The sequence below is a fragment of the Haliotis asinina genome, chromosome 6, assembly GCF_037392515.1.
Source record: "Haliotis asinina isolate JCU_RB_2024 chromosome 6, JCU_Hal_asi_v2, whole genome shotgun sequence".
In the NCBI taxonomy this organism is placed as follows: domain Eukaryota; kingdom Metazoa; phylum Mollusca; class Gastropoda; order Lepetellida; family Haliotidae; genus Haliotis; species Haliotis asinina.
The window spans coordinates 62,990,245-63,101,816 of NC_090285.1; the positions used below are offsets into that span (position 1 = coordinate 62,990,245).

The following is a 111,572-nucleotide window of genomic DNA, read 5'->3' on the forward strand; positions in this document are numbered from 1 at the left end:
AGTACAATGTATGGATTCAGAGTACAGTGCATAGATTCAGAGTACAATGTATGGATTCAGAGTACTGTGCATAGTTTCAGAGCGCAATGTATGGATTCAGAGTGCAATGTATGGATTCAGAGTACAGTGCATAGATTCAGGGTGCAATGTATGGATTCAGAGTGCAAAGTATAGATTTAGAGTGCATTGTATGGATTCAGAGTACAGTGCATAGATTCAGAGTGCAATGTATGGATTCAGAGTACAGTGTATAGATTCATAGCGCAATGTATGGATTCAGAGTGGAATGTATGGATTCAGAGTACAGTGCATAGATTCAGAGTGCAATGTATGGATTCAGAGTACAGTGTATAGATTCATAGCGCAATGTATGGATTCAGAATACAGTGTAGGGATTCAGAGTGCAATGTGTGGATTCAGAGTACAGTGCATAGATTCAGAGTGCAATGTATGGATTGAAAGTACAGTGCATAGATTCAGAGTGCAATGTATGGATTCAGAGTACAAAGTATAGATTCAGAGTACAGTGCATAGATTCAGAGTGGAATGTATGGATTCAGAGTACAATGTATAGATTTAGAGTACAATGTATGGATTCAGAGTGCAATGTGTAGATTCAGAGTACAATGTATAGATTCAGAGTACTGTGCATAGATTCAGAGCGCAATGTATGGATTCAGAGTACAGTGCATAGATTCAGAGTGCAATGTGTGGTTTCAGAGTACAGTGCATAGATTCAGAATGCAATGTATGGATTCAGAGTACAATGTATGGATTCAGAGTACAGTGCATAGATTCAGAGTACAATGTATGGATTCAGAGTACAGTGCATAGATTCAGAGTGCAATGTATGGATTGAGAGTACAATCTATAGATTCAGAGAACAATGTATAGATATAGGGTACAATGTACAGATTCAGATTGCAATGTGTGGATTCAGAGTACAATGTATGGATTCAGAATACAGTGTAAGGATTCAGAGTGCAAAGTATGGATTCAGAGTGGAATGTATGGATTCAGAGTACAATGTATAGATTTAGAGTACAATGTATGGATTCAGAGTGCAATGTGTAGATTCAGAGTACAATGTATAGATTCAGAGTACTGTGCATCGATTCAGAGCGCAATGTATGGATTCAGAGTACAGTGCATAGATTCAGAGTGCAATGTGTGGATTCAGAGTACAGTGCATAGATTCAGAATGCAATGCATGGATTCAGAATACAGTGTATGGATTCAGAGCGCAATGTATGGATTCAGAGTACAATGTATGGATTCAGAGTACAGTGCATAGATTCAGAGTGCAATGTATGGATTGAGAGTACAGTGCATAGATTCATAGCGCAATGTATGGATTCAGAGTACAGTGCATAGATTCAGAGTGCAATGTATGGATTCAGAGTACAGTGCATAGATTCAGAGTGCAATGTATGCATTCAGAGTACTGTGAATAGTTTCAGAGCGCAATGTATGGATTCAGAGTGCAATGTATGGATTCAGAGTACAATTTTTGGATTCAGAAAACAGTGCTTAGATTCAGAGTACAATGTATGGATTCAGAGTACAGTGCATAGATTCAGAGTACAATGTATGCATTCAGAGTACTGTGAATAGTTTCAGAGCGCAATGTATGGATTCAGAGTGCAATGTATGGATTCAGAGTACAGTGCATAGATTCAGGGTGCAATGTATGTATTCAGAGTGCAAAGTATAGATTTAGAGTGCATTGTATGGATTCATAGTACAATGTATGGATTCAGAGTACAATGTATGGATTCAGAGTACAATGTATAGATTTTGGGTACAATGTATGTATTCAGAGTGCAGTGTATAGATTCAGAGTGCAATGTGTGGATTCAGAGTACAATGTATGGATTCTGAGTACAGTGCATAGATTCAGAGTACAATGTATGGATTCAGAGTATTGTGCATAGATTCAGAGCGCAATGTATGGATTCAGAGTACAGTGCATAGATTCAGAGTGGAATGCATAGATTCAGAGTACAATGTATGGATTCAGAGTGCAATGTATGGATTCAGAGTGGAATGTATGGATTCAGAGTACAGTGCATAGATTCAGAGTGCAATGTATGGATTCAGAGTACAGTGTATAGATTCATAGCGCAATGTATGGATTCAGAATACAGTGTTAGGATTCAGAGTGCAATGTGTGGATTCAGAGTACAGTGCATAGATTCAGAGTGCAATGTATGGATTCAAAGTACAGTGCATAGATTCAGAGTGCAATGTATGGATTCAGAGTACAAAGTATAGATTTAGAGTGCAATGTATGGATTCAGAGTACAGTGCATAGATTCAGAGCGCAATGTATGGATTGAGAGTACAATCTATAGATTCAGAGTACAATGTATAGATTCAGATTGCAATGTGTGGATTCAGAGTACAATGTATGGATTCAGAATACAGTGTAAGGATTCAGAGTGCAAAGTATGGATTCAGAGTGGAATGTATGGATTCAGAGTACAATGTATAGATTTAGAGTACAATGTATGGATTCAGAGTGCAATGTGTAGATTCAGAGTACAATGTATAGATTCAGAGTACTGTGCATAGATTCAGAGCGCAATGTATGGATTCAGAGTACAGTGCATAGATTCAGAGTGGAATGTATGGATTCAGAGTACAGTGCATAGATTCAGAGTGCAATGTATGGATTGAGAGTACAGTGCATAGATTCATAGCGCAATGTATGGATTTAGAGTACAGTGCATAGATTCAGAGTGCAATGTATGGATTCAGAGTACAGTGCATAGATTCAGAGTGCAATGTATGGATTCAGAGTACAAAGTATAGATTTAGAGTGCAATGTATGGATTCAGAGTACAATGTATGGATTCAGAGTACAGTGCATAGATTCAGAGTACAATGTATGGATTCAGAGTACAGTGCATAGATTCAGAGCGCAATGTATGGATTGAGAGTACAATGTATAGATTCAGAGTACAATGTATAGATTTAGGGTACAATGTATAGATTCAGATTGCAATGTGTGGATTCAGAGTACAATGTATGGATTCTGAGTACAGTGCATAGATTCAGAGTACAATGTATGGATTCAGAGTACTGTGCATAGATTCATAGCGCAATGTATGGATTCAGAGTGCAATGTATGGATTCAGAGTACAGTGCATAGATTCAGAGTGCAATGTATGGATTCAGAGTACAATGTATAGATTTAGAGTACAATGTATGGATTCTGAGTGCAATGTATAGATTCAGAGTGCAGTGTGTGGATTCAGAGTTCAATGTATGGATTCAGAGTACAGTGCATAGATTCAGAGTACAATGTATCGATTCAGAGTACAGTGCATAGATTCAGAGTGCAATGTATGGATTCAGAGTACAATCTATAGATTTAGAGTACAATGTATAGATTTAGGGTACAATGTATGGATTCAGAGTGGAATGTACAGATTCAGAGTGCAATGGTTGGATTCTGAGTACAATGCATAGATTCAGAGTGCAATGTATGGATTCAGAGTACAGTGCATAGACTCAGAGTACAATGTATAGATTCTGAGTACAGTTCTTAGATTCAGAGTACAATGTATGGATTCAGAGTACAGTGCATAGATTCAGAGTACAATGTATGGATTCAGAGTACTGTGCATAGATTCAGAGCGCAATGTATGGATTCAGAGTGCAATGTATGGATTCAGAGTACAGTGCATAGATTCAGAGTGCAATGTATGGATTCAAAGTGCAAAGTATAGATTTAGAGTGCATTGTATGGATTCAGAGTACAATGTATGGATTCAGAATACAATGTATAGATTCAGAGTACAATGTATAGATTTAGGGTACAATGTATGGATTCAGAGTGCAATGTATAGATTCAGAGTGCAATGTGTGGATTCAGAGTACAATGTATGGATTCTGAGTACAGTGCATAGATTCAGAGTACAATGTATGGATTCAGAGTATTGTGCATAGATTCAGAGCGCAATGTATGGATTCAGAGTGCAATGTACGGATTCAGAGTACAGTGCATAGATTCAGAGTGCAATGTATGGATTCAGAGTACAATGTATAGATTTAGAGTACAATGTATGGATTCAGAGTGCAATGTATAGATTCAGAGTGCAATGTGTGGATTCAGAGTACAATGTATGGATTCAGAGTACTGTGCATAGATTCAGAGCGCAATGTATGGATTCAGAGTACAGTGCATAGATTCAGAGTGCAATGTATGGATTCAGAGTACAATGTATACATTCAGAGTGCAATGTATGGATTCAGAATACAGTGTAAGGATTCAGAGTGCAATGTATGGATTCAGAGTGGAATGTATGGATTCAGAGTACAATGTATAGATTTAGAGTACAATGTATGGATTCAGAGTGCAATGTGTAGATTCAGAGTACAATGTATAGATTTAGAGGACAATGTATGGATTCAGAGTGCAATGTGTAGATTCAGAGTACAATGTATAGATTCAGAGTACTGTGCATAGATTCAGAGCGCAATGTGTGGATTCAGAGTACAGTGCATAGATTCAGAGTGCAATGTGTGGATTCAGAGTACAGTGCATAGATTCAGAATGCAATGTATGGATTCAGAATACAGTGTATGGATTGAGAGCGCAATGTATGGATTCAGAGTGGAATGTATGGATTGAGAGTACAGTGCATAGATTCATAGCGCAATGTATGGATTCAGAGTACAGTGCATAGATTCAGAGTGCAGTGTATGGATTCAGAGTACAGTGCATAGATTCAGAGTGCAATGTATGGATTCAGAGTACAAAGTATAGATTTAGAGTGCAATGTATGGATTCAGAGTACAATGTATGGATTCAGAGTACAGTGCATAGATTCAGAGTACAATGTATGGATTCAGAGTACAGTGCATAGATTCAGAGCGCAATGTATGGATTGAGAGTACAATGTATAGATTCAGAGTACAATGTATAGATTTAGGGTACAATGTATAGATTCAGATTGCAATGTGTGGATTCAGAGTACAATGTATGGATTCTGAGTACAGTGCATAGATTCAGAGTACAATGTATGGATTCAGAGTACTGTGCATAGATTCAGAGCGCAATGTATGGATTCAGAGTGCAATGTATGGATTCAGAGTACAGTGCATAGATTCAGAATGCAATGTATGGATTCAGAATACAGTGTATGGATTCAGAGCGCAATGTATGGATTCAGAGTGCAATGTATGGATTCAGAGTACAGTGCATAGATTCAGAATGCAATGTATGGATTCAGAATACAGTGTATGGATTCAGAGTGCAATGTATGGATTCAGAGTACAGTGCATAGATTCAGAGTGCAATGTGTGGATTCAGAGTACAGTGCATAGATTCAGAATGCAATGTATGGATTCAGAATACAGTGTATGGATTCAGAGCGCAATGTATGGATTCAGAGTGGAATGTATGGATTCAGAGTACAGTGCATAGATTCAGAGTGCAATGTATGTATTCAGAGTACAAAGTATAGATTTAGAGTGCAATGTATGGATTCAGAGTACAATGTATAGATTTAGAGTACAATGTATGAATTCAGAGTACAGTGCATAGATTCAGAGTGCAATGTATGGATTCAAAGTACAGTGCATAGATTCAGAGTGGAATGTATGGATTCAGAGTATAAAGTATAGATTTAGAGTGCAATGTATGGATTCAGAGTACAATGTATAGATTCAGAGTACAATGTATAGATTCAGAGTACAATGTATGAATTCAGAGTACAGTGCATAGATTCAGAACGCAATGTATGGATTCAGAGTACAATGTATAGATTCAGAGTACAATGTATAGATTCAGATTACAGTGAATAGATTCAGAGTGTAATGTATAGATTCAGAGTGCAATGTGTGGATTCAGAGTGCAATGTATGGATTCTGAGTACAGTGCATAGATTCAGAGTACAATGTATGGATTCAGAGTACTGTGCATAGATTCAGAGTGGAATGTATGGATTCAGAGTACAGTGCATAGATTCAGAGTGCAATGTATGGATTCAGAATACAGTGTATGGATTCAGAGTGCAATGTATGGATTCAGAGTGGAATGTATGGATTCAGAGTACAGTGCATAGATTCAGAGCGCAATGTATGGATTCAGAGTACATTGCATAGGATCAGAGCACAATGTATGGATTCAGAGTACAGTGCATAGATTCAGAGTGCAATGTATGGATTCAGAGTACAAAGTATAGATTTAGAGTGCAATGTGTGGATTCAGAGTACAATGTATCGATTCAGAGTACAATGTGTGGATTCAGAGTACAATGTATGGATTCAGAGTACAATGTTTAGATTCAGAGTGCAATGTATGGATTCAGAGTACAATGTATAGATTTAGAGTACAACATGTGGATTCAGAGTACAATGTATCGATTCAGCATCTTAAACGTACTGAGAAGATAACTACTGTAAGGTTGTCACATTTACAGTGTGCGATTTCAGGCTGGTCCTGTGGTCCCTGACTTGCAAAAAATTCATCAGGACCATTAATTTATAAATTTGTAGTGGTCCTTGTCGTCCGTGAATTGTGTATTGATAAGTAAGTAAATCTACGAATGTTATTTTGGACCAGTGGAGTACAGACAGGATCACTACTTATTGTCCACTCATTGGTCCTGTGGTCTAGAAGGATATTTTGAAAGGTTTCTTTCCTTGCATTTCATGTCTCCGCCTACGAGGGTTGGCTGAAAAGTTCTCAGCCTGAGTGGTTTTTCCCCACCAGGTAGAGACAGGTGTTTGCCACCAATGAGGACAATCATTTAGTGAATCATAGACACAAGAACTACAAACGTACTAATAGTTTTATCTCAACTACAGCTCTTTTGGTAAACCTACCCTCTGAAATCATCAGAAATGGACAAAACTGAATACAGGGCAGTCATCAAGTACTTGCAAAAGAAAGGGATGTCCCCAACACAGATACATGCTGACATGGTCTCCACTCTAGGGGATGATGCTCCTTCATTTTCCACAGTAAAGAAGTGGGCTGCAGAATTTAAGCGTGGCAGACAACGCCTTGATGATGAGACACGCTCAGGAAGGCCTTCAACAGCAACCACTCCAGAGAACATCACGCGAGTGCTCCATATGTTGATGGATGATCGACGATTGACTACTCGACATATTGCTAGTGTAGTGGGCATCTCTCATGAGAGGGTTGAGCATATTATCACCAACAAATTAGGAATGACTAAAGTTTCTGCAAGATGGGTGCCAAAGCTCTTGACAGCAGAACAGAAACGTGTCAGGTTCCAGACGTCCCTTGACAATTTGCGTCGTTTTGAAGCAGATCCCGATGATTTTGTGGCACGATTTGTAACCATGGATGAGACCTGGATACATCACTTTCAACCAGAAACAAAACTACAGTCAAAACAGTGGAAGCATCCTGATTCACCAGCTCCGAAGAAAGCCAAGTCTGTTCCTTCAGCTGGAAAGGTGATGGCATCAGTCTTTTGGGATTCCAGGGGTATTCTGCTCATTGATTATCTTGAAAAAGGTCAAACTATCAACGGCAGATACTATGCTGATCTACTGAACCAGTTGCGAGAAGCAATCAAAGCCAAACGACGAGGGATGATCGCTAAAGGTGTCCTCTTCCACCAAGACAATGCGCCTGTTCACAAATCGGTGGTGGCCATGTCAACAATCCGCGATTGAACTCATTGACCATCCTCCTTATTCACCTGATTTGGCTCCTTCTGACTTCCACCTGTTCCCCAAAATGAAAAAGGAACTCGCCGGTCGCCATTTTGCAAGTAATAATGACGTCATTTCCGCTGTGACTGATTGTTTTAGGGTAGCTGAAGAAAATTTCTTCCTGACCGGGATTCGGGCCTTGCAGCATCGCTGGCAAAAGTGTGTGAACTTGGAAGGGGACTATGTAGAAAAATAAATTACAAACGTGGACTTTGTAACTTTTTTTCACAATGAGGCTTAGAACTTTTCAGCCAACCCTCGTACATGCTCAGGTAAAACAAATATCGGAGATAGTGTGTGAATGGTTTTTACACTGTTTTTAGCAATATTCAGCACTATCTGGGCACATTGTGACGTGTGGAAACACAACCAGGTATTCAGTGTTATGAGCGGAGGTTTTACTCATTAGGCTACCAACCATCCCAGCAAACACAGATTTTTGCTCAAAACGTGATTTCGTCATATTTATTAGACATTACTTTGGCTTCCTCATTTCATTTGCCTAAATCAAACAAAATTACTTGGCCTTAGGACTATTTTAAGTAGACTTCGCCTTTTTTTTGGAAACATCATCTCCCAATATCCTTTCCTAAAATGTCCTTAAACCCACATAAAAAAATGGCTAGACCCTTAGTCACCAATCTTATACCCATGAGCTCATGAACAATCTGCAATGTCATGATTCCTGCGTGGTTTACTGAAAGTCCCAGCGCAAACAAGCAAAGGTTATCATCACAGCATGGCATTGACCTTCGTCATTGACCATCACCATTTATGACAGCCATCCGAGATCCAAGGACAAAAATGATTCTCTGTGAAAAACAGATCCTGACAGTAGCTAGGGGAGGCAACTTGACTAACTATGACTTTTGACAAACAACAGAAGGGCATGGTTATGACTGTATATTTTGGTTTACTGAGAAAATATTTAATATCATATTGCTACAATAATTTTACAATTTTTACTAAATCTTACACTGCAACTGTACAAAACTTCCAATTTATACAAAAATATATGAACCATTATATATAAAACACCCTTGCATAAGAAATATGTACATAGCCTGTCAACTAAAACTACCATGATATGCCTGTTTAATGAACACGTTGCTTTATCACAATAAATGTATGTTTATAACATTTCAATTCATAAGTAAGAATTAAGTACAAAATACAAAGTTCAAGGAAAAATCACTCGATATTATACCAAGTGGAAGCTGTGGAAGGCTTGTGGAGGCAATGGCATTATAAAGTTAAGGAATGAGTAAAACAAAAATTCAAAACAAGAGGAAAACCATCAAACGCAAACATCAGGCTTAAGGTCTTTGATAAGATCAAAGAAATTCAATTATAACTATTAAGGATAATTTCTTTTGAGCAAAATCAAGACATTTTCACAGTTTCAGGCACTTGCAATGTTACAGTCATTACAGCAACTAAATACATTATCCAATTAATCATAAGGCACATCATAAATGTGTCAGAGAATTCATATTGCAGGATCAGTTGCTATTACTATCACAGAAAAAATATCAATTTCTAAAGTTGCTACTCTCTATGTTGAAATGTGCATGAAGGAATGTCCATATATATCACTGTATCTCGTTACCACTGTCTGGTTTTAGCCATAACTGCAGGGAAGATGACTCACAGCCTAACATGACAAGAACATAAAATATTCCAATTGGTAAAATGTCCAACATTCCAAACTAACGACCAATGTTATAAAAAACACTTACAGAGCTTCAACAATTACATATTAAAAGTGTAATTCTTTCAACATCAGTCACTCAAAAAAAATGAAAGTATAATTAAATTACAAAATTCACAGCACAACATGGTGTACTGAAATAGAGGTTGAAGGACTGGACACAGCGAAGATATTTGTTGAGGTTCCCCTTGTTCTAGAACATTAATGAGCTTAAAAAGAATAATTGGAATGTTCCATAAATAATACTTAAACACCTGAGCATTGACGAAGTCTGTAAAATTGTGACCATCATTACTCATAAGAAGGGACAGAAATGTGTAATCCAAGCTTAATATAATCTTCCTTATCAAGCTGTTACTCATTAACATTTTGATTTGATAAAAGATTTAAATAAAACAACATTATTCTGTTATTCGGACTATTAATGTCTTAATGCTAATTCATCTGTATTGTAATATATTTAATACTTAGATTACATTCTTGGTTACGTTTTGCAAATAAAATTGAAGATATATGCATCTCCACAAATTTTAAATAATTACTGAATAAATATTAACACATTTCATTTCACATTTGGTTGACATTAACAACTATCACATATCTATGCAATAGTTAAGAAGAGTTGCATGCTACACAATAACATCAGGTCCTTGGGTTCCGCTCTGAGCATATTCATTCTGTTCATGTGCCATTTGCTTGAGAACTTGCTTGCTCGAGAATTTTTCCAAACCCACAATGTTCTTACTTTCATCATCGACTGGTACGCACATTAGGTACTCTGTAGCAATCACAGGTCAAGGATTGACCACAGAGAAATTAAACACATAAAACTAAAACATGGGTTTTTGAAATGTATATTACAAATTTCTTCAATATTGTGTTTTACTTACAACCATACACTTAAATAGATGAACAAGAACATATTTTGGAGATTATATGTCAATGTCATTGAAAATACATGGTCAAATATGTTTGTGAAAAACACACTGACGTTGATGGCAAACGTGCCATATATATATGGGTTAAAGTTGTGGCAATGTAAAGGGAAAAAACATAACTGATGTCTGTGACTAGTGATAAGTGGAGGTTACAAGTATTGTTCTCTCAGCAATGGCAGTAACAACACACTGGAAGGTATTCCTGCTTGAGTGGTACAGACTGTAGCCCAGCTACATCATCAACTCATGGTCAGCCATGCTTCTGTCAATCACACTACAGATATTGAGATACCAACACTGGAGCAATGGCCTACAATGATTCTAAAACATGAAACTATGTTGAGTTTGTTACATTCATGGAATTTAATGGTATGCCCATTGAACTCTATAATGTCAGTCATATTCAAATGTTAAGGAGTTTGAAGACTTGAATTTGTGTTGACATAAACGTACACTACAGTGAGGGAGGGAGGGAGCGAGCGAGCGAGGTTTAATGCCACTATGGGAACAGTCTTGTTTGCTCCAGGAAAGCACTTTCATGACAAAAGGACTTTTTTCCGGGAAAATGAACTGAACAAGTGTCCTCCAGCCTCATCTGTGCGAGTTAAGGGAACAGTTGCAATGTGTTCTTGCAATGCTGTGAGTCTGGCAAGGACTACAATATCACATGGCTGTTGAGAAGATACATGAATAATATCAAATACCCTTGTGGGACAAATGGACACATAAACTGTACATGTGAAACTAGGCACTACTAAGATATAATACAATGCTCTGCCTCCTCACTGACACATGTGTTTCGGGTTTGAGAAGGTGATAAATTTCAGATTGAGACATACGATGATGCATGAAATAAAAGAGGAAACAGTAATATATCATGGTCCTACAGATCGGTGTGTTTGCTGTTCCATGACACATTGACCATATATCAAGCTATATGACATTGATCTGTATGTTAGCAAGTCTGGACCACACCATCCTAGAATTTATGTGAGTATCGATGTATGATATGCATAAAAAAGTTATGATACACAATCTCTTTAGTAGCCCCTTATGACAATTAACAGTATCTGAATATCTGAATGAGAATCCATATCTTCAGAGGCACAGTGCATTTAGAAAAGTAATTATGTAGTTTGTTTTATAATCAAGAAACGCATACACCTTGACACAAATTACAAAAATTAATGTTCATATGAAAATATGTTCCATATTTGAGCATACATTTTGATTGAGTTGTCAATCACAGCTCCCTTGCAATCAAGTTTTGATCATTGGAGTAGCAGAACAAATTAATAAATCGCTTTCAGAAAGATTTCTAAAAGCATCCTAAAAAAGGCATAAAAGGTTGAATCAAACTGTAAAATTCTATGACTAGCTATATAAAAATGACACAAATCTCAAAATGGCGAGTTGCTCCCAGTCACTTCACAGCAGAAATGGCACTTCACTGCTGACAATCTGCTCCAGAATACTTTCATGTGCGTAACTGATTAACAAAGACTAACATCAAACCATTCTATGGATATATTTTCATAGATTTGGGGAAGAAAAATTATATTATGGTGAGTAAGCAAATAAATGTTGCTTTAAGCCACATCAGAATATTGCAGCTATTTGCAGCTTGTTGTACATTTGAATCATTTGAGCATGGCTTGAAGTCTTTCAGTCCTTGGTAATAAAGCTCTGAATTTATGTTTGAGCACCGGCACATTAAAACTGACAATTACACTTGTCTGTATCCCTCACAAGACATACACAGACACACACACACACACACACACACATATTTCACTTTATAGTTTACAAACAAAATGTTGCATATGTTGAACTGTCTCCAGTGACCCTCCAACTGTACAAAAATACAAGTCAAAGGATGAGTTACTGCTGTTTCGAATGGCTGAAACATTGCATCTTGTTCCCAGGAATCTTGTATATTTCACTATCAAATTTGAATGCCTTTGAAAAATGTCCATCATGATGACATATCACAATTGTCCATGACTGACACCTGTCAATCATGTATCACAACACATATGATGACCTTGACCTCTGACACATCGACGTCATCATGTCCATTTCAGGGTATCTCCACGTTGATGCCCTCATCATCTGTAATGAAAGTGACAAAAATATTTAAATATCACAGTTTATGTCAGAAATAATTGGGTAAAAATACAGGATACAGATCACACACAAAATGGCAATAGATTGATAAATAAGAGGAATGAATGGAAAACTCACTTTAACTCAGGGGTGTAAACAGAGGCAAAAGAAATCATTTTTTACAAAGAATATTTTATCCAGAGGAATGTGGATATATTCACTGAACAAAACAAATTATATATCATGAATAATGTTTGCTATTTTATGCTGTGTTGGATGGGTATAAAATTAGCACAAAAAATGCTAAAAGATTTTCAAGATTTACAAAGAGGGATTCTTAATTTATTTAGAAGACATCAAATATTTTCTTCATCAAAAACTTACTTGTTAGTAACATAACAAAGAAAGTGAATTTATACATGAGACAGAGTTATAAATTGCAAACTACCAAAGCAAGTAAATATGAAAATTTTAACTTGGAAGAAAACTTTGCTGATATCAAACCAGAAAGAATTACTTATTCAATTTAAATGTTCAGAAACTTTTACTTATTTATCCAAACTGATAAACCTGTATGGTATATTTCCAAATCATAAAGTTTAACATGCACTCATTCATTCAACCAATTATCCAAACCGTTGCCATTTATCAAACCGCAGGAACTAACAAAACTAAAAAGCTAACTTATACAAAAATAAGTCTTGACAGAAAGCAATGAACAAAAAAAAATGGTGAAAATTGCTGTATCAGAAAAACCAAAAGCAGCTTAAGCAGGGATTCAGAACTATAGCCACCACGAGTTATCTGCCCTTGCAATAACTCACCGCTACACTCTAGCATTGTCACTCATGCTAAAATTAGAAAAAAACATTCAACTTAATCTGATTGTAGGGACTGAAACTGTCTTTTATAATCAGTTCATTCCAATCTCATGAAGATGCTGCATGTGTGGGTACAGTACAAGATTGATTAATTAATCAAAATGCTTGAATTCAGCATTTTCCTGAATGAGCAAATTAAGTATAAAGGCTGATCAATCACTGTTAGGAGCAGTCATTTATTTCTGCTGGTTTGATTCTGGTATTTCATTTGGTTTCACATTATATTAGCCCTACAGATATTAAAACCATCATCAGTTTGCAGGTATCTTTCCTCCTCTAAGATATATACTGACTTAACGACTAAAATGAATCTTTGAGACTTGGGAAACTGATCGCTATTGTACAAAGTCATGTCAGCATTATCGCAATCATAACTCCTATATTTCAACATAGGCTGACAACGGCCACACAACTAAGCTAAGTTTGCACAATGGCACCTTGGTGAAATTAGCATGGTGATGTGCCTAAACCTTCAAATATTCTTCGAGTGATGACACAACTTTGGTGGTTTAATTTGGGCACCCCTACATTGTGTATGTATCACGAGGTCATCTAACTCTTGTCTCTCTTCTCATGTCAAATGAAGAAAGTTTCCATAGTGCAACACTTTCACAAATCAATGCAAATGAGACATACTTCTGTGCACATGAAATTTCCAACTTGTGAATGTTTGCAAAACTGCAAACTGGTATCCAACAATTCATGCTTGTGTCATGCAGTTAATTTTCAAGCTTCCACACCTTCATGCAACATGTCTGAGAGATCTGTCCCAAGCAGGAATAGACTCAAAATAACAGTCATTCTATATTTGATATATTCTCGGAAAAACCTCAGTTTGTAAAACTAACATCAATCGAAAATCAAAACAAAATATCAGAGTGTTCAAAACTTCCTTTCAGAAAACAAATGACCCTACATCTAAGATATTTCAAACATAACAACAAATTAACAAGCTAACTTCCTCTCGACAAGAGTGGTTGGGAGCTGTGACAGCAAACAGAAGTTAAAATCAAGTGAATATTAATAAACAAAAGTGCACTTAGTTATTTCCAGCATTAGCCAACATGTGTAGGCAGTCTTATATTGACAAAGTCAATAAATTTGCTTGAATAAAAACCAGTGGTAATAACAATGGAAATGACAACGGTGCAACCCTCCGATGAGGACAGATGTTAGTACAATCTCCCTGGCTCCATGTGATTGCTCGCGAATGTGCGGGTTAATCTCGGGCCAAGCATTTTGCTGTTACCTTCAATAGATAGCTGTGTTGAAAGACTGCTTCTGCTCAAGTGACCTACGGCATGATGGCATATATGTGTAGCATGTACAAATTCACATTAACTTGTCAGTGTGAATTTTGAACAAGGATGGGTTGACATTCATGACCTAATCTCTAGAGCACAAAACATGTAGCTGATGACATGTATCCTAAGGCAGCTATGCTGTTCCATGTCTACTCACACTTGACCTTCAGCCAATCAACTGCTCAACACTCACATTATTCAAATAGACAATTTCAATATATAGCTAGAAATCATGGCACTGCAAACCTCGCAGACAAACTGGGGTCAAAAGTAATTTCTTACACTTTGACATATTTTATCAAATTCGATGCAATAATATGGAATTAAGCATTGAAACTTCTTTTCTTTTTCTTGTGTTAACATGCACTGCTACAACACTATAAAATTACTTATTAAATATTACATGAAATGGGACACTTTCACTCTCAATATGGAAATGTATTTGGCTATTTTAATTCACATTTGGTCAATATTCAGCCTGCAGGTTTTAAGTTGTTTCATACAGAACAAAGTCAAGTTAATCAGTATGCTATTTCTCTCTTCAAATCCTGCAGTGATGGCCTGGTTATCTCCCTTTCCTAGACACTGAGGCAGTGAGTATCAGCAACCACTGACCGAAATAGACCAATCTCATCAAAACAATTTCTTTTCACTCTGACATAACACTTTCAGGTGACCGAATAAGGTGAACTTTAGCATAAGCCATTAATGTGTCTAAGTCCAACAGCATAACCATGACACAAGACATCTGTTTTTAGGGGAATTAGATACAAATCTTATGATGATGAATGCCAATGCATCTACATCCAAAAATGTCACTGGAAGCTGATTTATGGATTTTAAGAGGTGTGAGAAAAATTTTGACATCAATGCCATTAACAAAATACAGCTGAAACGTTTACAAACCTGGCACTCAATTAAATAACACTCTACAGATCACATATTTTGATTTGAAAGTCCAAGTTAGGATCACAGTTCAACTGATATTATCAGATGTAGGCAAACCATATGTCACCATAAATAAACCAAATTTTGAGGACCATGGTAAGTGTCATACCAAAGCAAAAAATCTAATTTTGATGAGATTGAAAATATACCAGATATTATCATTGTCAGTGGCAAAGACCCACAAGTTAAAGCAGAGATAATAGATGTATCTTGAAGTTAGTAGGGAGAAATTAGACAGCAGCTTTGGACCCTTTGCCCACTACATCGTGTTAGAATCTGCCCTAGCTCCCCATGTTACTTGGTCTGAGTTACATTAAAACCTATCGAAGAGTGAAATGGACATACCTTCATATGCGACATTGACATGACCAACGTTGGCATACGTAGCTTCATCCTCACGCCCTTCTAACACACACAGCAGGCACTCATGAATAAACTTGTATTGTTGCTGAAATAGACACAGTAGCATCTAAAAGGTTGTATCTACAAGGTAAGGAACAAATATCAAGACTTGGATCATTGTCTTCAGTGTGAGGGATGTTCACAGGTAGAACTAAATGGATTCATAATTCACACTAAGCTATATCTTTGATGGCGAAACATGTTAAAACAGGCGACGTGAGGTGGGATGAAATGGGATTGAGAGTTGTGTTAAGATTATCACCCGTACAGAACACCAGGTGTCAACAAGTATGGCATGTGATGGGAATAACTCTCCCCTTTTTTCACACGGCATTAAAGCGAGCGAGTGAGTATGGTTTTACGCTACTCTCAAAAACATTCCATTCATATCAGAGCGGGGACACCGGAAACAGACTTCACACCGTATACTCATGTGGGGAATCAAACCTGCACCTTGGGCGTGACGAACGAACACTTTTCAAGCCCAAGTCTGTATTAAAGATAAGGATAAAACAAGATCACTCATGTTGGCAGGAATGAGCAACTGGATTCCAGCAAAATATTCCTTCATTGTTCCAGCAACATAATGGAAAGGTGGCCCATGTCAGCTTTACAAACTGTAACCACACAGAGAACTGGACACAGGTCTTTTGCAGGATGTGTGAACACCTCAGCAAACTGACTCCCAGCTCTTCCTTGAAAATATGTATACTCAGTTCATGACACTGGAAGTACTGCCTATATCACGTTATGCTCTTTTCAGATCCTGTGTAAACTTCACCACCAACATACCTCTGTCTGCACCATCAACACTCGCTCTTTCCTCAACTTATAGACAATCTGGTATATATCTATAACGTCCTTGTCCTTGATGTGCTGTAGAGCGTGATCCAACACAATGAATGTCCCTGACCGGCCAACACCAGCACTGCAACAAAGCACAGTCATAAATCCTTCACATTTGTAGGCATTACAATCTTCTAGGATTCCTCTGTTTTGCACCTGTGGGTGGAACAGTTAATCAAATTATCCAAGTCTTTCATGTTTATTCAGAAGATGGCAGATGCCTCTGCACCCCCAACAGTTACTTAAGTCCAACTTCATTATTTTAGACTATGTCCAAACATAAATGCCCTGCATCCATATATCCCTGAGTCAAATATATATGCTGAGTTTTGCTGATAGATATAGAGCTGTTTCTGTGTTTTGCTCTGGAAACGAAATCCATCAATTCCAGAAAAACATACATGCCAAACATGTGTAAACAGCAAAGGCACCATTTTAGGTACCATTGATTCCTATCTAACAATTTTTGTTGAAATATATCAAACTGTTTCTGAGTTTTGCTCTGAACACAAAATGATTACTGACAGTCAGACACAGACTGATAAAGTGTTGCCCATGTTCACACACACATACACATGCACACACACCCTGCCATGTTACATAGTTGGGGTGATTAAAAAATAAGAAGCCAAATATATGTAAGTAAGGAACACTAATACCCCTGGCCATGACTCCAAACATTAGCTGGACTTTGCAAAGTAGATTCCAATGACGAAGGGAGCCATTACACAAATATGAAAACAATCCATTTAAGATATTGGTTGGACAAATTTGATTGTTACTTTAAACCTTTATTGCACCATGCACCATTGTGTCATAATCACATGTCAACCTGATGGTGTTGATAAGATATATATGTGTTTGCTTGTGTATGATGTCATACCTGCAGTGAGTGATGATGGGGCCTCCATCTCGGAACATCTTCTCTCGTACAGTGCGGACAAATCGTATGAGAGATGTGGGATCTTTGGGAACACCAAAATCAGGCCAAGCTTTGTAATGGAAGTGACGGATCTGTCGGGCTTGTTCTCCCTATAAAAACAGCAGTGCTCTCAGAACACACTTTTCTTCTCAGAACACACTTTTCTCATGAACAAATACAGTTAGTTACAACTAGCCTCATAATCTTCCACTATGACAGTTTCCTGTGAAGCCAATAATTTGTCTGATTTTACAAACACGTCATTACACTTCAAGTAACTGGGGAAAACACTTCAGCTTTGTGCAGACCTATGTTTCAGAGAACTAAATCAATAAGCTGAATTTTTATAAATATGCAGAGGCATTTGTTTAAGTTTAGCTGATACACAATAATACATCAAAAATATGCATGCATGTTGTCTCACCAGCTGCACCCTAAACTCTGATATAGTCCAGTCCGGTAGATGGGTTTCATTCAATATTGCCACTTGTAGGTCTCCGTAAAATTTGGGCTCAGAATCATTTGGCCAGTAGTGGTCACTTTTCTCCTGTAGGACAAAAAAACATACAGAAATGATTCGTCTTGAAGATGGCAACCTTTCAAGGACTTGGTTCAAAAAAAGGAGCACTGATAACATAAATAAAAACAAGAGACGAACAGACATTAGCAATGTTGAAGATTATCAAATTTAATGTTTTCAATGTCTAAAGAAGGGAAACTTGAAATACATAAACTTACATTGATATGGTATTTTGTTAGCAGTAATAATGATGGCATGTTTGAAAATTCAAATCTTTTACATTATAATCGCTGTCCTATTGAACACCAACTCTGAAACTTCAGCCAACGTCAGCCCCTTAAATTTCACCATAAAGCTTGAAAAGAAAACTCCTTCAAAACTGTTAATGTAGAATGAAATTCTGCCCTCAAATTTCATGCCTAAAGGTCTCAAGAACCTTTATATATCACAAGAAAACCAAAATCCAACACCAGAATTTCAAAATGTTATTAAAGAGAAAAGAATTTTCCAGCAGTGAATGAAATAGTACCTCAACATTCACAAAACCCCCGGCGAACTCCTGAAATAGGCCACATCACAACACTCGCTAAGTATACACAAAGTTTGGGAAAACTGGATTGGGTTTGTTAAAACACAAATATGGGTGTGGAATGAAAACATGTGAACAGAACACACATTAATGGGGAAAACAAACAACATAATTTTAAACCTTCATATCAGCAAAGCAATATCTGAATACCATTTTCTTATAAACTACCCTTTGAAATAAACTTCTGAAGTAATTAGTTTGTGTTGGTTGCACCTGGACCAATAAATAGACTGTGACTGAGTATGTTTACTTTCAACTTAGCCTATATTCTAGTTAAAGCTGTCATTATTATATGAACCCTGACATATTTAGTCAAGTAATCTTAGCGTCAAATACTAAGACCATACATTTACATGATTTGTTTGCATGTCTATAACACAGAAATAGTTACAGGAAAATATGCAGTGTAGGCAGGTGGATTATTGCAGAATAACTGTTTGTCAGTTTTTCCTCTTCCACTGGTACACTAACAGATATAATATCTCACTATATGGATCAAATATATGTCATTTACTACTGGCTTTATCACAGTTTATCAGTATTTGTGTAAGTTACAGTCAAGGGGAGATAATTAAGATGAATGAGACGCTAAAGAAAAACAAAATGGAATTAGTTTCAGGTTAAAAAAAAGGGATTTTTTAAAAAAAATGTCTAGAAAATAAATCAAAGGCATAAAATTAAGTAAAATGGATATTTCTTACCCTCCCTTTCTCCATACACTTGGTCAACATCACGATGTTCCGTGCATTTTGTTCCCATAACATTCTCCAGAAGTCATCACGTGTTGACGGGAGTGGGCCCTGGGTCGCGATGTACTCTCTCTTAGACACATAACCCTGGCAGCAAGAAAGTCACTCATGATACGTTTCTTGTAACTATGTTCCATTACATCTTAATAAAATGAATTCATAGAGAATAACATTTAAAATGTAAAATAGTTCAAAATAGTTCAAAGATCAATTTCCTCACCGCTATCAGTATCTTTGAAAATAAAAAAAAATTGAAAATATTTTAAATACAACAGAATGGATATATTCTACAAGTAAGAACACACTGTTCCCAATTCAACCTGTAAATGAGACACTCACTGGCATGTAATTAGCATTGATGTAGTCAGAACCTTCTTCATCATCAGTAGGGAGAAGTTTCACCCGAGAGTGGTCATATGGCAGAATGTTTGTGAATCGGTTCTTAGGTCTGTTCGCTGGGAACTCGGCTGCCATGCATGGCGCATCCCTTCCAATTTCTTTCAAGTCCTGTCATTAGAAAATATGTAGCTTAAAACTTCAAGGAATGTTTTGACAAGAGGACTCTCAGAAATCAAACAGGTGAGTATCAGGTACTCAATCCATGTTAAAAATTTACAAATCAAAATGCCAACAATATTTCAAGTTTGTGAATTATCCAACTGTCCCCCTCACCTCATATTCCTCAGCATATCTGAAGTCTGAGTCAGCAGTCATTTTCCTCACATGTTCCTTGAACTCAGCCAACTTCACTGGACGACTGGTAGACAGAAAACAAAGCGTATTATTCTGATGTTCAGTTGCTATTTGTTACTTTCAGCAAGCATTGGTCACTAAATTCATTCAAACAAGGAGCAAAGGGAGGCAACTCACCTAAACTTGTGCATACTGGACTGCTCAAACTGAACGCGGTCACCATTGTATTTGTGTGCACGTTTAGGAATTCGTCGGCGAAGGAAGATGAGCACGACAGCAATGATGGCGATGATGATGATTGCTGCTATGACACCTCCAACAATACCCCCAACATTGGTGGGTGTGGCAGCTGATGGAAGAGAGAGTGATGGGGATATTTATAGTGAGAAGACAATAGCTGCATCTCACAAATAAACCAACTGAACGTTAGGACACAATTATGCACATCCTCACAGGCATAATAAATGGCATCTAAATGTGCAGTTGTTAAATATAATCGACATTTGGTTATCTCCACAATACACAACTCACATAACAATATTTCAAAACAATAAGAGGCGGTTATAATGCACAATTTGTTTTCACTCCGCAATCTCACAACTTTCTTAATCCAGTCTGTAAGTAACTGAGTCTGAACCAGACAACCCAGTGATTGACATCATACATGTTGATGTACACAACTGGGACAATATGATGACCATCAGTCCTTGACCAGTCAATAACTTTAGCTCCTGATGAAATACATGAGTTGGGGAGGACAAAATCTAATCCAGATCTTCACTGGGTCATGAAATAAGAGGTTAACGATCACAGATAACTAAATATCTGAACATGGTAGTATTCCACTGTTCTTTGACAAGTAGCTACTGAGAATGAAATAACAACCCACCTGTTTTTATTTTTTGTGAATACGCAGTGTCCTTGTATCCGCCAATTGTGTAAGCTCGCAATTTGAAGTAGTAAGTAGTTTCTGGCTTCAGAGGGCCATTACAGTAGTCTGTGTTGTCACAATTGGTCTGGGAGCCGACTGTGAACACCTTGTATGTTACTGTCTCTGCAGCCCGCCTCCTCCTCCCTGGGGCACCACACTTGGAGTCTGCCAGGAAGAAGTCTGAGCAGTTGCCGATGGTCTGGTATGCTTTGATGTTGGCTTTCTGCTGGGCCTCCTTCCAGCTGGGCAGCTGGGGTGATGTCAGCTCAGTGAGGGTGTCATCGGTTGACACGATAACTGTATATTGGATGATTCGTCCATTGGCATCCGAGAATGAGTTAGGAAAAGTAACCTTGACGAATGTTTCACCAATGTTTCCTGGTTCTGTGGCTGCTTGTCGGGGTTTTGCAGAGTCCTGGGTAAAACCAGCCTTTAGAGCTGGTGCTGTGGAGACGAAACGTTGTCAGATGGTCTTCAGCAATGTTATGAAGCAAAGGAATCAACATGCATCTTGTGAGCCATCAAATGTCAAATGTGTTACATGTTGCATACAATGCATATGGTGTATACATCAATATAAACCAATATCACATATATAACAAATTTACATTTGTGTCTCAAAAATAACGAAAGGTAGATGATCCATAGAATAACATTTCCATGACAGAGGTAGATTGATTCTGTGGTATTACTATTGATGTTGTTGTTCATATTGTTGTTGTTACTATGGCCTCACCTGCTGTTCCCAGCTGGACTGTTGCACTTCCTGGACTGCCGAGATCTACTGTAAATGCCCTCACCTGAACAAAACACGACATCATAATTGATATTAAATACATAGCCCCAAACAACGGACACACACATTTTATTTCCAGTAACAGATATATAACAACACATGGGGTCACTGACCCATGACACATCCATCTGATTATCATCTTCACCTACACAGACTAACATACAAAAAGCCCATTTTATAGACAGCATGGCACAAAAACTAATTCTTTTTTCACATCACAGCGCCATGTAAGTAACTTACAAACATGGTGAGTAATCAAGTTTTATCAGAGCAATCACAAATTGTTGCGACCGTTGAACAGTTTTAATACAGGCCTACCAAACTACTTTTTTAATGTAGGTATCTTTCCTTGACAACAACATGGTTGATACAAGTCTGAATTAGTTTGCTGCATAGTGAGGGAAGGGAACTCACAGAAACTGTGTAGAAGAAACCAGCTTTGAGACCAGTCAGCTCCAGTCTCCTGCTGCTGCTGTCAGCCTCCTTGCTTCCATTGTCTTTAGGCTGTATCATCATCATCATCATCATCATCATCATCATCATCACCACCATTATCATCCCTGAACATTATCTATCATCATATCATTACATGAAACATCAATGTGATATAGCAAGTGCACCCCTTCACACAACAATGACAACAATCTTTATATCAGTTCTTTCTTCTCTATTACTTTCTTCTCTACTCAGAGACCATTCAGAATTTATGCTGGGGTGGGGAGTGGTTGGGATTAGTAGTAATGGGGATTTGAGCGGGTTTGTTGATGCTGATAATTTAAGGGCGGGTCACCCATTTTAATTCTGTTCTGAAGGGTAGCGGGGGTTTCATCACTGATTTTACACATAAATGTTAGGGTGGGGTCATTCTCATAGCACATACTTCTCTATAAAAATCATTATCACGTCCCTAGTCATAACTTATGAACGGCCCCTTATTCAACAATAACACCGACTATATATCTGCAGATAATGAAAGTACAGGTTACAAGAGATGTACTCACCCCATTGATCGATGGATCGTTACCAGAATAAGAGATGATGTAGTGCTGGACCTCCCCATTCGTGTACTGTGGCTCATTCCATGTGACCAACACAGATGTCAGAGTCGATGTCCTCACAGCATTAACGTTACGCACTTTGGATGGAGCTGATAAAGATAATTTCATGAAACATCATCCAACTTATAAGGTGCAAACTGGGATGCATGATGCTCCCATACAAGTCTCACAGTACCTCGGATTCCACCACTTCTAAGGGTAAAAAACGTTGCGGCTGCCACAGATCAGTGAGCCAGTCTGTCAGTGAGTTTAGTGTTACACCACATTAAGCAGTATTTCAGCAATATGGCAGTGTTCTTGAATTGAGTCTGAACCAGACAATCAAATGACCAACAGCAAGAGCATCGTTCTACACAGTTGGGATAGAATGAGTCAAGTCAGACCATCGATCCCGTTAGTTGCCACTTAAACCAAGCATAGGTTATAGCCAGTCAGTCTTTGGATAGATCTAACACATAACAATTACAATATCATGTTAAAGACTGATATTTGTTTCAGAACAAACACAAAATCACATACAGTCTCCATGCCATTCCGTGTTGACTAAGGAGATGTACAGGAATTTAATGATTAACCTAGTCACAGTTTTCTGCTTAGGGCAAAAGAATTATCTCAAAATACACTGAACAGCTAAAGAAAAACAATGTTGTTATTTGTCAAGTTTATAAATAGAAAATATAAACATTAACCCTTACTTCTATGAGATTTCATTTTTTCAAAACTTGTGTTTCTTTTGCTCTTAATTACAGCTTGGTCAACCAACGTATATGTCACAAAATCACTATGTGAATGTATTGTAGTATAACCTGAAGGAGAAGAACTTGACTCACCAGCCTCTTTGGTTCGTATCAAGAATGTCTGACTCTCACTCTTGTCCCCAGCAATGGTGCGCACGGTGATATTGTAGTTGGTGTAGGGCTGTAGGCTGCTGACCGTCACTTCATGCACCTGGGAGGGGTAGTTGTGATTCCAGCATGACACCCCTTTCACATCACATGTCACAACAAACACATCAGCATTGCCATTCAGCTCCCCGAAGTGGATCTTGATTTCATTGGACATTGAAGTGTACGTCACAGGCACTGGGTTGGGTCCTGAAACAGAAGTCAAGATTCCAGTTGCCAAAGAAATCTAACACTGAATCTATCAGTGATCAGTGTTGGGTCAAGTGGTTGTTTTTCACAAGGTGTCAGTTTCATGTTCAACAAAAGGCAAAAGTCATGTCTTCCAAACCATGTTTAATGCTGTGGTGAAAATTTCCATTATGAAATCTTAAAGAAAAAATCTCTTGCTAACAACTGCAATTCTAAAGTGAGATTGTCCACTCACTGGTTCTGATGGGCAGAAACTTGGGATCACTGATCATATCGCTGATTTCACTGACTGCCCGCACGTTGTACAGTGTCCCAGCTACCAGGCTGTCGAACTTGACAACACTGACATTGCTCTTGGGACGGAATATGTCAGGGACACTGGCATTGACAGAGAAGCGGATGCCAGTGAAGATGTCGTCGCTGCTGGGGAGGCTGTAGGTGAAGACCACAGAGACATTGGTCGTCTGCTGGCTCGACTCACTCCATGCAATGTTCAGCAGGGGCTCTGTTGTGGATAAACATTCCAGATCATGTAGTGCATATATACAATCTTTGAATTCAGGGAAGGCAACAGGAAAATCTTTTTCAGCTGAAAACTTAATTTTGTACAATTGAATTGGGGCTTCAAGGGGGTGGTTTTTTTTAAAATAATATCAACAGACATCTGAGAATCAGGAGAAAACTGCCATCAATGAAAATTAAACAGTGAATTTCCATCTATTCGTGTGTGGTTGGTCTTATCTGGACCAACTGTCTCTAATTTCAACAACTTAGAAACACTTTCTCCCTACTTGTTCTGAATAGTGTTCACCAATGATGTGATCAATCAATAATTAAAACAGCACAAACACATCTGAGGATGTTACTCACTGACAGTGGTGTTGACAGACTGTATGGGCGACTCCTTTCCTTCAACTACGGCAGTGACATGAAACTGGTACTTGGCACCAGCCTTCAGACTATCTACAGTATACTGGACCAGGGTGTTGGCACCAGGGGTCACATTGGCCGCCGGCAGGGAAAACGTGTCATTGTAGGCGCTGACAGACCAAGCCTGGACAAAGGTCTCATCCTGCTGGTACGTCCAGCCCAAGGTCACACTGGAGGTTGTGGTCAGCTCCAACATTATGGACAAGTCAGTTGGGGCCAGGGGGGCTGAGGAAGAAGAACCACTCATAATTTTTGTTTATTGTTAAGAACTTAAAGTCTGTATGAACTTCTTACATTCTTTTAGGTCTATCTTGTTTAATTGTGAAAGTTTTGCACAACCTGGTCTAAATGTACTACTTATGGTAACAAAGATGGATGATGTGACCAAGTGATGCAGACAATGATCAGTACAAAGACACAAGAGATAACCATCATCACGACAGCAGTGCACAATCTCTCTGTTAATCCAGTTAAACAAAGTCTTTGCATAACATTCAATTTGTATACTACTGACCTATAACAGCTGTTTTGTTGGCCATTTCACTGATCATATTTCTGCTGATGGCATACACTCGGATCTGGTACATTTCACCAGGAAACAGGCCTGGTAGAGCCAGGACTTGCTGGGTAGTGTTCTGTTCAATGAACGCAGCGGCTGAGTTCCGGAACACAGGCCTAAAGTCGACTCGGAACACATCCTGTTTGCTGTTCTCAGCTTCCCACTGCAGGTTGATTGTTGTCCCATTTACCATAGCTTGGAGGGACGTCACAGGTTTAGGTGCTGAAACAACGGAAGATAAAGTGAATGAATCCATAAATACACAGGTATTATCTGTCAAGGGTAACTGTCACAATACCATGAAATCAGAATCTGCTGCAATAGTATTTAAATGATGTTCATTGGATTAGTGAGAACCATGTTGTAAGTTCTCAGCTCCCTGTGAATCATACAACCCAAGCTGGATCTAAGGTAAGATAAGGATACCTCTCACAATACCATGAAATAAGTCTAGTTGAGTTTTACATTGCATCAGCATTATTTCAGCCATATAGGAAGAGACGAAGTCTGCATGCATTAACTTTTTTAAGTACAAGTTTTAAATCAGAATCAATTGCAACAATATTTAGCTGATTAATGGATTAGTGGAAACAACATTCAGTTCTGAGCTCCCTAGGAATCATACAACACAAGTTGTTACAGAAGCCTAGCAGAAACAATATCATGGAATTTTTTACTCTGAGCTTGATACTACAAGAATTATGTGACCCCATAAAGACCACTCCGCTAAATGGTAGTAATCTGTAAATAATTAAGTCTGAATAAGCAAATTCTGTGACCTGGGCATGCCTTAGATGTTGATTTGGCATACTAATGTTATAATTTGTTTGAGTAGCATTCTAGAAAATGCTACGGCAGAGATGACACAACGCTATGGATGATCAACTTCTATATTTCAACAATGGCGATGTTTTGATATAGGTTCTGGAACCTACTGTTAAAATAAAGAAGTTGAACATCCGCAAAGTTGTGTCATTTCTATTAATATTATGGGCATTGTGTACCTGTGGTTGCTGTCTGTGACAGTATTGAACTATAGGCAGTGTCTAACTGTGGCACCGCCCGCACAGCCTTCACCGTCACATTGTAGGTGTACCCGCTCAATAGCTGTGTTAGGCTAACCTCATATGAGGTCTGACCAGAGACGTACTCGACTTGTCTTGTTCGACGGTCATCAGTAGCAGTACCATATTCAAGCTGGAACAAACTTATTCTCATGTACATCTCACACAAAGGTATTGTCAAAACAGATGATAATCTGGTGTTAATAATTGATAATCATAATTAGCTTATTTGTCTAATGGGAGTTACTTTGTTTCCTCTCTTTAAAATTCAGGCCATAACATTACATAGACAAAAAGCTAAGAACATGAAAACGATATTATTTTCAAATACCCAAAGTATTAACAATTGTGATGCATTAGACCTGCATATCTTCATACATAATTCTCATAAGCGTCAACTTACAATGAAGTAATCTTGTTGAGAAAGAGCATTTAAATTCCATTTCACACTAAGTGTCTCTTCATTAACAGGTGTCACACCAAGATTGACTACTGGTTCCGGCTCTGAATGGAAAGATCAACAAGATTATTTTATATTTGCCATTGGTAAAGCAGCGAGTAGAAAATACACACAAATATTTCCTTTAACTTGTGATTCACATATTGTGATAACAACATTCAACAATGGCCTGTGACATAAGTCAGTATATTCAAACAAGCTTGTGCCAATACTTTAAAGATGTTTCTTCTATGGATTCATTTGTATGAGTGTTCATTTATCCACACTTTGCGTGATTGCAGCTGCAGTCTGGATGAGACAATCTAGTGATTGACAACATGAACATCAATCTACATGCCTGGAATATGAAAGCACCTGTCAACAAAGTCTGCAAGTCTGACATGCCACCACTTACAATACCAATCCTAACCAGATCTACAGAGGGTACAATATACATATTGTGATGCAATAAGCTATGTCAACCTACCTGTGACTGCCACGAGGTAGGTGGCCATTCCCCAGATAGTCTCAGCGCCCCGATGTTTCACTGTGTTGATGGTGATGTTGTACCTCTTCCCAGGACTCAGACCCGCAAACCAGAACGTTGAGTCTCCACTATATAATACATCACATTATCCATCATAAATTAGAAAAATAAACAATCAATGCTATTAGATTTGGTAAACACTTCAATATTTCAAGTGAAACCACTTCTTTCAAGCAACACTGTTGTGATTTCTATGGAATCTCTCGTGTGAACCACGCAAGAAACCATGGATTCATGCGTATGCAACCCACTACCAATTTAGTGACCTTTGTAACACTTGTGATTCACTCCTTATTTTTCAGTCATGTGATCCACTACCTATTTCATAACCCTTCTAAATGGCTTTTTTGTAGCTCTTGTGATTCACTGCCTATTTTCTCACCCTTGTGCTCCAATGTCTATTTTGTCCCCTTGTGATTCACTGTCTATTTTGCCACCCTTGCAATCCACTACCTATTTTGCCACCCTTGCAATCCACTGCCTAGTTTGTCACCCTTCTGATCCACTACCTATTTTGCCACCCTTCTGATCCACTGCCTAGTTTGTCACCCTTCTGATCCACTGCCTAGTTTGTCACCCTTCTGATCCACTGCCTAGTTTGTCACCCTTCTGATCCACTGCCTAGTTTGTCACCCTTCTGACCCACTGCCTAGTTTGTCACCCTTCTGATCCACTACCTAGTTTGTCACCCTTCTGATCCACTACCTAGTTTGTCACCCTTCTGATCCACTACCTAATTTGTCACCCTTCTGATCCACTGGTTACTTTGTGGCCACTGTCAGTTATGGACATGAGGCTTACACTACCCTTACACTCCAAGAACCAGTTGTGCTTACTTACATCCCCCGTGTAATGTTGGGTGTCGGACCATCCTGTGGATCGATGACTAGGTTGAAATAGTCAAAGTGCTGGGACACCGGAGAGGTCCAATTGACATGAATGGCCGTGGTGTTGGCCTCGATCTTCTGCAGGGTGGCAACAGAGGTGGGATCTGTCAAACAGAGGAACAGAGGTAAGGTTCCCTTCACTCCAGACAAAGTGACCTCACTGATCTTTGTCTATGGGGATGGAGATGAAAATGATGAGGGTGATGGTTTGTCTTCCATACTAAATTATGAATTATACAAAAATTACATACAAAACAAATTACTGTTTGGAATATCAAATACACAGATCTATTGCTTTCCTTGCTTTACAAATGTAATCTATGACAGACTTACACAATGTAATGTTGCACAATCAGAAAAAAAATTTACATTTTTGGTACCCTTCCACCATTTTGAATATTCTTCCACCAAAATATTTAAAGTTATGCAATGTTTTCACTCATAAATAGTGATATATCAAAATATCAATGTAAGAGGTACATTTCAAGAAGATAATCATACATAGATATATCTACATATCAGAAAATAATATGGGATTCAAAACAAGATTTGAAGCCATGCATAACTTGTATGTCTGCAAACATAAGTGGAGTCTAGTTGACAACAAAATGACAAGCACACAGCAATGTTGTCAAACAGAATGCTTTTCATCAAAGGACACCAATCTGTCGAGTAAAAGTATGGGTGGTGTGTGTTTGTTTGTTTGCTTGTTTGTTTGTGTCACACTCAGCAATTTTCCAACAACATGACCATGACCTTAAACATCTAGTCTGGACAATCCAGTGACTGACATCATGAGCAGTGAGTGAGTGAGTATGGTTTTATGCCACTTTTAGCAATATTTCAGCAATATGATAGCATGGGGCACCAGAAATGGGTTTCACACATTGAACCTATGTCAGAGTCAAACCTGGGGTTTCAGGGTGACACTTTAACCACTCAGCTAGCCCACAATCATCACATGATGAGCAGGGATCTATGCCCTGGAACAAGTTGACATCTGTCAACCAAGTCTGTTAGCCTGCCCACCAATCCCACTAGTCGCCTTCTACAACAAGTATGAGTTGTGGACCAATTCTATCCCAGAATATTCAGGGGATTTTCATCTTATGATAGAATTCTTTAAATCATGGATAAAGGTAAGCATCATTCTGTTAACTTGTGAACCATTATGCCAAAGTGAGCAATCATCAGCCGCTAGAAGCAAAACAAGTCAGATATAGTATAAAATCAGGGTCCATACAAAACGTAATCATACAAAATCATACACGGCATTTTTCAGAATTTCTTGATTATTATTTCAATATTAAACATCTGTGTATGTTGTACAAGAGAAACATATATCCAGTATTGATTTCAACTGACAGATGGAATGAATGATGCTCTCCACCAATTTTTTTACTTAAAATCAATAATCATTCTGTCATATTTGTTAGCAAATCAATCAAAGATTCTGAAACAAGCCGAGTCAAGTCAAAAAGATACAGAGTAAAGAAATAGATGGGACACATGCAAGGGTGGGAAGGTATCCTACAACAAAAGGTCAAATCAAACATCAGGCAGATAGAGTTCTATTTCTACAGTCGGCATCTTCACAAAAAGACAGATGCGTTTTAGAGTGCAGTAGAATTCCCAAATACCATCATTTCGTTTACAGTAGAGAAAATGCCATCCAAGTGCCAAAGTTAGAACAAAACAGACATATCTGAATCAACCATTCAAATCCAAATTCAGAAAGGAACCATTCAGGTTTTGAAAGGAACCAGTAATATCCAAATCTTGGAATTGATGACCAAAACCAACCAGCCAAATTTGAAGTAAGTGAGAAGCCATCCAAAAAGATTCTGTTAGATTTAAATCAAAATAAACCTACAGGTTGTAAAGTCTAATGTAGTCCCAGCGCTCATTAAACTGTCTTTGATTCCTCTACTGACAGCATACAATGTGATGGAGTAATCCTTCCCTGGGTCAAGGTTATCTAGTATCAGGTCAAACTGATCACTGGGTAATTCTCCCATGGCTGTGTCACCAAGGGGGAAATTATAAACGAAATAATCGTATGACGTCCCTGTGGGAGCGTCCCAGTTTATTATGACCTTGGTCGTGCCCCTCAAGGACACCCACAAGTGGCTAATGGGGAAAGGTGCTGAAATGAAATAAGTTATTGGGATGACAACACAGTTATCATAAATAATCACACAGCACATTCACATAAAATCAAAAGCTCACAACAGACATGTCACAAATTATGAAAATTTAACTCACATCTTTTGAAGAATGTTTGATACTGTTAGTCACCAAATTTTGAAATCAACAAATGAATGTGATCAAAAAAGTGAATTAATTGATAATTTGATCATTTAAAATCTTAACATTATTAAAGATTGTTTACAACAATTTTTTTTTATCAACAAAACTTTCAAAATATTTTAGAATCAACAATGACAATGATTACGTATTAGCAGCATCACAAAATGTTAGGCAGCATTCCATTCATCACATCAGTTCACACGTCACAGTTGTGTAATCTAACTAATGACACCAGCAGTCTTACTTGTTGTCACATGTTTCAGTACTGGGGAACTCTGTTCTGTCCCCAGATTAGTCACCACGGTGATGTTGTACGTCTGCCCCGCTTCAACGATGGGGAAGGCATAATACAAGTTGTTTGTCTGAGCAGTCATCACCTGGCTATTGCCATCAATCTGGACAAGGGTCACTGTGAAGTTGTGGTATGTTCCTGTCTCTGGGGGTGCCCATGTGACGTCAATAGCAGTCGAGTTGAAAGCCGTCACATTCACCCCAGTTGGAGGAAGGGGTTCTGATGAAAGAAATTGGAGGTGACAATTCCAGTTATTTCAGTATATTTTTTTTCAATAAGTAATCAATAGTTCTCCTATTAGCACAGGCCTCCCCTAAGTAATGGAAAGAATAATGGCAAATTTGAAGGAATTGCATCTCAAATGTAAACAAACACAGCCCACTCGCGAAACAATTGCAGCGATATCAGTAGTTTGGCGGTAATAACAGAAACACAATGCCCCTATCGGAAACAATGTCGGAAATACTTGAATATTTATATTTATATTTGAATATTTTTTAAGGAAAAGATAGTGACTGCAAAACAGCGTCATAAGTCATGCCCCCGGAGGCTTCCTAAATTCTGACGTAAACAACCTTCAGGGGCATGACTATAGCTCCAACAACACCTCACACCTAAACGCATTCAAAACAGGTGGTCAAAGATGGACAATAATAGAAATGAAAACAGCAGAAACTAAATACAAAACTCATCGAGACGGGTGCTCCTTCAATGACGCCATGTTTTCACGTGTGAGTTTCAGGACGCGACCGACAAATCACAGAACAGAGCCGAGAAATCTCTGAAGATTGCCTAGCTTGTTTCAAGTATTACCAACATTGTTTCCGATAGGGGCGTTGTGTTTCTGTTATTACCACTAAAGTACCGATATCACTGCAATTGTTTCGGGAGTGGGCTGCGTTTGTTTACATTTGAGATGCAATTCCTTCAAATTTGCCATAATTCCTTCCATTACTTACAGGGGCCTGTAGCAAGTCTAGTATTGTTTAATGCAACACGCAGCAAAATTCCAGCTACTTCATGGCTGCTTTAAAGAGTAATTCTGGACCAGACAATCCTGTGATTGACAATGTGAATAATCCACGCCAGGATACACTGACATGCAACCAAGTCTGACCATCCATTTGGTGACCTCTGCAATGATCATAGATAACACGAGACTTTTCCAACATAGAATCACCGTGTGAGATTGTTACCAGTCATAAGAAGAAACTAACTTGCATCGAAGGATGGGACAAGTTTTAGCATTACTTAGCAACTTACTTGTATAGAAGGTGCGCATCACTGTTCGACTGTCTTGATTACCACTGACAGCATAGGCATTAATGACATACACCTTCCCTGCCGACAGATTCTCCAGCACAGTAACAGGATTGTCTATAGATATGTTCCTAAAACATACATCCACATTAATACTTTAGTACAGCAGCAGTTGCAAGATACTGATAAATACGGACTTGAGTGTGCTTTCAACAGCATTTCATTCAATATCATTATCACTGACTTCTACTTCGTTGGAACAGTGATAATGATGACAAACTACAAATTTTAATTAGGGGAAATCAAACAATGTTCCTGCTTCAACAAAGGGATGTGACCCTGTACTGTCATATACTGAGCAAGTGAAATCAAAGAATACTATATTTTGGTAAGGAGACACACTAAGCCACTAACCTCTGTCCAGGCACGTCAACAACTGTGACGATGAAGTAATCAGGGTTGTTGTCCCCAGTCTTGGTCAGGGTGACTGTGGCACTTGTCTCCGTGACAACAACAGATGCATACGCTGGGGGGTCAGGTTCTGGGGATAGAAGAACAGTTTTAGGCATTCTGTTAAAAGTGTCATAATTCTCAGTAGTAACAAGCAGGAAATCCTCGTGGAAAACTGGAGACACAAATTCTCCACACACCAATTCATCTCTCATTCCTTGTACAAGGTCTTAGAACACCACAAAGGACTGTCCTATCAAATGAAACTTGAGAAAACTCTGACCACCCAATCAAAATGAGGGGTAAGAAGATTCCGAAGCCAATTAGATGTAGATATTACATTCATTGTTGATGTACACGAAGCAGTCATTGGTTGTCCAAGAACTAAAACACTGATTGGCTGGTTAAAAAGTTCACCTGACATGACCAATTTTGAAAATGTCTCCAGTTCACAATGCAGAGAGTTATTGAATTGAAGCTAAAGATGAAATTTAAGTGAGATGGCCATTTCCTGAAAAGAGATTAAGTACTTACTGGTTCTGAATGTTCTTGTGATTGGACTGCTTCTGACAGCCTTGGTGGTGACAAGCACCGATACTTGATAGGCAGAACCAGGGAGGAGATTGACGATAGTGGTCCTGGTTTCTTCCTTGTCCAGAGTGATATCCACCATTTCTTGAGTGGGTTTGGTCAAGGTGATGAGGATATGCTCAAAGTTAGAGTGTTGGGGCAATGTCCAGGAGATGGTGAGGGCTGTGGTGTTCTCAGCTGTTCCTTTCAAGTCAGTTGGGCTCTCCGGAACTGCGTTTGAAACACACATTATCATGACTTTCGCAATATAACGGGTACAATTATGATTTCAGACAGTTATACTAAATGAAAACACAAAATTGCACTTATAAAAAAATTAATGTACTTCTTTTGTAAAACGTTGCTAAAAAACTGTTTGACCAAAAACCTACAAAAATCCTTTCATCCAGTCAGAGCTAACCAACATCCTTTCATCCAATCAGAGCTAACCAACATCCTTTCATTCAGTCAGAGCTAACCAACATCCTTTCATCCACAGTGACAGCTAACCAACATCCTTTATCCACAGTCACAGCTAACTAACATCCTTTCATCCACTGCATACGAGTAACTAACATCCTTTCACTCACAATCACAGGTAACTAACATCCTTTCCCCCACAGTCACAAGTAACTAAGGGCACTTAGTCCATGTCATGAGCAACAGGCACCTTGTTACATCGACTTACTTGTAACCAGCAGCTGCAACATTCCGGCGCTCTTCTCTGTCCTTGTGATGGAGTAGACATGAACGTTGTAAGAAACTCCTCCCATCAAGGTGTCCTCACTGAAAATATACTTCCCATCCACTACAGAGTCCAAGGTCTTATTGAATATTTGCTCAGCTGTCGTCTGAGTGTTGACAACTGAAACTTCAAAATATTCCACTTCCGAATGTAACGGTGCCGACCATGTCACTTCAATCCGACGGACGCCAGCAGAACCATTTAGGCCCCTCACAGCCAAGGGCTCTGAAAACAGAAAGGAAATGAAATCTCACATATATCATTCCCCAAAATAAGACAGGTATTCCACCATGACTTCATTAAATACTCGATTGTGACTGGTTAATCAAAAACACTTAAGAGGTTTATAATCACATTACACACCTCTGATTTTCCAACATAGTATTATTTTAAAAATTGTAATAAAGCGGATATGGTAGAATGGAGATAAATGTTTTTTGCTTTCTCTCAATTTTCACGTTTGCTTGTTTGATCCAGTTAACCAGACGTCTCACTATCCGAACGATTTTTAAGTGAAACCAAAACATCCGGATAAACGGGGTTCGACTGTACAGACTTAAAAAAACGTATCAACAGTTGCGGGGTAGATATTGGCCTCACGATCTAAACTCACTTGTGTTCCTCTGTGCTGTGATGGCTGTGCTGGTCAAGTTGTCCCTGGTGGCAAACACCAGTATCTGGTAAAGATGTCCTGGAAGTGCCCCGGGAGCAAACACACATGGTGGGGCAGGGGGACATGTTGCATTAAACTCCTCTGTCTTGTCAGACTCCATATAGGATAGTCGATAGCCATCCTGAATAAAACACCATGCATATGACTGCTATTATTCATCATCAACACACAATGGACTTTAAGTCTGTTATACATCACAACACAGTTTATCTCATTTTGGACCAAAACATCTAATAATAATAACAACAGTGAAGTCTGTCTAATTTGGACCAACTTGGGATCGACTAAAAAGTCCAAAGTCTCCCAGGCGATCAGGTGTTGGTCCAGAGAAACAATCTCCTACCTGCAAACTGTCCGCAGCATACTCCCATGTGGCTGTGAGATGGGTGGTGTTGACTGCACTGACCGCCAGGTTGATCGGAGAAGATGGCACTAGAGTGAACAAGGTACACTACATATCACAATTATCGGTACATCAAGCAGAGATCCGGAAAAGCAATGCAAAACAAACATCACTATAGCCATTTCACTTGTGTACAAACATGCATGAAGAATTTCCAAACAATAATTATTTAACACTATGCTCAATTATCCTAAATACTTCTGTCTATTTATCTTGTGTACCTTCGCATCTAGGCATATTCATTCACATACACATACCACCTATACATTGACCAGATTGCAAGGACTAACACCCCAAAATTCCCTGTCTTGTTGACTGTAACTGACAGGGATCGCTGTTGTGAGCTGATGGGATAAGTGACACACTTTGTGCAGCAGACACATAGGAGCAATTCAGAACCAGCAGAGTGAAAACCTTCCTTGAAAATACTTGATAAACAGTTCCCAAAGGAGTATTAATATATACTGCACAAAAATAGTTGGGGATATATATATGTCAAGGTAGAAATTGCAATCAGAGTCTCTACTGGTAGAATCTCTGATCCTACTTGTACAAATTGCAAACGTAGTCTCCACTGAATTGTCAATTTCCAATTCAGCTGGTAGAAACACTGATTTATCTGTGGGACAACGAAGACACTTTACTTGCTGAACAATAATATGCATTTTACTCAGGCATACAGTTTTACAGATTTACAGTGTAACACCTCTGACATCTGACATAAGTACATCCCAGAATATCTACATTTAGTTAAAACAACAAAAAGACTTATAATATATATTATATTATAATGGAACAGTCTTAAAGGTCAATTAATCCATGAGAGTAAAGGAAGAACCAAGGGGTTAGTCCCACTTGTCCGATTTGTTTGATGTGCCAACAGATAATCCCGGATGGTTTGTTGTTATGAGGTGAAGGTTGCATGTGGGTATTCTGGGAGGTGGGGTGTATGGGGAAGCGGATTAAAGACAGCATGCATTTAACATCTGACTGTAGACAATAGGAAAATAAGTAAATCACTAAGCTTTTCCTGGCAACTAAAGGATCTAGCAAAAACCTAAAAAACTGATTTTTCTTACAAACAGAACCAGCATGTAAGGAAGGTGTGACATGTTGTTTTATGTTTACATTATGTTTACATATATGAAACTAAAGTTTGTTTTTCTAAATATTCACTGGCTTGCATAAGTGTAGAATTGCAGTATCTAACCTGACAGATCTGAACCTCTACTGGTAGGGATTGTGAATGTATAGGTTATTTCATATAATCAGAGTCTCTGCCAGTAGAGACTCCGATCACAATTTCTACTAGTAGGATAGGAGATTCTACCAGTAGAGACTCCGATTGCAATATCTACTGGTAGAGACTCCGATCGCAATCTCTACTGATGGAATCTCTGATTCTACCAGATTGTAATCTGTACCCTGACATATTTTGAAATCTGGAATAATGATGTATTTATTCACTGACACCCTGACAAAATATCAGTCATAAGAATACCTATATCCCCAACTTTTTTGTTCAGTACCGGTATATGTCTACCCACTGTCAATACAAAATGTGAATGAGAGAATGTGAGCATATAGATAAAGTCTTAAAGCAAATCTGAAGCACATCGAGTAAGTAATTTTATATCAAGCATCACCAGCTCCAAAATAGAGACTGCAAGAAGTACCACTGACTTGCATGTCCTGAGAATCATGTTGACCTCTAACTAGCCTAACCTAAAAGTCTTCACAATCTTGCTGGCAACATCTGAACATATTTACAAATTATGTACAAATCCAAAATATCTGATTTAAATGGTACTGACATGTTTACCCTGGATTCACCAGAAACAGCAGAAAGTCCATTTTAACATATCACCCACCTGTAGTGATTGTTACTGATCCAGACTCATTGCTGGTCTTATCTCCAGTAATGGCCTTGATGCGGACATTATACCGATGTCCAGGATGCAGTCCGGTCAGGTTGAAGGAGGTGCCCGCAGTGCCCTGGACTGTGCTTGTGCCACTGTTCAGCTGATCTGTGTACACAATCTGGTGGGACTCCTGTGTACTGTTGTACCCTTCATCCCAAGTCAGATCAACCCATGTCGTCCCGACCGATGTGGATGCAACATTGACAGGAGGCAGAGGAACTAGCAATGGAAAATGATCAATAAGAGCTGTCTTCAGTCTCGTCTGTTAAACATGACAAGAGAGTGTCGAAAAGGCAAAACTGCTGGCAAATTCAAATGGAGCTTACTCTAAAACCACAGCTGGCACAAACCAGGGCCTAGATTTTTTAACCTGTCTTAGCACTAAGATTGTCGCAAGATAATGTTAATGAATGGCACTTACGACTATCTTAGTACTAAGAGAGCTTTGAAGATGGTGAGTGATCTGTTTTAATTCACCTGTAGACTTTGAGAGTAAGGGGTGTATTTGGCACAAGACTCAACAAAATACACACTAAATTCTCTTGTTTTCATTTTAAAGTACTGTAAAGTCATCCTTAATTTAACATAAAATGCCATGGAAAATACTAAACTCCGAATACAGATAAGTAGAAATCTCTAACATCATTCATGAGTGCCTCTATAAAGAACATACTTGTGTTGACACTCTGGATGAATATCCTGCCGTCGCTGCTGTTGCTGTTGCGGAAGATGTATATGGTGTAGTTGACACCAGGGTAGAGGTTGGTTATCGTGTGTTCTATGTGGGAGCGGTCAAAGGGGCGGTGGAAGTAGAGGTCGGTGATGAAGATGCCACCTGTTCGGTGGTGTTTCAGCATATATTGTGTGTCATTGACAGTGTTCACAATGTCCCATCCTACAGTTACTGTGGACTCAGTGGAGGAGATGCTTGCAGTGAAGTTTGCCAGAATCTCTGCCCTTGACACCTGGAACAAAACACCAAGAATATACAGGTGGCCTTGAGAACACTCAATCATCAATCATTATAACACAAATCTATCAGCTTGTTAGTATTTCATAACCATTTTAATATCCTGCAGATACTGAGAGACATGGTAAATGAAAGGTTCCCATGAAACCCTAAAACAGTTATATATTTGTGCAGACTTTACCAGGAAGTATGTCCATAGATATTGGCAAATTCTTAAGACAAAATTATACAAAGAGATACATCAATAAACAACAAGGTAAAACTTCACGTCGAGCTATTATTTAGAGCTTAAATATTAATCATGTGAATCTAAGTAGACTTTTATAGTCCTTGGTATGTTTCAATATATAATGATATAATTTTTCTGGTCTTCAACATAATATTTTCAATAATATATGATCTTGCCAAAATTTTCTTAAAGATGCTAAAAACAAGTTCTCTTTAAAAAACTGTATATTTCTTCTTGAATAACTGAGAACTCATCTTGCACGCACCATGTCCATGGTCAGGTTGACAGTCAATGGTTTGATACTGTCAGTGTTACAATGCAGACTTACTATTACAATCCCTTAAACTTCAGCACCACTGCCTAATATGTATATCATCAAGCATAAAATGTAGACATGAAGAACTTGTATGTAGACGTGTGAGTGAGTGGGTATAGTCTTATGCCATGTTTAGCAATATTCCAGCAACAACACAGCAGGGAACCCTAGAAAGGAGCTTCACACATTGTACCCATGTGGGGAATCATGCACAGGTCTTCGACATGACAAACAAATGGATTTAACCACTTGGCTGTCCCACCACTCAAGGACATGGAGGAATTATTTCGTTCATATATCAGTCTGTATGGGAAATATTTCACAGTTGAGGTCTGACCTATTTGTTATACTGTGAGGTTAAAAACTGGAATGACAATGAAGCCATAACATGTCCCTTGTAGTCATGACTCACACAGTAAGATGGGCATTACCAACTGGTGAAACTTGGGCTCAACTTGAAAAACATGTCATCAAACAGCAACTTCAAGCCAATTTCTCATCTGTGAGGATTTGCCCCTGACGGCAACACACAACCGGCTGTGTAATACCAGTGTCTGTCAGCAAGGTCACGGCCAGTGAGAGTCTGTTTGAACTCTCCACTGAACAAATGTGTATACCATATCCTTGACCATGTGTCACCCTCTCATCAATGCAGGAGATATTAACACTCCTAAATTGCAGTTGCTGGTTCACTGCAATATTTTGCATCGCTTTAAAAAGTTAACAAATATGGACTAACAAAATTGTGATATTGTTTCATCAAACAATGCCTGTTAACTTTTCATGTAGGGTGTAAAAGTTGGATGTTTATTTGGCTATGTTCTCAACATGTTCCCGTCTGTTTTTCTGTAAGCATTGATCTGATAATTCTTTCACCATATTTTGATTCACTCCGTCAGAGATGAGACATATTTTCAGGAAAACAATGACTATGAATAGAAGCACATACACAGATTTCCGCAGGATCCCCAAGTGCACTCAATGGCAGGCAATCTTAGAGAATTCAAATTAGGACATAGTTTAAGTTTATGCTCAATGCATTGGTGTAACGCTAACCATTACACTCATCATGTTTCATGACCTCAGAGAAATACAAGTCACCTCTGCACATCAACAATATCTGACAGAAAACTACATGACCTGAGAACTTTTAGTTCCAATTTGGCCAAAGAATGGGGTCAGAATATCTGAGCAAGTCTGAAGGGCAGATCCAGATTAGGGTTGCAGGACAGAGGGATATGCAATGATGAAAAAACATACAGCTGATCAAGTGATTCTTATATTATTCATAGACATCCCTCCATTATTTCAAATTAAAGAGAAAGATGTTCACCATCCAACATGAAACAGCCTGTGCTTAGTACAAGGCCATTCTGATCAAACTGATACAAACAGCATCAGACCCACTCCTGGACATCTGCAGTGAATTCCAGCTACAGATTAAATCTTAATTTCCTGAAGTTCTTTCACATAACAGATGCTGCAGGAAAAAGGTAATTTCTCCCCATGAATAACTAATGAATAACTGGTAATCATAACGGTCTCCATAGAAACTAACAAAAAAACACACCTCAACAACTCATTCACTGATAAACCCTTATCCATGAGTCCATAATGGTAACTCCTTCAAACCCACTACAATTCCCAAATTCCCATTGTGAAGCACACATCATTTTTCCTCAGGTTCTCAAATCTGTATCATCCATCTAACTGGAGCTCCCATTTCAACACATTGAGCTATAAATATTTGTTTCTATCAAACATATGCATTTCCTGAGAACAGGGGTTAGTTTTCCTGATGTCATTGATAGATGAAAGTGACAGCAACAATGAAATAAAAATAACTTCTGTATCACATAACATCACAGCTGTCACTTTTAAGAGAAACATTGTATGTGTGCTATGATTCCAGTTCTTAATATTTCCCAAGTAACAATTCCTGACTTAATAAACTTGTGGTGGGGCAATGTGCCCCTTTGTATATATCCTGTCAGGGGTTCAAAAATCCCCTCACCTGACACCAGGGAAAATTCAGTTTTTATTTCAGGCAATCAAATAATGGCATCTTTCTTGTTCGTGGGATACTAGATAATTTCTGCTAACGGTTTCAAACTGCAACTAAACTTGGATTTCATTTCATAGCTGCTCAAAATGTAGGTATTATATTTCGCAATGATAATAAAGAAGGGTTATTGTTCCTCACTATTTATCACTTTCCGATAAATAGTTCAGTAAAAATTAACATTCAAATATCATGCAGATTTACTCTTTCATAATTTCATCATCATGATTACGTCATAAAAATCAGGGTAAGTGGAAAGTTAGTCAGGACAAACTTCTTTCTTAAAGTCACTTGTCCTGTGACAAGTGGCTTTTAAAATATATTTCAGTTCCTGCCTGTACATTTGTAGACACTCTGGGTAGTATGCATTTGGATAACCATGTTTCCACACTGGATTTTCAAATGCCCTGGGTTCTGACACATTTCCGCTGACCATACAAGCATTTCCTTTTTGATTGGATATTAACCTATCCAAATAGGATAAGAAGAAATATGACCAGAAGAGCAAAAATCCCCACTTATTTCATTTTTCACATGTTTAATTCTAAAGCCACATCAATTTATTTTCTACCATGCACCTTTACAAGTTAGCTGAGAAAATCCTTAAACACTTATAAAATACGGAAACAAGTTTGTCTGAACTTAGATTTATCAAAAGAACAAACATACATTCTCTCCTGCATCCTGTAAATCAGCTCGAAGTATGGCTGTAGACAGAGACAGACAACAGATCCCAGACAACATGGAGCCAGTTCAATCTGTAGCAGGACCTGTACTTGCAAGCAATTAATACCCAGGCCTCGATGTTGTCACCCTCAACTCACAATCAACTTTTTAATCCTTCTGTCCCATTTGTAAAAATCCCACAATCATTATTCAGGTGTTGACTCTGTTCTGTGCCAGGTTATTGCACCTTGAGACCTCAGGAACATTCCACCTGACGCCAAGAAACACACCCTAAAAATTGTCTCAACTATATAAACACACAATACCAACATCCAAACTAGCACCACTCTACATACTTATGGCTATATTGATAGTCTAATGTCTTCCACTTAATATGCTTCAAGACCTCCTACAGTAACTCAGTCAATTATACAATAAGCCACTTCAAGGGAAATATAAACAAGCATGTTTTCCTTCCAACCTACAAGTAATTCCTGTGTGCATGCCCCTCTATTGTTCTATTTGAAGTGATCAGCATGGGTCCAGTGGTCAGTTCTCATTGCCCTTTCCTAAACTGAGATGAAGTACATACTTGGCATCACACCTGGCAATGCTTTGGAAAGTGGCACACACTTCAAGCAGTCAGGAAGCCATGGCATAAAGTCAGTAAGTCAGGGGGCTAGTCTTCATTAGCTGCATTGTGCAACTCTCTAACAGATCTTAGCTTAAGAAGTGTGAGCCAATGGGTATGTAACTAGCAAGGTCAGTGACATTGTGCCAGGGGTCAACTAGGTGTTGGGATGAGTGTGTATTTCTCCTGACCTACTGACACAGTGAAGCTGGAATACATTCCTCACCACTGGTGTACACAGTTGGTTGTCAGTAGGTCACTGATGGCCAGCCATGTGGCACCTCAACTACAGTAATAGTGCTACACCCAACAGGAGTCACCTCGCCTCCTATTGTAATTGAAACTGAAACATATTCCTTAAAATGATCAGTAAAAAACAGCAGTTGAAATGTATGTTCTCATGGCTTTTCCGACAGCAAAACATTTAATGCAAGTGACTGAAAATACAATTGCATTGTGAATTTTCTGCTGTCACTGTCATAATTAGTCATTATCAGCACAGATTCCACTGGATATTATCAAGAGTCAGTAACAACTACTACAGTGACATATTCAATATTTTGCATGGTATTTACGCCACCTATAGTATAAATATCCTGAATGTGTAGATGTTAAAATCTTATTACAATGTGAAAATGAAATTTGAAAAGTATAAAATGGAATGAAAGTCAGTGGGATTTTTACTTCACAGGCTAGCAAAAACCCTAACTTTTTGTTACCTACTTTAGACTCTTGGGAAGTACAACAAAGACAATCAGAATGTGTGTTTTTCTCAAACAATCAATCTCAATTTGGGGACAAAAATAAAAAGGAAATTCAAGAGTGCTGTAGCCTGGACTAAAGATTAGTCTCTGAACACAAATAATTTTAATAGAAACAAACAATTTCTTTTAATTAAAGGAGCCTGATGAATTCTAGATAGCTTCAGTTAGGGATTTAGCAGTGCTGAAAGGGCCAGGCAGAAAGGGTCACACTGTGGTTCCGGGTCTGTGAAACAAACTAGGTGTGGTTCTAGATTCCAAAAGAAGTTATCAGGAATCTCTTTAGATGACTAGATATCTAAATATATCCCAGAAAACACCCTTACTTTCTACTTCAATATCAACGTGACTAAAGCTAAGCCTTATAATAGCAGTACCTGAATGCATTCAGCCATACTTGTACATCATACGATGAGTGTACACTGAACAACAAGTGGCCCCCATTGGAAGGCTGACAGTGAGAGTTTCAAACTGCATACAACCCACTCAGTGCAATGACTCATTCATGTAAAGTAATGGGAAATATATGGAAATTATATCAGTTGAGAAATCTTTCTCAAACAAAACTTCAATAAGTTCATGATACAACAACATGAACTTGTTATGTGTGGTGGAAGTTAGCAGGATGGTGTTTGGTACTGACTTTTCAATATATTAGTTCAAGGTATGACTCAGTTTCCCATGAGAAGAAAGCCCAAGTTTAGGCAAATTGGTGACTTTTGAACACGGCCTCAAATCCATGAGCCCATTGATGACAAGTTTACTGTATCTACCATAAATTCAGTGTTTAATTCATTCATTTGTTAACAGATTCATTTGTATTCATGTATTTTAGTTGTCCATCCATATCAGTTTCTCACTAAGACCTGACTGTAATCCAGTATCACCACTAAGAGACAGGTAGGGCAAGATGGGTCCACATTATCTGTAACTTCCATGTAATTACATAGCTTGGCCTCTGGCCAGAGCAGCTCATTAACCTGCACTGAGCATGTCAACATGGCTGTGGTGTGTGTTATCTGTGTGAGAAACACCACTCCCCAGTACAACATGCCTCCATGACCGGAGTTCATGACTGCTGTGACACTCTTACAATATTCCCACTCCCTCTGACATGTAACAAAAAACATGAAGTCATGGCACATTTTAATAGATAACAACTTTTTGTTTCGTATAAGATGTTTCACAGCTGGGTATTGCTCCTTCATCAAGGGAAAGATTAAGGAGCTAGAATTAGCTCTGAAACATTGTATAAACATTGAAACATTGAATAAAAAGAAGTTGTTACCTATAAAACTGTACTTCTTGGTCATTCATGAAGAACAAAAAACACACAATGATTACACAATGCAATTAAGAAAGTTTTAAATGCAACATATGTCATATCTGGGATTTCACTTTCTTAGTAAAGTACAAATTCTAGTACTTTTTCAGTTGGGTCCCATCAGGGATTCGAACCCGCATCCTCAGTCGCGGTGGCTGAGCGGGCTAGGCGGCAGACTTTGTGTGCTGGCAATTAGGTGCCTGACTCCCGGATGGGACTCAACCGAAAAGGTACTAGAATTTGTACTTTACTTTAAGAAAGTGAAATCCCAAATATGACATATGTTGCAAAAAACACACTACTCAGTGTGACATCACTAAAGGTCGTTGCCATCAAAGATAAAGAAATCTGACAACCTCTTCCTTGAGAAATATTTAATAATTTTTTAGTTTATTGTTATACACAGAGCACGATACTAGTGTTTTATCAGCAGCTGTCACTGATGACACAATGCAATCATAAGACTGACATGTCAGTTCATACTAAACTGTTACTTTTATATTTCGCTTGAATCAGGGTTCCAGATAATTTTTCAACATGAGGAGTATGTATACCTTATTTTTTCAATATAAGAGTACAGGGAAAACTTAGAGTACTAAATGGCGGGCAAGCAATCTCGTGTTTTGTTTCATGCACCAAAACACTCCTACTCTTGTGTAAACAGGTCAATAAACAACAAAGCAATACTTTTTCAGATAAATACATCCGTAAATGATTCTAAGACCGACCATCACTGCTGTGGTGCATATCTGCTATGTTTTCTGATTTGTTTCCTACTGCATCATGCTCACTTTGTATTTGTACATATGCCAATATGCCCCTTATCTGGAGCCATGCTGAATACACATTATTCTAAATGACAGAGTTTGTGTCTTCTAGCTAGTGTCCTCCTTAAATTATCTTAGCAATAAATGTTAAAGTTGGAGTAATTATGACAAAATGTTTGAATAAGTTGAGTAAAACTTTTACACATTAATTTTTACATAAAGGTGACAGCATTGCTTCCACAATGTGACCTCAAGATCCTGTCACTGATGAGAAGTTCAGCTTCAGCCTGTTTGAATGTACCATGACATACTGGACTCCCATAAAGCAACGACTAACAACTAATTTGAAAGGCTTATTTCACAAATGAAAGAAACTGACTGAGACACTGAACAGAACCTTATTACACCAAATGACTGAACTGTGTATCATCAAAGACTTTATCAGAAGCACTGTTCTGGTCAGTCTGGTTTCAGCAGAACTACAAAGGCTTGCCAGCTCTTCCCTAAATCCAGCTGCTCACTGGTCCTACAATATCTCTAGTCAACTGACTGCTCATCCCATATGCTCAGGTACAATACCACCTGTTTGAGGGCAAGGAGTTCTGTCCACCTACAGTGCCTGTTGATTCTGTCACAGTTATTGCATGCATATCATGTAGTAGAGAGTGGAATGTTAAAATGACATTACGTGCGACATAACACATATGTGTACATCCTTCATGACATCATGTGACCATTGTTTGGGCTTGTACTCTATGTGTCAGCTGGTGACCACTGACAGCTGGTTACTGTCATGCAGGATGTGACATTACTATGAACCTGCATACAGATGGCATGCTTTGTCCTCCATCTCAACAATGAAAGAAAACAGGTATTGTCAAAACATGAACACTTTCAAGGTGAAATGAGTTGGAACTAGGACTGTAGGACAAAACAAAACATTTTCTTCAGGTTTCATAATTCTGTTAAACCCCAGCCATATAATTCTACCACTCATGATGACTCTTCCTGCACGACAATATAAAAATTACCATTCAACACGCACATCTCCACATAATAAAGACTACTGAAGGTGACTAATTCCAAGAAAACTATTCAGCCTCCACTTTAGCTCAGGAGGCACGTGTGTCCCAATTTGCTGTGCAGAGTTGCGTACCTTTGACATGTCAGGAACCAGTGATAATCCATGATAATGAAACCCAAATTTTCAGAAAACTGAAGAAAGTCTCAGGACTCTTTTTCATTAAATTTTATATTATGAACCATTACTTCTGTAAAATATATAATTTTAGAGACTAGTTGTTAGTCACTCTCTCACACAGTCTTCTTCCTTACCAGACAAGGACATCGGAGTTAAGTCTGAACAATGATTAATTGAACAGCAGACAGAATCCATTTATAATCCCCAATCATGCCACAAATCACAGGCGATCAAGAAATGACAATGTGTAGATTTTGGATCAGCTGACACGAGATTACAGTTTGAGCTTGTTGACTCTGACCAAAGGGACATGCACAGCAAATACCTCCCGTGAAAGCAAACACAAAATGAGAGATTTACTGACAGATGTTGGAATGGAATGGCCTGGGTGACTATTGGAAGCATGTCTGTATTTAAAGCCCTGATTCGCCAGTATCAACTCAGGTCACGATCTCGAAGACAGATACATAGATTGTGTGAACAAGGCCTCTCCTGTGTCAGACCAAAGAAGAACGTTTGATCTCCTTCAAATAAACTCTTAAACCTGCTTTCTTCCATGACTGACAGACTGTTTCTATATTCTGAAAACCATCAGAGAATTCTGACAAGTCTTCAGAAAAAATAAGAAAAAATTCGTGAAAAAATAAGAATTTGACAATGATTAAAAGAATACTAATATCCATATGATGGTCTTATAAAGCATACAGGAGTATCCCTAAACATCTGACTCATGCCAACTAAATCATGCAAATACTAATTGTATCATACATACAACTCAAATTAATAACATTGGAATCTGCTATACCATGATACAAAATGAAGTCATATTACAGTAAGTCATTTTTCATGCCAGACAAATTATTGGAGAATTTACATTGCAATAATTTGTCTGGAGTGAAAAATATATATTGCAAAAAATTAAATATATTTAGCCTTTATACAATATTCAATAAATGTTCAAATTGTTAAGACCGATGCCCTCCCTCAAGCTAACAGGAAGATGTCAGGTCCTCCAAGTGCAACATCACAACTGCACATCGGATGCACCAAGGACCTCCAACGAATCAACTGCAGTTACGGACTCGGAAAGAGCTAAGTTAGGAAATATTTAAGAAACCAAAACTCAATTCATCCACACAAAAAAGAAGAATTGTCACAATTCCAAGAATCAACTCAAGACAGAAAAGTATGAAGAATGTAGATTTACTGAATCGCCAAAACATTTAAGAATCATTGTCTTCTACAAACACTATCTGGCAGACTGACAAATACCCTCCATCCGATCTGAACACTACATCAAACAGTGGTCTACACGAGGAGATGCCACATTTCCTAATTGAACATTCTTAACATTAAGCCCTAAATTACCAGAATTCAAAGGGAATTAACTGCCAACTTTTTCTCGATCATTGTGTTGAACGGAATACAATCTCAGGTCTCGCCATCTGCAGCACTTCCAAAACTTCCTCTTCAGCTGAGTACATTAAAAAACTCAAAGTGGACCAAGGCATTCAACAAACATCAGCTTAAAACCTATTTCAGGCATTGTGTTTAAAACTCATTGTTTATGAGCAATATTTTTTAAAGAAGAAACTAACTATTAATCCGAGATGAAATCATTATTTGTTTTGCTTTTGACACGAGTGACGTGTGACAAGTGAACACTTGAACCAATACGCTACTCCACCTCCCTCAGCAGCAAAATGAACAACCAACACCCCAACTGAACCATGTATTTGAAAGCTGTACTTATACATGCTGAAACCACCAACACTCAAAGAATGAATATCAGTCAGCATGCAAAGTATACTGCCAGTCGAATGATTGACATATATCGTGTTTATGTATAAGACAGAGATTAACCAGGATTCAAATCAGAGGTGCCCCTGGCTGAAACATATTTATGTGTTCTGAAATTGCATACAGAGACTGCATTCAAAGCAGCACAATAAAAATGAGCATTAAAATATGTTGCTTTGTACAGCTCTTGTAAAGTTTGTAATCTTTACATTTAATGGACCTTGAAACTTGTTAATAGTTATAAAAGCTGACACAGACTGGAATATTTTCTAAATCCTGTTTGTATATTTCAGTTCAATGTTTGCAGTAGGTTTTGTAAGAGTGCATTCAGAAATAAAATTATAAATATGTAGTCCACATCTTATGCACAATAAAGTTTCATTTTAATAATGAAGCATTTGAAAATTTCTTGTTTATATATACAAAATATATATATGCAAAATATTTTTTGCACGTTTTTATCAAGTCTAGGCATGAAAAACGCAGGTTGCTGTGTCAACGTGAACACTGTCACGCTCGCTCCCAACATAGGACCAACTATCATCAACCGTGCTTTATACACACAAATAGGTGTTAGATTAAGCACTGCAATGTTAACCATGAGTTCCATCAAATAGTTCAGGCATCAGATTTTAATATGCAAAAATAACATGTACCTTTCTACAGTTTTGTGTGTATTCATCTACGTTTGTTGTGTTTGTTTTTTAATGCTTCTCTAATCCAAGCTAATTCTTACTGGAATCCCAAAAGGTCTGAAACATGGTATATCTGCGGTACCTGGTGATACCCAGAGTAGGATGAGGAAGATAACCAAGCAAAGCACATGATGAAAATCCTCACAATATCCATTTTAAATCAACCACATTGCGTTTGTCAAGGGTCTACTGGCATTATCCCTACCAATAACATACAATGTCATCTCAAATACAAACAAGCCAAGTTTTCCACACACTAAAGGACATATTCATTATAATAAGCCTAATCCTGTGATCAAGTCTTTACAGTGCCAGAAGAAGTGCCCACGGTGCACCCTGTGACATGTCTGCGGAGCCTGTGAAGGCCATGTTGACAGATCTGTGCACTGACACAAGAAGGCATCGATTACAGGAAGCTCTCACTGGAACATTTTACAAACAATGCCCACAATGTCCGCTGTATCCGAAACAAAAACCTGGAGACATGTGGGCAGGCTGTGTGATGCAATTGACTGCTATTAATGGCAGCTTGTACATAGTTGAGTTTACATTCACTCTAACTCGGGTCCTCTTCCATGTGGAAAAGAAGGGGATCTGAATCAAGATCAATTCACCAAAACTTGTGAACAACGTGTCAGGATACAAAATAAATCCTACAATGTATGTATTATCTAAGTAAAATCTTACTGACAGGTATATATGTATGTTTTAATTCTTTATTCTTTGATATGATATATGAACATGCAAAGATGCTCTACAAACAGAGTGAGTGAGTTAACATTTCAGACATATTGTGACCACATTAATTTATACATTGATAATGTTTATAGGTAAAAAAAGGTTCATAGTGAAAAAAATAATATAATGAAATAGAGCACAGAGACTTTCTTCATTTTCAGAAAGGACTCTAGACTTGCTATATCTTCTAAACTTGCATGGGTGTTCTCGGATATATTTGCTTTAGGGTCTGTACGACAAACTATGGTTCAACATGACAGTAAAGGTGAATGCTCAATTTTGATAAAGTACAAAACATTTGATAAAAATATTCTGTGAGTGAAGAGAAAAACTATGAATGTAACAAACTGCTATGATATGTTACCATATACACAGTATTTAATATCACCTGGAAGCAGAAGCATGTCTTAACTTTGATATGCTATTAACACAAATACGCATTTCTTTGAGTTCCTATCCATGTGTTGTTTGACCCCATATACAAACCCACATTCCAATCAAATTAAGTAACTTGAATTTTCATTCATCTATTTTACACAATTTATCTATTTTAATAATTTTGTATAATTCTCAGTCAAGACTTTCAAAACATTATTCCAACTGATCTTCTCATGTTTTATTAAGGATTGAATTGACAAATGGCAGGTAATTCTGGAAAACGAAGAACATTAACTTGCTTAACTTTATCATCACTTGGTTCGAAAATGGAAGAGGAAAATGAAGACGGGCATGTTCTCCCACGCCTATCTAGCAAGGGGAAGTAACCCTTCTCTGTGTACATAACAAGCTAGGGTAAACAGTTGGAATTCTCAGAGGAGACCTCCCATGTTCCACAGTCATTTGTTAAGCTCTGAAACAATCCAGTATATGACCAGCCCTACACTAATCTAAACCCTCCCAGCAAGACCATCCTGACAATGTCTTCTTCACTTCACAGTCACTTCACCATGCTCTTGTTTTCAAACAACAACAATCTTCATCGCCCCTGTGACTTTCCCTTAACCTTGATGGCAAACATTTTTGACTTTTGATAAAATAAACACAGCCTTTGACATATGCTCCTTGGTGATAAGACAGCAGAAATAAATATGGTCTTTAAACTGATCTGTGCTAAAATATCAGACATGACAGTTAACTGCCCCTGATACAAGATACGTCCACACACAAGTGAAACTTACACAATATATTTTTAATCTACCTATTTTCTTCTGTAAACATAACACATATATCTACACAGATACTACCTGTTTTCCTACACACAAACATCCAACATTAATATTTATATTTCAACCTAAGTTATTTAAAAAGCTAAGACTGCTTGACGTAAAAGTGTGGTGGGGCAAGGGGCATTAATAAGCTTAGCTTGTGACAGTCAGTGCCTCACAATGGTGTAACAGACACAAACAGGGACATGTGTGAACACTCTTCACCTTCAGCACGTAACCGACAACACTTTCACCATGATGGCTGTGTGACTGACAGACTTGTAGCAAAACTTGGTGAAATGTGACAGTTATTCACCCAACATGCTTACTCCTGCCTACCACAGGAAATGCTGATGTCTATTCTGAGAAGACTCGGAAACACTCTCACTAGTGGAAATACTTGACGCAAGAATAGGAAGAGGGGCATGTAGCAGGGATGAATCTGTGGTATTTCAAGGGCAGGATATATACTCAATAGCAAAAGAAACACCAGTTTAAAAAAAAAAAATGAAATTTCAAATAAGTAAGTGCTCAAGTTTATGTCTTCTATTTAAAAACCTGACAAAAAAAGCAGTTGTGTTTCTTTTGCTGTTCAGTACATGTTTTTGGTTGAATTTATAATATGGAAGATATGTACCGAGTAGTGAAGGACAGATATTGATGACATCAAGTACACCAGTCAAACTTTGCGCATGTAATCCAATCAGGATATTTGCAGGCTTTGATGGATGTGGGTCAATGTATTCAGTGACAGTTGACACTGAAATGAACATCATGAGAGGTACATTTCAAACAAGGATGACCTTAGTGTGGTTAATCTCTCATGTCATCAAAGCCTGTATCCCCTTTGAGCTGATATTACAAAATAACCATGTATGTCTCATGTCTACTGACCGTGTCAACAGTAGACCTGCTACATTCACAGGTACTTACAACGGCCATTGCTCTCAGCTTCTTAATACTCTACATCTAAGTGTTCTGGGCATTCTGATGTAACACTGTATATTTCACACAGGAGTGGCAGTCAATATGGACATATATCTCACATGCGAGTGTTGGGTGTTACGAACATATATCTTACAGGAGTGGCAGGCGATATAGATAATGATATAACCGGTCAGTATGCCTGCTAGGAAGAACATCCATGCTTAGCCAGTAAATGCTTCACCGGTCAACAGACCATGTGACCAGTCTTTGATACTGCTGTCCATCCATCAATCAAACTTAACTCTGTCTCTTGGACATCAAATTCAAGGTTAACTGGTGATCACGTAATTACGGAGAACTAGACACTGTCAAGGTCAACATACTTCTTTTTCAATCATGTACAAACACCAAAATATACTACTCCTGGAAAGACTTCACTTTGACTGAAAAAAAACCATGTATAATCAGTGTAGAATGTTTGTTTGTCCAGAATATCTACAGTAATACAGATTTTGTTTGGTTGTCAATAAAGAAAATGTAAACCGAAACCTATTTTCTGTCATTAAGGTACATTTGGTGTTTGTTTCCTTCCACCAGTAACCATGACAACAGTCCATGTAGACTATTGAGCTGACAGGTGTAGGTATACATATATCATTAACACTACGTACACACCCATGGCCATCAGGTGTTGGCGGTTCACATGTGATTCATCCACCAGCAATCAGGAAGAGAAATAGCCTAATCGGCATATTCCGCTTATTGGGAACTCCCAACAAATCATAAGTCAGAACATTCTCCACATAGCAAATATTTTTTTCATATCCTGACACAACATCATCAGGTCAAAATTAATTACCAAAAGATTAATCTATTTCTTCATCATAATGATTTATTTCGGTCACTACCATCAATACTTGTTGGTACTTTATCATTTCCTTATCATGTTTATCACTATGGTTACCTTCATCATTTTAATTCTTTATAAGTATTAACACACCCACTTGGCTTTCAAGAATATTTTTGGCCAGCCTTTGGAAAATAAACCCAACAAATACCAAAGGACATTTGAGATATTAAGCCAAGCATAGATATTAGACCCCAAAATATGATTTAAGTACAAGAAGGAAAAAAGTACACATAGAAATATTCCAACTTCAAGCACTTAGTTTCTCAAAACTATTAAGTTCCTAAAATTCACCACAATTCTTATTGAATTATGTATTTTCAACAGCTTCTGATTAGTGTATTAGCAATAGAATACTAGTATTTCGGCACTGGTAAGGACAGTATCTCAGCATACATAACTACATTTTTATCATAAAGATATTACTATTTTAAAGATTTATGGTCGTCCACATAAACAAAACAACTTTTTTTCAAACAAACTTACATTTTTCACATTTCAATATTTTTAGTGTTACACAATGAAGTTTTCAGGCATGAGTTCATGTGATATAATGGCGAGTCATGGCCTTTACAATACATGCAAACTATGGTTCGTGCAGGTGACAATGACGCAGTTGACAGATTTATGGGACAGAGTGTTTTCAACTGACAAGCTATATTTACACCCAAATGAAGGAAAACAGCTGCTTATCCAAATGTTGTGACTGACGCCATGCCTACCTGATCAGTAGGTGTGTCGCCAATAGCGACCCGCGGATTGAATATAAAACCATCATTGCTATGTGCTGAGTCTAATCCGTGCATTGATGTCAATTTGCACGGCAGGGACAACATGTAGGGATCATCATTGACTCTGCAATACTGTCACAAAGTGATGACATTGTACTGACTGTGTGAAGCGATAATTGCACACCATCACTTTCCTACTACACATTACTAATCTTGGCACTGATACTTGATCATGAATCAGGCTGGATGTGAATACAAGAATTAAAATGGGAGGTCTATTAACCTGTTTGACATGATCAACAATAATGCCAGACATATTGTGATAGGCATGAATGATGAAGTCTACAGTTTCTCTATGTAAGTCATGGGCTCCAGATCGTAACACTGACATATAGTCTTATAGTTTCCATTCACTGTCAAAAGAATAAGGATGAAGAAGGATAAAATTTATTTAATTCAGAAAAATGATTATGCACAGTTGTGTTGAAATTTGATGTTTAGCCTTAAAGTAAAAGCTTTATTGCTTTCATAATTTTTCATCATTCACTTATTTTTCAGATGTGTCTAACCTCAAATATGTCCAAATCTTTGGCAGTATGGTATGTCATTTAAGCACTTGCCTCCACTAAATCACTGGTCAAATAGCAGAAAGAAGAGCAACCCTATTCAAAATGTATCCTACACTTCACCTGTCTGGTCACAAGGTATCTTTCTATTCTGATCTATCATTCAGTTTAACCTCCAGTTTCTAATCAGGATGGTCGATTATTTTGGGGTGTGTCTCTTGCTGTGGCTGATATTCTGCCATGTGTATACTGAAGCCATAACAGGCCCTCTATACCATTGGGAACCTACTTAGGTGTGACCTTTGTGTTGGACATTTACATCAGCTTTCAAGTTTCTAACTTGTTGGCATTTAGAAACAAAAGACAAAGCCCTTTCCTGTATTCTCTCATGTCCAACAGAAATGAAACATGTACTTTGTTTGTGTGGACTTATGGACGTTCCCTTGAAGCAGGAACAATTTCCATCAAAGTTACAATGACAAATTTATTTGAACATGTCTGAACTACAACAGGCCTTACATTTTTACACCACTGAATCCTTAAGCACAAAATTCTTTTAAAAATGGGAAAAATATCACCATTTGCCCTTGACCTTTTCTCCCAGTTCATTCTTAACCAGCTGCAGGCATGTATTTTAAAATGTCATGATATTCCATCATTTGACTGATGGAACTCTGTTTTAACTTCCCTCCAATTTCTTCTTCTTCATTCTGTCCTTCAATAACAGTTAATCTCAAAGTACAATAATGTTTTGTGACTGAAACACAAGATGTACCATTAATGTTAAACTGAGAACTTCACAACACATTATGACTTAACTCACTGTACATTGATCTGTTATCAAGTTCACAATAACTCTCCAAAAAGGGTAAAATAATGGTTTCATGTTCTTGTGTCTGGAACCAACCCCATGTTCTGGGTATAATTAGCAAACACTTGTACCACTAAACCATCCCTCTCACCCCAGGTCACAAGCTGGTCTCTAACCATGCCCATTTGACATGCTTACTAGTTAACCCATCCTACATGCTCCAGTTCGAGGAGACAAAAATCACAGACCATATTACACTCAACTTGATGTGTATCATATGTGTATGACAACTAATTGCTTACATATACAGTGTCACGGATCTATCATATTAATATGGAAGTCACTGGGTCTTTGCTTTAAAGCAATTCCATTCCACTCATATTATTACTTTGGAACAACACCTAACTGTAACGGTTGACTCATATGGAGATAATATCATATCAATTGAAAGTTTCTATTATCTACATATGAATCAACAGATACAGTCAGATGTTGTCCTAGAGTAATAAATCTGGGATTTTCTTCTAAAACTATCTGTAAACTGTACTGAACAGGCTTTGACGATGAGCAGTGACACCAGAGTAAATGATCGTGATATCATGATGACAACAATGTTATTATAGGCACCTATATCAAGATCACCTGTTTAGGTAAACACCAGACTCTTATGGCTGACATATCTCTTACTCATGACAGACAAAACGTCACTGGTGGCCCAGTTGACCACAATTTGTCATGCAGATTGGCGTGGACACAAAAGAAACCTTGTGACCGATGTTTGAATCCTGATACCCTGATAATGTTTCTGGGTATATTTTCACCTCACATATGATTGTTTCGTTTCACAAAGGTAGAAAATATCAGAGACCCGGTCCTACTTAGTGTTTGCCTCTCTCATCAAGATAACACACTCTGACATAAGTGGAAACCTGACAATGTGGATTAAGGCCAGTCTCACTTACTCACTCAATATCACTACCAAAACAGTTTGTGTACTGGAATAGATGAAAAGACCCTTTTGGCAGGGGCAATGTTTTGTTGTTTGTGTTATGAGGTTTGTCAGGAAGTATATGCCAAATCCAGATGAACAGTAAATAGTAACTGCTGTCAGAATGGTTATTCCAAATAGCATCTGGATGGACACAAAATAAAGCACTTCTCAATTCACATGATTATTGTAATTTTAAATAATCATTAATTTTTTGTACAGTGTTGAAACAAATACAAAATATTTTATACATCCATAACAAAATGAAATGACAAAATGAAGTAAATCTCATTCCTTAAAATCTTCTTGTTATGCCCTGACATACAAGATTCTGATATAATCTTAATGTGTCAATTTCATGGACCTGTTCATACTAGAAATATAGTACAGAACTGATACTTCAAATTTTGTAAACTAGATCAGATATGTTCCGGTCTCAGGGATTGACTTGGGCCGCGATATCGCGATTTTCTCGCACCAGTTGCTTTAAAATCGCACTCAAATCTACCTGCAGCGATTTAAAATCGCATCCTGCTTACCTGTATGATAGGAAGTTTTTAAATCTGTTTTACTGAGAAAGGATTTGTCGTTATTTTGTCCTGTCAAAGATATTCCCGTTGCTTTCTACCTATTTTTAATCTTCGAAACATAACTTCTTGTATGGAACACTGAACATCGTTACACAGCGCTGCACAAAATGAGCTGTGCTGCAAGGAGTATGGCAGGCTCTGAACCCCGCAGTACTGTGTTGTTTATGCACAGTGCGACGGTGTACAGAGTTCGCATTTGGAAGTTGTGTTCTGCAACGTCACACAAAGGGCAGCTTCTGACGAAACCATCTTATTCGATATAAAAATCTTTAAATTCTTAAAGACTACGAATGAAAACGAAGAAACAACTTGACCCATTCAACACCGTAGGCCGAAAAATTGGCCAAGACATCGCCAGTCCCCAGGAGCTGTAGGTCGAAAAAACGACCAGTCAGTAGTTGCATCAAAATGATTTATACTTTTCGGAACCTAACTAACATATGATTCATTTATCAAATCTATCACTCTTCATAATGCCTGTCAACACTTATTACATTTAAGATAGCCATATTTATCGACAAGGTTAGAATAGAAAACTATTTTCTTTTTCCGCAATGTTATTTTTAAAAAAAACTATTCTCACACACATGCTTCGGCAACGGGTCCACATCCGAGTTCTCAGTGAGCAAATCAACAATGCGTAGAGGATATAATTAAACAAATCACATAAACTGAAGAATAAAAGCAACAACAGTAATCATAAAAATTGTCTAACGAACATTATAACTTACTATTTCAAACGTTATTGCGCGATCGTGTCATGTCATTCTTTCTCGTTTGTGGGGGGAGGGGGGAACAGTATCCATTGCTGTTATCTGATTGGGTGACTTAGGTCACTTGTCTGAATTTGACCGATCACGATCCTTACTGCAGGCTGAGGCTAAAAAGCGTCATTAGAAACCAATGTTTATCCAATAAACGCGCTTCTTACAACTATGAAAATACTCTAGGCAAGGATACCGTCATTTTGTTGATGTTCAGAGCTTTCGAATGATACCCGCCATCAAACGAATCGCCTCACATGTTCTTCATTATCAGACAAAGATTTTAAAACGGAGGTTTTTCACGCTGTTGTATCACGTTACCATGCGAATTGCCACTGATATCGGGAAATACACAACCATACATATTACTTCTGAAATCTTTCTAGAATAATTTTCTGATCGTGTATAAATGAACATATGAAAGAAAAAGTGAAGGGGATGTCATGACTTGTTACAAACAGAAAAAAACGCTCCAGGTTTTTGTTCCTCACTGGTTCATCTAGACGTATAAATGTCTATGCCTGCATTTTCATTACAAATTAACTTATTTAAGTTGTAGTCGTATTACATGAAACATATGATAAAAGTAACTTTCATATTTATAAACAGTAAGATTAGTCCTTTCAACTGGTGTATGATTTGCAGTAGCAATAATGATTTATAAGTTGATATTTTCTCTTGATAAACATAAACTTCATCTATGACCTCAGAGTTGCTAGGAACTCGGTGTCATGGCAGTATATGCCGCTGGTTGACTGGTGTTGAAAGAGTTAAGTCGTTGACCTTGATGACAACCAGAATGCAGACACCAATGGTGATGCTAGTAGATCTACAGACTTTTAATTCATTGCAATTCAGGATTGCTTGACTTGAAATTGATTATGACAATGTTTTATTTGTCTCGTTTTCTTTTTCTTCTGAACGATCATGAACAGTTAAATCTCATAAGACTTTAAAAAATCTCATGCTTTTGATCCCATGTGAGATTTTATCTCACATGTTTTCTGAGCCAGGTTTATCCCTGCGGTCTTCAGGAATATCACCAAAACAGCCAAGAGATCATAAAATGTTAAAGGTGATGATCCCGTGTAATCACAAAAATAAAATGTGCTCATAAATTCACAATAATGAAATGACAAAACCATATGGATGAATCTTTCAAATGTTACTCAAATGCTATTGATAATACACAGACAACACGATTACCAAGCAGAATGCAGTGAAGTAAGAAACCATTGCTAAACAATGCCCTTAAAAACGTTTAAAGCAAGTGTTGACAAATGTATAATCATTGTATTCAGAAGTCTCCTCAACCCATTTACAATAGAAAACATTGTTGGTAATTGTCATGCGTACTAAACAGAGAAAGAAAAAGGATCTAATGAACAGTTTTGTACAACTGAAAAATGTGTTTCAGGAAAAGATTACAGGGATTAAGTAATGTGATACAAGTGTGTATTATGTGGGGTATAAGTCACGAACCCACCACGATGAAGTGTCTCACTCAGTAGAAAACCACTCACAATCATTATATTTATCAATTAAAATCATCATTCTGCAATGTTTGTCTAATATTTATACATACCTGACATCTAAGGCATTGGTGGGGGTTACAATATCAAAAAAGTACAATACATACTTTTATACATCATTATTCATGGTAAAAATATTTATTGTGGCTTTAATATATTCTTTTCTTGTTAATTTGTGCGTGTGATATAAATTTTCAAGGTGTTTTTGCCACAATTCAACAAATGCCTCGAAATATAATCGGATAAGAGGGTTTTGAACTGATGAACACATCTAATGATCTATACTGTAATTCTCTTTAGCTGTTGCCACTCACATTCGTCCATTAAGAGTGTACCTATCGGCAGAATATGCTTAATAATTTTACGACCACAATAATATTCCCACAAATCGATAAGACTCACCTGTAGAAGTATGTAAACAAATGTCAGATGTAAACATTTCATGTTGTCTCAAATAAGAGGCGGTACACAATCGGCTGGTGTTTCAGGTGTCGTGTCACTGAATAATCCTTGTATCGCAGTTTACCATTGCTCTGTCTTCGGGTACAGTTTTCTGTATACACCACCTCTCACACTCTGCCCGGTACACGGCGGACGTCTGTGATTGTCAAAGAAAAAATTCAGACAGGTGAATTTGGAACGGGTCTCCAACTCGAAGTTTCACTGAGAGTCTTCTTGGCAAATTGCTTCGCTTTGAATCCTGTTTTGAGTGAATTTGAAGATTTAAGTCGGCTGCTGACCTGCTTATCCTCGTGATCAGTCCTGAGTGTTTCGACACAGTAAAATGCCCCGTCCCTTAATGAGGGTTACTCACTCGAATATGCCGACATTCACTCCGAAGCCTCGCCCTAATCACCTCTCGGCTTACAAGCATTGCATCGCGACATCGTGACGTCACAGCCTCGTTTTCACCTCTGGCGGATTCCCTTAGTTTTAGATTCGAGTGTTTTCACTCAAGCATGACATTAAGATTTTATTTATTTTGTTGAATTAATACACGTGTATTTTATCACCATTTTGTACTAAGCAACACGCATTTCTGAACACTATATTTATGTAAGGTACCTATTCAAATGTGTGTTTGTTTTGTGGGATGATCATTTGATGGTACAAATAGGTCGAAGACTATTTTTAAACACACTGAGGCAAGCCGTTGGGATCCTCGCTCATTTCCGTATTTTCACCTATTTCCTTGACTTAGTTAAAGTGCACCTCACCGTAAGAGCAAATAGGAAACTTTATAAACTATTTCCTTGATCCTCTTGGCAAGGAATGTACAAAATATATGAATGGTCTTCTCGTGTGCCTGAACGGATGCCAAAAGCACTGCAGAATGACACCCTGCTATGGACAATGTGCAGTTGTTCCGTGACGTGTGGAGCAGATCCCCGTAGAGGTTCACCATAAAATGTTTCATAAATAAATTTCAAGCTATAACCTTGTTTTCACATTTAGTTAAAGTTATGATCATAATAGATGAATATATTTGGTATCAGAAATGAATTGTGAAAGTAATATACGAAAGCGTTCTTGTACTTCAAACATCATTATATAATATATTAGCTGTTGTAATTACAGTAAATCAACAACTTTATGTTTCCAATCAGTAATCCAGATAAAGTTAGGTTTTCTTCAGGTACAGAATCTCCTAAGTGGGTCTCCTTTTCAATTTGAACCAAAGACCATATATGTAATTTGAATATTGTATGGTCTGTTTAAACAGAGATACAGGATTTTGTAATTTATCATCCAAAACTGTGTTCTATAGGAGATATCGCTTGTGTGAGATCAGACGATATCTCCTGTGAGATATCGTTTGGACAGTTGATCTCGAGTTTGCACATTGCCGTGACAATGCTATGACGTCATGAACATAATGACGTCACAATGCCCTGACATCTTTGCACTGCAAATCTAATGGCAGTACTGTGTTCAGAGATTTACATTTTTCATTGAAAACTAATGAAGAATTATTTTGGATGATAAATAGAATCTCACCCGCGAGTCTACTGATATCAATTATATCAACGTTCATTGATAAAGGTAAAATATTTTACATCGGATATTTGTTACTTTATCAACTCGTATTGATATATTTGATATCAGTAGACACACGGGTGAGAGCCTCTATATATTTTCAGAGAATACTTCGTCTATGGACCAACTGACCATGTGAGTACAGTGGGAGGGGTCATCAAGTTACTAACAATCTAAGCGATTACGATACCACACAACACAGGGTTGGCGAACAACACATTGAAAACCTAACGCATTGCCAAAATACTTGTCATGCTTTTTTTATTTTCCCAGTTGACCTGATATTCTATGAGTGATATGAGGCAAGGTGTATCAGTGACCTTAATAGGGTATCGCGACTAATTAATTGATGAGCATAAAGCTAATGAGACGCTCGTGACATCCTCGCTCAGATAAGCCCAATTATAGACTATAAAATACTTACCGACGAGGTCAGGAACGTTATGGGCCGAAGAGACTAAAAGTGTCAGTAATTTTACAACCCTCCGCTGCTTTAAGGGCAGCCAGAAACACGAATATACAACAAGAGAGATTTGGTAGCAGGCACCCCTGAAACAAATACACGCCTTTATCACATATTTTCGCAAAATACCAAGATTTAAAATCCCGCTGACGTAATACTAGGGTAAAAAAAAATAGAATATCTTTGAAATGCAGGGTGCATTAGTTTGAGGTTTATATGGCGCGTGATTCCTGCATATTTAACGCATCAATTTTGTATGAAACTATTATCATGCGAGTCAAAACTCCTGCTTTTTGATATACACAAATAGATATTATGCTAAAATGTTCATTTTCATGATTCCCAAATATTGACAATGACTCCTGAAAATATATACTGTGAGCCACCATTAGTCTGTGTTTTCAAAGTCTGTGTAAAACCCCCCATTAGGGATATCGTAGATTTCAACCATTGACATTTTAAGAATTTAATGACACGTAAAGGCATTGAACAGCAAACCTATAGTGTGTTTACTTATACATAAACACACACGCTTGAGCGCGCACCCACACTCACATACGCACGTATCTTTGTATTTGTAGACTCCACCGAAATAAAACGATCACGAATATTCTTTGAGAAGTACATGCGACTGAAGTATATCTGGGAAGAAAAAGACTAGAACTCTCTGCACAACGTGTGTCCGCACTCCTTGTCTTATTGGACCTGTGGTATATAAAATGCCGATATGGACAATAGGATATCGTATTACAGTATCCGCCCATTAACGAAGAGGCGACTGCACGGTGCTTATCTATGCCAGTCACGTGACGTGAAATAAACACTTTGCTCATCAAAGAGATACAGGCATTTGCAGGAAACCCGACATGAGAGGATGATGGGATGGTCTTAGTATTTTAGAACTGACATTTTCTGCTTGGAATTCCTCCACAGGTAGTCCAGGACATTAGTGATGAATATATATCCTGCTATTCGTCCGAGATGCGTTCATGGCAATGTACGAGTAATTGTGATACACAGAGATACCTTTCCCATAAGATTATAACACATACGCACGATATGATGAATGTACGAGTCACATACATAAGGATTTATGTGTCTTGTAATCTAGGTTGTAATCTAGGTGTACACATTAAACGTGAAGTTGGATATCCTACCCATTTCTTCTTTGTCGACCATATGTAAGTTTTCAAGCCGATGTGTTTGATAAACGTAGGCAACATTTGTCAGCAGTTGAGACGTTCTTATATCTGGTGAGGAGGTTGAATAAAGATTATTGCGCGTACATGGCGTCAGTCGCTCCCATATTTACCTTTATAGAAAGCACACACACACACACACACATGCACACAAGAAACCATTTTCAATGATATTCTCTCAGAGTATGCGTGCTTATATTTTTTTAAAATTAAAGTCGGTTTTATTGTGCCAAACCTTATATCGTACACCAGGCTGGGAAACAACAAGTAACGCCTGTTAATGTGCTTTGGTTGACGTTGACAAAGAACCGAACCCAGCTCTTCTTTCTATCCACCAGACCATGGTGGCTGTTATAAAATGAGTGATTTGGCAAGTCAGGACTTCAAAGCTTCTGAATTTTGTGCTGGATTACTTATTCTGGTTTATAAAAAAGAATATTCTAAAAAGAATTTTGCAGATACAGCGTAAACAAACTTTATAGATAACGACTTCTTTTACTCGTGAGAGCGAATCAAGAATAAAAAGATGTTTTCCATAAAGTGTGTTCTATATTGTACTTTCCCACTTTTAAAATGCCACTCAAAGAATATTTTTTTGCAGATATACGGTTTTATATGAGTAACGACAGTAACTGAGTTCAGTCAAGTAAGGTGTTTACTAATATAACTTTAATATATGATCTACAAGACACTTTAACATGAAAATAATACACGGTATCCAATAATTCAGTTATGTCAATACCGTCGCTAGACCCTCAAAATATCTCCCCTTCATCGGACCTGCATGTGCAGTATGCAAGACATGGAGTGTGACGTCATCACTTAATGGATCAAAGCAGAGAGACGTCGGTTTTCTCTGTGAAGTATTTCTGTCGTGTTAAACAAGTCGCGTTTTCAGGACATTTGCGAGTCCCTCCACGTCACTCCGCGCAAACACGAGCATGCTTCCTGTTTTGTCCAGCTTTGGGCACTTGCCTGCTCCCTGAATATCTAGCTACGGAATCTTGTATACTGTTGACTTACTGTTAATCGTGGAGGGGTAGGTCAGTGGTTTAAAAGCCGGTTCGCCACGCATAGGACGCTTGTTCGATTCTACTCAAGGATGACAGTGGGCGGATGTTGCTGAACGTTCGACCCCAAACTGGCAATTTTACAATCGTGCATTCATTATTGCAATTTGTAACAAGATATTACGCATGGAAGACAAATTTTATGAAAACAAAAACACTTCATTGTAAAACATCATAACGGTCAATATGTAAACTAGAGTATTATTTTATCATTTGTTTTAAATTTGAAGACATGGGCCTTTAAACGAATAACGTGTCTACTGTGTCGTATCATGCGACGGTTTTTCTTGCCTTGATCGGGTCAGATTTATGTCCAGTATATTTAGTATTTTTTCTCTAACTCAAATATGCGGAAATGACTCAAGACACTTGTTAAGTCAATCATACACATGGTGTTCTGTGTTTACCTCGTTGTATCCATGTTCACCAGGAAGACTTGGGCCAGCGATCACTTACCTTGTCAATAGCTGTCACTTTGACGGATCACGCACCTGCAGGGTAGTGCACAGAAATCGACAACAGGCGGTGTCTGAGCACTTTACACGCCTGTGCAATTAGCAGTTTATCTTAAGCGGCAATCTTCAGTCAATAAATCAGCCGAAATAAGCACGTTTTGTTTGAAGCAAATTGTGTGTACTTATTATTATTGCACATTTGAAAGTATTTATTACCCAGGAAATTGATTCCATTCACGATGCATTGCACCACACTGTTTTCTTAACTCATGGGCGATATAATATTGAATGGATAGAGCCTACTGGGTGACACACCTGTATTGAATGGTTAAACAAAGACGTGACATTTTCTTCTCTTCGTTTACAATAATGATCACAATATTCACTCTTATAATTACGTTGAATACACTCATAAGTACGATACAGAAGTGGCCCCACGAAACCTTTCAATGAAGACACTTATATGGAGAGAATTATAATATGGTGCGACACCGCTTCTGTCAGAGGTTTCACGAATGTGTTTCCTCTTGGCTTTCGTTTCGGAGTGATCTTTGTACCATATACATAAGACGAAGGTAGGATATATAACATTTGACATGGTCCTGGTGCGTCTACCTAATGGGACATGCATTCCTCACAGATATAGCAACCATGGAATTCGAACTGTTTTGATAACAGTTGAATAAAGCGAGGTATATTCATATAGAATATATTATGTCCAATTAATTTTTTTCTAATACATAAAATTCCAAGGTTATTTAAATACCAGTATCCACAGGCATACAATTAAAATGATACAGAAAAACGTTTCCAGTTGAATATACTGACCAGTGAAACACCTTCATGGTATAGCAGACTGGGAAATAGCTAAGGGTAATAGTTAGTCTACAATAATTACTCTAAAATAGTTAGTCTACAATAATTACTCTAAAATAATTAGTCTATAATAGTTAGTCTATGTTTCCATCACAGTCGTATAAGACCCAAGGGTAAGTTGTCTTATCTACCAGTCGGAAGCCAAGGTACAACCTTGCCGTTTCCGCCCTTGCCATGTTTTCACTGTCGTATTTCCTACTGACATATAGTTTAAACCCGTTAATTCCGACCTATTTCCGGGCCACCGTGTTACACGTCCCTTTATGTTTCCATCGTCGTCCCTGCTAGGTATTGTTGAGACTTGAATGGATATTCGTCTACAACCGGCTATGTGCATCTACTCACCGGAAGTGAAGTTGAATGAATGAATGACTGGATGGCTTACTGACTGACTGAATGAAGGAAGGAAGGAATCTACCATATCCCAGTATACAACTGAGTGCAGATAAGTTAGATATCTGAATGGCTGACACAGCACAAAAAGAACTGCACATAAACTGGCTAACATAACGAAGTTAGATAGCATTGACACATTTAACAATATCCTAGTTATAACACGGTGTACCAGCTTCATGTGGGAGGACAGCCCGGAGTAATGCATGTCTCCGACCTTTACAACTTTAATAACACCCACACACATAATATTTATGAGAGCCAAAATCATAGGATCCTGGCTTGCCCAGGGGACGCTACTCTGCACAGCGCTTTGGCAAATACTGCTGCCTAATAAATGCTATAAAGCCTTGTTTCACAGGAGAGGGGAGGCCTTCCATAGGTAGTGATGCTGCTCTTACTGCTCGCTATTCCAGAGCTACTCACGCTCTGTTATCGGGAGGGATTTGATAAGAGTCCTAGATTTTAGGCTTTGAGATAAACTTATATGAAATACTTGAATTCTGGGGGGATATATCTCATTCTGAAACTCGAAAAATGTACCTTTACCAGTATATTAAGAAATCTTTACTTTCAAGCCTGAGGTCCTGTATTTGAATATTTCATAGCGAATAATGCTTTACAGGTAATTTGAAATTATCCGTATTCTTGTAAATATTTCCGCGTTCCATTATATCACAATTTGGCGTTGGCGATGAGCCAATATGGCCCCTATCTCGCACCTCGTTTCTCTGGGAGGCCCAACTAGTAACAGTAGTGTCCAAAATAAATGGGGTTTCAATTTATGCACGGCTGTATGAAGAGCACCAACACCCACCTCGCGTCATTTTAAGACCATAGCCACCTACATGTTTCACACAGAAACAAATCCTGTATGCAGTCGGATAAGAAATGCTTCGCGTCTGGCTTACCACCTATTCACACAATGATACAACCGGAATTAATACTCTTCACAGGGGCGTTAAATGATTTAAGTCGGGGGTATGACATTGGAGGTAGTCAAGACACACGTGCATTGGAAGGATTCAGCGGTGAAACTTGAAACACCCCTTGAACACAATTTCAACCATCCCACTCTATTCATTTACTTTTCATCAATAACCCTCTTCTATCATCAAAGTTTGTAACTGAACGAACTCACAAACTGGCAAATATAAATAGTAGTTATAGATAAATTCCTAAAATATTGTACTCCACAGCTCAGCTCAGCAAGGAACCTGCTTTCTTACTTGTCTTGTCTAGTTTAGCAACCAGTTTCATTGGCTTTAACTGTTTTCTTTCACAATAAATTGCTACGTTCTGTTTGTTTTGTGTATAAAAATAAAATGAATAAAATAATATGTTTATATGTAGTTTTTTGTTGTTGTTGATGGCCTGTTAATGCATTATGTTTAAACCAAACCGTTCCCAGGTCCAGTGTTGTACCTTTGGGCTAAGTTACGTCACTCTTGGCCGAGCCTTGCAATCAATCATGAAGTGTTCATCGGGCGGACACTATGAATTGCGTCAGTGCAGAAAACTGCCCCATGGAATCAATTAGGCAGAAAAAAAACATGTTGACTGTTACACCCCAGCGTGTATTATTTGCTGTTTCCAAAGATGTGTATTGAATTACATGTTCATTTCACCTACCGCCATCCAACAGCATAGCCTCGAGCTGTGGGAGCGTGTGTGCATGACGTGTTGATTTCTAACACACTGCTCTCTTACAAACACGGAAGAGGAAGAAATAAGTACGATTGTAACTTAAAGTGTTTGTAGTCTTCCGAACAAAGGAACAAATTGTAATTAACAGGTAATGAACACTGGTGTGTGGATAGACGGAACAATGAAAGCAAAAAGGTGTGGAGTCAAGGAAGCTCCTTCAGTAGAATGAGCACGTACCACGTAACCTCTTGAACTATGAACTCAGGAGAAAGGTGATTGAACGTGCTAGTATTTATCAATTTTTATACACATGCAGTAGACATATACACACGTTTTCGTCAGAATTAGATATAGTGGCAAAGTGGGTATTGATGACCGCTTACTGTTATGTTTTTTTACATGAATGTTTCTCTATACTGCTGTTTGTATTTTAGTTTTCAAAGAAATCCACCTACTTTAAATCAATATTTCAGAATGTACGACTACTGCACTTCCCCCTGCCTAAAGATGGAACAGTAACTGACTATGCTCTTGCAAAAAAATTGTCAGCAATATAAGCTTGAGGGCGGTAGTGTTACGATTAATGGTTAATGTGTGTACATTAATATCATTAGCCAAACTGTAGACTTGGGTTCGATTCCCTAAACGGGTACAATTTGTGAAGTGAATTTCCGGTGTCCCGGTAGAATATTGTTAAATACGGCGTAAAACCAATCTCACTCACTTACTCAATCTAAACAAGACAAAATACAATACGAAAATACAGTAGGTACATGTAAACGTTAGCCTTTTTAATTATTAATAACTAGGAATTATTAGTTACCTCATCTATAAGGTACAGGGTTTAAATTTTAGAAGCTATCTTATCGCTGAGACAGTCGTAAGTGCCATACATTAACATTAACTCACGGCTCTCTTAGCGCTAAGAGAACTTCGAAAATCTATGCCCGTAAGTGCTTAATTACGTCAGTTCTATCCCAGCTGGATTTTACATAAATATTCATAAACGTGAAATAGAATTACAACATGTTTTATGTATTGAAACGTATTTCCGGCTTTGGCTTAGAGATTATGAAAACATTTTCACGGGGGGATCTTTAAAACCAATCTATTTTACAACAGTACTTTGAGGCGTTGTCGTGATCAAGACTGAAAGATGTGTTATAGTCTGTCGTAAATATATCCAAGAAAGCCCACACAAGTCTAGAAAATGTGGCAAGTCTGGATTTCCTTAGCTTTTGAAAATGAAGAAACTCTCAGGGCTCCATTTCATTATAATATATTTGTACATTTTGAACTTTTTGAAAATATTTTTGGGGCTAGTTGTTAGTCTAGATGCGTTAAAAGTGTGCTTCAAAACCACAACTGCCGAGACTGCAGGACCGAGTTGTCTCCCTTTTACTGACACTCTCGTCGCATTGTGAAAGCGTTACAAACAAATGAAGTAAAATTACTTCAGCGTGTTTGTTTTATAGAGTTGTTTGTTACAGTTTCCTTGGGTAATTTAGGGGATGGCCTAGGGGATGTGAAAATTGTAGCTGTGTAGTCGGTTCCTGACTGTTTTGCTCGCCGGATTGTTCACGAAGATGTATTGAATTGAAATACTATATTGAACACTGTATAGAAGATGGAAGGAAGATTCGTGTATTTGTGACACTAGTTGTGTTTGGTCTGTGTTTGACTAGCGTTATATAAATCTAATAATAACACGATGCATAGTTGCACAGTTTCGTTTTTTTAATCTCCCCTGTCAAGGGCCGGATGTGAGATTATCGGGCGTTTGCTTGTGACTGAAGTCAAATGTTTCCCTTAACAAAGCAGGGAATGTGGATTAAACATTCTTCTTGTGCCCTTAGGCTGCCGGAGATGTATACTCCCCAAGAAGTTGAGAATCATAACCACAAATTGGTGAACAAACAATGTCAAGTAAACTTTAATATAGTTTCTTAAACAACCTTTGCTGTAATTGATCATAAAGCGTCAGATTTCAGAATATATTGGGTCCAGAGGTTTCAGAACTATGTGTCTTATTTATGTTTTGTGCACTTACCCGTATTTTAAGTTATTTAATCATTCATTGTTCTCATTTGAATCAAACCAAACTATAGGTACGCTCCGCTCTAGTCTGTGATGCAAGACCCTGATGCAAATATAAACAAGAAAGCCCACGCAAGTCTGGAAATGTGGCAAGTCTACGTTTCCACAGCTCCAGGGTCTCTGAAAATGAAGAATGTCTCGGGACTTCTTTTCATATCATTTCAATTTCTTTCACTTTGAACCTTTTTCAGCACAATATATTCATTTCAGAGACTAGTAAGTGTTAGTCTAGCGCCACCGAAATAGGCAACGTTGTTGTATAAAGCGCACGTACAATCATCACAATGACCCACATTTACACCGGCATTATGTAAGTCACGTGACTAGACTTTCAAAACACGACCACGTGTTCTGGTTGATGTGTGCCGGTCGCCGTGGACAGAAGCATGGCGGATACGCCCAAAGTGTTTAATATTGTGGTCATCGGTGTTGGGATTGCTGGGAGGGTGAGAATCCGAGACTTGAAGGAGGCCGAGGCTGGAGGGAAAGGACTCAAACTAGCAGGGTTTGTTTCAAGGTGAGCTGTGGACTCGCTGAGTGAATAGTCGCTGCTGACTGCGCATCTCGGGATGGGAGGTGCAGGTTATATATTCAGTATGTTGGGACATGTAGTAAATACACGTAAATATAGGATACGATGCACATCTACATGTCTTTTGAAGCCTCTTCGATGTCTTTATGAAGAAACGTGTTGCAAGCGACATTTACACATATGATCGAGACACGATACGGTGTTTGCACATACCTTTTAAAAACAATTGCATGAGAGTTGAACAATTATTGATTGTGAAATCAGTCTTGACTGATTTGCAACACTCTAGCACACTTGGGGAAGATATGGTACATTTTAGGGGCGCTGCTGATTGATTAATTAAGAATTAATTAGTCAGCAATGTTAAAGTTATCCTTACTCCAAGTCTGCACTGAAGGAAAAGCTCAAGGATGTATAGTAATTCTTCCCTTGAAACGGGTAAGCGAACAAGACTTTTGGCTTTGGTTGAGGGTAATATGTATTTTGTAGAAACTATCAGTTAAATTAATATGTATATTACCTTAGAGACTTGTGCAAGTCTTAACGTTGCGATGAATGTTTACGACTAAACGCGACAAAAGGAGGACGTGGTATACGCTAAAGGCTGTTATTTAATCTCGACGGTATAATATACACTGACAGCCTCATCCATAAATGAGCTCCACGAGACAAGCTGGTACATATTAAATATGTATTCAGTGATGCATGGCAAATACGACTGTTCCCTAGTATGTCTCTTGTGTACATCACTTGCCTCAGCTTCAGGATATATAAGCAAATGTGTTGGTACCTGTAATTAAATATTTGACAATAACAGTTTCATTGAACCCTTGTTTGGCCTTTTTGCTGACCGCAGTTTGACCGCTAGCTCTATCGTTCACATACTTATTTACGGTTATGTGGACACAAAATCATTGGCACGAGTGGCTTAGTATATATTTAACACATACCTCGTGTGTGGGATTCCACATTCATATAGATCTAGTATTTTGGGAAAAAACGGATTCGGAAAGAATCACGTGACTAAACAGATAACAATCAAAGTTACAGAATCACTGTAACTTCGCCGTTACAAATAAACAACTTGCCATCGCCGCAGTAGCACATCACTCACGTTCAGGACTTTTACCTTTGGAGGACTTTATTGACTTTATGTTCTTTTCTTCAGTTAAATTATGGCTTTTTGGTTGTTGTTTAATGACGCTCTCGTTAGTATTTCAGCTATATGGCGTTACTGTATAAATAATCGAGTCTGCACTAGACAGTTCGTTGAAAAGCATCACGAGCACCGATCTACGCAGTGTGGGATACGATGACATGCGTTAAGCACATTCTGCGAGCATGACGACCTGACCCCGTTTGTCAGTTCTTACGACAGGCTTTTGTTGCTGAATGACATGTAAATGATGGCGTTTTTGTGAAGTGTAGCTATGCACGTGGCCCTCAGGTTTCACTTGCCTCAACTGCTGAGAGGGTCAGCTGCTTACATCCAGCACCTTGGGTAAATGGCATTGTTTAAAGTACGCCGCTGTTCCGCCAGCAGTAAATGGATACCCGAAGGGATGAAATGGTGATGTTACTATCATCAGTCTTCCAGCTCCTTGTATCACAGCATAGGTGAAGGATGTAAATCACAGAGTATTATTTTACACGGCTTTTAAGAACATTCCAACGGGGGATACCAGAAAAGGGCTTTACCCATGTAGGGAATCGAACCCGGATCTTTGCCTCGACAAGTCAACGCTTTAATCACTAAACTACTGCAAATCAAGGAATGTTGATCAATTGAACAGGTTTATTACATACTGTCATTAGAACCCAGCGTTTGTTGATTTGGTGCATAGTAAATATGAGCATTTTTATTTCTTGTTTGTATTATAACAGGCGCTCTCTTATAATTGACGGTGTGCGGCAGCTGAATCAAGATGAAGCGCTACAATCCCCGGATGTACATGGCGTGATGGTGTGTACAGAACCAGGATCACACGAAGAAATAGTACAGTGAGAATGTTTTTCATATGGTTTAGCTATACTTTTAGATACACCTATCTTATGTTGAGTCAAAAATGAAAAGCATGATCTGTTTTGGCTGTCATTTAAGAAGCTGCTAAGCAATATGACAGATAGTGCACACAAAATGGATGACAACGTCTGTACCATGTTATGATGATGCTTTTCGGATATGTTCTTGTACCGTTGCCAATCCGCACTTGAATCAAACATAGTTTTATAAAATGTCAAATTTACTCATTAGACCTACCAGGAACTTCGAACTTCGAACATTCACACCCGTTTTTGGTTTGTTTATCTGAAACATCCATCTGTTTCACCTGTAAGTTTAGGGTTTCACCCGCTGCTGTTCGATGTAATGCTTTTACTACAGATATCATCACTCCAGAGTGGATCATAGTTTCAAACTCTTACTGTTGTACTGTGACTTGCAGAAGGGCGCTGGATCACAATAAGCATGTATTGGTGGAGTACCCAGTTGCCTTGAGTCCGCAGAAGGCCAGAGACATGTACTCCCAAGCTGCTGAGAAGGGTGGGTATTGACCAGTAGGAACAACAAATACAGGGTATGCCTCCAGATGCGCTGTTCACAGAATACCGTGTCTGTAAACACATACGTTGTTCAGAAATACCAAAATACTATGCTTTAAACCATGGACACAGTCCAGGAATACCAAATACCATGTCTAAAATCACATACACTGTCCACAAGTATCAGTTTGCCAACACACATAGCATATGGTGACCAATCACATATATGGCATTATAATATTGGCAGGGTTGGTGCTACATGAGGAAAACATTGCTCTCCTGACAGAAGCACAGGCGAGACTGAAGGAGAAGGTAGCTACAACCACATCGAGGCTCACGTCAGGGGAGATAACGCTAAGGGGTAAGTGTTTTCGATATTGCTCCTACCCTGAAGAAAAACAACACTTTTGTTGCCCACATCTACTGACAAATACCGGAGGGTCCAGTAGCCATTCTTTTCTACACTGTCAGAAGAGATATACTTACGACATGTGTCCTTGTGAGTACAAGTGATCCCGTCATCTTAGACACTGAAATTCAATGTGCAGAGTTACGTCCCTTGGATATGCCATAAACATATGATCGTGAGAATCCTTCCCTGGTTCTACTTCAGTCAGGTTTATTGATACCATGCTCAAGCGCACAGGTTTAATAATAAACCTTAATAAATGAGGCTCGCTTCGTCACAAAGACAGGTGTGAAAACAACCTTAAGCACTCACCCCCACTCTGTCGCAGGTAACTACAACGGCTGGATAGAAGACTTCAGCAGGTCTGGCCTCCCTTTCTTGACTAACGTGTCCATTATACAGACCGTCATAGCGGTGTTTGGGGAAGTCAAGGCCACCCGTGCCGAGATGGAGACCACGGAGAAAGGATTCATTGCCAGTGGAGAACTTGAGACCCACACAGGGTAGGTAGTTTGATGGATATATGACTACATAACCACTATGAGGATGGATGATTCTGTTGTGTCATGACACACTGCTCTCTTCCGTCCAGGAGTGGGGTGGTTGGGTGGAATAGTGACAGTCCGGGTTCGATACCCACATGGGTACAATGCGTGAAACCCATTTCTGGTGTTCTCCACCGCCACGCTGCCGTTGAATGAACCATTTTCGCTCACTCATTCCTTCTTATGGCGAAATTTGAAAGCTGATAAACCCTTCAATACATATGTAAATAAAGTCAGAAACGTAATCTTGGCAACACATCATAATATATCTGCCCGCATCTCCTCATGACGTCACTTCAGGATGTTTCATCCGATGGACGTCTTTTAAGCCTGAAACTTAACACCCATCTTTCACAGCACAATAAAAGGGGGAACCAGTTTAAGGGTTAAGTGTGTACAAAATTATATGTATTTCTTAAATGCTTCATTTTACAAATGCAATGTGTATTTTCTATCATTATGTGTGTGAATGTCCATGTTCCACAGCTCGGTTATACGACTGACATTGGAGCGATTCAAAGAAAAGGTGCCCAGAGTAAAAACCCTCAGGTTTGAGTTCGAAGATGGCAGTGTGTTTGATACGGAGGGAGACAAACCTCCTGAGTCCATAATCCCCGGACGTGGCGAATCCATCCCGACAGCTCCTATACCAGGGAATCAAAGAAAGAAAGGTACATTGGAGTGTGCTTATACAGTGGCACCTGTCAAATCCGAAGTCTTTTAAAACCGGCATCCTCCGTAATCCGGACTACTGTCTGAATACCGGCAAAATTGTGCTAAATTTATCAATAAACCAGTCTCTGAGTCTCTCAGTGTCTCTGTATATCATATATATGCATGTACATATGTTGAAGTTTCTGACTGATGGTGTTACTGGGTATTTTCCGTGACTGATAATTGTCACGATTCAGTTTGGGGATCCATGTGTTGTTGAATTAGGAACATTATCTGATGCATAGAGGAATTCTATATTGCAGGTTTATTCATGCAAGATCTGGAATTATTCTTGGAGAAGCTTCAAGGTCCACGATCAAGGTCAGAAGGAAGTCAGTTATCTGTGGAAGCTCTGAAAGTGGCCTCGGATCTCAACTCTCTAATCGCTGACAAATGTTGAGGACGACACAAACTTTGCCCAGAATCGAACTGAAGCATCAATAAAAGCACCTGCACATACACTTGCTATCAAAATGACATATCACTGAACCATACATCTTGACAGATTATTTTAATATTACGAAAGTTTTGTTTATTTCTTGAAAAATGATGAAACACTGTATGCATACTCATGTGCCTAGGAATGCCCACTGAGACACCGTGCCTAGGTACAACATAATTAACTCGTTCACGTCATTCAATTCTGATCCTGCCAGGCAGGGTAACAACAAGTACCATGTTCTGGTTTAACGGCACGACGGCATCGAACCACTTTTCTGTCAGGTACTCCATCTACTAGACTATGAAGAGTGGCTTTAATTTTTCACTGCTTTTAGAAATATTCCAGCAGTATCACAAGGAGGGGCAGCAGAAATGGAGAGAATGGCAAAAGGACATTACAATATAGTGGTGGGTGAGCGAGTTTAGTTTTTATTCCAGCTGTATGGCGGCGGACTGTATATAGACGAGTCTGGACCACACCAACCAGTGATCAACAACATGAGCATTGATCTACGCAACTGGGAAGCGATGACGTGTGAACCAAGTCAGCGAGTCTGACCACCCGTTAGCTTGTTACAAGCAGTCGCCTGATCTTCACGGTCAGTTACGACATAGGGACTAGCCCAAATTATATTGACTAATCCACGATATCCTGCTATCTTTTAATAAAATAGGTTTAATGCAAATTCAGGGGTAGCCTAGTGGTTAAAGCGTTCGGGCGTCACGCCGAAGACCCGTGTTCGATTCCTCGCATGTGTACAAAGTGCGAAGCCCATTTCTTGGTGCCCCTGCCGTGATATTGCTGTATATTGCTAAAAGAGGCGTAAAACTAACCCCCATCGCGGAATGCAAATGATCCGCATGCATGGACGTCGTACTAACCCTGAACACTGCCTTTAATTACAAGGTTTACTCTACCTCACTCTATAAAAGAAGCAAATAAATTATGCTTATGGAAGTAAACTGGTTTACACAGTATCTTTTTCTCGCCCTCAGTATTCAGATGGCGGTCTGTAAATACTTCCGGCCAGACAACCCAGTGATTCGCATTGGGAGCATCGGTGTATGGAGCTCAGACATAACGTTTTTCAGTTGTCAGCGAGCCTCACACGCCGTTCTTGTTAGTAACGTCTTGTTTGAAATGCATGGACTGATGGCTAGTTCATCGGGGGTAATCAAACATTTGGTCATCCTATCAGCAACTGTTGTACATTGTTGCCCTTTAACATTTGTGTGGAAGCCCTGAAGGCATAGCTCATATCATATTTCTCATGTTTAATAGATAAGTGAGATGGATCAAAGACTAGTCAAATACCTACAAATTATGTGATATTTATTATATTCCTAAGAAAACAAACACATTTTTACCCATGGACATTGAATTTGAACTCCTTACAGCGTATTTGATTTGCATTTTAAGTCACTTATAGCGATATTCCAGCAACAACATGGTGGGGGACACCAGAAATGTGCTTCACACATTGTACCCATGTGGGGAATAGAGCCCAGGTTTTCGGCGTGACAAGCCGACACTTTAGCCACTTGGCTACTCCACAAGTTCAATTTAAACTGATACTTGGCACACAGGCACACACAAATGTGGACGATTTCAACATCGTAGCAACAATCGCAAACATTGCGCGTCACATCTCAAAACACAAAATGCTTTACAAAGTTGATCATAGTACTGTTAGAAGGTGAAAATTGCAATCGTATACAAGAAACGATTTATACATCTATCATTGAGATTTGCGGTTAGTTCGGCATAGCACCAATGCTATTACTATTTGGGTAATATATTAAGGGATGGAAAAAGGGAATAAATGTCAAACAACAGAACAGAATAGATTCGTCAAGTAGCAATTAAAGCTGAGTCACTGATTAGAATTAAGGGAGATTTCCAATCACGAGGTACGACATGAGACCAGGGAATGATGTAACTTCTAACGAATCAGAGAGATTGTAGAGGGTCATGTGACAAGGGTTGAGCAGGCTCGAACACCTTAAAAAGATACCGTCAGCTCTAAAAAGGTGCGAGGTGCGGTGCGGGTTGAAGAGACAGCAGAACGTTCACATCCCGAGAGCTTGCCCAACCCTGTCGAGGCCAAGACCAATTGTTATGAAAAGAGGGATCGAGTAAACCGATGTGAGTATAGAGACTTGTGTTGAGTTATTCATTGTATGCCAGAGTGCCAGTACATGAATGCTATGTGTTAGTTAGGAGTCCCGGTCGTCAGACCAGTTATTCCTAGATGTGGCACCCCGGACAGACCAAGCGAGTATGCCACCAGAACTGGCAGCACCCCCAATAAGGCAGAACGGTCGTCGTAACAGGTAACTGGTAAGAGGGTTTACTAACACCCAAATCCCAGTTACGACAGTACGGGTGATGGGATAGTCTTTAAGCGAAAACATTAGCTCGTCATGTCGAAACGTCTGGTTCGATTCCCGACAAGGGTGTAATATGCGGAGTACAATGTTGTGAATTTACTTAATTACTCCTATATGCGTCGAAATTCCAACTCGCACGTAGTGAGCGGCTTTGAATTGCTGTTCATGTTCCAGTGTGTATTTCTCTTTGTTTGAACCCGTTAGGGCCTTGTCATCAGTGTCTGCTCAACAAGGTCAGCCTGTGTCTTCCAAACAAGACCTAATACGATACCCAACTGCCCGACGATCTGATGACAAGAGTATTCAGAACTAATTAACCAATGTTTACCTCATATAAATTCTACCGGATACTGTTGTTTCAAGACCAAAAGTAGCGCTAAATAATCTTATTACTGTAGTCTGAATGATGATACACAAGTGTATCAATACCATCATTAATATGCTGTCCTGCTTTTACTGATGATGGATCAACGGAATTAGTTGCTACACGTGATAATTACAGAGAGGTGTCAAGAAACTTTCAATAGCACATAAAGTAAGGGATAATGTAAGTGTGTCTTTCTTCACACATGTTTGGATTCTTTGTATGTAAGACATACTTAAACCAAATGATGTCCCTCTCATATCATTGTGTGAGATTAAATTGTTCAAAACATCTATGTCAATGGCAGTAAAGACGAATTTACGCACATGCATAATAATCTATGAAAGAAGCGTTTTCGCTGATACATTGCTAGTGTATACTGAATATTTTAAGGAGAGTACTAATAAGCTAGTCTGGGACTTACATATATCAGATTCACAGTTTGTCGTTTTGGTTCATCTAGATTTAACGCAGAAAATATACGTTATCGCACGAACATACATGCATACATATTGTACACTGCTATTCCTTGCACATACATAAGACAAAGGGTCATGGGATGGGCGTCATCAAAGTTTCCGAATAGGTCGTTTTGTATCTTAACTGTTCAATATACTCCCTGATTTGTTATCTGTGACCAATCGTATCATGAGATACCTGTCACATTGGAAATGACAGGTGATTGCGCGTGGGCTAAATTTCTGAAGAGTACGTTCGGTCACTAGACAGCTTGGATACAGATTGACTATTGGTTAGATCGTTGACCAATCGATATGCTAGATTTCGGCTTTATCAACTCTAGCTATCATGAAATGTTTGTGTATCGTGAACATACACAATCGTAAGGATGCCTGAAATGTACACGTAGAACTAACAAGCACTTTGACGAGTTTATTTTTCTTTGAAGCGCTCAAAGTGCTACAATCCGATTATTTTTACCCCGGATAACCCAATCCAACCATTGAGTAGAGATAGTATTTATTTGCATATGGTTTTGCGCACACTACTTGTACATCAAACATAATGGCTTGCTCAACATTTCAATATAATCGGCACATTGTTACGAATAAATATCATAATTCAAGTACATGTATTATAGAATTTAAAAAAGTAACACGATACTGATTTATTGTGATGTATACACTTGAAGTTGAATCTCCCCAAATATTTATGAAGATGGGCATACTTATATTTGTTTTGAAAGCAAACGAGGTTCAGAAGATTGACAATGGGCGTGACTGCGCATTAGTTTGTAACAGCGCATTAGTTTGTTTCACACTTGTCACGGGACAAAATGGACATGCATTCGGCCAGAGGCTGTTATTTTGAGGTTGAAAGAGGTGTTCACATATCTCATTTAGTGTTGTCTGATTGAATGATTATACGCATCAATTCCGTAACTGATATATTATCCTCCTTTTATTGACGATGGATCTGATACGCGTGATCATTACACTGGATAAGATAATCACGGAGATCAAATACAAACGTTTCTTACACAATGTTTATGTAAATTGCGTTGAAAAATCACGTTTCAAATAAGCATGAAACATCTTGAACAAAATACCCCAGTTACCTTTGAATGGTTCATGTTGACTATATATGTATATTATGAGTAGATGCAAGAGTTATCACTTCATATTCGATTATGTATTATTGTCAACTTTAAAAATCAATAGTCGCAAATGAATTAGGTCTAAATTAGTAACTTGGTTTATTTCAAATCAACACGAACATGAGTGTAATACAGTATTGCTATTTATGTCTACGATTCATTATATGAACTATTACAACGAATGAATGATTTAATTTAGATGAAGGTTTTGTAACCTTGTCACCGTTAATTCAATGTGGAAACATAGTATCTTAGTATTCCCTCCCAGTGATGAGTAACAAACACGTACCTCCTGTAACAACATCTCATAATCCCTTTTCTCGCAGACATGTGTTCATTTGCCTGTATAAGCCCCCGACATTGCAAGCAATTGTTATCAAAACACATTAATAGTTCTGATTAACACAGAAAGTAACCTCTCTCGTAAGAAAGGCTATAATCTTTGATCATTGCTGCTAAATTGATTGAAATTATAGGTACAGTACGAATTTAAAATATAAAACCCCCAATACGCGGCTCTCGCTGAATGAGAGGGTGCTTTTCATAACCCCCAATATGCGGCTCTCGCTGAATAAGGGGTGCTTTTTATTATCCCCAATACGCGGCTCTCGCTGTGAGAAGCTAATTAATTTGCCGCATATATGCGGCTCTCGGCCTTAATGAGTTACGGATGTCTTGAAAGGGTCATGTGCTCCAAAATTAGTTTATGAAATTGGTAGCTGATTTCATGTAGCTTGTTCATAATTTCATTCTCTGAGAGGCCTCGAACCCCCTGTTGTCGCTCTTGTTTTGACAGGGTATAGCCATTAAATATTTCTCTTTTTAATACACTCGTGTGGATGACGGATGCTATAACTATCAACCCTCTACTGGCAAATAAGGATAAGTTGAGCACCGACCTGACAAGTGACCTGTATTAGCATGTATGAGTGCCTCCCACTGGCGCTTGCCATTGTGAGCAAAGAGGCCCCATGATCAACTGTATTTCCGACCTGTTACACCGGCCACATGAGGGTCATATAAGCAGGGCGCGTGCAGCCTCGCGAGGAATCAATTTCATCGTCACACACTGCACGTACAATAGCCTATATCTGCTCTACCTTTCACAAACCAATTTGCACATTGCCACATTGCACATTCATCGTCTACTTCTCATAAACGCGTTGTCTGCGCTGGTCCAGCTTATCGTTGTTTTCCAGTGGCGTCTCACAGGCAGTCTGGATTACGTTCGTGATGGATTATCATTCTTGAACAACTCTAAAACACTTTAAACCACACTACCAATGCAGACATGTGGACATATTTAATGTGAACACCAGTCATTAATAATTATCAAAAATAGACAATTTTGTCACATATCAAGCTAAACACTACTAATACTTTTTGTGCATCAAAGACGAAAATACGCCCTGAAATATTTTGGTTTGCCCTACAATCACAAGTATAGCTACCCAAAACTATACTCGTCATCCGGTGCAGTCAGCCTGTCTTATGTTTGTTCATAAATAGCTGGCATACTACTGCGATATCCGAGATTAACAAGAGACCGAACGGGATTAAGATGATTGCAAGCCACGTGACACCTATGCCGGAAGTAGATGGACGGCGATCTGATACACTTGTGTATCTGGCAATGGTCTGGGAAAGTTTAGTTTTGTCAACTACGAGTTGGCGTTTTATCTGTTCTTGTTTTTCGTTGACAGTTGTTTCAGTTATAACTTCCAGTCTGTCTTTTGACTTGCAGAAACATGTGCAGGATGTTTGTATGGTACGCGGTGGATTGGGATAGGATGACGTCGACGTTTTCTGTTTTGGGGTTGTAACAGAAGTGGATCTGTGCGTCGTTTTAGTCAACCCAGAAGTCGAGGCAGATATAGTTTCAACCGTTGTCGAATGGGTTGGAATGGATTTTGTACCGCTCTTGGTCGTTGAATTAGTAGTTGGGGTAGAAGAAGTGATTTGAGTCGTGGAGATCTGTGTTGTAGTGGACGTTGTGGCTGCGGTGGCAGAGGTGGAGTCACTTGTGGTAGCGCGAGTAGTTGACGATGTAGGTATCGTTGGAGCCGTGGTCGTTGATGTAGTGGTTGGCGTAGTAGTCGCTAAAGCAGCGGTCTTTGGATTAGTAGTCGTTGTAGTTGTGGTCGTTGATGTAGTGGTTGGCGTAGTAGTCGCTAAAGCAGCGGTCGTTGGATTAGTAGTCGTTGTAGTTGTGGTCGTTGATGTAGTGGTTGGCGTAGTAGTCGCTAAAGCAGCGGTCGTTGGATTAGTAGTCGTTGTAGTTGTGGTCGTTGATGTAGTAGTTGCTGGAGTAGTGATTGATGATGTAGTAGTCGGAGTAGTGATCGTTGATGTAGTCGTTGGAGTAGTGGTAGGCGGGATAATGGTTTTTGATGTAGTTGTTGTCGTAGTTGTAGTAGTAGAGCTAATAGTCGTAGTTGTTTGATCTGTAAGTGAATTAATGTTTATAAATCAGTTCGCATCTGACATTTATAGAGCCAATCGTCTCGAGGATATATATATATAGCTTAGTGAATGGAAAATTGCCTATTTTGTCCGGGATTTCAGCTACAAGATAATGATTTATTTGGAGGGGGAAGCCACATGACATGTAGATAACAAACGATCATAATGCAGTCGGACTTTCTAACTTCGATCTGCGGAACACTGCAATTAAGGGATGCAACGTGTAACGGGTTTGGGGTGGAGGAACGTTGCTGTCATAATAGTTAACGGTTTGGGTCCGCCTCAACCGTCAGTTTGCAAGATATATGCAAAACGGATTAAAATAAAATTCTAACAAATAAATAAAGTCAATGAAAATCTTTACTCTCTGTTGTTTGTTCTTTCTATATTACAATTCTATTAGAAACTACAAGAAAAACTTAAAGTTTGCTAGTCTAACGGCTTGTCCGTTACGACGATTCAGAAAAATATATTATTTCTGCAATTTCTATATTTTAACTCTCCAAGAATAATTCTTGTGCGCAAAGGCATTGCCCAGATTGTAGCACCGTAATGATTGCAAATTCTAACTTAAAAACTCTAAAAATCCCTATGCACCTGGAGAATTTGCAACAAATTATCTCTAACCGAAAAATATACAAGTTACGTTGGCCTGTTGTCTCTGCTTTAGAACGTTCTGCTTTAGAACGAAAGTATGCTGTGTATGTGTGACGTCATTCTACTTCCGGTGACCATGAAGCAGAAAGCGCCGAACGTTAGAGCGAGAGGAATGCAATCTAACATCCAAAAAAGCCGTGATATTATTTAAAACGGATTTACTGCACTTAATATCACTTCCGGAAACCCGTCTGCGTAAGTAGTTTTTAATATCACTTTGTAATTTCGCAAATTTAATGTATAAACAATCTATGAATCAATAGCACGTACTTTGATGACGTAATCGCCTGGAGATCGCGGGACAATCCGAACCTATCTCTCGAGCGACTCATAACTTAAAACTTACGAAACAATATATTAATCGAACTTGAACTACAACAACAATGTTTTTTACATACAAGATTAGATAAAATCTTGTCTCAAGTAGTTGATAAACATGAACACGATCTCGGGAACGTGATACAAATATACTGGCCTCTCCTATTCTCGCGGTACTTACGAATATCAGCTGAAGAAAGAATATAAACTGTTCTTTTCGTATGTTGCTTGTTGTTTTTAAATGAAGAGATCCCCACTCTAACGTGTGCATCTATCAACTGCTTGATCCATCAGGTGTATTATCCCACTTGAGCTCGATGAAAAACATGGTCGTCCGCCACCGAGTTTTTGAGGCGTCTCCTATTCTCGCGGCATAACGGGAAGGTAACGTTATTAGGAGCGTAAAGAAGGGGAATCATATGGGGAAGGGCGGCGGAAAGTTACGATTGTTCCAAGTTGGTTAAAACTCACGAATGTTCGTTACACTGCAAAATTTTGATAATTCACAGACTTGGGCCACTTCCTAGTTACTGGTCAGCGCTAAGTATCACGCATCGGCGACCTCGGGAGAAGATGTGTTTACCGCGAGAATAGGAAACCTGCGAGAATAGGAGACAGCCCTACTAAGTCCTCGATCTTTTACCACCTGACTATTACACAACTGTGGCACAACAACTGCCATCCGGGCTCTTGACTAATTGTTTGTGTCTGTGCATATATTGTTTGACGCCCCCTCCAATGATTGTATAACCGACATCGAGTCTCGTCCAGGCTAATCAGTGGTTAATAGCATGAGTCGAAGAATATCGGCCATATCTCGCAGTGAAACCATCCGATCCATAAATTAGTAGACATCTCCTAAAAGAACGTGTTAGAGTTGACTACAATGTTATGTAATCCATCGACAATGTGTTACCTGAGGAAGGGCACGTGTCATCGGTGTTGTCGATTATCTCGTACAAGGGGCGAGAGGTGACCTTCTCACAGACAGAATTTAACGAGAAAGAACACGGTCCGTCATTCCACCGGAAGTCCCAAAGTTGAATGACGGCGCACTTGTCTACTGTGCCTGAAGGTTCCCCGGGGGCCCAGGGCTCGTAAGTTCCACTGATGGCGCGACAGTCTGTCCAAACCCATGTCTTGTGGAATCTGTGGGTGGAGCTTGATTGCGAAGAGTAGCTTACTCCACCGATCCACACGTAATTGGTGCTGGGAACTGCAACAGTTGTCACTCAGTATCAGTTTACTACTACTACTACTACGACGACGACGACGACGACGACGACGACTACTACTACTACTACTACTACTGGTGTATATAATAGTAAACTACTACTTCAGGATCAAGAGGAGGAGGCGGTAGGGATGCGCATCCAGAGAAGCATTTCCCGCTAACCGATGTGCACCCATCCGTCCACCACCTTCTCCCAAATTCTGGATCTGCCCTGGCGATGGATCCGCCCCTGCTATTACTACCAACACCACCACTGCTACGAGCCTGCACTGCTGCCGCTGCCGCTGCCGTATGAAGTAATCCCTGGAGCACGGGGATGAGACGTACCATTTACCACATATTCAGTTTCCATTGTGTCACTGCTTCATAGTCAACCATCTGTTGTTCTTGGCAGTATAGCAGCAGCGTCACAACTGAGCTACTATAGTATATGACTGTAGTATATAGCTGGTCAAAAAGTTATTTACCCTCATAATATCGACAAAAAGTTGGTTTTGAAATATATTTATATAATTTGCAAGTCCCAGAAATACAGTAATGTATAAGTAGATACAGATAATTCTGTAGAGGAACCCTGTGTATTAAGGAATCTTCGCCACTTTGCTTCACGTGAGGAAAACATGGATGGGGTTGATCGTTTTATCTCACCGCTTTATGTGCTCTGGGGTACGTAACAGCTGCTTGGGTGCTTTATCCAGTATGCTTTAGGCTATGGGCGGGAGTGGGTTAGTTTTATCTAATGCACTTTATAAATATGCTATGAGATATGCAAGACCGAAACACAATGGTGTATATAGTAAGTAAATGGTACGTAAGAGACACTTACATTGTGCCTGTATGTACTCGTTCATTGCTGTCGCTTTCTGATGAGTGTCGACAATGACAATACGAGCACCGAGAGACTGGCAGTATTTGCTGGCTTTTGACCAAGTCATCTTAGCTACCGGCGCCACACACATCCCTGTTGTGCCCAGTTCGCTGAATCTGCTCAGGCCGAAACATGCAGATACTGTAGCTGAAACGGACAATGCATTGTTTACACCTAATTCTTCATGTACATTCTTCAGATTAAAAAAATCACGAGTTCATTTGAAGAAGTCTCACGATGTATATATTGTGTGAAATGATCACCTGTATAAGGCTTATGTGCCCAAAGTACTGTGCCAGTCTGTGAAATAGCGCCTGCCTGACGGCCCTTTGCTTGCTAGTAACATGGCGGGCCTAAAGCTTTATTTCATAGAGAGCCCTGTGGGCCAATATATTTCCAAGGATATATATTTGAAAATGTTATTGACTTCGAGAAATATTTCGAAAATAATTTACAAATTGAGGTAGCTAGACGAGGTCTGTATAGTTCATGATCAACCAAACCATAACTTCCACAGATCAGATCCAAAATGATAATGCCCCTTATACACAGGCTGCATATTTTGTTTATTATTGCATGGGTAGTCGTAGACGGCCACATATCAGCAGCTATTTGAGTTAGTCACCTCACCTCATCACAGCTCATCTTGTTGCAAACCAAAACCACTACATCCATTCGAACACGCTGCCCTTGAAACGCATAAATAATGGAGTTTTTGTAATCTAATGTATTGAAGAGCATACTTTTTCGACTCTAACCTGCTGTGTACATTAGTTAAAATGAGCCCCCGATGTTCCTAAGCTTGACCTTCTCCTGTCTTCACATCATGCAGGTTCGTAGGATTTTCCTTCACTCAGTGTAGGAAAGATTTAGAAAATTTTCACAGGACTGGCTGGTTTTACCAGTCCAAAATCTAGCCTGTCCTCCACTTCCTTATTAAACTCATTTTCAATAAGCTACGGGAGAGAACTCTGTCTTATAGCAAACATATCTCAACAGTTTCGTTTGCAATACTTTTATCTCTTTGATTATTCTAGTGTCTTTTGGCAATATTCAAAAAGGCTATACTCATTGTCTATATATATGCCATCGGTTTGCTAAAACTGAGCCGACACGATGACGGGCTAGATGTTTTTCAACCCGTCCTCTACAGAATTCCCTCGTTTCAGACGTTGGGACGGGTTATTTTTCCTACACTGCTTCAGTATGTGGATCTTTGATCGGTTTGGTCTTCACACTGTGGAGGTTCATACGGCTTGGCCTTCACTCTGTGAAGATTCATACGACTTGGTTCTCGCTCTGTTGGAGTCAGTCTGGCCCTCATTCTGCGATGCTGACCTGCTCTCTGTGGAGGTTCAGGCAGTTTGGTCTTCACTCTGTGGAGGTTCAGATAGTTTGGTCTTCAAACTGTGGAGGTTCAGATAGTTTGGTCTTCAACCTGTGGAGGTTCAGATAGTTTGGTCTTCAACGTGTGGAGGTTCAGGTAGTTTGGTCTTCACTCTGCGGAGGCTCAGATAGTTTGGTCTTCAACCTGTGGAGGCTGAGGTAGTGTGGTCTTCAACCTGTGGAGGTTCAGATAGTTTGGCCTTCAACCTGTGGGGGTTCAGACAGTTTGGTCTTCACTCTGCGGAGGGTCATACAGCTTGACTTTCACTGCAGAGGTTCAGATAATTTGGTTTTCACCGTGTGGAGGTTCAGACCGTTTGGTCTTCAGTAAGTGGAGTTGCAGACAGTTTGGTCCTTGCTCTGTAAAGGTTTATACGGTTTGACTCTCACTCTGTTGAGATTCACTTTGTACAGTTTTAGACAGTTTGGTCTTCACTCTGTGAAGTCTCATACGGCTGGTTCTCGCTCTGTTGGATTCAGTTTGGCAAAAGGAATTATTTTTACCCCAAGGCGTGTTATTTCACGCTTGTGTCTTTTATGTTTACAACCATCAGTGGTGTGAAATGTATTGGATATGAGAACAAAATGGTCGTGGGAACTCATGGCAGCGACGGCGAGGGTATATTTACACTGAGAGCTCTACAGCGATTCCTGCGTATTTGCAAATACACATATTCAACGCTACAGTTACCTGTTACGTGCGCTGGAACATCTAATTACTCGCTCAGGGGCTTGAACATGAGTCATAGGTGTTACACCTTAGCTTGTTTCAACGCATCTGCATGTGATGTTGGTGTTAAGCAAAGCGGAAAACTTGTTATCTGCTATGTTTCAAATGTAAGTAAAAGATTTTGAATCTTACAATTAGGGTCGTTATTTTAAACACCAGTCAGCATGCCCTAAATATGATGTGCATTCACCATAAACTGTAGCAAACTATGAGAGTTTCAGTGGACACATAATCCCCGCACTGGATCCGCCTATAGCCCTCAACCAATCAAAACACGTTTTACTTCCAACTCCAGTTTCGAGTTCAGCTACGTAAATCGTGCTGAAACAGTAACAGTGATTGGTTTGTAATGGTTAAAGTGCACACTGCTAGTGTCCTGACAGCTAAGGCTGATCAGAATCATCCTGATCCACTTCGGTATCGGATACCTAACACGTAAACTAGAACCTTAGCTAAAAATTAAAATTGGCTTAAAAGACACATACAAAAACGTTGAATAACGCATAAAGCAAACAACAGATACAAAATCATTATCAAATGCAATATTCACTCAAAGGTTTATTTAACTCAGCACTGTCTTGCTACACTACAGCATAACCTTCTGCAGCACATGTGTTGTATTTCAACTTCTGATAGAAAAATAAGTATACTGCTCACCGTTTGACACCTCTAGGTTCAGCGAAACAGCCATTAACGTAAACACCTGAAATACAAGTAGACCAATGTTGTTTATTGTTGTTGTTTAACGCCACCCGTAAACATACTCCAAATACATGACGGTGGTTAGAATAATCAATTAGTGATTAAACAGACTTCATTAGAATCGCTGAACAAAACAAGGACACAATGACATCATCAGCCATGTCGGACCTCCACATGCTGCTGCTCGCCCCGCATGGGATACAGTCAACATGGCCTCAAACACATCCGTCAAAACGGACCCAAAATACTTTTGAGAAGCCTTGTCAAAAGTGTTCACGAAATCGCCAAACGAAAGTATTGACATTATGAACATGGCATAATATATATATTAATATATGTTTAAAAGTAAATTAGGATCTTCACGGGGACCAATGTTTGACGTGTTTCACAAGTAAGTCCGTACTATGGTATCTCGTATCACCTGTACATACACCCAGGTCTCCTTAGGGCAGTAACGTGCAGTCTATAATTAAGATGTTATCAGTTTAATGAGCAGTTCTGCTGTCATTGTGTTTAAGTAACCTTTAGACCTATCAAGATTAGACATATGCCATTTCAGATCAACAGTAACACACAATCAGTATATATACTAAACAGCAAAAGAAACGCAATTTTCGAAAATAGACTGAAATCTCGTAAGAGTAAGCGTTCATGTTTATGTCGTCTATTTAAAAAATTGACAAATAGCCAGAGTTGCGTTTCTTTCGCTGTTCAGTATATTCAGTAACGCGAAGACAAGGTATCAAGTGGCCTATAGTACTTTATCTAATCCTACTTTACTAATCCAATCTGTTGGGGCCAGTGAAGATCTGAGGTAGAATAGCAAGCCAGTAACTTCAGCTACCCATGCTTGCCAGAAAAGGCGACAATGCTGATCGTAAGAGGCGACTATCAGGATTGGATGGTTGACACCGAGTGAAGTCATCGGTTCCCAGTTGCGCAGATCGATGCTCATGTTGTTGATCACTGGATTGTCTGGTCCAGACTCGATTATTTACAGATCGTCGCCAAAAGCTGGAATATTGCTGAGTGTGGTGTAAAACTACCCTCACTTACTCACCTATCTGTGGGATATTAAGAGATATGAAATGCGTCATTATAATCTTAGTCTCTGTACGAATACCCCCAGGCTGATAATTTCACTAGTGACGGTGTGCGGATGAGACACATCACGTGAGCTAATGCCGACTACTAAACGGCGCTCTAGTGAATGACTAATATCAGTTCGGCATGACTGATCACTCTGATGATCTGTGACAACTGAGTAATTAACTGAATAATTGCTGGAGTTGTTGAGGACTTTTCGATCGAATTATCCAATATGATAAGACCGTGGGAGGCAGCATTGGCTCTATATGCCACCATGTACCTGTGAAGTCATATTCTTTAAAGTGCTTACGGTTATGGAACCAAGCATTTTAAATAAAAACAACACTCAAACTCACTGTGGTTCTAGACGCGAATTAGAGCTGAATACATTTCACATTAGTATCAGAGGCAAGTGCCACAGAAAACTATAATAATATTTTCAGGAATGCTTCAGAAATGCCAGTTATGCTAATTGGATGTATGTATCATTGTGAACCAACAGGCCGTATATCCTAAGAGCATCAACTTCTGAAGAAGACACTTAGTAGAACCACGGTCCAGTTCCACCAAGCAGCGGGATCTGCTGTTAGTTTACTTCCTACATTAATTTCGTCTGAGGTCCACATCCAGCAACAATACTATTCTGGCTCTGTTTAAACACCCTCAAGCGCACTAAATGGCTGGTTTCAACCGTGTAATCCAAACATAAAATCGAGGAGATCAGATACATCCGCTCCTGTTGACAAACGTTCAGTTGAACTGTCGACCCATTATGACACTAGCCTTACAACCTGTGCACTGTGCGTTTCAGCAGTGTCACATTCATTTTTTACAAGCGGTGGCTATGTTTTCAAACCATGGACGACCCAGCTCTGTGGTCACTGCTTCCAACCAACGAAGGTCATCGCTATTTAGCAACGCATACTTTAACATCCGGGTTAGAATTGGTTTTCAGCAATTCATGCTTGTCACAAGAGGTGACAATAGGGATCTGGTGGTTAGGCTATATGACTTTGGAAACACATGTCATCGTTTCCCATTTACGTAGATGGATGTTCATGCTTTTGATCACTGGATTATCTGGTCCAAACTCCATAAGTTACAGACCACCGTCATACAGCTGGAATGTTGCTGAGTGCAACGTTAAGCAACAACCAAACAAAACAAAAAATAACCTACAGTGTCCACCTCGCCCTCATCCCACCTCGACATCATCCCTCATCCCACCTCGACATCATCCCTCATCCCACCTCGACATCATCCCACCTCGACATCATCCCACCTCGCCCACATTCCACCTCGACTTCAGCCCACATTCCACCTCGACTTCATCCCTCATCCCACCTCGCCCACATCCCACCTCTACATCATCCCTCATCCCACCTCGACATCATCCCACCTCAATCTCATAGTCCCAACCTCTGAATGACGCCGTTGCCTTTGTATCTAGACCATTCAAGTCTACTACAGTACCAACTAGTTTGCGTGTATTCAGCATCCCCCCAGTGTCAGACGGTCAAAACAGCAAATAATTTTCTTCTATTCAGTTCGACAGCGTCAACTGTATAATTAATGCTAGTGTCTTCGAGCAATCCCCACGGACGTGGCAAAAACTACTTGTGTGCCATATGTTAGCAGTAAGACTCCTCAAACATCACTATTTCATGCTCAGTGTAATCTTACATGTGTACTCTTACACGTCTACTTCGATTTTGCAGTTAACCAGAGCATGGTCCTACATTCACGCAAACATAATGGCTAGTTATCGGAGAGAACTTCCTTTCTTTAATTCTGCTGGATATGTCATTTTGGTAAGATTAGTAGCACAAATAAGGAAACGCCTTATAACTTACTTACAAATTAGCATGTCCCATCTACACACTAATCTGTACGTCGGTTTAAATACTCTCCACATCACATCACCTTCTTCAAAATACAAACAATGCGTTATCCACGAAAGGAGAGTTTTTTTATACCACACTCTGGAGTTTTTCACCACCCACAATTCATAATAAAACTACTACTGGTGCATCCCAAATGTGAAATATGCCATAGGTCGGTCCCCGCATGGCTGTGTACCTTCTTAGACATCCATCTGTGTTAGGCTCGAAGAATAGAAGGGCTGCACAGTGTGTGTTTTGGTGCCAACTGTATAGATACAGGTGCGCAACAGGCAACAGACAAAAGGACCATCACGCCATTGTCTGATGCCCTTGAGAGGCACCCTTTCATCTTTGAGACTCCTGAAAGATTCCACTGCCTAACCGTCCTTCGCAGAAGCTCACGACAGATATTCATGCATCCTCGATCCCGAAGGAAAAAAGATTCCTGTTGTAGTTTCAGGACAATTGAAGGACAATGTAATGGGTAGATGGAACTGCTAAGTAGCAGGTTATCAATGGGTTGTCAGCTTACCTGTATCTTTACATGGGGCGATAGGGTGGTCTAGTGGTTAAAGTTCGAATCCCCGCAATAGGAAGTTGGATAATAAGGAAGGATGCCACTTTACAGATGCATAACTTCATTTATTACAGTGACAGCAACGTGTCCTTGTAGGTTCTATCACTGTTAGAATTACTTGCTACACTTAAACGCCTCACTCACTGTAATAAAGGCTTTCATTCAAATACTGGCATCCTTCCCTACATATACAAGCTACATATGCAGACCAAGATGGGGTGCAAGGTGCACTGTTTCTATCTCTTTGTAAAATATGTATCAAGAATGTTGTTAAAGAAGATATAAGTTTTTGCTGAATGTTTTATCAACTCAGATTTAAGCAGCTTTCTGTGGACTTCAGCTTTTCATTTAATTCTGCACCTTGCGCAGCAAATCCCGCTAGACGGTGTAACTGGTGCAATAACGAGTAATACCTTGCCATATGTTCAGTCTCCTGTCTCTGGCAGCCTACTGTGAATTATTAGTATATTGAGGATTTTCCTTCATAAACCGGTGTATGTGCAGTAAAAACCTTACTGTCAAAGCAACACGTTCTCAAGAGTTAAGAGGTTTTATGTGATGGTGTAGTAACAATGCTAATGAAGTCCCAGTGCCCGATCCACAAAGCTAAGACATTCACTAGTCTCTGACTAACAATAGTGTTACGAAGTCGTAACGTTACGAACGCTTCATGGATCAGGTGCTCCTTTCACGAAGCAACCTTTACTGACATTAACTTGACTCCCATTCCTTAAATTGCATAAGGTTACCTTAAACTTAGGTAACCGTAGTACAGTGTTAAGAATGGAAGTTAAGGTTAACCTTAGTGAAAGGTCACATGCAACGTAAAATACAGCTTTGCAGATTCTGATAACTTTCAGAATGCACTTGCCGAAACAAATCATTTAAAATGTCAATTCAACCTATAAGTTGAAACAAACGCGATGAAAAAAGCCCGCGAAATCGGAGTTCAAACGTTTCACTAAAAGCTGGTTTCAACAGCTGTGTTACGCTGCGTCTATAACGCATGCGCAGTCAATAGGTTCGCGGAGCTTGAAGCAGTATGCATACCCAGTGTATGAGGTCTTGAGCAGTAATCTAATCTTGGTTGTGTACACAAACAAGTATATAATCTACTCGTTACGTAAAAAAAACTTGTTGGTTGTGGTAAGCAGTCTCTGTCACAGAGAAAGTTCAGTGTCTGGTTTATTCACACCTATATGTCTGCCTGCCTGCCTGCCTGTCTGCTTAAGACAACATGCAGTACACAGCTTCAAGGATTGACCACATGTAATTTGAACCTAATACCTATCAGACTATACGACATAAAGAAATTAACCCGACCCGAGTCCCGTGTCTGCCACATTATGTAATTAGGCACGTGTGATACACATGACATGTTTTTATTCCAGCCACGCAGTAGTTCACCATCTCTACTGACATGATTTTTATTGGATCGAGCGCAAATTCAGAGAACATGTATTTTCCAAACCCATCATCTCTATATACATTCTTCATGGATAACGACTTCTTTTAGTGTATATGATTTTGTTTGACAACAGTATATGAATCCAAAACTGAAACGACGCATCAAGTACACAAAAAGAAGTTGTTATCCATAAAGACTCTTACTTTCTTGTGACTCGCTATACTTCTAAAATGCCCATCAAACAGATCATCTTTCTGTACACACAATGAACGCTCAGCATATCAGCAAATGAAACAGCCAAGCGGAAGCCGTCGTTACATATCCACCCGCTATGGCTGGGTTCGGTCTCCCGAGGGCTTCGTTTCGGGGGAAGTAAGCCCAAGAACAAAATATTGCACTTTTGAATTGCGATTGTACGCTTATAATTTTGTTTATTTGTTTTCTTAAAAGCAGCAATGTATATTATATGTCATGAATAAGTGATAAATGTGTTTTAATTATGTTTGATTTTTTGGTTGCAAGTGACCTTTAAGGTTGCTTTGTGAAAGGAGCCCATAATCCCAGGTTCTCTGTAGCTATTATGTTCATTAAAGTTGATGGTGGCATTTCAGTATTTACATAGGTATATCATATCACAATATCAAACTACAGACTTACCGACTATATGAAGTAGCACGACGGATCGCTATCAGGAACTCGTAACGGGGAGTTAGTGAGTTAGTTCTCCATGCTGGGGTATCACATGACGACAATTACCTTGGACTTATTGGATAGCGCTTGACTGGAATAATGATTTCCAATGTCCAAATGCTCAAGTAGGAGGATAAGGATTCCAGTTCAGTTCGGACTGACGTCAGTTGATTAACAATGCATGAATGACGATCTCGATCTCTCTCCCTCTCTCTAGGATTTCTTTCAGAAGTAAAGTTCAAACTAGTTACAAATTTATCAGTGTGTAAATATTCAAACTTGCGGTCATCGTGTCGACTTTCTTTGTAAGACGAGCAGATGGTACCTGAAAGCTTATTTTATTCATACCGCTTAAAAATAAGGTCGGCACCGGAATTCAAGGATCGGTCGGGTAAGCGGAACTACAACATTTTTTAAGCTCTAAACGATCACTCAAATAGTCCGCTTTACATCATTCAAAGAAAATATCCAGTTCGATATACTATAGCTAGCTCGGAAACACACGAGGACTTAATTCACACCTCATATACATTAACGTATAAAGCTTTTCCCTATAATTAAACAATGATGTTTCGTTACTTCAAATTGCATCATTGGACTGATCAGAACGAATGGAAATATAGCCGTGTTGTTCAAACTTACCAGTTTAAGCTCGTCGCCCGACATGGTAAAGTATAGCAGGACCCGTCTTTCTTTGTCACCATTCACCATGCTAAATGTATAATTCGCACTGCAGGATGGCCCGTCATATCATGTGATCGATGATATTGATTGAGGAAAGGAAAAGACTATGATCGTGGGTAAACGCTTACGAAAGGATAACAGAGCTGTAGGGATACAGATGCGTGAAACATATTCATGTTTTATTGGATTATCTTGCCTAATCGATTGAATCAGAAACGTCTGTATTTCAATGTTTGATTTTGATGTTAGCCCTTCAGTAATTAGTTGACCGGTGAACACGGCAGCTTCCCGTGGCAAGCGAGGTAACTGTCCACAGACAACCATTTTGTATTGTTTGAGGAAAATGTGCGAGGAGACGATATATTCAAGCAATAGTTTATTTCAGCGTTTAAGAAAATTAAGAAATCTATATCTTCGAGGCAGATGCTGCATGACCGACGTCATTGAATATCGCCGCTGCTTTTTGAAGACGACGTCACTGGGACGTATACCTTGTGACGTAGACGCACTGAATAACCGCGGGACAACATCGGCGGAAGGGTAAAGGACAATTTCAAATCCACCATTTCTGTCAAAGCTGACTGTGAGAGCTGTCATTTGTCAGTGAACAGTGTTTTGGGTGACAATCAGTCGTTTTAACCTATCGCATCATTCTGCTGAGACACCTCTTCCTAGAGTTATTGATGACCTTTGAAATGGCAGCTTTGGTGCTTTTGGAGCTGACATACTTGACAGACAGAAGTGAGGCAGCGCTAGAAGCGGAGAAATTCTCCAAGATGTACACTTGAAGACATCGGCGAGACGGTTACACACGCGACCGTACACTTGGTCAATAGTCGCAGATCCAAGAGAATATACTAAATACGGAGACCAACTAAATTCTAGAATGATTGGACAAGATTATATTGCCTCAGCACTGTTCTGCTCTCAGCGTGGAACGTATTGTTTAGATTCTGGCTTCTTGGATCCTACTTATATATTTTGTAGTTCTAGATTTGCAAAATGGTAGGTAGATATCTCAGACTAGACACCTGTCTCACTGAAGCCTAAACGACGGATGCTACCAATAACTTCTGAATGGAATGGTGACTATACAAGGAACAGTTTTAAGATATTATCCCGTTCTCTCATCACTGAGACACTTGTCAGCTCGCATGGTGCATAATGTTTAGGAACCATAGGAACCAACTAACCCCTATAAATTGAAAAGGAGCCCCGCGGAGACCAGGAGCCCCAGAAAATCTAGACTTCCTTCATTCATGACTTTAGCACTGCAGAGAGGGTTTGGCAGTAGGGTTAATATTGTGGCCCAGGGACTGTGAGACAGACTTAGTGCATGCGCCTACAGATATAGACTCTTGTCACATTTGGATTTCGAAAGTACCTGGTGGAATTCTCTAACTAAACACATGACATTGCTGAATATTAAACTTCTCTCACAATTCAAAGCACAGGCATTTGTAAATTTCACTTCAACATTCCATAATGTCCTGGCGCCAAGAGCACGTTGTTGTGCAGTTTACCGGGTTATATGATCATTAGCGCCAGAAGACTTCAGTAGTACGCCAACAATACTAAGACATGAAGGTGGATATGATTAACGCGTTTTCTCTCTACAGAGGAGATAATTAACACACCCACGACTTAATGTAACAGTGATGTTTGCTTTCTGTTATTGATATGATATGCGTGATGAATATTATCCTATTAACCATAGAACTGGTGTTAGTTCATACTTTTCAAGGGTGACTGACTAATCAATTAGTGTGCCCGGAAACAAATTATATATCGATTTGAATTTCGATAATGATGACGGGAAACGTTACCAAGTATCATATATTCATGATTGATTCTATGCTTATCGAAAGAAACCTCTACATAACTGTTAGCCTGTATTGGTATTGTTGAACCGTGTTTAAGGACATGAAGAAAGCACTTCAATCTACTTAACCCTTAGAAGAGTACGTTGTTAATGACCTGTCCTTCAGAAAACCCTCCCTCACCGCCCACACACTAGGTGCCAGTGAGTGTGTGAGTGACTGAGTTCGCAGTATTGGGGGACACCAGTAATGGGCTTCACTCGTTCATGATACACATGTTGGGAATCGAACCTGGGTGTCCAGTGTGATGAGTGGACGGTTTAACCATAGGGCTACCTCTTCTCCCGTCCAGGACAAACTCTTCTTGTGACACACGGGGGCAAACACCCTACTCTTTGGGGGCCTAATCAAGACTCTTTCCTTCATGGGTACGAATCCAGTATTTGCACTATCCAGGATCGGTTGTCACTATTGATCATGGGTGTTTCAGCTCATGAACTGCTTTATTGTAAAGATAAACCCAACTCACTCACTCACTCACTCACTCACCTCCTTGCACTACACAAATGTTCCCATGTAATTCTTTAGACGGAGTCCTGCTATTACCATTATCAGTGATGTCTAAGTATGACTCATCATTGCCTGTAGAGCTGACACACCATCGGTTACACCTCTTACGCGTTTGTGCAGTCTCAAAGGATCATTTAGCCAGATTAAAATGACTTTTGGTTATTATATATGTCTGAAAGGTGAGATCGTTCGGGTGGTTCTAGGTGAAATGAACCTTGCAGAGGTTCTGGAGAGGAGAAAGTACCTATGTACTAGCCAAAACCTACCTCCAGTATCATCAGAAGCTAAAACATTGAACTATTTTGTTGTAGTTTCTAAAGAATGTATCCAGCCCAACCATACTGGCAACAGTGTCATTGTCGTTGGGAGGATAGAAGTAACAAAGTGAAAGATCGAAGCTCACGATAGTCCCCCGGAGTTTCTTTCAAGACTCAAGCATTTCGAAGCTAGTAACCTTTAAAGAGATACCGATGAGGGCGGCATAAAATATATTTACAATAGTGGTTTTGTATAATGAAGCACTGACCTGAAGCCTAGCACTCTATGGATGCTCATACACAAGGCTCTATTGTTGACGTCTCTCTTTTCCTTAGAATATACATATGTGTCAGATCCAACAATGTGATCCGTCCGGTTTCACTGTAATTTCCGGTTATATTGATGATTCAGACGTTGAAGTGAGGCATCGCGTGTTTAATGAGCACGACCTGGCCAGTCAGCTAGACCTAGCATTTGTCATTCACTGTGGTGTTTGGCGGGAGACCGTATGACAGAGAGCGTGAATGTCAGTGAGTATAGTTTTACGTCACCTTTAGTACTGTACTTTTCTACGAATATCACGCCGAGGACACAACAAATCGGCATCCCACGATGTTCAGTAAGAAATTGGCCCGGCGGGCAAGAGCAGATGAAAAACTGATACAGCAGGTCTTTCCACATAAATGGACTTGCGGTTGGGTGGCCTCTTGGTTAACGTGTTAGCTCGTCACACCGAAGGTCCGGGTTCGATTACCCACTTGATTGACAGTGTCCACCGACGTGATATTGCTGGAATGCTGGTAAAAGTATACGCAGCAGTTAACTCACTATATTTATTGGCATGGTAGGATAATGTGGAAGGGTCTGCTATCACTGAGTTATGGACAGTGGGTATCAAACATGTGACTCAAAGAAAGAGACAAGTCAAACCCATATACATTTAAGTGCGTGTAAGATACTCATGTAGCTTACATCGATTCAAAATGTACGTGTTCATGTGCAGCTGTGAAGACGTTTCGGCATGATCGTCCCTGTGAGGAGCTTCACATCATAACAACGGTGGATTTAAAACAGACCATGCATGTGGTTCTATTTTGAGTTTCATGGGAATGTATGACGTTTCAGTTTTCACCCATCGGATATACAAAACCTAACGTCTATCCAGTACACATCTGACTCACCATGCATTTGAACAAAGGAAGGTGTAGCTCGCAATACAAGCAGAAGTGTCTCCTCCACAAGTCAAAAAGGTGTTCATGGTTTGAAACATTATCGAGGTTGGAGTCTCGCAAACGAAGACTGACCTCTCAGGTGACCCTGCCTCAGTTGTCAAGAAAGCCGAAGGGTGGCTACATTAACCGATACAAAAGGAACAGTTCTCTCTTAATGGTATGTATGGTATTTTGTCAACAATACTGTGAGTAATATCAATATTGTGTTCAGTAATAAATTAAAGTGTCTACTCCCTTGTAACGGACCATTTGTATTCATTGGAAATCTGGGTCACTGTCGTCAGTGAACGTGTGACTCGAGACTTGCCAGGGAGTGTGTAACGTGCTACTCGGCCAGTGTGGACGATACAACTGTGTACTTTGTGAATTGTTTATTGCCATGCTGTGATCAGTTTACCCAACACATGTGCATTATAAAGAACCCGATCTTTTATTTTACTGGATTATTCACGTTGTGATTGAATAATTTACCACCATCTGTACTTTACAGTGGAACGCAGACTGGAGTATGGACTGTTTTTGTAACTCTTAGACTCTGAATATTTATAATGATGATTGTAACAAATGAAACCATTTAGACTGAAAAGGAGCCCCAGGAGGACCAGAGATTCCGGGGGAAATCTAGACTTGCCTCATTTAAGGACTGTTCATAATTTATGGGGGTCACTCATTTTGTTCCTGGACATTGGATGTCCGCAATTTGTTCACATGTATCGTCCGTTTGTTCACATGTATCGTCCGTTTGCCTCAAAAGGGTACTGGTGAATTGAAGTCTAGCTCGAAAACTAATAAACGGAACATTCTCAATGAAACGTTGATCATAATCAAGACATCATGCCAACTCTGTGAGGTTTTCGCAGAATATTTTTCCATAAAATAAAAAAGTTGTTTAACAAACTATCATTGAAATATTGACACAGTTCACTATTTGCTACGAGGGAGGAGTGCAGAGAAAGGGACAGCCTGGTGTGCGAGAAAGCATGAAGACAACACATCAGCAGCTTAATGAATAAATAACTTTCTCGACATTTGTGCACGTGCTTCTCCAACACCTGGCTGTGCCTTTCTCTGCACCCCTCCCTCGTAATAAACAGGGAACTGTCAATATTTTAATGATAGTTTAACAACTTTTTTTTATTAGGACAAAAACAAGACAAGACAAGACAGACTACTTGAAGTATTATATCGTGGCATAGTAGGGCTATGTGCAAGACCAATAAGCCATTATGTACGAGTCTTTTAAGTGTATTCAGCTCAGCCCACACAAAGTTCTACTAATCAGCTTGAATAGAGATTCTAATTACAAAGCCTCTAATTACATAATTATCCGTTTTTACACAGCTATTCCTGTATGTTTTGAGGTGCTATATTGGTTGTCAATTGAGCTACAGGTTCGTTCGTCAGTCCCCATTCTCGGGATCGGAAGGTCAGGTTCGCTGACGTGGGTAACACATGCTATCGGGTCCCAATTGCCCAGATCGATGTTCATGCTGTTGATCACTGGATTGTGTGGTCCAGACTCGATTATTTACAGGCCGCCACCATATAGCTGCATTATTGCTGAGTGCAATAACACTAAACTCATTCACTTACTCGTTTATCCAGATCAGTCCGGCATCACCAGCATGGCGAGTGGAGTGTTAAAGGGTGACGCTCTCCGCTACGATGCCTTTATATCGTATGCAGACGAAGACAGGGGGTGGGTTGAGGAGCTGATCGACCACCTGGAGGCAACACCATACAGCATGAAGTGTGTTAACCACTATCGGGACTACCATCCAGGCAAAACAGAGTGGGAAAATAACCAGCTCTTCCTTGACGCATCGGATACATTCCTCATCGTTCTCTCTCCGTACTTTGTCGACAGCAAGTGGAGTACGTATGATCTGGACCAGATACTTGCACACTCTCTGAGGGTAGATCGGTGTACTATCATCCCATTGATCAAAGAGCCGTGTGGAGTGCCCCCAAGTCTTCATCACCTGACTCCTATTAAGGCGTCACCATCTTTCACAGACACGTGGTTCCAGAAACTGTCATCAGCTCTTGGATACATAAGTCAGTACTCACTGAAATCAAATATCATACATCAGAACAAGCGGTAACCCTTGTGTCTGTTTGTTTTTTTATGAGAAGGCATCGACAATTATTTGACCTACCTATTTACAGGCCAATGGGCATTGATAGAACTGTCCTAGCTAATTGAACCCGATTTCAAGTCTAAGCGTTGTAATTGATATTGTGTCTACGAAAGTAATCAATTATTAGGATGACATGCATGATCATTCTATATGCCGCAACCAGTACGACTCTATGATAATGATCCAGTGTCACCATTCACGGAACGCCAATACTACTGTATTATTATTTCACAGTTTATCTGCTCAATGTGTTTACATGTTGTTTTATATTTTGTTACAGAATGTCAAGAATATTTATGTGAAAGACAGGTACGGGCATTACACTGGTGTAACACGTGCGACTTGGCGACCTGTAGCCGATGTCTTAACCTACACACGAAGCAGGGAGAACATGAAGTGGTAGATGCTAGGGAGCATGTCACCAGCAGCCTCAGGAGAAACACCCTTCTCTGTGGTGATCACGGCCGAGCCATCGAAATGTACTGTACAAGCTGTCGAGTAACTCTCTGTCATACTTGTCAGGTTGTCAACCACCGGATATGTCACGACATTGTCACTGTGGCGGATAGTCGAGCCCTGATCGAGGAGAACCTAACTCGTAAACGGGCGGCAATCGAGCAAAACCTGGAAAGGATATATTTGGAAGAGACCAGATTGTCACAGGCACTGGCTGATTTAAACAAGAACGTAGACTCGCGAAGGGACTACGTTGGTCGAGAATTTGCTCGACAGAGAGAGATTCTGAAAGAGAAAGAGGCTAACGTTATGGCACAAATAGACACAGAATTCCACAGCAATGAAAGACAGATAAAACACAAGATAGCTTCCGCCGCTGAATATATGCGTCAGTCCAAGGAACATCTTCTTTTGATATCAAACGCTTTGAAATCCAAATCTGAAATGGACATATGTGCAACTGACATGAAAGTGATACCCCTGCCAATACAGTTGACTGCGGAAGAGGAAATAGTGTCTCTATCGGAAACGAATGTAAATCTGCCTGAAATTAACAATGCATTGACAAGTGAAGCCGAAGGTTCGGCTTCAGCTCGTTCTGACCCGCCAGAGGATGAAAGGTCCGACCGGAACAATAAGGCTGTTCTCGAAAAGATTATACAAAGTGAAAGTGGCAAACAGACCATACATGACATGTGCCTCATCACCGACAAGGACAAGATAATTATTGTCGTTACCGACGCCGTCAATCAGACAGTAAGATCATTCTGTCACCATGGGATGAAACGGTCTTCCTGTTCCAAGTTTATTGGGGATTCACCAAGGGGGATAACGTCTGTGGGAGACCAAACTGTGGCTGTCAGCGTTCCTGACACTAAGTCAGTCTTATTCTTGAAAGTAACTCCTGAGATAGAACTGGTTCGGGTGCTTGACTGTAACTGCGTCTTCAACAGCTTGTGTTTCCTGAAACCCAATCTGTTCGTAGGGTGTTTTAAAGATAAAGATGGACCCAAACTATATTTTGTGTCCTACAAAGACGACTCGTCTTCAATCTTTTTGACTGCAGTTTGTGTGATTAACAAAACTAAACGACTTTTCGACGATCCGTCATATTTGTGCAAATCTAGCGATGGTCTCGTGATCGTCAGTGATGCAGGCAAGGTCAAAGTGATATGCCTTGACGAGGATGGGTGTGAAGTGTTTCAGTTCCCTCCACTGAGGGATGGGACGTTACAGTCACCCAGAGGTGTTACCACAAACGCTCAAGGTGACGTGTTTATTGCCGACCACGCCCAAAACGCAATACTCAAGGTCAAAGCTGATGGTCAGTTTGCTGGACAGGCGTTGACCGAAAGTGACTGCGTCGTTGGCCCGAGTTGTGTTGCGACAGATGCTGATGGAAAGCTGTATGTAGGAATGTCTAATGGTGTGATACATAAGTACAGCTTGCCGTCGCCAGCACACTGACTGTACACGTCATCCACCGAGGGAGATGAATAATAACGCCGATCTTGTTTATCATTGCACTCACAAATTCTCCAGTCTCGATGACACGTGGCTGTAAGTCATTAATTCTGGATCAGACAATCCAGTGATTGACTTCATAAGCATCGATGCAGCCAAATAGGTTGCAGTGTCATCAACCAAGTCAGCCTGGTCAGACAAGATTGTCTCATTAATTATCTCATTAAGGTGAATGTTGGTTTCCAACTCCAAATATTGACAAGTCTTAGGCGATGTGAACCATGGAAGTCCGAGACATAATCATGAACTTGGCATAGTCTGGCGCTGTTTACCGAGTCGCAAAGGGACAGTGGACATCTGTCTGTTGTCACTATTGGATTGAGGAGACTGGCATCAACACCAATCAATTTTAACTCTCCATTCTTTATCTCAGATATACACAGTGATGGTTACATTTTTTCAAAATTAAAAACTCACAAATTAGTGGTGATTCCATTATGCCTAAACGTTAACCACGATGGGTTTTCTATTGTACTTTAATGATGATGGCATATATCTGAACTGGACACAACTGGTGGCCTACGCTTTTGTATTTCTTTGTGCACAGTAAACATGTTATGATTAAATAGTACGTGATCTTATTATTGTCGGTCCATCTATGTGAACATTACATTGTTTATTGTTGACGTATTTATTTGAATTAACTTCAGTATATTTTTGCAACGTTGGAGGTTCAACCATAAAGCCTATTTGCATACTTTGACTAATTCCTTTAATGTTCGCCCAAACTCAAAACGTTGCAGTCTTATCTGACTTTCCGGTTTGTGAAATGACACGTGGCTTTTACCACTGGTGTCGGTTTTGTTCTTTGTCTTGTCGTAAATACAACTATACCTAACATACTCTTTCACTCTCGAGTTTTCAACATTTTACTTAGCGTATGTTTGGCGTCTTGGCGCATTTGCAGTGATAAACTGGCCATTTGTTCAGGACCGAGACCATGGTTAAATAGTACTTACTACGATGTGAAAAGTTAATACTGTATTGACTATGACGAATTTGCCGGTGTTATAGAACGAATTATTTACTTAACCCCATTTTCTAGAATACAACACTACGAATCTATATATAATATTATAATTTCCTGGCATTGTCAATTGTCCTTGGCTGTTTGGTGACGTTGGATCACCTCAGATCCACTAGAATATGTCATTAGCTATTGTACATATACTGGCAAACATTAATTAACAATGTGCTAGTAGCCTATGGTCCTATGTTAAAGCGTCCTGTCAGATAGCTTCCTTTCATTGTGGTGTTTCTGGGATATCTTCTGTAAATAAATTACCGAAGTTGCACCAGATGCTCATGTCAGGTGTAGAAGAAGTTCTTTTAACTCAATCCATTCAGGATGACGATGCTGGATAAACTCCTTCTAGATGCGAAGACAGTTTACAGTATTCCATTACAATCCAGTTGAACTTTATCTATTACAAATCGGAGTTGCGAGTATCAACGAGTACCTCTTTGGTATCTTTCCCGGATAATAAATGTGATTAGAATGACATTCTTTCTGTCTTCAGAACTGAAATTGGCATTAAAAATATTATTTCCTTTCAACGTATGTGACAGTGCATACAGAAACTAGTTCCTGAATTCTAGCACCAGTAACAATGTAGATACTGATGGGCAAGAGAAGCTCAGTAGAATGCACGTGCTTTGCAAGTAAGGGCAAAATGAATGCACATGCGTGGTACAAAACCACCTCACAGTAAAGAGCAGATCGTTCCTCGACAGAAAACTACTATACAATCACGAGGTTAACTTAACAGAGAGAGTGGGGGCCAACGGGAAAGCTGAGAATGGGCGCTACAACGTCAAGTTGTAAGGACCTTCAATTGCTCTGTCGCGACCTTCAGGAGCCTTCGTCGACGTTATCAACAGACTGATCAGACCTCAGACATGCAATCCCCGGGTGGAAACTGCGCAGGAAGACCGCGACCTGAGGACGTTACACACACTTACTGACGGTAACGTAATCACTTGTTCACCCTTTGTGTCGAAGGGCAGTGCCAAAGGACCGTCCGTACCCTGGGACTCTGATGACAAACAGACATCGTCGCTCGAGTCGTCCAGAACCTTTTACGCCAATAACGTCAATTTTCCTGCCATGGCCTGCACGCCCTCCTGATTTGTCGTCAATCGAGCGCTTATAGGACCACCGTGATAGAGTTACTTGACGGAAACAGAATTCACCAGTTGCAATACAGCAAATGACTCCAGCCCTTGTCGAAGAATGGAGGCGTATCCCGGTTGACGTCATCAGACGCCTCACAACTTCAGTCAATATTTGCATGTATTCTAGCCAGCGGTGGACAAACTCGCGATTAGAGACTTCTGTTCACACTTTGCTTTTTCTTAAATGGACCCATTGATAGTGAATTTTCTAGTTTGATTCCTCCCATGTCGATCATTACCTGAAAGTTGTCAGTCTTGTTAAAAACAGAACGTTTGTACTTTGCGCGTGCCTATGTCATTGTTCAAAAGTTGCAACTTGCACACTTCAATTTCTTGTTTCTTAGTGAGATCAAATCAAACGAGGAGTTTCTTTTGTTCGTCAGTATAGATTTCCTTATAGGACACATCTGCAATTAGCTTCATTGTGTTAATTGAGTTAATCTTATCCATATTATGTAGAGTCACATCAAAATTGTGGTGTTGGTAGTGACTTTGTTTATCATAACTTATCTTGGCCGATTACGGCAGATCAATGGATCCTTATAAAATGATGTCATGCGAAATGAAACGTAGGATCATAGTATCAATACCGTCTCAGTATCTCACCTGACTTCCCTGGAGTATAAGCGGGGGATATAGTATTAGGGTCCGTCCGTACGTACGGATTGAAATGTATTAAACACCATCGAATAGATTCTTTTCATATTTGGTATGTAGGTTTATCACATTAAAGGAAGGGTCTCAGTCAGGTTTGCGAGATATCTCAAAAACTGGACGTTCTTCATATTCAACACCAAGCTTTATCGAGGGAAGGTGCAGGGCCCAGTCGTTTTTAATGACCTTCAGTTAATTGTCAAGTTCACGGCGACACTTTGAGAATTTCAGCATGTAAGTTGCATGTTAAGCTTGTCATCGAGATACCTCAAGAACCGTTCACTGGATTTTCTTCAAATTCAACACCAAGCGTTATCAAGGGAAGGTGCAGGGCCCTGTCGATTTTGGTGACCTAATTTGCAAGGTAACGGCGACCGTGATTTTTAGGGGTTTCATGCACTGGTCAAGGTCTACGTGGCTCTGTTTGAACAACTACAGCGCAAGGTATCAAGAGAGTTTGAGACTAATGTTTTTGTTGACATTTTACAACATCTTAAACAACGACCTTCACTTTCATTTGATTTGATAAAATGCGACGGGGGATTATGCTTGTCATTATTTAGGTCGGTCATAGAGAAAAGAATAAGAATATCCTGCAAAGATATTCGCACAGCGTGTTTATTTCATTCCACAGGCATATTTGAAAAAATATTCTGTAGACAGTAAATATTGCGTGAACTTTGAAACTTAGATAAAACAAGGTACAGCAAAATATGCAACGTGTAATGACTCGTCATATCACTTATCAACTTAAATGAGGTAGAAACACAATACTTGAGCGTGTAACGTGTAATGACTCGTCATATCACTTATCAACTTAAATGAGGTAGAAACACAATACTTGAGCGTGTAACGTGTAATGACTCGTCATATCACTTATCAACTTAAATGAGGTAGAAACACAATACTTGAGCGTGTAACGTGTAATGACTCGTCATATCACTTATCAACTTAAATGAGGTAGAAACACAATACTTGAGCGTGTAACGTGTAATGACTCGTCATATCACTTATCAACTTAAATGAGGTAGAAACACAATACTTGAGCGTCAAATTCTACGTCTGATTCAGTGGGTTACATCAGATTTTGACACTGAGCTATACGGTGTGTTATTTATACTTATATGATTTCTTGAGGATTGTATGTCGAAAATGTAACTCGAAAATGAGCACAGTACAGTTTGTTCAGCTTGACCTGAACTACTCTACATATGCATGACCTGGGAGGTCAAATGGCACAAATGGCAGGTTGAGTTGATTTCATTAAATAGGGGTGCAGCATATGTTATTAATGTTGCCTTCGCGCGAAGCATGTTTTAATTGTATTGTTTATATATTCATATGCTATCTATTATAGTCTACTAACTTTACAACGTACAGACGTGCGTGCGTGTGCTCGTGCGCGACCCGGAGTCCTTTGAAAATGAAAAGGCGGTATATGTGAGTAATATTGTTGAATTTGAATACGTTTGTGTGCGTGTGTCTGTGAGTGTTTGTGAGTGCGAGTATATGCGTGCGTGTGTGTGTGCTCCAGTTGTAGTTCGAAAAGGTCGATATTACATCTCGATGATTCTGTATCTTGTCAGTGGAACTTACATCCAACAGTAGAAATTCAGACGATCCTACTACATTCGGAATCTGTTTTCAAGTTTTAACCGTGCTCTAAGTGTCTCTTTGAAACCTGCGGCAGTACCCAAGAAAGTTCCGATGGCGATGAAGCCTCCCACGACAATGGCTGCTGTCAGGACAACACCCACACCCAAAGTGCCGACACCCCCAGCCGCCACAACACAGCCGATGCCGACACCAGCACTGCACAGAAATCCGACAACACCGCCGATGATGCCGTCTCCAAGGACTGTGACGCTATAGGTCTGCAAGAACATACACTAAACTACGATATGAACAAACTCGAAGGAACCACTGATTTAATACGTTATAACAGGAATTCGTCTTACGCGTTTCGACTAAAATGTGTAGCAACCGCCAGACTTCGAACATTTCCTTATATCCGCCAGTTCAGCTTAATTATAGATGTTTACGCCAGAGAATATATACTCATGGAGGCAAATAAGGAAACACATGAAAGTAAAAGTGTACCTTTATTCCTTCCAGGTGTCTTCACAAGGATTGTATCACCGGAAGTGAAATTCTGGAAATAAATTCAGGAACACTTGTACTTTCATGTGTTGCCTCATTAGTGTCCATAAGCATATTGCCTGTCGAAACCGATTCCATTCCGTGTTAAAGACATAACAGCATTATATACACGGATAACTGAAAAATAAGTGCTGACACCAGGTGTTCGTGAAAAGGATAAGCAGTACCTGTTTGCATCAAGTTGCACCCAACAACACCCTCACCATGAGGGCACGTTGTTGCATAGTATTCAAGAGCTCCAGTTGTCAGAAAGTGCAAACCCACACTGACTACGTAATGAAGGACACATACAGTCTGTGTCACTTCCTTCAAAATTCAAACGTCAGTGACCTTTAATAGACTTCCGGATTTTCTGTTCCAAACCCCAATGATCATCAGTTAGATAAACTCGATAGACCCGTCAAAGACATCTCATCCAACATGTGCCTGTAAAACCAGGTTCTGGTTAGAGTACGTCTTTATCAACCCGTGCTTGTCGTAAGTGGTGACTTGGTTGACACATGACATCGTATCCCAGTTGCGGAGATCGATTCTTAAGCTGTTGTAGACTGTCTGGTATGGACTCGATTATTGACAGACCACCGCCAATAAAGCAGGAATATTGCTCAATGCGGCGTAATTCAAACAATTTCGACTAATATCTATGCACGAAATTATCAATTACCATTTCACTTTCAAAGCAGCCATTTCGACAAAAGGAAACGAAATGCTCACAGTTCCATGTGAATAAATTGTATGGAATCTTCTTATCAAGAAAGAATTTGGCTTTTTCCACGATAACCTCACGGCCAAAGGGTCTGAAAGGAAAATACAAGACAAGGTTTCGCTATGATGGAGACATCACATGCTCCTTTAAGGAGTGGTGAAGTAGCCTAATGACTACAGTGTTCGTTCATCGCGCCGAAGACACAGGTTCGATTCCCAACATTGGTACATTTCTGAAGTCCCCTACGGTGATATTGCTGGAATATTGCAAAAAGCAACATAAAACTATATTCACTCACTACACCGTTGACATCCGGGATTGATAAACGGGATAAACTCTCTTGATTATTTCAAGCCATCATATCCCAAATGATTGGACTTTCTGGTCCAGATTTGACTGTTTAAGACAGTCGCCATGTTGCCGAAGTAAGTAAGTAGGAAAAATGTAGTTGTCGCAAAAATGTCAGCACACCTGCAAGTTTGATCTTGAGTACATCAATACGCACCAAATATATCTGTCAATACACTATATGTTTCTTTCATGAATATGCACACATATCAGTGTGTAGTCAACACATTTTAAAGTTTAGTCGACCTTAGAAATCTGTTAATACACGATCAGATTCAGTCGAGAATACACACATATTATTACTCTGGGCACGGACGCGCTTTCGGTTTCGTTCGCGAGTACACCCATGCGCGCGGTACAGTATCGGTCAATACCCCGTATGCTCAAACGTTGCTCGGTCTATCAGGTGGTAGGGTGGCCTAGTGGTTAAAGCGTTCATGCGTCACGACGAAGACCCAGGTTCGATTCCCCACATGGGTGCAATGTGTGAAGCTCCATTTTTCGTGTCTCTGGTCGTGATATTGCTGCAATATTGTTAAACAAGGCGTTAAACCATACTCTCCCAATGTATTGGTCATCATTTGGTTTCGCTTACATACTCACCGAGAACACACAACACCTTCCAAAAGTGATGTACTTACGGGTGTTTCGAGTCCAGGTTGTTGTTCACGTAGGCCTTCCGACCCTTCGTACACGACCAGAAGTGGTCAATGCGGACACATGCTTTGCTGACGTGTTTCAACACGTGCCTTTCTTCGCCGTCGCCATGCTGTGTGAGGTGGATGATAAGCCCTTCACCTGCAATGTACAGTCAACCTGGGACTCGTTTCACAACGCGATCGCGGCGCTACGACAATTGTAAGTCTCTGTTAAAGTATTGTAGTTACAATCTTATTAGGGTTACGCTCGCTTTGAGGAATGGGGCCCTGGTCACTGAAGCAGATCAGGGGCAGTGGGATAGTCGAGTGGTTAAAGCGTTTGCTGGTCACGCCCAGCGCCCAGGTTTGTTTCCCAAATGGTTACAAGCTGTGATGCCCATTTGTGGTGTCCCCGCTTTGATATTGCTAAAAGCTGTGGAATATTGCTAAAAACGACGCAGTCTAAGTAAACTGAGAAAAGTACTTATCGTTACACCCCACTACTGAGTCTAACCTGATGGGAGGTCGCGTTAGGTAACATGTGAGACTTACCAATCAGAACACTGGTTACAAAATCGCGAAAGTGGACATTCGCACATATCTTTTGAACTTTTTATCGCGAAAAGGTTCGTACCCGAACGATTTCGAATGCTGTTTAGCATACGATCGCTTCCGGGTGATCTACAGGCAGCTCCTTACAACCATGACAACGGTGAGCTGTCACTGAAAACAAGTAGAAATATTCAAGGATGTAATCTTGCGGAAATATTAGCTAATGGTAACCATGTCAATAGAAACCCCAAAGCCTATATACCGCAGGTCAAATAACTGTGTTATATGCGGATTTTTGTTTGTGTAGATATCTATGTCAGTGACCTGAATATTTTGTAAGTCCCTCCGACCCCTAAGTAGTAGCCGTTGTCTGATTGGTTAAATCTGTTTAACGTCTCTCTACTGATTGGACGGCCACAGGTCGCTCAAAGGTTACCTGACGCTACCTACTAGAGTTTGTTAGACGCAGTGGTGGGGTGTAACGAATAATACTGAGACTAAGTTTACTTAGACTGAAAGCGGCGTAAAACTAAACTCACTCTCACAATATATGAGGGGATGTTAATAAGTTTTGAGCCTTGCATAGAAAAACACAAAATATTGGTATGAACCACATCTATTTTTCAACATAGTTCCCGTGTGAGTCAAGACACTTGTTCCATCTTTTCTGCCAGTCGCTGATGCCATCTCTGTAGAAGGCGCCATTTTGGTCCTCAAACCAAGCCTCAGTAGCAGCAATAAGCTCATTATCATCCTGAAATCTACGACCACGCAAGTGTTTCTTGAGATTTGGGAACAGAGGGTAATCACTTGGTGCCAGGTCTGAAGAGTAGGGGGGATGTGGCAAGATTTCGTACCCGCATTCCTGGACAGCAGCGGCTGCAACGCGAGAGGTGTGTACTGGAGCATTGTCTTGATGTACAAGAATACAACGTCTGATCTCCTTGATTGACTGTCGCACTTGCCTCAACAAGTTAGCGTAATATTCCCCATTTATTGTACTTCCTTGTGGTAAGTAATTTATATGGATGACGCCTTTGCTATCCCAGAAGACTGTCGCCATTACCTTTTGCACCGATCTTGAGGCTTTGAACTTTTTGGTGATGGGAGAAGTGACATGTTTCCATTCCATGGATTCTTGTTTGCTCTCAGGATCATAGTGGTGGATCCTGGTTTCATCACAGGTTACTAGCCTAAAGTGAAAAATTTCTGGATTCTTGTTGTATCTGGTTAGCATGGAGTTGCTTATGGTGACCCTTGTTTGCTTCATTTCATCTGTAAGCAGTCTTGACGAGATGTTCATGAAGAATTGTCTCGATGGATCCATGTGAAATACCTGTGGTCTCCTCTAACAAGTGGAGTGTGATTTGACGATTTTCCAGCACAAGTCTATGCACTCTGTCAATGTTTTCCTGACTAGTGCTTGTTGTTGGGCGACCTAGACGGGGGTCATCTTCAAGACTCTCTCTACCCATTCTCTTCCCACAGAGGTTACTTGTCATAACTTCCTACGAACCTCTGTTCTAATACGGCCATATTTCGCGGTTCTCATAAAATCCCCTAGCGGCAAAAAATGGCAGCAGATTTATCTTCCTTTTTTCTGTCCAATCAGAATACGTATTACACCGATCTAGATTCAACTTGACAAATGCAAGCAAAGTGGAGAAACAAATACGACGTGACTGAGTTCTGTCTATAAGAAACATTTGAGTATCGCGCTCGGGAAGAGGTTCTAGTGTTCACGATGCATCCGGAAATTACCGAGATCTTGCGAACGATCACTTTTGAAACAAGGTCGCTGATTGCACAAGTAAATCTGACTGCCTCCAATCACGAGTCTTGAACACACGCACCATGAAAGGGTCGTATTAGAACAGAGGTTAGGTAGGAAGATATGACAAGTAACCTCTGTGGGAATGCTCTCTGCCATGCTTAAATTCATTGACCCATCGTTTGGTAGCAGATGAAGGGGAAGACTTCCCATAAACTGCTGAAAGCCTTTCTTCAATGTTCTTCGCATTCAAGAACTAAAAACTTTACTGCTCTATACTCAACTTTATTCATTTTCACTGCCGTGAGGGGGGGTGGGGTGGTGGGTGGTGGGGAGGGGGGTGTCTCTTTCTGTCAATGTGAGCTGTTCAATAACTTCTGAGAGTAGGATACCAAAACTTATATATCACATCAGCTACACCCCAAGGTTCAATGTCGTACCATAGTCTGTGACACCTGGGTGTGATAAAATGCTCAAGGCTCAAAACTCATTGACATCCCCTCGTATCTAGTGAGGTTACGGATAATGGTGTCTGGATGATCTTTGCCCATCTGAAGTGAACCCATCTTATGATCGTATATGAACTCAGTGGATTAAAAGTGAATAGTAACTGCAACTACTCATGCACGCGCACACGCACGCACGAACATCTACATTGACGGCCATTTCACCACCCCTTACAGCATTCACAACAGTGTGCTAATCAGGGGTCGATCGCGGCTATCCAGATAGTAACAGTATGTTTTGCTAACGATTGCCTACAGAAATTACCTGACATCCAGAAACTGTGGCAGAGGGCCGAACGTCTTGAGAGTTTCAGAAACATTGAGATATAGCCGGTTGTATGCATAACGCTAAGAAAGATTGATGGGTACTGTTGTTTTACCAACACACATCACAAGATGTAAAAAGTTACTACACTAGGAAAAGTTTTGCCGGAGACTCTTCCAAAGGTACTGGTGGTGATCTGTACCAGCTCACGTGATCGAAGGGATAAACTCACTCGCATGAACACCTTTCTAATACCCAGAGTTCCATTCTCCCTTGTGTGACACTAATCCGTCCCTGTGTTCGTGACAGTCCTGTGAACGTCTAGGAATACCCTGTTCTCGGGTGAAATTGTGTGAACCACGTTGGTTCTCTACGACATTTATATTAGAGCTACATTTAATGCACTCACCAATGTATATCGCCCAGTGATAGTAAATACCTCTTCCAAACTGTACCCGGTCACCGACTTGCAATTTCAAAAGTGCGGCCCTGTTATGGAATTCAACGTCCATGATGACGAACGAAACAGATTCTGCTAATGATAAAAAATGTATCACACAGGTAAGGTGTGTTACCATAACAACACAACGACGTGACGACAGCAACCTTTCATGAAACGTTTCAACAGCTGTGCAACGACACTATTAACACAGCACTTTCTAAAGACACGCACTTTTCCAGTAGACACGCACTTACCAATAGACAGTTTGAACTAAATTTATTTATGTTTATTGTGAAGATACAGCTGCAAGGTATGGTACAACGTGTAATGCTTTCATTCCACGTCACCGATACAACCGATACCTTACCGAAGTCTATGATTTGTTTGTTTGTTTCTTTGTGTATCACCGATAGCACGTAGGAAATCGAGTGAACTGACAATCCGGTGATCGTCAT

At 39.5% G+C, this 111,572-nt stretch overlaps 5 protein-coding genes across 8 annotated transcripts; 2 read left to right on the forward strand and 3 right to left on the reverse strand.

The window, feature by feature from the left end:
* Nucleotides 1–8,600: 8,600 nt before the first annotated feature.
* LOC137286362 (tyrosine-protein phosphatase 10D-like) lies at nucleotides 8,601–59,290 on the reverse strand. Of its 4 annotated transcripts, none has more exons than XM_067818174.1 (33): nucleotides 58,824–59,290; nucleotides 37,914–38,205; nucleotides 37,190–37,459; nucleotides 35,259–35,347; nucleotides 34,856–35,036; nucleotides 34,186–34,467; nucleotides 33,462–33,728; nucleotides 32,892–33,018; nucleotides 32,481–32,608; nucleotides 31,170–31,436; nucleotides 30,489–30,761; nucleotides 28,569–28,719; nucleotides 27,669–27,796; nucleotides 27,146–27,246; nucleotides 26,683–26,875; nucleotides 25,634–25,900; nucleotides 25,060–25,344; nucleotides 24,425–24,694; nucleotides 23,926–24,189; nucleotides 23,039–23,184; nucleotides 22,452–22,541; nucleotides 21,978–22,041; nucleotides 21,200–21,685; nucleotides 20,488–20,659; nucleotides 20,290–20,374; nucleotides 19,957–20,124; nucleotides 19,570–19,704; nucleotides 18,184–18,306; nucleotides 17,721–17,869; nucleotides 16,784–16,919; nucleotides 15,935–16,037; nucleotides 13,281–13,307; nucleotides 8,601–12,462 (listed from the first exon to the last, which is right to left on the reverse strand). In XM_067818174.1, exons 1-32 carry the CDS (start codon nucleotides 58,863–58,865, stop codon nucleotides 13,303–13,305), a joined length of 5,739 nt encoding a protein of 1,912 aa, XP_067674275.1. In that variant the 5' UTR covers nucleotides 58,866–59,290; the 3' UTR covers nucleotides 8,601–12,462; nucleotides 13,281–13,302. The 4 variants fall into 4 exon arrangements, with proteins under 4 accessions (XP_067674275.1, XP_067674273.1, XP_067674276.1 ...); XM_067818172.1 differs by lacking the exon at nucleotides 13,281–13,307 and adding an exon at nucleotides 14,587–14,631; XM_067818175.1 differs by lacking the exons at nucleotides 13,281–13,307; nucleotides 30,489–30,761 and adding an exon at nucleotides 14,587–14,631.
* A 9,670-nt stretch (nucleotides 59,291–68,960) lies between these two features.
* LOC137286601 (biliverdin reductase A-like) lies at nucleotides 68,961–74,803 on the forward strand. The gene is made up of 7 exons (XM_067818549.1): nucleotides 68,961–69,175; nucleotides 71,075–71,191; nucleotides 71,635–71,732; nucleotides 71,979–72,092; nucleotides 72,469–72,643; nucleotides 73,172–73,356; nucleotides 73,663–74,803. Exons 1-7 carry the CDS (start codon nucleotides 69,045–69,047, stop codon nucleotides 73,797–73,799), a joined length of 957 nt encoding a protein of 318 aa, XP_067674650.1. The 5' UTR covers nucleotides 68,961–69,044; the 3' UTR covers nucleotides 73,800–74,803.
* Nucleotides 74,804–79,494: 4,691 nt separating this feature from the next.
* On the reverse strand, nucleotides 79,495–83,891 carry LOC137286132 (uncharacterized). The gene is made up of 3 exons (XM_067817795.1): nucleotides 83,709–83,891; nucleotides 82,565–82,864; nucleotides 79,495–80,654 (listed from the first exon to the last, which is right to left on the reverse strand). Exons 1-3 carry the CDS (start codon nucleotides 83,839–83,841, stop codon nucleotides 79,690–79,692), a joined length of 1,398 nt encoding a protein of 465 aa, XP_067673896.1. The 5' UTR covers nucleotides 83,842–83,891; the 3' UTR covers nucleotides 79,495–79,689.
* A 12,129-nt stretch (nucleotides 83,892–96,020) lies between these two features.
* Nucleotides 96,021–101,466, forward strand: LOC137287338 (uncharacterized). Its single transcript, XM_067819588.1, has 3 exons — nucleotides 96,021–96,936; nucleotides 98,385–98,837; nucleotides 99,201–101,466. Exons 2-3 carry the CDS (start codon nucleotides 98,405–98,407, stop codon nucleotides 100,841–100,843), a joined length of 2,076 nt encoding a protein of 691 aa, XP_067675689.1. The 5' UTR covers nucleotides 96,021–96,936; nucleotides 98,385–98,404; the 3' UTR covers nucleotides 100,844–101,466.
* Nucleotides 101,467–105,354: 3,888 nt separating this feature from the next.
* LOC137288000 (phospholipase A and acyltransferase 2-like) lies at nucleotides 105,355–111,187 on the reverse strand. The gene is made up of 4 exons (XM_067820361.1): nucleotides 111,085–111,187; nucleotides 107,585–107,741; nucleotides 106,554–106,686; nucleotides 105,355–105,603 (listed from the first exon to the last, which is right to left on the reverse strand). The coding sequence occupies exons 1-4, from the start codon at nucleotides 111,185–111,187 to the stop codon at nucleotides 105,355–105,357; spliced, it is 642 nt and encodes a 213-aa protein (XP_067676462.1).
* Between the last annotated feature and the right edge of the window lie 385 nt (nucleotides 111,188–111,572).

Excerpts from the sequence above, each read along its gene's own strand:
- LOC137286362 (XM_067818172.1), bottom strand. The coding sequence starts at position 58,865 with ATGAAATGTTTACATCTGACATTTGTTTACATACTTCTACAG. Across the intron at positions 33,019-33,461 it reads CACAAGAACATTCAGAACCA|AACCTGACCCCCCAGCGTAT; the intron begins GTAAGTACTTAA and ends TTCTATCCCCAG. Across the intron at positions 31,437-32,480 it reads GATGCGCACCTTCTATACAA|AACCCCTTCCTCCAACTGGG; the intron begins GTAAGTTGCTAA and ends TTCTTTCATCAG.
- LOC137286132 (XM_067817795.1), bottom strand. The coding sequence starts at position 83,841 with ATGTGTGTGGCGCCGGTAGCTAAGATGACTTGGTCAAAAGCCAGCAAA. Across the intron at positions 82,865-83,708 it reads CGAGTACATACAGGCACAAT|TTCCCAGCACCAATTACGTG; the intron begins GTAAGTGTCTCT and ends CAACTGTTGCAG. Across the intron at positions 80,655-82,564 it reads TGACACGTGCCCTTCCTCAG|ATCAAACAACTACGACTATT; the intron begins GTAACACATTGT and ends ATTCACTTACAG.
- LOC137287338 (XM_067819588.1), top strand. The coding sequence starts at position 98,405 with ATGGCGAGTGGAGTGTTAAAGGGTGACGCTCTCCGCTACGATGCCTTT. Across the intron at positions 98,838-99,200 it reads ATCAGCTCTTGGATACATAA|AATGTCAAGAATATTTATGT; the intron begins GTCAGTACTCAC and ends ATTTTGTTACAG.
- LOC137288000 (XM_067820361.1), bottom strand. The coding sequence starts at position 111,187 with ATGGACGTTGAATTCCATAACAGGGCCGCACTTTTGAAATTGCAAGTC. Across the intron at positions 106,687-107,584 it reads AACCTGGACTCGAAACACCC|ACCCTTTGGCCGTGAGGTTA; the intron begins GTAAGTACATCA and ends TTTTCCTTTCAG. Across the intron at positions 105,604-106,553 it reads GCTGCTTTGAAAGTGAAATG|ACCTATAGCGTCACAGTCCT; the intron begins GTAATTGATAAT and ends ATGTTCTTGCAG.
- LOC137286601 (XM_067818549.1), top strand. The coding sequence starts at position 69,045 with ATGGCGGATACGCCCAAAGTGTTTAATATTGTGGTCATCGGTGTTGGG. Across the intron at positions 71,192-71,634 it reads TCACACGAAGAAATAGTACA|AAGGGCGCTGGATCACAATA; the intron begins GTGAGAATGTTT and ends TGTGACTTGCAG. Across the intron at positions 71,733-71,978 it reads CTCCCAAGCTGCTGAGAAGG|GGTTGGTGCTACATGAGGAA; the intron begins GTGGGTATTGAC and ends TAATATTGGCAG.